This window comes from Oryzias latipes, chromosome 5 (assembly GCF_002234675.1).
Source record: "Oryzias latipes chromosome 5, ASM223467v1".
NCBI classification, from domain to species: Eukaryota; Metazoa; Chordata; class Actinopteri; order Beloniformes; family Adrianichthyidae; genus Oryzias; species Oryzias latipes.
Genome location: NC_019863.2, coordinates 4,731,684 through 4,852,401, shown reverse-complemented (window position 1 = coordinate 4,852,401; position 120,718 = coordinate 4,731,684). Strand labels below are relative to the sequence as shown.

The following is a 120,718-nucleotide window of genomic DNA, read 5'->3' as shown; positions in this document are numbered from 1 at the left end:
CTGATGGACCTTAGCCCCCTGCCTGAAGGGAGTGGCTCCAGTAGACCATGTCCAGGGTGAGACGGGTCGGCTGCTATCCGCCCTGCACGTCCCCGGGTTCTGGAGACATATAGTTCCTGAACAGGTGGAAGGCTGCAGCCAATTACCTTCTCAGCTGAGCGCACAATACGCTGCAGTCTGTTTATGTCCCTGGTTGTGGCTCCAGCGTACCACACTGTAATGGAAGAGGTGATGATTGATTCAATGATGGCCGTGTAGAACTGCACCATCATCTGGGCTGGCAGCTTGGCTCTCTTCAACTGCCGCAGAAAGTACATCCTCTGCTGGGTCTTTTTGAGCAGAGAGCTGATGGACGGCTCCCACTTGAGGTCCTGAGTGATGGTGGTGCCTAGGAAACGGACGGAGTCCACTATGGTGATGGGAGTGTCTGTCAGGATGAGGGGGATGAGGGGATGAGGGGGCCGGGACTTTCCTGAAGTCCACTATCATCTCCACTGTCTTCCACTCAATCTCTCCATCTGGTGTTCCTTGTCTGTGATTATTTTGCCAGAAGATGACTTGAGGGGGGCTGTTTTGTTCTGGGTAGGGCCTTGTGCTTTCTTGATGCTATTGCACATGCCTCTTGTGTTCCCTAATATGGCTGCTTTCTGGATGTTGTTGCTAAGCTCCTACCAATATTTGTTTGCACAGTGTCTGACAGTCTGTTGAGCCTAGCTAGTTGAGCCTAGCTAGCAACACTAGTGAGACTAGAGTGTCCTCTTCAGGGTGTTGAGTTGGGTTAAGCCAGGGCGGTGAAATATAAAGGACAAGCTGTTGCCCACAGCGTCTATGGATCCAAAGGAACAGCAAAGCTGCTACAGTTTGGTATCGGCGCCATCACAGGAATTGCCAGAGAGAGAGGCTGCAACCGTGTTGAGTTGTCTTTGAGAAAAATAATCTACTAAAAAAAAAAAGCACTTGAGCTCTCAAACCCCTCCCCCACGATAGGTTGGCGGATCACGGACCACACAGAAGAATGAATAAAATTCTTCTCAGGGGACAAGGAAGAGTTACTGGCATGTTCTCTGCACTTTATAGTTAAAGCAAAGCAATATTGATGCTAATTAAAAAGTGTAGCTAAGTGTACATTTTTATCTATTTTACTGCTGCACCTTTATAGTTGTTTTAATATTCCATGCGCTGTACCAGTGCTTTTTATTTAAATTTTTAACGCATTCATAGTCTATGTTGCTAATTTGCAACGTACCATTTAATCCAGGACTCCACCTAATTTAGCCATCATGATTGGCTGGAGGTTCCCATCTCTGCAGGACTTGTGCACCTCCAGCATCCAGAGGTGTGCAGCTCCGACTAAAGTGGAGCCTTCTCACCCGGGACACAAACTGTTTGTTCCTCTCCCCTCTATCCAGACCTGAACCTCTGTAAGAACAGCTTATTTCCCTCTGCCAAAGGACACATAAACAAAGAAGTTCACATGTAAATAATTAAGTCAAGTATGTTTGTTTTATTGTATTTAATTTATGTTGTGCAATCCTAGCACCAATCACCACAAAAAAAATCCTAGTTGGTGTAGGTCACACTCACCAACAATAGCAATAAAAATTATTCTGATTCTGATTATCTTGAACAGAAAAGATTTAACTCCTGAAGAATATTTTTACATCACTGAGAAAAAACAGTAAACCGTGAAGGGTTTAAAGCAGGGGTGTCAAACTCATTTTCGCCGAGGGCCACATCAGTAGAGCGGTTGTCCTCAAAGGGCCAGATGTAACTTATACATGTAACTAAAAGTAATGAAAAATAAATGTAACTACTCCTTAATGTTAAATAACTCATTATTTATTTATTTTAACTTTTTAAAGTAACAATTACAGTTACATAGAAAACATATGTTTGCTTGTTACTCTTGCATAAATCCTTTTAAATTTTGTCCGCTTATTAAAACCCAGATTACTCCATTAATGAAGGATCAAACTGTCCAAGTGAATAAAGAAAAATAACATAAAAGTGAGCTAGAAAGAACATGTATTACACGTGTCACATTTTACTAAAAAAGGCTGCACACAGCCTTGCATCCAACTGAGGGTTTGATGACAACAGTTTGTCTGCATACACACATAAGACAAACATTGAATAAACAACTGCAGCTACACGTAAATAATATGTAATCAACTAGAGAAATTTTTATTTTAAGAAATTAAAAACTTTTGTGCTCTTGTGGGCCACATAAAATAACATTGCAGGCCACATAAAATAACATGGCCCCCGGGCCTTGAGTATGACACATGTGGTTTAAAGGATTAAACCATTACTAGTAGTACTGTGTTTACTACTAATACTTAAATTTTTTTATTTTCAAATCCTGCTTGTTCCGGGTGAGGGTCATGGAGATGCTGCAGTCCATTCCAGGCAGACAACCAAATACACTTTAGGGACAATATGGAACCAGTCAACCTAAATAACGTTTAGGATTGTGAGAAGAGTCATGAGGGGAAACCTACATGTGCACTTCTCGCAGTGAGGTGAGAGTGCTAACCACTGCACCACCATGCAGCCCTAGATTACATCTACCACCATTATAACAACTGTTCTTGATTTGACATTGTCACATGGGTTGGGTTTGGACATAGTGCTCCTGACAGCGCAAACGATGAACAGGCATGCCACTTAAAGAAAGCAATTTTTCACAAATGCATGCCCCCAAGTATGTCTTTTGTTTAAAATCATAAAAATATTATAACACCAGACAGAAATAGACTTTTATTTATTTTAAGCATCATTTTTAAAGCGAAAAAAAGGGCTTGGGGAATTATCTTTGAGGAAGAAAGATGTAATTCTCATCCTGCCGCCAGGGGGCGGTAATGAATTAGGGCTTTTCAGGGTTCAACCTTTCCAAAACTAAAAGAAGAAGAAGCTAGCTAAAGCAGTTGTCGTGGGGGGTTAGGAGATCTCTACTTGTTGGTTGAATTGGCAACTCGTCAAAGACTTCCAGTTTTTCCCAAGCGTTGTTCTCATCTGCGATCACATCATCACTCACTTTCGGTACGTTTTCAGTTAAACTAGAGTTACAAACGGCCGCTACCAACCTGGCTAATGTTAGCTTTTGTCACCATCATTGAACGTCATGATCATGTTGCTAAGGAACATGTTGACCTGGTTAAAGCTGCCTTTGCTTTGTAACGTGCTGGCTGATTTCTGGTTCTGTTTGCAGCCTGGTTCTAAAAGGACTTTAAAACAGCCGAAAAGAAAACGAAGGCAGGGACAGTCACTGTCGGTGTTGTCGACCAATGCTAGCTAAAGTTAGCTGCCGTCAGCCGTGTCAACATTATTGTCTTCTGGACTCGAACCAAGACTGTCGTAGGATTTATGAGTGCTTATTTATGTCTTTATTGCTAACAAGATATTGTTAGAATAAATAGGAAGGAGGCCTTTGTTTGTTACCTAAAGTAGTCCTTATTATTTGCTCTGTCATCCTGTCCCCCTTTTTTTTCCTGCTCATTTTGACATTTATTTAAGTGTTTTTAAGTCCCACAAAGCGAAGGTGGTTTAAATGTTTCCTATTTTTTTTTTTTTTAAATGTTGTGAGTTTTCCGTTTCTGTCTGTTTTCAGGAACATTGTCTCCTTCTTCTTCGTGTCTCATTTTTTCCCCTAGGTGTTGCCTGAGAAGTTGCCACGCTCCTCTGTACAGTCAGACTGTAGCATCACCGTTTACTTGCGAGCCAAGTAAATAATGTGCTGCGGTTGAAGATGGGAGGCAGTGGCTCCAAATCCAGAGGATTTTGGTCTTTTTCTGGCTCCGGTAGCGGGGACGATTTAGCCAAAGATGGAAGTGAGCAGACCCTGGCGAGAGCTCGGAGCTTCCCGGGTGCAACACCCTTTGTGTTTACCAGACGAAGGTAAATGTCCAGTCTCCAGCCATAAATGTTGGAATGCTTTATAGCAGGACCATAAATCAAGAACTACATGCATCTGCAGGGCATTTCATAGCTAATACACCAATAAGTATTTATGACTCCAAGGTCTAAGAGTAACAACTTAGTGAGTTCAACATTTAGAATGCAATTGGAATTGAAATTGTTGGTGTGTTTTTTTTATTTTTTTTGCAGAAGTAGAATCTTTTACTTTAAAGAAAGGTGCATTATAAGGCATATTCTCCATTCAGCAGTGCTCAAAAGGAGTTTATGCGTCAAACATACTTGTTGTTTCCTGTCATTGGAGAATGTTGGTGTGTACAACCCAACTGCAAACTGCTTTTCTTCGTCTGCTCCTGATTCCCACGGAGTTGAATAAAGAATTACCGTAATTTCTGGACTATAGAGCGCACCTGATCATAAACTGCACCCATTACATTTTTAAAGGATAAACCATTTGTCCATATATAAGCCGCACCTGTCTAAAAGCCGCATGTGCCCACATTGAAACGTGTTGTAGAATAAGGATGTGTATGTGCTGAAACTGTGCCGCGTGTGTAAGAAAGACGGGGGGGGGGCGCGTGCAGCAGAAGTGTGTTGAGGGTGCGCGTTCATGTTTGATATACAGAGTGAAGGGGAACTGTAATAAAAGGTTTCCCCACAGAAGAACGGTAAATGATTCTATATTAACCCGCTCTGGAGGCTCTGAGGGTCCTAACGGGGAAGTGAACCCCGAAGGAAGATCCGCCCTCAGTGGAGAGGATCTCCCCTGCATTTTCCGACCACCGTCAGGAAAGGTTCAACACATGACATATTTACAAAGAAAAACGGTACACAGAGTTTTCAAAGCATTAATAATATACCTGAGCTTTTCTTTCCAAACAGTGCCTGTGACACGGCAGTAATATGGTAGTAACAGGGTTGGTTAAAAAAAAACATACCAATAAAAGTCACTGAGAGCAGCAGTAACTTACAGGCGTGCACAGAGGCGCATGCTGTGCAGAGGCAAGCGCTGTGCAGCGCGTGCGCTGGAAGTTTTCTTCCACAACAGTGACACACCGTAACACAGCACTAACAGGGTGGGTTTAAAAAACATAAACGTCAAATTCACTGAGGGCTTTCGTCATCTTCCTCCTGTGCACTGAAACCATGGAAGTCTTCCTCCTCAGTGTCGGATTGGAATAGCGCCAGATATTCTTTGCCACACACTCTCTGTGCCTCCGTCGTTGTCGTCAGTGTCACTCTGAGGTAAATTCCCTCCTGAGCTTGGGCTGTCCTCTCCGTCACGCAGCAGACCGGCTTTTCCAAACCCGTTGGTGATGGTGGATTTTTTCACACTGCTTTTAACTTGAAAGCTGCGTCATATGCATTTCTTCTTGCATTTTCTGTGATGAGGGTCTGTTCCGGCTGTTCAATTTACATTAAACTTGCGTCTTCTTCGACACATATACCGTATTCCCCCTAGAGCTGTGACGGTGTGGGATTTTTGATCAGCGCAGTGAACCAGCAGGGGGTGCTGTGTCTCGGTTAACGATTTTATTATTTATGAGCGTGATGTTTCCTTTGATTTTTCTCCATTTTCCACAACCTTGAATGGACTTTTCTGTCTGTCAAACACCCAGAGTGAAGATGAGGGAGATGATGGAAACAAATTCACTTTGATGCAGACTCCTTTCTATTCTTTTTCTTTAAATCCAGTAAACCCGATAAACTAAATGAATTTAATGGATGAAAACAATTTTTTATTAGGAAGCAGCTGTTAGTTTGTCTGGATTCATAAGCGGTGAGTCTAAGCCCTGCCACCGCCTCTCTACCTGTTCTCATCCTCTGCAGCTCCAAGTTGTTTTCCCCCACGTGTTAAAACCCCCCCCCAGCGTGTTCTACACAGACAAAGCAACATACGGTCGTCATAGCAGCAAGTTGACAGGATAGTAGGGGCGTCCTAACGCAAATTTAATTAATTTTACGTGGAAATGGGTGGTTTTAGTCTAGGGGGAAAATTGCTTCTTTTTTTTGGGTGCTCGTGTGCCCCCTACGAGAACGCCACTGACTTTCGTTCTAGAAGAACTTTCCATCCCATAACAGACTTTGGTCGGCGTTCACAGCTGCAGACACGCCCCCTCCGCGCGTTCACGCTGCTCTCTTCCTCCTGCCTGCTCACACTACCCGACGGTGTTAAAGGCACCACAACAATCTTAGCACATGACAAAACACAGAGAGCCGCATGCAGCTCCGGGGCTGCAGGTTGCCGACCCCTGGATTAGCCATACAACCCAGATGTCATCTGAGGTGATTACGTCCCCGTCTGGGCCTTTAAATGTACAGTTCTGGCGTCATGCTCATGTGTGTTAAAACTGTTCAGGTCATTTTCTGATCTGCTGTTAGAATCTGATGCTGGACGGATTCATTGTCGTGCTCTTGTAACCTTTTCGTTGCTGCAGCTCTATGTTCTTCGATGAGGATGGGGACTTGGCTCATGAGTTTTATGAAGAAACAATTGTGACGAAAAATGGCCGTAAAAAAGCAAAGCTGAAAAGGATTCAAAAAAACTTAACACCTCAGGTGAGCACGTTTACGTCGTTTTTGCAAAATTTATTTTATTTTTTTTATTTTTTTTACAGCCGGCTTAAGTAACTTTGTGAATTTGTTTTTCCAGGGAATTATAAAGCTGGACCACCCGTGCATCCATGTAGATTTCCCAGTTATACTCTGTGAAACCTGATGATCTCCCAGGTTCATCAGACGCTGTGCCACTGTGTCAACTCCGTCCTGTGGTTTCCCCTACAGATGCAAGCCCCAACCACCTTCAAAGCAGAATAGGTCTGGTGAAATGTCTGGCTTCGTGGACAGGCACAGGATGGGTCGTCAGTGGAGAGGGCCCGCCAAACTGTCCAAATCCTCTGGTTTCAAGTGTGCATGCCCGTGTGAATGAGTCCAGACACTAAATGAAACATGAACTTTGACCTTTTTATTTTATTTTTTGCTTTAAATTGTTAGGATCTGTTGAACTACGAGTCTGGGATGCATCTATTATGCATGGAACAAGATCAGCCTGTGAACAGTAGCATAGAGTTGACAATCAGTGGCCTGCATGCCATGTTGTCAGGTTGAAAGAACTTGCTTCCGTGGCTTCTGAGCTGCACTTTCTTTGGGGTTGTTTTTTGTTTTTTTGCTGCTCTGGCATCGATTGTTTCATATGTAATTTATTAAAAACTTTTAAATCACAAACAAAATCTGTGTTTTGTCTTTTCTTGCACAGCGTGTGAATCAGAGTTTCTTTATCCATTTACCTCCCTGCTGTTTATGATAGTCACAATATATTTGAAGCGTAACACTTAAAACATTAGAAAATTATATTCATGCCAATTTTGACTGAACTTACAATGATGCATGTTGAGATTTAACATAAAAAGTCTATTAGAATCAATAAATGTAACAATTTAACAGCAGCATGAGGATGCTTTCAATTATGAAAGATGAAAGCAATAGGTCAAATGTTGCACACCTTTAGTTTATGCAATAATTAATCAAACTTACAAGCAAAATTTCTCTAAATATGAATTAATGTTGTGTGTTTCCCTCTCACAATGTCCGATGCGCATCTCCATACGTGGACCATGAATCCATACAGAAAAGATTTAACTATTTTTGTGGCGATGTGATGCAGTCAAATTGATTTAGCCTAAATTTAAACAATATATATTATTCATTTAAGACGATAAATGATAACAAACCTTTTTTTTCCTTATTAGTACTTTTAATCAACAAAAACTAAATGTCTTTGACATAACAGGAACATGTAAACCTGCATTCATACTGTTGTTCTTTGTGGTTAAGTATGTCCAGGGGCGGAGCAACACGGTGGCAAGGGGGGGCAGCTGCCACCCCAGCAGGAAGCTGTGCCACCCCAATTTTTGAGTCGGCATTGACAAAGACCCTTTGATGCCGACAGAGACGTTCTCGCTCAAATTGCCGTCTGTACGTCTCCGCTCCACCGCTCAAACGTTTTCCCGCGTTCATTCCTCGTAGGAAGGGTCAGAGACGGAGTTCCATCATGTTCTTGTTTACACCAAGCGTCTGTTTTTGCCGAAAATCTCGCAAAAATATTCCAATCTGAGGTAAGTTGTGCAAAGATAAAAATAGGTATGTTACTTGTATCACTAACACGAAGCAGTAGAGTACTTATGACAGGTGTTTCTAAAGATATCTGACGGTTTGTCGCAGAAGCTACAGCCCACAAACAAAACGCCTCGCTGTAAATGTGGCGCCGCTCAACACCGGCGCCTACTTTCCTAAGAAACTGCTGTTTCACAGAGTATTTCTAATCATTTTAGTCATATTGTGGTGGGATAAATGGGATTTCTGCCCCTTTATTTTTCTTTGGATCTGTTATAAAAACGAAAGTGGATTCCTCCTTCAGAAAGCAGCACGTGGACCAGGGCCCGGTGCCGTGAGGACACATGCCTCTGTGACTGTCGGGACAGTGATGAAGAATCCCCTCCTGGACCAGCAGCTGATTACAAAATCAAGTTTTGTAGAGTTTCAGCTTGTTTGAGATGTAACTGTAAACACATTGAATGGATAAAAATGCTGCTCTTTTCTAAACAAGGTGATGAAATCTGCTGCAGGAAGGGGAGCAGAAGTGATGAAGATTGAAGAGACGCATCATCGTACCCCACTAGTGCTTTTTTCATAAGACACAACAGGAAGACAAATCATTGCCAATTGTTTACTTCCTGATCAATCATATACCTCTTTACTAACATCATTTAAATTGGTTTATTTTATATCTTAGAACCTTTAATGTAGCTGTGGGTTCCTCAAGCTCTGAAATTGAAAAAAATAGCACGTGGCGTTCCCCAGGGTTATGTATTTGGCCCTATTTTATTCATTTTATTCTTGGGACACTTATTAATCAATTTAGCCACATCTCATTTCTATGCAGACGATATCCAGCTCTACTGATCTTTACCGCAAAAACCATTTACTACAAACTACAAAAATTGTTGAATTGCTTAACGAGCTTTAAAACATGGCCATTTAGTCTTAAATACCCATAAAAACCGAGAAGCTGATTTTTGCCCCAAAACATAAAGTCCCTTCCATCAGACAACACTTAGGGCCTCTGAGCTCTTCTGTCCAGCCCCAGAAATCTTGGGGTGTTGTTTGACAAGTCTATGTCCCTGGAAGGTCACTCAAAACAGATCATAAAAAACTGTTTTTATCATCTGAGGAACGTGGCAAAATGAAAAAATATTTTGTCTCACTTTGATCTGGAAACAGTTATTCAGGCTTTTATTTCTTCTCGTTTAGATTACTGCAGCTCTCTTTCTACCTGTTTTAACAAATGTTTCCTAAACTGTCTCCAGCTCGTCCAAAACTCTGCAGCTTTTAACAGGAACCAGTAAACGGGTCACTCCTCTGTTGTCGGCTTTACAGTGGTTACCAATTTGGAATTGATTTTAAAATTCTACTTTTAGTTTTTCGAGCCTAGCATGGTCAAGCTCTGATGTGCATATCTGACCTTTTAACCCCGTACTCTTCGGCCCGATCCTGGAGGTCTTCCAACCAAAATCTTTGGTTGTTCCAAAAACCTACTTTAAGACGAGAGATGTCTCATTTCACGCCGTTGCTCCTCATCTTTGGAACTCTCTCCCAGTGTCGTTGCTCAGATTGACTTTGTTGAGTGTTTTAAATCTCAGGTCAAGACGTTTTTATTCATGAGCGCTTTTAGCTGAGTTTAGTCCTTGCTTTACTACGTTTTATGGTGTTTTTTTTTAATTATTATTGTATTTTGTTCTTTGTGTTTTGATATGATTTTATGGTCCTTTTGTAAAGCACTTTGTGATTTTTTTCTGGGAAAAATGCTTTGTAAACAAAGATATTCTATTCTATTCTGTTCTATTCTAATCTTGTTTTTATCTGTGGTTTTCAAGCGATATGGCCATTACTCTCAGTGCTCAATCCATCTTTCCATTCGTATGCATCTTTTAAATCCTATCTTTTACGACTGTTGTTGTAATTTTGGGCTGTACAATAAAATTGAATTGAATCCTTAACATTAATCCAAAGAAAAGGTTGTAAAAACTGCAAAAGTGACTTTAGAGTTGCTGACCTCCGACTGGACTAGAAAAGGCTGCTGCTTGGAGGCCAAGTGAACAAAATGTTTGTTTAAAGGGTAAACCTGGGAGATTTGCAGAGATTTTCTTTTAAGCAGTCTGATATTGCTGTCCTTAGAAAATGAAAAGTTCTGTGCCAAGATCCACAGAACTTTATTGCTACCTTGAAATGATCTTACCCTACATAAAGTCTTTTTCTTTTTTTAACCCTCCTGGTAAAAAAAAAATCCTCTTTTGAAAGTCTGAGGAAGAAATTTTATTGTTATATTTTTTTGATTATCACAAAGCATAAAATAACATGCAGAGCTAAGCAGTAAAAGAGGAAATAAATGTTCTGACTCAGCATATCCAAACCTGAGCATCTGTGGAAATTATATTTATAGACATGAAACCACAAGATGTTATTTAAGTACCATTGCCACCTTGCACTTACAAAACCCTGCCTTAGAGTTAATATGTCTGTAAAAAGCTTTGATGAATATATATATATATATATATATGCCTTAGAGTTAATATGTCTGTAAAAAGCTTTGATGAATATATATATATATATATATATATATATATATATATATATATATATATATGTATGCATGCTTTGCCTTTTCTATTTTTATTTTTTGTGCTTATGCAAGTGAAAAAAAAAAAAGAAACTAAGTGGTGCTCACCAGTTAGTTTCTTTTTCTTCATTGGCCCTTTAGGCGCTCTATATGTATCTTCCTGGAGAAAATCCTAATTTGTGTTGCAAACGTTGACCTCACTCAGCTGAATCTACACACCATCTGCTGCAGTGGAGCCTACCTCCGATTCTGAAACAGGTCCGGATGTGTGAACCTTCACATTTATCCTTCTGATGCCATAACTAATACATCTGCTGGAAATGAAGTACATCATAATGTAGAGTTATGCAGTCCAGTCCAAACGTTTGGCTCTTTTTCCACGTAGCGAGCAGAAAATGAGGATGGAGGGAGGATCTGCACCATGGTTAAGGTGGGCAACATTCCCAAACACTGAAACTTCCTGTTTCAGTGTCCCGTGACCTGCAACTGAGACCAAATATTCTGACACAAGGCATCACATTTTACTGCAGAATCTATTGAGATGACATGTATCTTGACCTCATGCAGGTGCAGACACTTCCTGTGCTCAACATGATGCTGGAGAGCAAATATAAAAAAAATACTTAACAACGGTTTGTGGGTCACGTGGAGGAGGAGATTCCCGGACATCTAAGAGCCACCCATGGAGGATTTAATTGCAGGATGAACATCCAAGAGTGTCCTTTCCATTACTATGAAGGTAAATGCAAACAAACAGCCAGACTAAGTTCACCTGAAGATTAAAGGAAGAAGAACAAATTGCCGGTAAGAAAATAAATATGGATGTAATTCAAAAAGACATTGAAATTTGATTTAAAGATCAAATTTGAAATGTATTTTCACTATATTTATATTAATTATGCTGAGCAAAATATGTCAACCCATTTTTCAAATGTATTGAGAAAAGCAAATAATCACCACAACCTTGTTAAAAATGTATTGCCTGCTTCCCTAAAGAAAATATACTCCAATTATTTTAAAACATTATTTGCTAATAAGGATTTCATATTTGCTGGGGGGGGGGGGGGGGGTGCTGCTTTTCAACTAAAACTCAACTTCAGTCACTTCAGGCTGCTGATCGATGTGTTGCTCTTGGGTTTTTAGCTTTTGGCGTTTTGGATCTTCCTCTTTTTGGACGTCCCATATGGAATTATTTGTGTAGCATAATTAAAAATAAAAGTCAATACCAGAAATGCTTTTTCATTTTCAAAAGAAGCTGCATTTGTTGATTCAAAATTAAAATGAAAAAGCATTCCGCCAAAATGCTTTTTCATTTTCTTCTTCAACATCGCTTATTCTGTCACTTAATTAAAATGATAATGAAAATAGTATTTGACATTTCATTTTTAGGGTTAGGGGTAATAAATAAATAAAAAGAGAGACTTTTATTGCTACATTCATTTTTGTGAATATAATACTTGATTAGTAAAATCAGGAGATGTATTAAATAAAACTAAGACAAAGGTTTATTATCATAATTAATGAAACCAAGCAAGACATTTTTCCTTGTTAAAGTAAAATGTGTATACATTTTAGTTTTGATCGGATTTGCTAATTTGTCCCATATTTTTTCAGTGTATTTACAAGTCTAAAAAATATGTATCAACGTTTCCTCAAATTGAAAGCAGAAAGAACAATTTTTAGCAATATCCTTTTTTAGCCTTTGCATATACTGATTTGTTGGATAAAAACCTATGAATGAAACCCCTTTAGCTTTGTTGTTTATAAGTAATTTTTCTTGGTAAAAAAAACTTTCTTTTATTAGTATTTCCTTGCCCATAGATGTCACACTTATGAATGAAATTTGCCTCACTGGAACAAGCTTGGACGAGACTAAACAGGTCCTTCATATTCAGAGGGGGGATGAAACAGAGTTGAACGTAATTCAATTCCTAAAATAATATTTTAATACCCTAAATATTTTTTATAAAATAATTAGACTATTATTTTAAGAAGATGAAGTTCATTTTGCGTTGAAATAAAATCGAATGCAGGATAAAGTTGATGATGAATGACTGAACTTACCCCGCCGCGCCAATTAAATGTAACGATCCGCTGTTGCTCAACGTCTTCCGTCATTAGCCCTCTTGAAGTGATTTCTGGCAGTTTGGTTGGACTTTTAATTATCAGAATGGATTAGACAAAACATGACAGCTAATTTTCACATGGCAGGGCGGCGCAAACGGAATGTATCTGACGGCAACAGGACGGAAAAATACTCGCATTTTGGGCCTCGAAAAGGTTAGACGAAGACTCCCGCTAGCTAATTTGTTCTACTACTAGCTTACTATTGTTGGTTTCATTGAAGCTTTTTAGCTAATCTGGCTAAGTAACTTTTAAAGTGTCTTTAAAGTCCGCAAAAATTTCATGTTCTTTCGTGGGACGTAAACTTTATTTAAAAAAAGTTATTTTTATCCTCCTTTCGTTGATTTTTTTTTTTTAATATATAAATATGAAACTTGTGCCACAAGAAGAAAAAATTGGATTTCCCGGCTTTATGACAAAGATTGATTTATGTCACTGGAAAGGGCTTAAGAGACCTTTCCAATGGTATAAAGATCATTCAGATAGGTCAGAAAATGAGAAAGTTGTGGCATTTTAAGTGATTCCATGTAAAATATAAAGGAAAACAGCAAATTCTTTGTGACCGAGTAATGAAAGATGAGTGTTCTTAGTGTCATAACTTCCTCATTACTTGTCCAATCCAAGAAAGAGAGGCATCATTGCAAAGCTAGTCAAAAGAAATACAAGAAACAACAATAAAACAGTTATTTTGTTAATTAATTGTTAATTAATACCACATTCTAAAGTATTTCTTTGAGCTACATCTGCTCCTTTATGTTTGTGAAGACTGGCTGCAGCCAATCAGCTTGTTCGAAACCGGTCACATGACCTCATGTCCCAGCATTCACTGCTTGCCAAGAGAAAAAAACAGTATCTGCTAACTTTTATTTTCTAATAGAATTTTCAGGAGGTGGAGAATAAAACAACAAAAGTTTTCTAGTATCAAAGTTAGACAACAACTAACTTAAATGTAAAAATCTGACGAGTGGTTTTGTTAAACCGAAATTTTCGTTCGGAAAATGTCCTACGTTATGCGAAGCTTCTCATGCGCGCATGCGTACTGACGCTTTTACGCATGTGTTCAGTTAAAGGCATTTAAATGAACACGTGTTTATTAAAACGGCTCATCATTGTGAAGTGGTCCCTGACTGGGAGCCGGGGCTCAACTGCTGGTCTCAAAGAACCAAAACCTGATGGATAACACTCTTTTTCTTTCTTTTCTAGGGAGAAAAAAGTGAGGAGTGAACATGGAGGGAATGGTTCCTGCTGGTCAGCTGCTTTTGACTCTGTTTACATCATGGATAGTCGCTTGTGCAGCTGATACAAAGCAGACAAACTGGCCTTTGTATTCCCAGAAGCCGGTCCTTTTAGTGTGGAACGCTCCAACCCAGGAGTGCGGAACACGCCATGGTGTTACTCTGACTTTGAACCAGTTTGACATCGTGGCGACTCCCAACGAGGGATTTGTCCGGCAAAATCTTACCATGTTCTACAAAGAACGCCTGGGCTTGTACCCGTATTTCGAGCATGGAGGCGCTGCGGTTCACGGCGGACTTCCGCAGCTCGCCAGCCTGTCCCAGCACTACGAAAAGATGCCCGACAGTCTGCAGAGGTACATACCAGAGCCCGGGGCGAAGGGCTTGGCTGTTATCGATTGGGAGGAGTGGCGCCCGTTGTGGATCAGAAACTGGGATGCCAAAGACATCTATCGAAGGAAGTCGTGCGATTTGGTCGCCGAGAAGAACCTCAAGTGGACCCCAGGAGAAGTGGAGAAAGTGGCGCTGCAGGAGTTCGAGCTGTCGGCTCGTAAATTCATGGTGGAGACGCTGAAACTTGGGAAGAGTTTGAGGCCGAAGCAGCTGTGGGGCTTCTACCTGTTTCCAGACTGCTACAACCATAATTACAAGGAGGGCCTGAGGAACTATACCGGCGTCTGTCCTGCTGTGGAGGTGGAACGCAACAATCAGCTTAACTGGCTTTGGATGGAATGCACAGCTTTTTTCCCATCCATATATATGGACTCTGTTCTGAGCTCCACAAACTATGGCCGTCTGTTTGTCCGAAATCGGGTTAAAGAGGCAATGCGACTAGCCTCTGTCGGGGACGGACTCGCTCGTCCTGTTTTTGTCTATACCCGGCCCACCTACAACGGTCAGATGACCCTGCTCACTGAGGTCAGTTTGGAAAAGCAGCGATTCATCTGTCAGCCATTTGACAATTACACTGCATTATCATAGTAAAAAAGAAGTCCAAAATTATTGATTTCCAAAGTTTTTCAACATTTTCTTCTACCAGAGCAGAAAATGACTTATAATTTGAGCATATAGGATGCTCTACCACTGTCTTCTTTGTGAATCCTGCCATCAATATGAATGTGTTTGACAAAGAGCTTCACACTCATTACGCTTCCTTTTATAGTACAGTACTTACAGGGTATTTAAGTGGTACTTAAATGGTATCTTTGGTGTACATACTGGGTACTTTCATGGTACTTGCTGTGTATTTATGTGGTACTAGTTCCATTAGTTAAAAATAACCCAGGTTGGTTTGTTTTTAACCCAACCTTTGTGGCTAAAAAGGGACAACCGGTACATTTTTTTCAGGGTTACCTCAACTCAGGAAAAAAAAAAACATAAGTTGGGTTCAAATGAAACTCTTATAACTCCCCAAAAAAGTAACCCAATAATATACCCCAAGATGAATAGCTCAGGAATTGGGTTGAAGAAATAACCCAAGAGTTTGTGCTAATGTGTCTCTTGTGGCTCTCTTATTTATACAAAAAACACATGAACACAACACATAAACAGGTACTATGTAAAAACCTAGTGTGTACAGCATAAATACCAAGTAGATACCACACAAGTATAAAGCAAATGCAGTGCCACATAATACCCAGCATGCACCTTGTAAGTACCCAGCGGGTACAACAAAAGTACCATTTAAACACCCTGTAAGTACTGTACTGTAAAAATGTTGTACTTTTTTCTTAATACTAGTGTGTGTCCTTGCACTTGAGGCTCTGGAATTCAGTTTTGTTTCCATGAATCCATGACAAAGGTTTCTCATACTTTCCTAAATTCTTTAGTGTATTATCAACATTATATTTTTCCCAAATTTCCCCTTAACTATTTGTGTTCCCATCTTGCAGACGGACTTGGTTTCCACCATAGGTGAGAGCGTTGCTCTTGGAGCTGCTGGTGTCATCTTCTGGGGAGATACTTCGTATGCGAGCACCGTAAGACCTTCTCTGCTGATTTGCTGCTCGCTAAGCTGTTGTCCGCTGGCTTTGGGCTAACTTGTCATCGTTTATCCTACAGACCAGCTGCAACATCTTGAATAAATATCTTGTGGGATCACTGGGTCGGTATCTCCTCAATGTGTCGACAGCGGCAGAGCAGTGCAGCAAGCACCTGTGTCGGTCCCTCGGTCGATGTTTCCGCCGAGAACCCGACCGGGACGTGTACCTTCACCTCAGCTCGGCTACACACAGCATAACGAGTCCGAGTGGCCAGCTGAGAGTCACAGGAGCTCCTGGAAAAGCAGAGCTGGCTTTTTTCCGAACACATTTCCAGTGCCAGTGTTACGGTGGGTATAAAGGGAAAGGTTGTGAGCTTAAAGAAAAAGTGCAAAATAGAGCCTCCTCTGTAATGGGCATGTGGGCTTTGTGCCTTTTACTCCCGCTTGCACTACTCTTCCTGCTTCACTGATGGAACTGAGAAGCTGTGGAGGTTCCCTGATATTAAAAGCAGGTTCAATTCTTATCTACAAAGATGCTGAAGTCAGAGCTGGAATGGGGTTTATGTGGCTGACTGGACGTACCGCAGCAAAGCAAACACTGTGATGAGATGCTTTATTGTTTTTGAGAAAAGTGCTCTTGGAAATTGTTTAGTTTTATCCATTTTTGACTTGTTCTTTTCATTAGGTTTAAATAAAAGAAAACAAATGTTTTATTGCGGGAGCTGTCTTCCTCCACGAGGAGATCCTGCAGCAGTAGACTTAAAGATTTGCCGATCAGCTAAAACCTGATTAGCTGATTTCTAACTTAAAATCTAACCTTATAGTATTGCCAGACCTGTAAGCTGTGATGACGCCTCACATAAACGCTGTGTAATTTCATTCATTTGTCAGTCCTGCAGGATTCTTTTGTGTCTTTAGCTCTCATCGGTGGCGTGGCCGGACCTGCCTGTTTCCTCAAACCGTTGTGTTAAAAAAAACAAAAAACAAAAAAAAACAGCCCTGAAGTATTCTGTTTTTTAAAGTCATTTGTTTACAAATGTTGAGTTTTTCTCGGTTCAGTGATTTAGAAAAATCCTGTAACTACAGTGCTTAACATTTTCAGCTGCCTTTTAATAAGACTGTTGAGCATTCCTTAGAGAAAAAAAAATAGATTTTAGCATAAAGATATATAATGCAATAAAGGATGACGGATGACAAGTCAGGTTTTTTTTTTTTTTTTAACTTCAATACAAAGATACCAGAACATTTGGTTCAGATGTTAGTTTGTGATTATGCCAGAAATGTATGGCACTTTAAAAAAAGTGTCATTGTTTGGATTTTTTTTTGGATGAAATGTTTGTTTTATTTCATGGCTTTTGTCTGCCAAATATTGTTTTTTTTTTATAATGTGAAAACAGTATTACCAACCTTATATCAGTACTTTACGAGACTTTAAATGACCAAAGGTTCCATGCATTTCCATAGGTTTAGTGTAATCCATGAGCTCGCCTGCTGGTGTCAGTCAGACTGTTGGTAACTGCAGCAGGGCTGTGCCAACTCTAGTCTAAGTCTTTAGAAGCAGCTTTTTTACATTTCTGTACTCATTTAGAGAACCTGTAGAGTATCTACAAAACTATTTTGCTGATATATTACTTTAAAGATTTGAAACCTGTCTTGACATGTTGAAACTGTTCATAACTGATGCCTTGAATAATTTTATTAAAAAACTTTTCTGAAGCAAATTCTCTGCACTTATGTTTTATTTAACAATGTAATCAGAAATGTTCTCTTTCAACTTGCAGACCTTAAAGTTAAACAGTTAGGACCCTCAGTTGTAAACTTACAAATGTATCTAACATTGCTCAGGAATATGTACAGATAAAATTAAGAAAGTAAAGTTTTTATGGCAATATGCAAAAAGATTTACCTTTTGTAAAAATAACTGTTCACCCAAAGTTTTATTTTATTAGGTACACTTGAAACGGATGCAACAATTTATATTAACGATTTGATCGCTAGTTAATATTGTTTGGATTTTCTGACCTGAAATCGATCCAGGATAATCAGCCCACTGTTGTTTTTACAGATCTGAATAACAATAAGTTATTCAGATTCCATTATAGAGTGTGTACATCTAGTACAGGAAGTATACAAACGGAATACTTCTTCAGACTATATTGGAACAGTCTGAGTTTACAATAAAGATAGTAAATAAGTAATCTTCCAGTACACTGCCCCTCTTTTAGTATAGACTAAGTATACTTGTAGTACTGGACACTTAAATAGACGATTTGCTAAGGAGACAAAATTAGAGCATTTTCTACTGCAATGTAAGATTACTTTTGCTGTGAAGTCTCCTTTGTTTTAGAAACATTTTGATTAATGAGACATCTGCATAAATTGCCCGCAGTAACTGGATTTGGGATGAATTGAATGGATTGACATTTTAGGATGGGACAGCACAATATTTTTACAACATTAGTGAATTCAGTTAAAAAGTATAAACTCTCAAACCAAAATAAAATATAGCAGCTTTTAAAATAACCTTTTATAATCAAACCTAATTTAGAAACATAAATTAAGTGATTTCTTTCGCGCTCATCCATAAATTATATTTCCGGAAATGACGTAAATACTTTGGGATTGTTATGTGCAACCGGTAATAGCGTCCGTCAGGGAACAAATCCTTAACACCTTGATAATTGTAAAAAAAAAACAGAAAAAAACAAGATGGACAATCGTCGGCATTCTTCTCATTTCATTGTCTTCCACGGGTATTGAGGTTTTGTCTGCTCTTCGATTAAGCTTTCTTCGACAGCTAAACGCATACAATATATCTGGAAGACAATATCAACCCCTAAGGACATTGTCCTTCTAATTTTAGTTAAATAAAATCGAAATTAGCTCTAAGCAAACCACGTAGCGGTAGCCCGCAACAATCCCTGACGGAAGCGGCCATGGAGAAGACGTGAGGATAACAACGAGTCTTCTGTTTGTGAACGCATTTCCTTCTCTTCTTTATTGGTATGTTTCCCTGGACTTTAGAGCCTTTTAGCTCCGTGTTCATTGTTGCTGCGATTTAAAGGCAAAGGATTTTCCCAACAACGCACTCGCTCTGTTGGAGCATCATAATAGTTTGTTCCTCGTTTATTGTTGGCGTTTAAGTTAGATCATGTTTTTTTTAGGTTTGAAGTATAATGTTAAAAGAACTTTGAAGATGTCTTGGGAAAAAAAAGTTTTTTATTCTCAAAACTAAATTTCAAGGTAAGAAAAAAAAATATTTTTCTTCAAATTAAAGTAAGGAAGACATTAAAGAGGAAAAGTGGAAATGCAGTTGGTACCGACAACACACCTGTGCAGGTATGGAGGAGAGGTGGCTGTAGAAATTCTGACTGGACATTTTCATTCGACTTTGTAGCTTGACAGGCTGTCTGAGGAATGAAGGAGAAATGTTCTGATTTCATTTGTCAAAGCAAATACAGAGGAATATGGCTGATGAATCCCACTAGTTATAGGAAAGAGTATTGGAAGCTACTGAGATCAGAAGTGAACATTTGTGAGCAACAGGATGGTTTATGCCACGAATGAGAACCCCAATATTTGCTCTGAGGATTCTTCTGGAGAAGAAGAGAGATGGTCAGAAGCTGCATTGTGTCTTTGTAGACCTGGAGAAAGTCTATGACAGGATCCAGACAGAGGAGCTGAGGTTTGGATGAAGAAGTCTGGAGCGGCAGAGAAGAACGCTGGAGTAGTTCAGGACATGGATGAGAGCTGGAAGACAGAGATGTTCTGTAGGTCTGACAGAGGAGTTGAAGGTGGAAGTGGGACTGCAGCAAGGATCAGCTTTGAGCTCCTTCTTGTTTCCATGGTGATGGACAGATGGTTAGACAGGAGTCTCTGTGGACCATGATGTTTGCAGATGACATTGTGATCTGTAGTGAGAGCAGGTGGAGGAATGTCTAGAGAGGTGGAGGTTTGTTCTGGAAAGGAAAGAAAATACAGGTCAGCTGCAGCGAGACAGAGGGCCTGTGTATAAATGAGAGGAACTGAAGCGGAACCATGAGGTTAGAGGGAGTAGAGGTGTGTGTACGCAGTTTGGAGCAGGTGGAGGAAGGTTTCAGGTGTGACTAAGGAATGAAAGGAAAGGCGAAGAAGACTGTGGTGAAAGCAGTCATCTTGTTGGTTGAGAGACTGGAGGAAGCGGAGATGAAGACAGGATGGATAGGATCAGGAATGAAACCATCAGAGGAGCAGATTATGGATGTTTGGACACGTTCAGAGGAGGAACAGCCACGATATCGGTGAAAAAGGGTTTTGAGGTTGGAGCCACCAGGAAAGAGGCGTAGAGGAAGACCGAAGAGGACGTTCATGGATGTAGAGGAGGGTGGATGATGTGGGTGAGGAGGATGCAGAGGAAAGGTGAGGTAAAAGTAGAAGATTTACTGTGTGAACCCGTCAAGGCAGCAGCTTCAAGACAAAGAAGACGATGCATGAAATGTAACTTTTCTGTCTCCATAAAAAAGCAGAAATAAAACTAGAATAACATCAAGGTGGATGATTTTTCAGAACAATGTATTTTCTCCTTTTTGTAGGCCAGCTCATCTGGATCCAATGAATTTCCTGCGGAACCGCCTTGTGGTCGTGTGCCTGGGGCTTTTGGCCACACTGTTGCTGTACCTTCTGCTGCCTTCAATTCGCCAGGGCAGCATGGAGCCGTCTCTAAAAGCTCAGCGCTTTGCCGTGCTGGCCACCTCGCCCCCTGGGCATTCAGCCATCAACGTATCCATTCGCACCGGGCAGTTACCCGGGGACCCGCCTCTGTTTTTCCGAGAAGCGTTACCTGTGGATGGAGCTGGACGACAGATCATACCAAGGTGAGCAGATAAAATGATCTATTATAGGAAAGCACCAGGTCCAAAGTGGTTTTCAGGGTAAAAAAGGTGTTTAAAAAAAAGGACTACTTGTTTGCACGATAGTTTTAAAGACTCACTTCAATGAAAATGCTGTGCAAAAGTACAAGAATATAGATTCTTAAAAACCAATTTCTATGAAAATTGTGTTGTTAACAAGTTCTTGTGGATGTTTTCTGATGATGGAGGACAGACATGCAGAAAATTAAGCTTAAAACTGCATTTCTGAGTATTCCTTTATTCAAATTGTTGTGAATCAGGAGCAGACGGAAAGATGTTGTTTGAAAAAGATCGTATTTGTGACGTAGAGAATACGCTCCATTCTGAAGCCTCCACCGTCAGACAAGTAGATCCTTGAACGTCTTGGTTTTCCTGGTCTGAGCTGGAATCTGGATCTAAACTGGACGGATGGATGGATCTGATGTCGCTGCCGTTTTTGTTGCACTGATAGTGTTAGGTTGTGGGTGTGAGGAAAGAGTGTAAACAGAGAACTTTCAGCAATGAGGAGGGGAGCGGATTAGTCCCGCCCACAACTGCAGAGTTGAATTTCTGATGATCTCCTGCCGCTCTGCAGAAACTATGTCCTAGAAAACAACACCGGTTTGCTTGATTTAGGCTAAAAACGCCATAATCATCATCATCATTATTCAAAGAACGCTTTGAAAATGCATCAAAAAATGATTGGAGTGAGACTTTTTAATGCTATTTAGTGTTTTTAGACAGCTTTCATCTGACTGACCTGTGCTAGTTTGAACATGAACCCCCCTCCCACATGTTCTGCAGGCTGCAGGTGGTCCTTCTGCACGGGCAAGCCTTCACTTCAAAGACCTGGGAGGAGCTGGGTACCATGGCGATCCTGGCAAATAACGGTTATCAGGCTTTAGCTGTGGACCTGCCAGGTAAAACCCAAGTCTGTTTCACAACCCATCAGGTGGACAACTGTCACACTGTTAAACGTGTCACTGAGGGCAGACATCTGTATTTACATTTAAGGCTCATCTTCATATGATAAACATTCATTTACGTGAGCTTTGTGCTGCAAATATGAAAAATGAATTAAACGTGCAGAGTGCCCTCATGTGGTTAAAAAGTGCTGCTCCAACCTTGTAGCTGAGTGTCCAAGTGAAAACAGCCTTTTGTTTCTTATTACTATTAGGTTTTTGATGTAACTATAATAGAAAATACCATCAGAGCAGAGTATATGTGGTGCGTTGTCTCACATAGTACCCAGCTTGGTAAAACAGAACTCCATTTCCTTAAATCGTGATTTTCTTTTTTTCTTTCCCCCCAGGTTATGGACAGTCTCCAGACTCTGAGGCTCTAAAGTCTGAGCAGAACCGCGTGGACCTCCTGTCAAAGCTCATGGAGTCTTTAGGCATCAAGGCGGGTGTCCTGGTGAGCCCCTCCATGAGCGGACATTACTCCATCCCGTTCCTCATGAAGAACGGCGCTCAGCTGAAAGGCTTTGTTCCCGTGGCTCCAGTCGGAACGCGGAGTTACTCCCCGCAGGAATACCAAACCGTTCAAGTGAGAAGCTGCAGATTCTGGTCATTTGGTCACTGAATATTTGAGGAAAAAACATATCGGGGGGGGAGATCTAATATCCCTTGTGCTATCTTGTGGGGTCCAGATGACCCAGCTCCCAACGCCGCGTTGGGAGCTGGGTCATCTGGACCCCACAAGATAGCACAAGGGACATTCAGTATATTTTTACAGATTTCTGATCAACATTTATATCTATTTACCTTGCAGATGTACGTATACTTTTTTGTAGAGAGGTTCTCTGTCTCTTTAATGTTGAAAGACCAAGAAAACATGTTTCCTTCAGTAAAATGTGTGTCCATAGAAACTTTATCCCATATTTTTCCTGCAAAATAAAACATCAGCATTTTTTTTTTTTATCAAAAGTCGTATCTATTATTAAAATAATATCAGAATCAGAATTACTTTATTGATCCCACACGTGGGAAATTTGTTTGTTACCATAGCAACTGACAGCAGAGGGGGGAAAAAAAGACTACGAATAATATAAAAAAAAAAAACAAGAACAAAGAAAATGTAGCATAAATGCAAACAACAAGGTAGTATAATTTAAAAAGCTCTTTACAGAACAGTGCAGGTAAAAAGATGTGCAATAATATACATAAAATATAAAACTGTTGCTCCTCTCTTCGTCGTAGACTGTTTTACTCGCTCATGTTCTCTGAACTTTCGCCTTTACGTTTCACAGACTCCCACTCTGATCGTGTTCGGAGCCTTGGACACAAATCTCGGCGCTCAGTCTCACAAGAACCTCATGCAGCTCCCCCATCACAGCGTGCTGAAGCTGGAGGGAGCGCGCCACGCGTGCTACATGGATAAGCCTCGCGAATTCCATCAAGGATTGGTGGAATTCCTCAGCAAGCTGAAGTGAGACAGGTGTTGAGAGAGGGAGAAGAATCTCCAGCGAATGATCTAAAAGTACTACGCCTGCTGGGTTTTTTTGTTTAGGTTTGGGTTTTTTTTGAAGCGGAAAAAAGTAGTTTTGCTGCATTTGATGTAACAGTTCAGAAACGAAGACATCAATATTCTAGATGTGTGGGGTTTGGTGTTTCATACTTTCACCTGAAAGTACAGGGCGAGCTCAGCTCAGTTTATCTTTAGAGGTAAAAAAGAAAAAGAAAATGCAGCAGATGTGCACTGTGGTGACTTTTGGTCCATGTCTCTCATTGCATGAAGAAAAAACCTGATTTCTGTTTCGTTGTTAAATGTTACCTGTATACAACCAAACTTCTGTTACCTTCACACCTGCAGAAATACATTGTAACCTGTCACACTTCCAACTAACTCAGTGTTACTTGAACGAAATGAAACAGGTTATTTTGCAAAAAGGTTGTATATAAAAGGTAAAGACCACAATGCTAACGTTTGCAATTGTGTATAATAATACTGAAACTGTTGGAACAGTTCTGCACAAGTGAAATTAGATCCGTTTAAAATAAAAAAAATATTAATTTTGACTTGACATTGTTTTCTAAGATGGGTTTTTTAGATGTGTTTTCTGTATGTTATACATACTGTTATACATAGTATTCAAATCCCATCCATTTTCAGAACCCGTGTTATCCCTTATAGGGTCAAGGCGGCTGAGGCGGTCAACTCAGGGTGCCAGGCTATCCCAGGAGCTATGTGGTCACGTTAAATGAAATTGTAATTATTGCTACGACCCAGACTGTGCCCCATACACCACACAACCCTGGACAGTTTCAAAGACGAAGTTACAGGCACAGAAGCGTTATTTCCTTTAAAGCATCAAGCCCATATATTAATGCACACCAAGCAGACCAAACAGCATGGACGTCTCTTCTGCTTCCAGCCCTCTCACTCAAGGTTTTCACTCCAAAACTCCCCACTTCCCATGAGTCTTAGGGGCTGAAGGCGGGGCTAACCCCCGGGTCGCTACAATATAATATTCAAGGAAGTGTTCATAGAGAAAACCTGTATAACACGAGTGAAACAAACAAATCCAAAGAAATATAGATGTAATAGAACTCATCTGTCATATAAAACCAAATTGCAGTGTCTTTTTATTTTTATAAATGCTTTAGTTTCCAAAACACATAGAACAAAGTATGAATGACAAGAACAACAGTCATAACAATGGGAATGCCAGGGGACCTAGATATTACAAAAGAACTGTTGCAAAACACATTACAGTACATTGAATATGTTCAAAAACAGACAATTTTTATAGATACGTATGGCTTTTTTGTTTATACTATTAGAAATGGTACGTAAACAAGATTCTCATTCTTTGATACCAAACTGCAATGTCAGCTAGTTCTGAAAGAAACGCAACGTCACTTTGAGAGAATGGTTTCGCCCACTCGGGGGGAGTCCTAAACACCATTGTTGGCATTTTGCCCGTGATAAACTGCATATACTGTAACTTTACACGTTAGAATATTTTAAAATGACACAAGCATTGTTCTCAACGTATTGCTTATCGTCCTTTGCCGTAGTAAATTGTTACTTAGAAGTTGTCTGGCGCGTTCAACCCCTGCAATGTACAGCCCATTTCTAGCGGTCTTCTTGAGGACTCAGAACTTGTAAACAAGAGGGGAATAAACAAGTTGTGTATATTTCTGTCCTATATATTCCACCCCATGACCGTGCCTTAGCCAGTTTTCAGTCGACGCAGCTGCCGCTGTTAGCTTGAAGCGGCCTTACGTAAACTAAGCCGGACTTTAGCATTTGGTGCCGCAGTGAAGGTGCTCCGTCGATCAGCGCTGCTTTACCTGGTTCCAGCTGCAATCGGATCTGCGCCCAGGTGAGGACATTAAAACAGCTCACGCGGGTATTTCATGCTTTACTGGAATTGTGTCACGTTTCTGTGTTGATCCCAGCATGCTCCCTGACAAGGACGGGCCAGATGTTGGAGGAGGTCAGAGGTCACCGGACGGAGAGGACCCCTCCGTGACTCTGTTCCGAGAATACCTGCGCCTGAAAACGGTCCACCCAGAACCCGACTACGGTCAGACACCTCTGTCTGGGGTTCAGACTGCACAGCATTTCCACACACCGATACAACGAAGGGGAAATATTCTCTATTTTTGTCTTTTTCGACGTGCAAAACACAGAAAAGCCTCTTTGTAAAGTTGCATAGTTTCGCAAATATAGCTTGGGTCCGAATTCATTAACTATTCCCTATATAATATATTGCACTATGTAGTGAGTAGGGAAACTCACTACACAGTGCACTATATAGGGTGTTTCCCATTTTCTAGTGCTGTCCGAATCTACAGTTGTGGCATACCCCCCCCCCCCCCACTTAAAACTACTATGTACTATATAGTGCCCTGAATTTTTTTTTACGGTGGATATGACAATTTCACAAAATTAAAATCTAATTGATATGAGCGTTTTGCGACGATTATGAGTCCACTTCTTCTTGTTTGCACAATAATTTTAAAGACTCGTTTCAATGGAAATGCTGTGCAAAAGTACAAGAATATAGATTCAAGATACAAGAATATAGTCTTCTGAAGATAAAAATGTTGATAGTTTACTAAAAAAATACATTTAAATACATTTCTTTGGCAAAAATTGTTCCGACGCAATGCATTGTGGTCTTTATTCGCCGATCTAGTGAGCATCAATGCACACTGGTTTTTCGCAGAGACTTCTGGGAAATTTCCTGGGCACTTGATTTGGGAATTGTAGATTCATTACAACAAGGTGAACGCACTATATAGTGCACTATATAGGGGTTAGGGTGGGACATAGCAAATCGAGTGCCCTAGAAATTTCCCAGAGGTCTCTGCGAAGAACCAATGTGCATCGATGCTCACTAGATCGGGGAATATAGACCACAATGCATTGCGTCAGAACTTTTTGCCACAAAAAAAAAAATTCGATACTGTTTTTTTTTATAAACCATCAACATATTTATCTTCGGAAGACAGTAGATTCATAAATAATCGTCGCAAAATGCTCATATTAATTAAATTTTTACATTGTGAAATCAATGACGTCATATCCGCCGTTTAAAAAAAAGAAAAATAGTGAGCACGGTGTCCAACTTGCTTTTAAAATTCAGGGCACTACATAGTGCCGCACTATGTCGTTTTTTTAGTAGTTAGGGGTTAAGGCAGGAATTCGGACACAGCCAAGAGAGCAGAAATAATATTTAATTGCTGAGATAAAATAAAGTAAAACCCTACAAGGATTAAAGCACGCACGATTTCTACATTTATCATGTTGCTTTAAATATTTTTGTGTTTCCTACTGTTGATGCATCAAGGCTTTACAAAATGTAATTTGTAAAGCAATAAAAAATATTCAAAAAATAAAAATGAAAAAAATAAATAACATTTTTTTTGGTGTAATTTCTAAAAAAGTTAAAAAAAGATAAAAAAAAAAAAGAAGCTCGAAACTATTTTTTTATTTTCCAACTGACTATCATTGGTTCATTTCCTTTTAAATGATGTTATAATTGTGTAGGTCGATTCGATGAACGACTTACCTCAGACAGGTCGATCAGGGCGTAGGAAAATACACCAGTTAATAATTGATTAAGTCGATTAATTGTTACACCCCTATAATATGTTGTTACGCAAATCCTGTTATATATTCATACATATATACTCATATGTATAAAGTAGTCCACTAAAATAGTACTTGTATAAGAGTTTAGTAAAGATTGTGTGACAGTATGTATTACCTGTTGTGAATTATGGGTAACGGTTTAAAAGCTTTGAGGTGGTGTCACAGTAAGACTTGAGTCTCGTGCTTTTTTATCAAAGTCCATTTCTTATCTGAGTCAGTTACACATTAAAGGTTCAGCATGGCTTCACAGACTAAACCCTGGAACACATTCGCTGTAAAAAGTTACACCATCACTTTTCCCGGGTAATTTTTACCCGATATGATATGCCCAACAAAAAGTACTTGTCATAAAAAATAGATCAAAACATAACAACATGTGATAAATTAGAGTGGGTTGCTTTTATTTTCAACTGGTGGTGTGTGTAACAAAATGAAAAGGAAAAACATAGGAAGCTCCCAAAAACATGTTTAAAAATTAGGAATTTGAGAACAAAAGATTCATAAAATGATACTAGAAACTTAGTTTTTGGTCCACCCATTCCTGGGACATGTGAGACTTCCCTGGTGAAGGCTCAGGCTCTTCCACACGCAACATATTGAAAGTCATGTACATGATTTGGGTCAGGTGAAAATCACCTGGCGATAGAAAATCACCTAAGGTTAAAGAAAAAAACATCCCGACATCTAGTCATTGTGTTCAAAGTAAAAACCTATAGAAGTGGGAAAAAAAATACAACTAGTAAAGCTTACATCTCATTGGTAAAAAATGAGTTTATTTGTTCACATCTTAGTGCAAATTATATGGATAAAATGTTTTGCAATAGTAAACTAGGAAAAAAGTAACCTGCCAAAAGTGAATATGTTCTTTAGACTCTTATTATGTTGGGATATGAAGTTGTTGCCTATCCGCTCCTTTCTTGCTTGCTTGAGCAAAGCAAAGTGAAGCACTTAGAAAGACGAGGAACACGTGTAAGAACTGGAGGTTTGGATATGGACGGAAAGGAGAAAATTAGATTACTGCAGAGCTAGAAGAATGATCTGGGTGAGAGCACACATGATACCACCAAAGAGGACTCGGTTCTTGGCCATGACAGACAATTTATTAACAGAATAAAACAGATGAATGGCCTCTGAGCTGCAGGATTAAAAACTACTAAAAGATCTAAAAAGTCCTAGGAAGGGTTAAAACACGATAAAAAGTCCTGGGATATAGTTAAAACAAAGGGTAAAAGCAGCTCCAATTGGGGAGGTCGCAGAACCAAGGGGCGTCCAAAAATTACTCCTAAATCATGCAACTGATCGCATATGTGTCCATTTGAACCCATTTGTCAAAAAACTACTTTTCTTCATCAACAGATGCTGCTGTCAGATTCCTGAGTAGAATCGCAGTGGAACTCGAGCTTCCTCTGAAAAAGATTGAGGTGATTTGATCCATGTGGACATTTGTTGTCTTTGTGTTTGTTTTGGAGATGGAAAACTCCATTTTTCATGTGTCTCCCTGAAGGTTTGTCCAGGAAGGGTTGTGTCCATCATGACATGGGAAGGAACGGAGCCCCAGTTGAAGTCTGTCCTGCTGAATTCCCACACAGATGTTGTACCTGTTTACCAGGTAGGACCTTTCCCTGTTTAGTTGGCATGAATCCCTTCATTACCAGCCATAGACTTCAGTAGATTACAATCTGTTGCAATCTTTTCTGCAGGAACATTGGAAGTACGATGCTTTCAAGGCTTTCAAAGACGCAAAGGGCGACATATATGCTCGGGGATCACAGGACATGAAATGTGTGACGATACAGTGGGTATAAGATGCCTATATATACATATATATTAACGGCATATGTGCTCTAGTGCTGTTGTGGTCTCCATTTCTGTCTATCCTGAAAAAAAGCCCCCATAGATTGAAAACCTTCATTTTGAAGCATTTTTCCATATTCCACTGTGTTTGCTCGTGTTTTCTGCAGGTACATCCAGGCAGTCAGAAAACTGAAGGCACAGGGATGGAAACCAGCACGCACTGTGCATTTGATGTTTGTTCCCGGTGAGATATTTCCCTCTTGGGTATTTGCGACTTTTCTCCATTCCTGCAGTCTTTGTTTTTTTTTTTACATAACTTGCTAAAAAAATAATTAGAAGATCCTTTTTTCCCAGAACATTAAATATAATTGCTGTGCCACGGGAAAAAAAATGAAAACACTAAAGCACAGACCAATTTCAACATTTCTTATTCATAAGCTTATATTTTAGTGTAAGTAAATATATTTCTTGTTATCTGCTTGTAAAGTTAAAACAAATGTTAACATTTATATTTGATGTAGTTATGTTCTGTGTCTTGATACAGGAGTGGAACTAGCAACTTTTCCGCTTTGTTTGATTGAAATTATTGGTTGTAATTTATTACTCGCATCAATTTATACATTTCTAGTTATTTTGAAGAATGAAATACATAAAACCAGAGAAGCAAAATGGCAGAAACTTAAATAATTTGCCAAATAAACCAAAACACAAGAGAAAAACCGTTACAGTAAAGTTAAAACGATGACATCATAAAGACAATGAGCAGAAACAAGAACAGCCTGTGAACAGAGGGAGTAATTACCTGAAACAGGAACAGCTGAGGTCTTTGGAAATCTATACAGGTGTGACCACGACAGAGAAGAAAGAAAGAAACCAACAAAAACAACAAAAAATACATTTATACAGAAGTTCCTCTCAGAAGTCCATTTTTTATCACTTTGAAACATGTTGAATTTCTGATGGCCCAATAAACACAGGAAACTGCAGCTGCTAGTTTCAATCCTGTGGAATAAACAGGACGTAGATTTTAAAACTGATCAAAACAAGACAGTGAAACTTTGGTTTCAGCCACTAAAAGGCATTTTAGAGTGGCCTTTTGAAAAAATAAAATGTACTACTGCCATGCAATTACATGCTTATTTACACTATTTATACATGTTTATACAACGCTCCCCACATCAGTCCTTTGTCATTTTTGTTACACTGATCATGTTAGGTTGTGTGTGTGAGGGGCTGTAAGCTAGCGGGAGAGAGTGTAAACAGATGAATGATGGGAAGTGGGGGCGTGCTTTCTCTGTGCTACAACTCAGAAGGGAATTTGAAATGAACTCCTGCCGCTCAGCAGAAACTTTGTTCCAGAAAACGACACAGGTTTTTGGATTTTGGCTAAAAACGGCAAAATCCTGATTAAAAGACCTCTGGGAGCGCTCGGAAAACAGATGAAAAGATGATGAGAGTGGGACTTGAACAGAATGTGTCATTTTACATTCAAAACTGAGGACTGTCAGGATGTAAGCTTTCTGACCGTTGTTTTTCCTTCTCTCTAAAGTCCAGAAAAGAATTGATGACTTGCCGCTAAAGAAGAAAAAGAAAAATATTATTTGTAATCATCAGCTTTTGCGAAACACAGTTAGAGCTTTATTCACTCATGACATACAGGTAGATGCAGTTGTGGAATCTAAAACCTAATTAACAAAAATAGATCTAAACAGGAAGTTTGTTTGTTTGAAGATGAAGGAATTCCTTGTGTCTAAAAAAGGAAAAAAGGTAAACTTTCACATTTAGCTTAACTGTTTCTCTTTGTGACAGTTGCTTAGCTTGCGCTGATCTACAGAAGATACAAATGTTCGTCTCACGGAGCCCAGAGTGTGTGGATAAAAAAAAGCAACACAGGAATAAAGTAATCAGTTGACTGTATTAAAGCATAAAAAAACAAATAAAACAATTACCGGTAATTGAGACGCTGGAGGATGGAGTGTCCAGAAATCCACAAGGATATTTTGCAGTCTTTTGGTTTTTTTAAGTTCCCTTTTTTTTGGGATGTGGTGTCCTATTCCATAGGTTCATTGATAAAGTTCCCAGTGATGTTCGTGTGAAGCTCGCCGTGCATCACTTAGGGAGCTGAATGGTGCAGATAAGTGGTTCGAATAAGGGATAGAAGCGGGGAGAAAAAACAAACCTGACCTAAACAAGGTCAGAACAAATGATCATAGATTAGACAAAACTATTTACAACACATTGTATTTACATGAAGTACAGTTATCAACTGTATGTCATATGATTTTTCAAATAAGGTCCCAACAGGGTTGCAGCTGAAATTTTCTGGTTGGATGTTTACAAATTGTTTAAAAATAATTCTTCTTTTCAAAAGAAGTCATAATTTTTGCCCTATTACTACACAACAATGTAAGTCACTTATGTATCAATACTGTGTTATGTTTAGCCACATTTTTTACACACGTATAAAAATTACAAAAATGTCAATTTATACTTAAAATCCATGAGATTAATCAATTCACCTAAAGCCGTAACAGTTTAGGATATCCTGAGTGATATTTCCAGTATCTGAGATAGTTTATTCATTTGTTGAACCCCCCCCCCATGCATTTTGTACCACTATCCAACTCTGAAATGGTTGTTTTCTTATGTTACCTTTTTCTCTATGAATATGTGTATGTTCATGTTTATGTATGCATGTTGATAAGTATTCTACTTTTTGATTCCTTTTAAATTGCGGTATTCTTTCTACTTTTATCCGCCATATTTTGTGATTTTTATGTAAAGATCTTAAAAATAAATAAATAAATAAATAACAGGAAGTGACTAAGTGTCCCGGATGTTAATAAAGGGAACTGGCCCCGCCACTATAAGAGCGGCCAGGTGTTCCACATCTGCTGATGTAAGTGGGGCACTGATCCGGGTCACATCTGAAATCATTTTCATGTGACCCAGCAGATGTCGTTTCAGACAAATTACAATCAGAGAGCGACAGATTAAATGAGCATCTTGTGTTTCTCTTCAGATGAAGAAGTTGGAGGTCACAAAGGAATGGAAACCTTTGTGACGCAGCCGGAGTTTCAAAAATTAAACATTGGTTTTGCTCTGGATGAAGGTAAATGACTTTTTATGCAGCAAAGTGTAATAATGGATTACTGACCACATTTTTTTTAAACTAAAGAAACAGGATATGACAGCTTTTTACTATTTATGTTTAGAATATTTGATGTAAAAACCAAAATGAAAGCTCCTTGCAGCTGACCCTTTAAAGCAGCTTTCTGTGCGTTTGTAGGCCTGGCCAATCCTGGGGAGGCATTCACTGTGTTTTATGGAGAGAGAAACCCCTGGTGTGAGTGCCGTACACAGACAATGCTAACAACATGTCATGTGGAGGGCATTTGTTTATACTATGACTTTTAAATCTGATAAATGAGGAATGACTTCTGCTTTTTAGGGATTACTATTCACTGCCCCGGAAGTCCAGGTCATGGGTCACGGTTTGTGGAAAACACCGCTGCTGAGAAGCTGGTATGGATCAGAGGTGTTGTTTCCAAGTGTGTGCTCGCTTTAAACTCCTACCCCTGTCCCACCAGTCAGTAATACGCTTCAAAACACTCCTGTCAGCACACACACACTGGTTGCCCACACCACAGTGGGCTACAGTAATTATTGTGTATTATTTTGTATAACCAGCTCTATTTGTGTCTTTTTACTATGGCTTCACCTTTTTAAATTTCCTGTTTAGATGTATTTTTGTTAATTATGTTTTAGATTCCAAATCAAACTATTTTATTAAAGTGGGACAAAACTGCATCTACTTGTATGTCATGAGTGAATAAAGCTCTAACTGTGCTTCGCAAAAGCTGATGATTACAAATAATATTTTTCTTTTTCTTCTTTAGCGGCAAGTCATCAATTCTTTTCTGGACTTTAGAGAGAAGGAAAAGCAACGGTCAGAAATCTTACATCCTGACAGTCTTCTCAGTTTTGAATGTAAAATGACACATTCTGTTCAAGTCCCACTCCCATCCTCTTTTCATCTGTTTTCCAAGCGTCCCAAGAGGTCTTTTAATTAGGATTTTGCTGTTTTTAGCCAAAATCCCAAAAATCGGTGTCGTTTTCTGGAACATAGTTTCTGCAGAGCGGCAGGAGTTCATTATAAATCCACCTCTGAGTTGTGGACGGGGCTGTTGGCGCAGAGAAAGCAGCCCCCACTTCCTGTCATTCATCTGTTTACACTCTCTCTCGCTAGCTTACAGCCCCTCACAACCCCAACTTAACCCTTGTGCTGTCTTGTGGGGTCATCTGGACCGCACAAGACAGCACAAGGGCTAACATGATCTGTGCGACAAAAATGGTGAGCGATGTTGGAGCTGTCCAGCCATACAGTTTAGATCCAGATTCCAGCTTAGACGAGGAAAACAAAGACGTTCATGGATCTGCTTGTCTGCAGGTGGATGATCAGAAAGGGGCGGAGCCTGGAGCTTGTGACCCGCTCAGCGTATTTTGTAGCTCACAAATACAATCTTTTTCCAACGGCATCTTTTCGTGTGCTCCTGATTCACAATAATTTGAATAAAGGAATACTCACAAATTCAATTTTAAGCTCAATTTCCTTCATATATATGTCCTCCATCATCAGAAAAATGCCACTTTTGTACTAAACTTAAAGTGAAAATATTAGTTTATCAGTAAATCTATACGTTTTTAAAACAGAAAAGGTCATTATTGTCCTATGTGTGTCCATTGCAGGCTAAACACCAGTGAGTGTTTCACGCTGGGAGATGTTACGACGGTGAATATGACAATGGTCAAAGGGGGCGTGGCTTACAATGTCATCCCAGCTGAAATGGACGTCAGCTTTGACCTTAGAATACCCCCAACAGTCAATCTACAGGTTTGTGGCTTCAATCCACAACAAATGTCAAGCTTTTCTAACACAACATCAACATTAAATGAATCCATAACAACACCCACTGTCAGGACTTTGAAAGACAGATCCAGGAGTGGTGTGCAGAAGCAGGACAAGATATCACTTATGAGTTTGCCCAGGTGAGTTTATTTTCTAAATCTTTTCACATGTAAAGTTTGGTGTGTTTTTTGTTTGTTAAATTGATGCTGATCTCTTTCAGAAACACATGAACCAGAATATCACATCAACAGATGACACTGATCCCTGGTGGAGCGCCTTCAGTGCTGCCTGCAAGTCATTGTAAGTCCACTGGTGTAAAAACCCTTTCCCATCTGGTTTTTCTTTCTTGAATAAAAAAAATGATTTTTTTAGAAAAGGGGCAAAACATTTAGTTTCAAACAACACCGTAAGTACATTTGATTTGGAAAAAGTGTAAACCCCTTAGTTTCATATTTTTAGAAGATTTACAGGAAAACCAACAGAGTATATGTTTCATAAGGAGATTGTTTTAAGACCCACTCCAATGAAAATCAGGTTTTTGTAATATATAAAGTTTAGCTTAAATTACAAAAGGGGTTTATACAAACACACTCCTAGTGTGTTAGAAGATCCTGAACCCCCTGTTGTAACAGTAAAATCTGTCCAACACAAAACGCCTTCAGGTCTTCTCTGCTCAGCTGTTGGACAAGTTAAAGGAAAAAAAAACACAGTAAAAACTATTTCTATTTTCAGCGGTAGTCCTCTTTGAATTACTAAGTTTGTGAAGGATTGATGACGAACTAAATTGAGGATCAGAATTTATTGTCAGCCAATATCAGCTAACAGAAGTCAAGGTTACAGATTTATGATATTTCCTAAGTGGATTACTCAAAAACCATAGAGGAAACACATGTCCTATTTTCTAAAAATAGTACATTTCAAAGGTATTACTCCATCAAGTAGCAAATAATGTTATAAAGGAATAGCAATCTAATTGGAGGAGGAGGTATGACTTCAAGTCCAAATCAGGACATTAGGTCATTTGCGTTTTTGTATTTCCTTTTATTAGTGAAGATTTCCAAAGGGGAGCCAGTTTAGCTCGTGCTAGTTTGCGGCGCCTTCCATCCGTGAAACCAGGGTTCAACTCCGGGCTTCTCCCTGTTCCCTTCTCTTCCTCTGCCGGTTCCAAGCCCGGCTTGAGAAGGTTGCGTCAGGAAGGGCATCCGGCGTAAAACATTGCCAAATTTACCATGCGACTTGTTCGCTGTGGCGACCCCTGATGGGAAAAGCTGAAAGTGGAAGAAGTGAAGATTTCCAAAGGTGCACAGCCAATCTTACATTATTGTCATCTGTATTAATATTAACATAATTAAATCCATCAGGAAGTCTAATATCATTTTCCCTGAAGCTCCACCGATTCTCAGCAGTTTTTTAGCGGCTGCAGCTCTGCTACTGTAAGTCTTGTTAGAATCTCACAGTAAAAATCCAGCGACAGCTGATTTGACCACAGAAATGCGAATGGCGGCTCATTTGACCGCAGTTTTTCTACATGAATTGCTTTCCTTGCATTAATCCACACACATCCTCGCGTGTTACACCGTTTTTCTGCATGCTCAGCTAGAAGACTTGTACCTTCTCCTGCTGTAACATTAACTTTTTTGAGCAACCCTTTTCTAAAAATGCTCAATGCAAATTAAATCTGATATTAGCATATTCATAACAGAAATATGACTTTGGAGAAGGAAATCTTTCCAGCTGCCACAGACAGCCGTTTCATCCGAGCTGTGAGTATGACACATACATGTATTTGTTAACGGATATCATGATGCTGCAAAAAAAAAAAAGAAGAAGCTGTTTTTGTTTGAATTCTGCCTCCTTCATGACTGCAGGTGGGAATCCCTGCTATTGGCTTTTCTCCCATGAACCGCACTCCCATTCTGCTCCACGATCACAACGAGTATCTGAACGAAGAAGTGTTCCTGAAAGGCATCGGCGTGTACGAAAGGCTCATCCCAGCTTTGACGAGCGTGCCCGCCTTAGCCGGCGAGGCTTAGACCCTCGCTGCCTTTAATCCCTGTAGTTCACTGATGATGTGGAGGGTTATTTACAGAGATTACCAAAGAAAAAACACGTCTACCATGATGAGAACTTAACACTTTGATGCTGTTCATTGTTGATGATTCTCAGGATATGATTATAGCACTGTTACCTTTGCATTCATCATTTCTGCAGCAGGTTTTTCACAACATGAGAATATTGTGTATCATCTTAGTTCATTATCATTTCCCCCGATTTCTCAAAGTTTTCATTTGTATAGAAAAACATCAGCTACTTTGTAAATTAATTTAATAAATCAAAGTATTGCTTAAACTTGATTTTTTACTGATCAAAAAAATTGTAAATAAATGCTAAGTCATTAAAAATGCTATTTTCTTTGGTCATTTCTTGGTTTTGAATGTAGCAGTTTTGTTGGATGCTTAACTAACATGCATTTGTTTTCAGTTTAATATAAACTAACCAGCAGGAATCTACTTTAACTTTTATTTTTTACTTTTAAAAAATAAGATGCTTGCACAAATCAAAAACACATTTTTCTTAGATATACTTCAGTGTTGTATATCTTCTTTGTCTTGCTGTAATATAAAACTGCAGAGCAAGTTTCTAGCTGTGCCAATGTTGGGTTTACTTTAAGGGATTGTTGGTCCTAAGACAAGAAACGCTCTTTTATTTGAACACAGATGAAGGTCTGTTGTGTTGTCTTCAAACGTTAAAGAATTGTATTTATGGTGTTTGATTTTAAAGGTGCTTTTAAACAAAAAACAGACTTTTGTTCAGCAACTAGTAAAACTAAGTAAGCAGTATTTGGACGTAGAACAAACACAACCCTATTAAGACAATAATGATTACTGAAAAGATTGAAAGAGTGTCTGAAATAAAAAGTCTTGATGTGATAATTGATGAAAAATTGAAAACAAATTGCATTTATAAAATCTGTTCTTTAAAAAACGTTTTTTTTTAATCTGTCATCACTGTACACTTTGTATGACCTTCATGCTTCCATACATGATCTACTGTTTTGAGGTTTGGGGAAACATGCACTCACTAACCACTTTATTAGAAACACCTGTCCAAATGCTCGTTAACACAGCTTTCTAATCAGCCAATCACATGGCAGCAACTCAATGCTTTTAGGCGTGTAGACGTGGTTCAGACGATCTGCTGCAGTTCAAACCAGCATCAGAATGGAGAAGAAAAGTGATTGAAGTGACTTTGAACGTGGCATGGTTGTTGGTGCCAGATGGGCTGGTCTGAGGATTTCAGAAACTGCTGATCTGCTGGGATTTTCACCCACAACCATCTCTAGAGTTCACAGAGAATGGTCTGACGAAGAAAAAATATCCAGTGAAAGGCAGTTCTGTGGGCGGAAATACCTTGTTGATGTCTGAGAACAATGGCCAGACTGGTTCCAGCTGATAGAAAGACAACAGTAACTTAAAGAACCACTGGTTCCAACCGAGGTCTGCAGAAGAGCATCTCTGAACAAAGAACATGTCCAACCTGGAGGCAGATGGATTACAGTAGCAGAAGACCACACCGGGTACCACTCCTGTCAGCCTACCTGAGTATTGTTGCTGACCATGTCCATGCCTTTCTGACCACAGAGAACCATCTTCAGATGCTACTTCCAGCAGGATAAGGCAACATGTCATATAGCTGGAATCACCAGACTGGTTTCTAGAACATGATAGTGAGTTCTCTGGACTCAAACAGCCTCCACACTCACCAGAACCCAATAGAGAACTTTTGGGATGTGGTGGAACAGGACATCGGCATCATGGATGTTCAGCCGAAAAATCAGCAGCAACTGTGTGATGCAGTCATGTCAATATAGACCAAACTCTCTGAGGAATGTTTCCAGAAGCTTGTTGAATCTATGCCACCAAGGATTAAGGTAGTTCTGAAGGCCAACCTGGTACCAGCTAGGTGGATCTAATGAAGTGGCCGGCGAGAGTATAAAACTACAGTAAACTATGTTTTTCTTCAAAAATGCAATAAGAGTAATCCCCAAATGTTCTTTGTAGCACCAACTAACTCACTGTTTAACTAATTTAAATTATTAAAATTTGGAGACTTTGTTGATTTAAAAATTAATTCAAAATAAAAGCAATTACCAAACAGCATCCAAAGACTCTTCCTTATAGGAGATGATAAATGCAGTCTGAGAGGCTCAAACATGTTTATGAAACTTGCAGTGAGAAAAAACGCTGAACTTCCCGGTGTCTCCACTAGAGGGCTTCAGATGTGGAATCGCTGCAAGGAAGAAACAGCAAAAAATTCAAAGCAAAATTAAAACGGCGATATATGAAAAGGATATAAGGGAGTCCCCAAGATCCAATTATATACAGTTTTTCAAAGACTTTTGATCATAACTGATCATTTTCTGTTTTTTCTTTTTTTTTTTTAATTCTGTAAAAATACTGTTTGCATAAATTTGAATTGAAAAAAGAGGTTTGGGTGCGATAAATCTTCAACCAAATCTCTTTTCGAGCTTTGAAAATTGTCTTTCATGGTTGTACTACTGTTTGATGTTTTTTATTTTATCAACTCGTAAATGAATATACCCTTGTGCTATCCTAGGCACTTTACCATTGGGAGTTGGGTCATCTAGACCCACTAGGCAGTGCTCTGAACCTTTTTTCTTCAATGATTTGTGATCTTCACTGGTGTCCATGGATCACATGAAATCTTTCCACCTTTATCCACCTTTGTCATGGTAGGGAGAACACATCAATGTAAGGGTGGGGTCATCTAAGATAGCACAAGGGTTAAATAAATGCACACACTTCTTTGATTTATTATTGTACTATAGTACTTTGTGTTTTCATTAATTTTGTCACATGGTCTGATCTGCCACTATATTCCAAATATTGTACAGTATTTATATATTATTTATTGTACATGTACTGTTGTTACTTTGGGTGGGTAAGTATTTCTGTTACTTTGTCTGATCAGTTGGTTAAGTTAAAGTTAAGTTAGTTATCTGAGTTAATTCTTTCGACCTCTTTTAAGGGTCCAGTTTGTAAATCATTTACCATTTTTTGAGAAAAATGAAACTTTCACTTTTTGATCTATTTTAACGTTGTCCTCTTTGGCCGCTCGATCCCTAACAACGTTGGACGTTGAACGTTGAAAAACAACTTGGTTTTGTCTGACAGTAACAGGATTTTTCCATCTGTAATAAAACGGATCAAAGGTTAAGAAAACATCTCAACTTAAGAAGAATTCTGCAAGACAGTTGTGGTAAAAAATGCTCAATGTTTTTGTAAGAAAATGACAAACACACAATAGATGGTAGACTATGAGACATAATATCACAAAAAGCACATTTTAAAGGGATTGCTGCTAAATTTAGAGGTACTTATTATTGGAACATAAAAATACTAAGTGTTTTCTGTGTAGCTTCTCTGGTTTTTACTTTTTTCCTTCTGTTTTCCAGACTTGGTTAAGTTTACACTTAAAAGAAAATGACAGTTTTTTTCAACAGCTCGAATTAAAAGGGGGATTCTACATTTTGGCTTCGAGTGTGATGATTAACAAGAATGTCAGCTATGAGATAGAAAAAACATTAAAATGATCACAAATGTATTTTATTTTCTAATGCTGTTTACCTCATGTTAAGGTCAGTCCTCTCTGCAGTCAAGCCCTCTTTGGAGTTGCCGCCCAATTAACAGTGTGTGTCTCAGAGGGGTGCTATCAGGAAGGCCTGTGCTTTCAGTAATTACTCTTCTCTCTCCCCAGGACATGACAGTAACATTAGCACATGGGGCCCTCAGGGAGACAAATAAAAGCTGAACCTTTCAGAGGGGGCAGCTGCAGTCATTTTTGGCTCACGAGCACGTGAATGGCTAACTGTCGTAATAACTGTGGTGCAACAGAGACGTTTTCACTGAAGCATAGCAGTCGGATGTTTCTGTCCGCTAATTACAAATGAGAATCTGCCCTTTCCCCTGACAGAAGTCAGGATTAGACGCTGTGACTCAGAATGAAGGTGTTATTCCAGTCAGAGAACCTGAGTCTGGAGCTTACCCCCAGGCTGTGCCTTAGCCTGCTGCACGCCGTGCCTCTACACACCCTGCTGTGCTCTTTTCAGGTTTATCCTTCTCCAACACTGAGAGCAAGAAGGGACAGTTATTCCTGTACATTACAAATCAATGCTAACTATGTAAGTAAGAACGAAAAACAGCTTAATGGGGCTGTTCAGCATCTTTTTTTAGTTGGATGTCACTTCTGTGATTCTCAGCTCTCTCAGAATGCTGCAGTGGAAGAACAAACATGGTTCTCACAGCTGAAGGGCGGTTCTGTGCTCTGTTCTTCCACGCTGCTGCTACGGTTGTTCTCTGGAGGGAATGTCAGCCACAACTGTCTGCGGAGACGAACATTTTTCCTTACAGTGGGATTCATTTCAGTCTGCAGGAGCTGCTATTCTGCAGGAAAAATGCAGTTGTTCTTATGCAGTGTTTTTCATAATTTATTCATTTCAAGACTACAAATCCATCAGTAATCAGATATGTAGAATTTGAAAAAATCTAAACAATTTGCTGATAATTACACACTAACAACTACTTAAACCTTTAAGTCTTTCACTGGACAGTGTTGGGGCAAAAAATAATGCCCAGCGTACTTTTGCATCACTGAAATACAGTCTTTTTCAAATGGCATTTTTGCATTTGCTCCCGGTCCACACCAAATTGAATTAGAAATGCTCAGAAATGTGATTTTAAATGGAATGTCTTTTTCTAAATGTCTCCCATCATGAGAAAAATGCCACAAAAACATGTTAGAAATGCCAAAAGCACAATTTTCTGTGCAGTTCTCACTTCTGCTGTCTAATATTAGTCTGAAAGAGCCACCAGTATGAAGAAAGAAATGAGCTCCTGTCAAAAAAGAAAGGGTTAATGGCCGACGAAGTGTGCATTATCAGAAATGAACGCACTCCGTGGAAGCCTGAATCGTCCGACACAAAGTGCCATTAACCCGCTTATACCATGGTCAGTTACAAAAGAAATAAACATTCAACCAGTTTTTAGTACTTTATTCTTGTTATTTTTTCGGTTTGGATCTCTTTTTTCCCAAAAAGCGGACTATTTGTTACGTGCTGCGGCTGCCCACGGTGTCACGATGGGTTAACCCTTCTGCTATCCTATGACCCCACCCTTACAGTGACGTGTTCTCCCTACCATGACAAAGGTGGATAAAGGTGGAAAGATTTCATGTAATCCATGGACACCAGTGAAGATCACAAATGATTGAAGAAAAAAGGTTTATAGCACTGTCTAGTGGGTCTAGATGACCCAACTCACAATGTTAAAGTGCCTGGGGGGGGGGGGGGGGGCTCTATATTTAAATTATTGTGACTGTTTTTATGACTTCTTTTGGTGTATAGTACTATATGAAGAGTGCTATTGCTATATTTATGAGGACTGATTTGATTTTAATTAACATTAGTAAATACATACATCAAAGATGAAATTGATGAATATAATATTTATTTACTGATAAATGAAAGGTTTTTAATTTGTTCTCTTGCTCTGATTCTATCCAGACATGCATTTCAAAGATAATAAATGAGCTGTAATTAATATCCTGTCTCTACAGATGACTGATATTTTCACAGCTTAGGTATCTTGCTGTGACTTGGATTTGAACCAGGATTACTGCTGCCATAATGCAGAGTGCCTACCTCTGCTACACAGTCTTGAATCTGAAGAGTTAATGAGTCTGTTGTTCTCTATTACTCTTGTGTTGGAACACAGACTCACACCATAGCCGGCAGCCCACTGGAGCCCTTCTGAACAATCTTAAACTTGCCAGGGATTGTATTTTCTGAATCCTGCTGTGGAGCTCTCTTCCTATAGAAGGACGGCCTTCGCTGTAGTGACTCTGATGTGGCTGACGCTTTCTGTAGTTCTGTAAAAATACAGGGAGGCCTCACATTGAGGAATCAGTACCTGTGGAAGGCTTAAATGGCCACTCCAAGGCAATTCAAACAGTTTGAGCTGTGGAAGAAACAGAGTGAGGCTCTGTGACCCAAGATCTGAGCTCACTGAGTGTTGGTACACCATCAGCACAGCCACCACCACTTCAGTCAAAGCTTTCAGGCAGTCAAGCCTCTGTTGAACCATCAGACACCATGTCAGTTGGCCTGGAGTAAAGAACCTCCTTTGAGCTTCCAGAGAAACCCGACGCCGGGGCGGAAAAAAACACAGTCCTCCTATCCATGACGGACCAAAGCCATCAGTTGAGAAACAGGAGAAAAGCATCCTTGTTCACCTGTTTGAATCCAACACAAACTCTCAAAAACAAATTCACACCAACACACAAGCGCATGTATCCCTCATGTTTCTGTAACACATGTAAAACTTTGTTAGCATCAAGCAAGCTGCTTCATCAGTTTAGGCAAAAAGCTCAAATACCCACTCCAATGAAAATTGTGTTTTTAACATGTTCTTGTAGCATTTTTCTCATGGTGGAGGACATAGAGTAAGAAAATCACGCTTGGGGTTGTTAGGTGCTGTAAATTAGTGGGAGGGAGGGCTCATGGGAAAAGAAGAAAAGCTACGGTAACGCCCACAATGCTTAGATGACTTTCTGATGAAGAACTGCCGCTCTGCAGAAACTATAGAAAACAACAGGTTTTTTGATAGCCCGAAAAACGGCATCATCCTAAATAAAAGACCACAGCACGCTTTGAAAATAGATCAAAAGATGATCGGTGTCGGACTTCAAACTTTTTCAGCTATTTTAGTATAAACTAAGTTGCTTCATCACCTGCTTAAAGCAATCACACTTGCATTGTTGAGCAGATATCAACAATGATCCAATCTGGTCCCTTAACATGCACTTGAGATATCTGTTGACCTAAAAACCCTGGTGCATGAGCTTCAGTTCCTCATCAGATTTCTTGTTTGCCCACAGAGACTTAGACTCACTCTCTTTTGTTTTTCCACCATCTAGTCTCATAGCTTTTGTCCTTGAGTTTTCCCACAAAGCTTACAGAACTGGGAATATTCTTCTGCAGCAGTTTATTTAAACTCTTTGAAGAAATAATACCAGTTAACTTTTACACCAAAAGCCGTATCCCTTCCGGGGTCACAAGGTTCCCGGAGCCTTTCCCAGCAGGTGTTGGATGAAGGTAGAGAACACCCTGAACAGGTCGCCAGTCTGTTGCAAGAACACACACACACACACACACACGCGCACACACGCAGACACACACACACATGAACAGATGCACACTTAAGAGACAATTTGGAGTCACCAATCCACCTTTCTTGTTTAATTATTTCTTTTAGAGAGCAAAATAATCAAATTAAATTTGATCAGTGCGTATGCAGGTGTAATCCTTAAATTTACTTTTTCTTTTCATTGCCAAAGCCAACCCCCTCTATAGAGTGCAGTTTTCAGTGTCCCCATTGGGTGTAATCAGATTAATGTGGAGCTACACCCTCTTTAGGGTGCTGGAGGGTTCATGGAGCAACTGGTGCTTGAAATATTCATGTTTTCTTTGTATGATTCTGACAATCGCGTAAATACTTGCTCTCTTCTTCTGAGTGAAAAGCGACTTTAAGAAGCGTAAAGTTGCGCAGCGCCACCTTGTGTACAGGAGTATTCCTGTTTTACATTAAGCGCCATCTGATGCCAGGGAATGAAATTGCATGTTCGCTCGGCTCATCGTCAGCGAAAATCGCCTGGGTGTGAATACAAAAAACGTGGCGAATAACGCCTGGCGAATATTCGTCCCGGTGTGTACGGGCCTTTAGACTGCTGCGCCCACGACCCGATCCTGGATAAGCGGAGGAAGATGGATGGATGTGTTAATTAAAAATTTTTCAAATCAGAAAATTAACATTTTCTGCTGTTTTTACTGTCTCAAAAATATAAACGAAGTCATGGGGTGTCCTGACATGTGAACATTTTTGGAGCCAACAGGTGTGTTTCTAACATTTGAGTGTGTGTGTGGACAGGCCCCGCCCTTATAGAGCTGTATTACATCTGAGCCTGACAGTAATGATAAACATCTAGCAACTTGATGCTTTATGCTTTCTTTTTACACCCCCCCCCCTCTATAATCACCCCCCCCCCCAACATCCCTCCTTTCCTTTTCCATCCGGTCCAACACAAAAGATTTTCAAATATGATTAAAATGAAGAAAGTTTGGCCTCGATTACAAAAGGGGTTTATTCAGACATACCTCTGGTTTGTTAGAAGATTCATAACCCCTATTGTTAAAGTAAAATATGTCCAACACAAGAGGCCCTCAGTTCTCATCTGTTTCCCCAGATGTTGGACAGGACAAGTTAAATAAATAAAAATAAGATAAAAGGAAGTCAGAAAATGATAAGAGTCATGGTGTGCATTGAAGTGGTCCAGTAATGAAATCCAAGCTTTAGCTTGACTAAAAACATGAAATAACAAGAACAAAACATGTCTGGCTCCCATATAGCAGCTTAGAATTGTGTGTATTGTTCTTAAAGGCGGATATGTGGTTGTTACAGGTTTAAGGGTTACATTCTTGCTAAATGAATGCTGATGAAAAATACCACGTGGCTCTGTGAGGATAAATAAAGCCCAACTAGATCCTTCTGCTGCTCCTCTGTTGCCTGGTGAGCGTGAACGCGCCAGAATCCACGCGATGCTGATGGGAGAGCCGGCGTGCGCGCGCCAGGCTGTGTGATTGTGGTGGTGGTGTTGGTGGTTGGGGTGTTTGCATGTGTGGGAGCAGGAGGGGAGACTCTGCAGTGTCTTGGCAGCTGCATTAGTGCATCTCCCACCACGATGGCTCCACGGCCGTTACCCGCCTCCTCCGCGCGCACTTGACAGCAGCGACCGGTATGAAGTCGTCGGGAAACTGAGCCGGACATTCCCTCGCCGCATCCCCCTGGAGACAGCCGACAGCATCCATCCGCGCATCGAGAAGCGGCGACGAGAATTTTGAATGGAAAATGGCGATAGGCGAAAGGTCTCGCAGCATCGTCTGCTTGATTTCCATCCAGATGATCCTGATTTTCAGCGCATCGTGGCCTGGAGCGCAGAGTCTCACGTTCCCGCAGCAGTACACGTAAGTAACCGAGAAAACGCATCCAGGCTCCCGCGGGAGACAACTTTGGGCTAAACCCCGTTGGGTCTGTCGCTACTTCCGTCCCCATATTTCACCGGATCGTTACATAACTTGTGAGTTGAAAATGTGCGCTTCGGAAGATTGCGGCTGCGCTTTCACACCAGATTTACGCACCACTTGCACGGATTTCACATCAATCCTGCCCTGAAATTTCCTGTCAATGAATAAAAGTCTCTGCATCAAGTTATGCTTGACATCATCAGAAACAGTTAGGTGATCCACCACCACACATGATGAGTTATAGTCTTCATTTGGTTTGTTCACCCTGCCACATATTATGTGTGCAGTTTAAAATAAAACTTGTCATCGCGTGAGTCATATTTCCCGTTTCAGTCTGCAGGTCTGGTTAAATTGAATGCAGGGAGATGTTTTCAGTGCGGTTCGAATTAGTTCAGACTTTTGACATGCAGCATACAGAGTCAAAGCCTCTTGAGGAAAGCCAACTCTTAGATCTTGAAGCCTACTTGTGCTCCAGGCTCCCAGAGCTGTTTAATGCAGAGTGCACAGAAAGAGCAAGGTGGAGTTTGCTCTATTTCTAGGCAAGCATAGAATGAACATTTTCCTGATTTTTAATCAACATAGGCTTTTTTTAACCTTTAACCCCTACTGTTGAGTACAGCTGGCACTTGACTTTGAACTACAGTTATTTGGGCCTCTTCCAGCCTCTGCGATCAGGCTGCCAGAGGGAGGAACAGACCAGATGGTCTAACTGATGCAAAGCACACCATGAAGGCTTTATTGGCCAATCACAACTACAGGTCTGAGGCAAATTGGCCAATTAGAAAATGGGTATGAAAGTGAGAGATGTGTGAGTGGCTGGGCACCTGCACCTTTTATGATAAACTGGCCTCTTTGTGGTATGGTATGGTTGTTAAATCTTCATTTTCCCCTCCTCCTTTTCATTCTGCTTCCACTAGTTTTCTGCTGACTGTGTTAAAACAGTTATAGCCCTGTGCCCTGGGTTTGTACATGAAGGCTACAAGAAACAGAGTTGCTACACTATAAAGAGCAGCCACTCTGGTAATATAATTAATTACAATCTAACAAGAATTATTGCCGCAGAGGTGTAAATGTTCATCTTCTCACTTCACCCTTTCCAATCCTACTCTTGTAGATTTATGGAGACAATACCCTTTTTTCCACCACTGATCACCATTGAATATCATTTAGTCTAGAAATAGGGAGGATGCTTTTGGAACAGTACACAGAACTTGGATTACTCTAATGTGTCTTTAAAACAACTAAACACATCTGATGTGGTAAAAGTGCTCCAAGTGTTCTGGTTCCTAGAACCAAACCTACGTTTCGGGGGGACCGTTTGTTTGCTGTGTTGGCTCCTAAACGATGGAATCAGTTGCCACCAGCGATTACAGAGGTCACGCTCTTGGAGAGTATTTTTAAAAAAGAATTGTTCCTCCATTTCAGTGGTTTAGCATCAGCCTAGTCCTGTTATCATGCTGGTTCGAATCTCTGTTTAAATTGTTTTTTATTCTTTTATATTTTATGACTCGACAATGTTCTGTGTTTGTTCTCCATGTGTGAAGCACTTTGTTCCTCCTTGGCTGGTGGTGGAAGGTGCTTTATGAATGAATGAATGAATGAATGAATGAATGAATGAATGAATGAATGAATGAATGAATGTATGGATCAGTGGTAGAAAAAGTAAAGTTTAATTCTGTGTCTGTCACCAAAAAGTCAAACTGAAAGTGTCTTTGTTCCATAAAAAAAGTCAGTTTTAGTTTCTACAGGCTTTTAAAGACCTGCTAATGTTTTCTTCTTTTTTGATATAACCATAATCAGTTGGCATGTGAACATTGTTATAAATAATCTCTAAAATTAGAGTCATGGAGTGTTTAAACAAAGACAGCCTGTTTTTATTACTGTGTTTGCACTGAGGGGAGGGACACTGTTCTCACACTGTTTCATAATACTGGGAATTTATTCAGATGTTTCCTACTAAAAGTAATAAAAAAAAATTAAAACAAACAGTTGATATTATTCTTTGGTTCAGATATCTATTTCTGTAGCTTCCTCCAAAGCCAATTTTATCTGTCTATCTTCGAAAGGTTTTCACAGTTTGCTGTCCTCATGCATTATTTAGAGGCTTGAGTTATATAACACGTTATCCCTAAACACTTGAAAAATATAGATTTTTTTTGACAGTTGATCGTGAGTTTGGGTTTTAAAACTCTTTTTGTAAAAAATACTGAATTTTTGTGCAGTAAAATGTGTCCAATGTGGAAAATGATGTTTTTTCCCCTCAAAACCAGAGTAATAATTATTTAATAATTTATCAATCTGGGGGAAAAAAAAGACATTTGGGTCAATGAATACAAACTTTGGAGTTGTGAATATATTATGGGGATTCACAGGTTGTTTTCTGCCTTCAGGCTTTGGTGAGAAAAATATTGTGAGAAGTGGCTTAAACTTAACCACAGAACGCCTCACAGCTCTGCAAAGGTATGTGCAGAAGTTAAAGACAGAAGGCTTGTAGGCTGTACCAAATACCCCCTTAATTCTATTTCATCAAATTTCTTTCCGGCTCTGAGACATTTTGGAGTTTTGAAAAAGGCCAAGAGGAAAGGAGGTTTTGAGGCTATAGAAACTGTTGCTGCACATCAATCAGGGACTTACACAGGACTCACTTTCCAACCATTTTGGGTTGATTACACCGTAGCTTTCAACTGCCATAACTCTTCAACCGTTGACTCAATCAACATAATTGCAGCAGATTCTCATGCGGAGAAAAGCAGCTTTGCAGTGATATGTAACACTTAACCCAAGCTCTACCTGATTTTTTGTTCAGTGGTATCCAAACAAAAGTTAGCTCCAAAAATCCACGCATAGCCCTTGAACCCAGCCCATGAGCCCATGACCCTTGAACTTGTCTGTACAGTGGCGTTTTCTACTGTAAATATTGTAGCGGACTGAGTTGGCTGTCGGGTCTCCTCTTGTGCTCGATGTTCCGGAGCTCAGTGAATGCACCAGGCAGGGACAAATGTTGGCCCCGGGTTCTGTCTCCACCTGTTGTCGGGGGTTTGGAGTGATGGGGTTCAGGTATTGACCAAATAAGGGACATGGGGCGGGGGCCTGGTGCGTGACCTAGGAATTTAAGATGTTTGGGGAGTGTTCTTTTTTTTCTGATGTTGAGAGTTGAGAGAGAGAGAGGGGCAATCTGTACAGCGTTGGTTGTGGCCTACAGATATCACAAAACGAAGAAACCCAAAGCTGATTATGTCTCGGCATCTCAGTGTGGGAAAGAGACAGAATGATGCCTGCCTCATGCAGCGGAACAATTTAAAAAAGCTTAGAAGCAAATTAAAATGTAAAAATTAAATGTAAAATAATATGATGAAGTTGGATCAAGGTTATACATTTCCTTAGTTTCTCAGGTTCTTTTTGGCCTGAGGTTCCTCACAGCTGAACCAAAAGAGAATCTCCATTCTCCATGAACCTGAGTTAAGGCCTTGGCATTAAATACTGTTGCAGTGGGCTTGGTCTGCTGCTTCCTGTCAGCCATTCCACAATATAACCAAGCCCTCTATGATGCATTTTCCCATCATCCATCCACTTCAAACCAAGCAGTGTCCACCACTTGGTTTGAAGATTGTTGCCACAGTGTGCAACCACAGGTCAGGTCAGCTACCTCAATAATGAGGGGGGACCCATTTGGAATTTGAAATGCAGCTAAAGGTTTTCTTTGGTGTGGTCGTTTAAAATCTATCTGACTAGCTTCTCTGGCAGCTGCTCTCAGTAGACCTTTCCTATGCAATTGTCTACAAGGATTTTACATGAATCTCCTCCTTGATGTTACTTTCAACCAAGTGTACTGTTGGCAGTTCTATGCCCTCTGTTCTAGTGTCCAGAACCAATGGCTTCAAGTCTGACGGGTCTATCCACCTGGACTCAAGTGCATTTTATCTAAACTACCACCAGCTGCACAAGTGCAAATGCAGACGCCTGTTCCCTAACCCGAAGGTGCAGACTCGTACCCTCATGTAGCTCATGATGGTACCAGCAAAACCCCCATCTGTCTCCAGGTTAGGGGGCTGGTTGGCATTGTCTGCGCAAATACAAGTCTTTGATTTTCAGTTTCAGTTTCAATGAATCACCATCAGAAACCCAGGGCTGCATGGTGGAGCAGTGGTAAGCATCTTAACCTCACAGTGAGAAGGTTCTGGTTCAAACCTTTGTGTGATATATACTCAGGAAGAGCATGAAATACTCCAGACCCCCATTGTCTACTGTAAGCATTTTAACATTTTTATTAAAACATGTAGTAACACTAGAAAGAATGTATACCTTCAAGGTTGCTTGAGGAAGTATTCCACAATGATTTCTATTATGTTTTAAGCTAAATAATAAAGTAGAAAAAACACATTTTTCAGATGCACATTAATGTAGGTCACCCTTTGTAGTTCATCTGTCTTTCCTCATATGGGTAAATAGACACAGCAGGTAAGAGAGAAGACAACTACTTAGGTTGCTTTGGCAGCAGCTTTCCTTTACAGAGTTTTCTGATGTCCCACAGGGCTTGAGAGGAGAGGAAATGGAGCAGAGAAAAGCTGGTGTTTCAGCTGCAGTGGAGGTAGTAACCACTCTGCAGCTGTTTTAAAAAAAAGGTGTTTGACATGATATACATTTAAAATCTCAATTCAGAAGTGAAATGTCTGTAGTCTTCTTCAAAATAAAGTGCTTTCATTTCTTTTGCTGCATTATTAGGGACCTTTTGTGGGGTTTTAATTTTCTAATTTTCTGCTATTAAACATATTTTAGAAATTCAACATACTTTCTAAAATAAACTTTCCTAAATGTTAGCATCTTCTTTTTAGGGAATTACTATTCATTTCTGAGTTTTTTAGATTTTGAAGTTATGGAGTCTCAAAATGACGATATTTTGGCAATGAGGAGATAAATCGAGCAAGATTGATTTGCTCCAAAGAACAAATCATACAATGTATATTATCCTCTACAGAAGAAGATACAGGTCTGTTAGAGCCAGAAATCCTGCTTGTTTGTAGGTGACAAAGACCTATTTTCCACCAGAATTTACAAATAAATTCTTTAAAAATCAGAAAATGTGATTTTCTAGTTTTTTTTTTCTCATTTTGTCTCTTATAGTTTAGGTTTTCCTATAATGAAAATTACAGGCCTCTCTCATCTTTTTCAGTGGGAGAACTTGCACAGTTGGCGGCTGACTGAATACTTTTTACCTCACTGTAAATGGATTGCATTTTTAAGAGTTACACTGAGACGTAGCGTGTTAAGATTTTCCCCTCTCTGTTTAGTCAAGCAAAGTTGGTGCTCTTTTTTTTCAAAGCTCTGAAAAAACACAGCAGTGGTTTTCTTTTGCAGCGGCCTCCAGCTGAAAATCATTCCCCTTTTATATTGGTTAGTGTCAAAACACTCCAGGATTCAATTACTCCTTCAGATTGTTTTTGTAGTTTTATCCTTGTACCGAGTTAGAAAGAAAAAAAAGACCTTGTTACATTTTCACACCATCCCTCTGGTTTGGCACCTTTTAGACATAGAGAATGTTTCTTCAAGAGGTCTAATACTGCTCAGAGTGTTAGCTCTACATTTCAGGGTCTGAAGTGTCCATTTCAGCACAACTAGATCAACAGAGAGCAGGAACATCACCAAAATATGTTTTTTTTGTGTGACTTTGGACAGCTAAGTAAAGATTGATGGCTTTGTCCGACAGTTGGAGCAGGCCTGACAAGGCTTTAATCTCAGTCTTCTAATTCTGCTGGGAGCCAACTGACTGATGATAAATCCATTATTTGGGCATTTGTAGGAGTGTGAGTCCAAGTTTGGCAAAGACTGAAAATAATCTTAAAAAGAGAAAATATTTTAAACTAAATTTCTTCAAATACTTCTTCATTGTTTTATTTTTCACATGTATTTTGAACGTCGCCCCTGGTTTAGATAAGGCAAATCTATAACAGTCTGAAATAGTTAGGGACACGTCAGTATTAGACAGTCCTGCTCTAACCATCAAGTTAAAAACGCAACTAGAGTCAAATGTCATCTTTGCTTTATTCATGTCATAACACAGACATTTTATGTACAATAGAAAGAAATATGTTTTTCTTTTTTTTTTTTTTACAAAAGGTCACTCCCATAAATCCCAGCAATAAAATATAAAGGTAAATTTTCAGTATGCTTCCACCAAAAATACGAGAATATTTGTGATGGTACACATACTGTATTTACTTGTTTCATAGAATCCAGTTGGAAACTATGCAAGACGTGGGAAGAACTGTACCTGTGGTGATATGAATGAAGAGCTCAGAATGTGCAGTGCAATGAGCACAAAAACGGAAACTTTGGTTTCTGTGGGTAACTGTATGTAAGCTTCACAACAAAATGTACAGTGCCAAGCATCTAACGACTTAAGATCAGTGTGCCTCCTCCTTATTCATGGACTTTACCTACCAGACAGCTGGTAAAACATTGTAGATTCTGATGGAACAGGGATAATGGTAAGTACTGTTGTTATGGTATGTACTATGGCGCCATATTTGTGGTGCAGGACAATCTATGCTTTAAGCAGGAAACAAACAGCTTTGGAAAGGAGCGATGAGAGTCAAAGTCTAGTGTTTATTAAAAAGTTAACACGTCTAATACCTGTAGATTTATTTCTAAAATATATGTTTACCAATTGTATGGTTTAATAGTCTCTGCAGCTCTCACTGTATCTCTTTGGCAACAGAAGAAGGAAATCGATGAGGGGTGAGGCAGACAGACTGTCATTGCAAATGTTGGATAAGCATCCAATAAACAGCCTTGTATGAAATATTGAATTAGCAGGAGGCAAATTAATGATTTTGTTGTTGCTGCCTTATCAAAATCTTAGATGATTCTATCTTAGTGATGTAGCCCAACAATATTTTGCTTCAAAAAAGACAAAAAAAGGATCCACTTTTTGTGTTTTGATTTTCTGTCAAGCATCTCTGCTTCCTTTTTGTTAAATGATATCCTTTTACACTGTGCAATTGTGTAACTGTTGGTTTTCATGTGCAGGATAATGCACTGGGCCAGACGCATCGAGCAGGAGATTGACAGAGTCTTTCAGCACATCACTGGAGTTCAGCAGCTGAAAGGGGTGAGTCTCTCATCATCTCGCAGCAGAAACTCAATAGGAAATGCATTGAGCAGAGAGGCTGGTTTGCTAAAAAGCTGCAACTCCATTGAGCCTTTTTGCTTCGTAAAAGAAGAAAACAGTTACGATCTGCTGCTCCACCTGTTTGTTTATGTTGTTGTTTTCTTTCTTATGTTGTTGTAAACACATACAGTACAGACCAAAGGTTTGGACACACCTTCTCATTCAAAGAGTTTTTATTGTTTCACGACTATGAAAATTAGAGATTCACCCTGAAGGCATCAAAACTATGAATTAACACATGTGGAATTATATACATAACAAAAAAGTGTGAAACAACTGGAAATATGTCATTTTCTAGGTTCTTCATAGTGGACACCTTTTGCTTTGATTCCTGCTTTGCACACTCTTGGCATTCTCTTGTTAGCTTCAAGGGGTACTTCATTAATCCAAAATAATATCAAACTACAACTCAAAAAAGGACTAAAAAAAAAAGCTTATTTGTTTTAAAAGCCTATTTCCTGCATATATGCATTTGTGCGTTAGCTTTAAAGTCATAAATTACATTAATTTGTACAAACAAACACACAGTCTGATGCTATGGAAACCTCTGGGGGGTATTCCAGAAAGCAGGTTATGCTAGCTCCCACGATAAGTTTGAGGCTAAGCAAGTTGATAACCTCAGTTTTGGTTCCAGAAATGGAGGTATGTTTCAGGGTAGGTCAAGTTACCATGGCAACTCATGCTCTGAACATAACCTGGTCCGGAGCAGGTTTAGTTGAAGGTTAGTTTGTTTACAGAGAGGTGAAACAGCATGGCGTGTCCATTTGAAGGTGATTTAGTGGATGAAGAAGCTCAGATAATACTTTTTCCACCATGAGAGGGTGATAATACCACATATGGATGTTGGAAAGATAAACTTTTTTACTTTGATTTAACTTAATTATTTGATTCAGTTAAGATAAATCATTTTTTGTTAGGTCACCTTAAAAATAACACGTAGTTTGCAGACAATTATTTTCCTTTCGTTCAAATTAATTCAATTAAGTAGGTGTAACTTTGATGCCGCTGTTACAGCGGCACCGCAAGGGATTCTGGGATATCATTCCCTTTGCCTGTCTGGACGGATTTGGGTTTAAGTGTGGGTTTTTTACAAAATGTGTTTAGTTGTATAGCTGTTTTACTATGTTTCATCGTGTTTTGCCGAGCTATTTTGTCCTACAATGCTTACGTCTCTGCACCATGAGTGAGAGTAAAGGAGAGGATGATGAGTTTATATAGCACCCCTACCACTTAGAACTGTTATGACAGTGACCAAAAATTCTTTAATGAGTTTTTGCACTCCGTGCATTTTTTTTCTGTTGTTTTTATTGTTATAAAAATGAGCATATCTGCCGGCTCAAACTTAGACATATGAGAGTTCAAGAAATATAAGTAATTAAGATGGAAAAAAGATTAATGGAGTAATGTGACATTTAGTTAGATAAATACGTAAATTTGAGTTGTATAAACAATTATTGACTTTGAATAAATTTAACTAAATTATTTAAATTATTTTTCAGCCGTCTCACTTTTTTGATGGACTTATAATCTTTATCCGCCGTCATTAAAATCTCAGACTCCGTCTCACTTCCGTCTCAAGTGTCGCGCTTTCTTTTTTTTCTCTCCACGCGTTTCCATGGTGACTCCAGAAATCGGCGATCTATTGAGAATGTCTTGATGTACCTGCTGTGCACGTGCATTAACCCAGGGTTACCAAGTCGAGCGTAATTACGCCAACTCATATCCGGTCTTTTGGAACCGACATACCCAGAGTAAACAAGTTCAGGCGGATTTCAGCCAGAGTTCAGGCTTAAAGTCAGGCTAGTTTAAACATGCTTCCTGGAATACCCCCCTAATTTTGCCTAAGAGTGTGTATTTCACCTGAAACTATTCAAGATATGTGTTTGCTCGTATCAAATTATCAGATTACACATGTTTCCATGTGTCAGTTTGATTCTTCAATCAAAACAAGGAATTAAATCAAATCCAATTTTGTTTATAAAAAAGAATCACACCAATTTAATGGGTTTTGGTTTTTCAAAAATAGTTTTTCTATTGTTGTGAATTTATTATGATTAGACAGCGATATACCTTGTTTTCATTTAGTATAAATGAACTAGAACTGCAGATGCTTGGAGTGCAAGGAGGTGTCCCTGTGAGACCAAATGTCAGCAAACAGGACCAGAGATCATCTGCAAGAGAGAAGTGTGGTGGGCGTCAACCCAGCAGAGAGCAGCAGCACGTGTCCTCGTTGTGTCCCGGCAGAGCAGATGGTCAGGCTACAGTAATGCTTGATGTGACGCTCACTTCTTCATGCATTTCTGAGTCATCAATGCCGGCTTCTGAAACTAGTCAAGAAAGTGTTATTTTTATATATTTCTAAACAGCATATAATTTTAGTTGAATAATAAAGGATTGCAGTTGATTAGTTTTTTTTTCCTAAACCTGTTAAGTCAAAAAAGATGTAGGAAATCTCCCAGGACTCCTAATACAAGCATCTGCAGCCTTTTATGGAAAAGCATTGGGTCCTGCTCTGATCTCAGAGTGAGTTGTTACAGGAAGACATTCATATCTGGCAAAAGACACTGTTTGGAGGAGAGGAGGTATGAGCTGAAATATAAACAGCTCTCAAATATTAAAACAAGGTGGGGGTTTTTGTTCTTTCAAATGTTAGTGACTAAATATAGAACACCATAGTGTGCAGCTGTAAAACTGCACACTTGCTCTTACACTGTGCCTTGTAAACCATTATTTCCTCAGACTCTACGCTCACTTTCTCTCTCTCTCTCTCTCTCTATATATATATATATATATATATACACACACACACACACACACACAAAAAGAGAGAGAGAGAGTTGTGTATATATTTACAGTACAGACCAAAAGTTTGGACACACCTTCTCATTCAAAGAGTTTTCTTTATTTTTATGACTATGAAAATTGCAGAGTCACACTGAAGGCATCAAAACTATGAATTAACACATGTGGAATTATATAAATACCAAAAAAGTGTAAAACAACTGAAAATGTCATATTGTAGGTTCTTCATAGTAGCCACCTTTTGCTTTGATTCCTGCTTTGTACACTCTTGGCATTCTCTTGATGAGCTTCTAGAGGTAGTCACCTGAAATGTTTTTCACTTCACAGCTGTCAGGTTTAATAAGTGTGATTACTGGCCTTATAAATGGTGTTGAGACCATCAGTTGTGTTGTGCAGAAGTCAGGTGGATACACAGCTGATAGTCCTACTGAGTAGACTGTTAGAATTTGGATTATGGCAAATGCCAAGAGTGTGCAAAGCAGGAATCAACGCAAAAGGTGGCTAATATGAAGAACCTAGAATATGACATATTTTCAGTTGTTTCACACTTTTTTGTTACGTATATAATTCCACATGTGTTAGTTCACAGTTTTGATGCCTTCAGTGTGACTCTACAATTTTTAAAGGTCATGACATTAAAGAAAACTCTTTGAATGAGAAGGTGTGTCCAAACTTTTGGTCTGTTGTGTATATATGTATCCACAACATATTCAACAAGGTACTGGGGGGTATTCCAAGAAGCATGTTTAAACTACCCTGACTTTAACTCTGAACTCTGGCTGAAATCAGCCTGAACTTGCTTACTCTGGGTATGTCGGTTCCAAAAGACCGGTTATGAGTTGGCGTAATTACGCTCGACTTGGTAACCTTGGGTTAACGCACGTGCACAGCAGGTACATAAAGATCGCCGGAGTCACCATGGAAATGCGTGGTGAAAAAAAAGAGCGCTCTACTTTCGTGAAACGGAGTCTGAGATTTTAATGACGGCGTATGAAGATTTTACATCCATCAAAAAAGTGAGACGGCTGCATCAGCAAAAGAAAGAGTTTCTGCTTGGAGAAAAATAACGGACAAAGTAACAAGTTTCTAATCTTATTTTCATTGTGATGCATACATACCGTATATAAAACTTATCCGACCTAAATTAATTCAGTTGGTAACAAGTAATTGAGTTAAATTTATTCAACCTAATTTCTTACGTCTACCCAACTCAATATTTTTTTACAACTCAAATTTACATATTTAACGAAATTTAATATTACTCCAATTCAATATCAAAAGTTTTTCCATCTTAATTTATTGTAATTCTTGAACTCTCATATGTCTAAATTTTGAGGCTGCAGATATTTTCATTTTTATAACAATAAAATGAATGAAACAAAAGGTTTAGTATTGTGTAACCATATACCCTATCCCTGAGTTTATCACACATCAGTGAACAGTAGGGGTGCTTTATAAACTCATCATCCTCTCCCTCCCTTTCACTCATGGTGCAGAAAGAATTAAACATAGGACAAAATAACTCGGCAAAACACGGTGAGACACAGAAAAACAGCTAAACAACTAAACACATTTGGTCAAAAACCCACACTTAAACCCAAATCCGTCCAGACAAGCAAAGGGAATGGTATCCCACAATCCTTTGCGGTGCCAATCTAACAGCAGCACCAAAGTTACACCTACTTGATTGAATTAATTTAAATGAAAGTAAAATAAATGTCTGATCATTACGCGTTTATTTTTAAGATGACTCAACTAAAAAGAATTGATTTATCTTAACTAAAGCAAATAATTAGTTATATCAAAGTAAAAAGCTTATCTTTAAACATCCACATGTGGTCTTATCATCCTCTCACAGTGGAAAAAGTATTATCTGAGCTTCTTCATCCACTAAATCATCTTTAAATGGACACGTCATGCTGCTTCACCTCTCTGAAAACAAACTAACCTCCAACTAAACCTGCTCCAGACCAGGTTATGTTCAGAGCATGAGTTGCCAGGAAACTAAGCATACCCTGAAACATACCTCTGTTTTTGGAACCGAAAGCGGTGGTTGTACACTTCTTTAGCCTCAAACTTACCGCAAGAGCTAGCATGACCTGCTTTCTGGAATACCCCCCCCCCCCCCCCCCCCCTGGAAACATTCCTCAGAGAGTTTGGTCCATGTTGACATGACAGCATCACACAGTTGCTGCAGATTTGTCGGCTGAACATCCATGACGCCGATCCCCCGTTCCATCACATCCCAAAGGTTCTCTATTGGGTTCTGGTGAGTGTGGAGGCCGTTTGAGTCCAGAGAACTCACTATCATGTTCTAGAAACCAGTCTGATGATTCCAGCTTTATGACATGCTGCCTTATCCTGCTGGAAGTAGCATCTGAAGATGGTTCTCTGTGGTCAGAAAGGCATGGACATGGTCAGCAACAATACTCAGGTAGGCTGTGGAATCGGAACTATGCTCAGTTGGTACTAAGGTACGCAAAGTGTGCCAAGAAAATATCCCCCACACCATGACACCACCACCACCAGCCTGAGTGGGTCTTCTACTGCTGTAGTCCATCTGCCTCCAGGTTGGACGCGTTGTACGTTCAGAGATGCTCTTCTGCAGAACTCGGTTGTGACCAGTAGTAGGAACCAGTCTGGGCCTTGTCCTCTGACCTCTGACATTAACAAGGCTGCTTAAATCACCTTCTGCTCACTGGATATTTGTTCTCTTTTTCTGTAAACCATAGAGATGGTTGTGGGTGAAAATCCCAGCAGATCAGCAGTTTCTGAAGTCCTTAGACCAGCCCGTCTGGCACCAACAACCATGCCACGTTCTAAGTCTCTTCAATCACCTTTCTTCTTCATTCTGATGCTGGTTTGAACTGCAGCAGATCGTCTGGACCACGTCTACACGCCTAAAAGCATTGAGTTGCTGCCATGTGATTGGCTGATTAGAAAGTTGTGTTAACAAAAAAAAAAAAAGAAAGTTGTGTTAACGAGCATTTGGACAGGTGTTCCTAATAAAGTGGTCAGTGTTTTACTTTTAACAATATGAACAGATGTTGGCTCTGTGAAAGACAGGATGTGACACAGAGACAAAAAACACAAAAATGAAATTCAAGAGCTTTGTGCAAATTTGAAAGCTCAGTAATTTCAGTCAATTTGAAAAAAACACAAAACAAAGTGACCAACCACAAGCAGAAGAAAAAGATTTTGTTCGTCACATTTTTCCACTCTTGAATCATCATCTTATTCTTGGACTCTAGATTTGTTGAGCCACTTAGTAACACAAGTTACTGGACATGTAAAACATTTCTAAATATTCATTTGTATTACCTTACCTTTGTCCAGTTAGGTACAGCAAAAAGTAATAAAAAGTAGTTGCAATAGGTTCCATCAATGTTTGTTGAGAAACGGTTATTCTAGGTTTGATACGTCTTTGTGCGAATGTATCACTGCTGATTGTCTTGTTTTGTGCATTATTCTTGCTTTGATTGCTTGAAATTAACCATTTCAAATAATTAAAAAATAAAAAAGCAGGAAATTAGTCTAACAGCACACTCTTATCATAACCAAAACTGTTATCCTCTCATGAGAATATAGGTAATAGACTGACATCCTAGTCTCACTATAACTGAAGTTAGTTTTCATCATTTTTCTTTGATGTGCCATGTCGCAATGCTGAATATATTTTACACAAGACAGAGTTCTCTTCAGATGGTGCACAGTACACTCTGTTTATTTCTGAGAGTTCCCATCTGGCCAGCATGGGTCACTGAAGCATCTGATCTGTTTTTTCATAAAGAGAAATCTCACACAATGAAATACATTCGTGCAGATTCCTCTCAAAAAGGAGGGAGATGCCATGTGTCATGTGTCAGCAGCCCAGGGCAACACACATCCAGCTAGAAAAACAAAGATTCGAAATATACTCTTCTTGTCTGTCGGTCACAAATCGCTGGTAATCATGCAAAAATGAGCAATTTCCAAAAGAATTCTGACTGATGCATGAATTCCATTTTAGCAACGCTTTAGACATATGTTTTCAGATGAACAATGGGCACTTCATGTTTTATCCTACCAGGATGAAAGTTTTTAGAATGAAAAGACGTCAAGTTATATTTCCATGGAAACAAGCTTGTCTTTATGAAAACAGTGGTGCAGAGATACTTAGTTAAAGATCTGAAGGCATTGCTTCTCTCTGTTCTCTTCGTTCTTCAGTAGGATTTCAAAAGTGGGTTATCTCTATTATCATCTCACATATTATAATCAGAAACAATAATATTAGCATTGTAGTGTTCAGTGGCATGATACATGCATTTTCTCTGTTCCAATTGAATGGGTCAGTCATAGTAAAGGATGACTTTATTAAAACATGCATGCAATCTCATGACAGGTTTTATTTTTGGTTCCAAATTCCTCCAACAATTCTCCAATAATTCTCTTATGGAAAAGTATTTTGAGCACAGCACACGCTGCTGACGAACATGTTTAGATGAAAGAGCCATTTTTAGAGTTGGACAGAGCATCGTAACAACAACAAGTGGCTGTTCCCGAGTGAGCTCTCTGTTTAGACAAAAAAGGATTTGCTTTTGTCAATTCATGAACTTCAAAATAAACAGTAGGCCTTAGTCTGTTTTCAGGATTGTTCCAATTTAGGTGCTTGGAATTTATGTAGGTCAGGTCCTAAATAATCTCCAAAATAAGGTATAAACAAGTGTGTTCAGTATTGTGACTGTTTTTACACGAAAACAATATTTGCAATGTTTTATACAATTTTTTAACCCTTTAACATTGCAAATGTTACCGACGACACCTAAATAACACATGCTCCTTGTCCTACTGTAACTCATCAACCAATTAACATGAGTCAGCTGATTCTGATTCTGAAAAGCAGCTTTGCATGTTGTCTTTAAATAATATGTAACACAATGTTAAAGTAAATGTGCTTTTCTCCCTGACAGAAGAAGCTGACTTATGTAGATTGCATAAACACTTCACTTCTCTAAAGTGTTGCTTTCCTCTGCTTCACAATGCGCTGGAATTGTGCAAACGGTTGAGGAGTTGAAGTAGTCGAAAGAATGTCTACACAGGAGTTAAAAGACCAGTAAAGGGTTAAAAACTGCTAAATGCGCTAATATTACTCTCTAATGTCAAAAAAATTATTTATAGATGTGGAGGATAAGAATATTGTATTTCAGACTTATTCCAGATACACTGAAAAGACATTCATAGCACAAGGAAAAATATCATGATAAAATCATAATATTAATAATACTGATAAAAATATTAGTAATAATAATGAAGGGAAGAAAAAAATAACCACATGACCAAAAGGGTGTTATTTACTGACACATACCTCGTAGAGCTTTCCCCTATTATTCAATTTTCTCACATTTTCTGACAGTTAAGTCTTCTGATTTAAATGCCATAACAGTCCAGGACAGGCAGTTGCTCCAACTTTTTCAACCCCATACTGGCACTACTACATCTGGACACAGGAATCAAAAGTCTCATGTTGTCATAATGGACCACAAGAAGCATCTTGGGCTAGTTTTTCTGTATTTACATCGTGACTAAGCAGTTTTCAGTAGGACTGGCACATGGATTCAGCTTCCAGGGGGTGCAATGTGCTTCATCCAGTGTAGGCCTGTGGCCAAGACCCTTCGCACTATCGCCTAACTACGTACCCACAAGGGAGCCCACGTCTGGGTCCCACTGTGCCGGTCCCCAGCTAGGATAAAATACAGGGTTGTGTCAGGAAGGGCATCTGGCGTGAAAATCTCTGCTAAACCACCTGTGTGATTTAGTGAAAGCTGATTAGTTGTGGCGACCCCTGAAGGGAAAGGTGAACAACAACAAAGCAGTTTTCAGAGAGGTTAAAATGTTCAATTGTGGGATTTTAACAATTGTGCTATCCTAGGCACTTTAACATTGGGACTTGGGTCATCTAGACCCCACTAGACAGTGCGCTGAACCTTTTTTCTTCAATGATTTGTGATCCTCACTGTTGTCCATGGATTACATGACTTCACCTTTATCCACCTTTGTCATGGTAGGGATAATACGACAATGTAAGAGTGGGGTCATAGGATAGCAGAAAGGTTAACAGCTAGAGAGCACTGATATATTGTTCATAGAGTGTGTGGCCATTGTCATTAGATAAATCCATCCATCCTCTAAACCTGTTATACCCCTGATGGGGTCACTGGGCTGCCAGAGCCTGACCCAGCTACGGGGTACACACCAGACAGGTCGCCAGTCTGTCAGAGGGCCATAATCACACAACCACACTCACAGACACACCTAGGGGAGAATTTCAAAGGACATGTGGGTAGATTGCAGACCATCAGAGAAAAACAACCAAAAACATAAAAAAATGTTTTTTAATAAATCAGTCAGGGAATCATCCTCCTCGCAGAGAAGTGCATGACTTGATTGACATGCAGAACGCCCAGTCCAACATCCCCTGATCCATACATCACTGCACATGAATGTTGAAATACACTGAGCGCAAATTCTTACTGCCATCGGAAAGCCACTACCGGCCAACTGCACGCCGAGACCCCATCGGTAGTAGTCCAGCGTGCCTCTTCGATCGGGAGCGAGACAGAGACGCCCTGTAAATGGCTTTGGCTTTTTTAGGAAACATTTTTCCTACCTGTTCATCAAACTTCCGAGAGTGATGATTTGAATGTAATGTAGAGCACTCTACCACTAAGTAATAGCATATTTTTATACTCAAACATTGGTCCTTGCTTTATTTTACCAGACCCACCCCAGTGTTTGAAACCTTTGTAGACCCACCATGGAACTTCTTCAAATATAGATTCCAACTTGGTCAAATGTTTGATGCTGTGCCATCTGTACCCCCTCCACTATTGTTTCCAGTAATAAAGAGACTTTATAATACATGTGTTGCACATCATTCAAATGCTGGGAATTCTGTCAATGTATTGTGGCACAAAATACTCTCAAAGGGCAACATAAAAGGGCAATACAGTCGTATCCTCTTACACTGACCAGACCAATGTGTCTTACTTGACTTCAAGCTCTGATCATCAAGCAACATCAGTGGAAGTTGATCTATATTCAGACAAAAAGGTAAATGATCAAAGGTGGCCATAGAAACAACAAAGTCATGTGAATCTGCAGGGCTTATACAATGAGATGGAGTGACACTGCTCACTTAAATAGATAAAGCTTCAGTCAGGCATAGGACCTAAATTAGACATGAATGATGATCATGAATAAATGCCATAATATGTTCTAATCTATTTAAATACTCATTTACATCACACTCAAATGGTGTACATTAATAATTAAAGCTTTAAAAAAAGTAAAGTTTAAGTACTTATCCAATCTAAATTCTGTCTAACAATGTTTAGAAATGCATCACATTTCTAATGCCAAATGATGGCAACCCCACCAGCGACGCGATTAAGAACACAATCAGAGCTGAGATCTGTGATGGACACATCTGGACCATAAAAGTTTGCATCAAGTCCCAATTGACCAAATGTTTCTTAAAGACTCACAAGAATATAAAAAGCTTGTCTCCAACCAAGTGACGTGCTTCATCAGCTTCACTGTGGCCAACATGAAGGCCCTGCACCTTGAGTGAGACAACACGGAGTTCCATTTAAAGTTCGTGTCTCCGGCTGCATGCGCAGAGCTCTTGGTTTGCTTTGAAGCCATCTCACTAAAAACTGACTGAGTGCCTGCTTTCTTGTGTCCATGAGGTAAAAGATGCACAAATGTTACCATAGACGAGAGATGTGGATCCCACAGGTCAACAACATTAGCATATTCAGCCATGCATGAAATGAACAATAACTTAACAGGATCTCTCAGCACACCACAGATAGATTGTTTAGTTTTAATGTCAGACAGTCACGCAGCAAATCAGCTTCAGAGTTCCCAGAAAATTGACTGGAAAAGACTCTGGGGTAAATTTCTTTGACAATATCAAGTTTAACCCTTGTGCTATCTTAGATGACCCCACCCTTGCATTGACATGTTCTCCCTACCATGACAAAGGTGGATAAAGGTGGAAAGATTTCATGTAATCCATGGACACCAGTGAGGTTCACAAATCATTGAAGAAAAAAGGTTCAGCGCACTGTCTAGTACAGGGGTGGCGAACAAGTTTGACACCAAGAGCCGAATTTTTTCACTGTGAGAGTCAAAGAGCCACACTACACACTGACCTGCCAAGACGTACACACAAACACCCAATTAATTTAAAATAAATTTTCCATGAAACACTCCTCTCCCTACAACACAACAGCAAGTATTGTACTTGTGTTTATTTCAAGGAGTGTCCTCCTCAATACATACATCAAATACAGCTTAGCCAGAGTTAACACAGCAACTACCCTGGAGGTCAGATACCTCCTCCACACACACAGGTACCTCTCTCTCATCTCTCACACACACACACACAAACACACACACCCACACACTCTCTCTCTCTCTCTTTTTTCTCTGCCTCTCTCTGACACACACTACTATTCAGTGACGGGCGGTGAGGTTGATGCTGGCGAGGCACCGACTCCTCTGAAGTCAGATTTAGGATGATAAAACTGAATATTGCATCGTTCATCCAACAGTATTTAACTGGTAATTCTTTGTATCTCAATATTCCTCTTTCAATGACCCTAACACCAACAAATACACAAACATCTGGACAGAGCATCCTTCTGGTGTCTAAGTCATTCATATTCACAATAAACACATTAAATACAATATATTTCAGTTGTGGTCAATTTAAACTAATTTTTACCTTCATTAGAACATCTTGCTTTTTTATGTTTTGTAATTTAAAATTGGGTGACTACCTTTTTGAATCAAAAGCAAATACTTTATTAAATGTCAGTACATTGCAATGACTCAGTTCATTCTTCAACGTAGTAAACAAACAAGTACTAAGTTACCATTAAACTGACTGAGTTTTTCACACACCCCCCCACCCATCTACATTACAAACACATTAACTTGAATACACACGCACAAACAGCCAAACGGCATACAACTGACTTCTGCTGACAGCCCCTGGCTTATGGTTTTACACTTAAGATTCCCCACTTCCCATGAGTCTTAGGGGCTGAAGGCGTGGCTAACCCCCAGCCCAGTTGTAGCCTCTCTGATCGGTTCCTTTACGCGAGTGTCGGTCAGAACGGAGACCGATGCCTTGATTTCACGTGTTTCAAGGTAATAAACAGGGACTGGCAGACATATATTGAAGAGAACATCAGATTGACAGCAGCTCTTTTACACACGGGGATTTTTCCGTTCTCCAAAACGAAACAGGGCCTTCTTTCAGAGAGATTTCAGCTCAATCATCTCAGGTTCTCTCGCTGCCTCATCAGTGACAAGCGGGGATTTCAGGCAGTCAGTCTCTGCATGAAAGGATCCATGAAAAAAGTGATCTGCGGTCGTTTCCGTCCAGTTGTGCAAGCAGCGTCACGTTCTGCTTTATTCATTTGGATTGCAGCTTTCTGCTGTGAGCTCCACAAAGAAGGAAAGTGGGATGATGGCTGTTTAAAATTTGCACTTTGAACAGCTTCAACTTGTTAATAAAGGAGACAATTTGTTGATCAGGAAGTTTTTAATTTACTCCTGGATACGTTTTGTTCTTTTCTGCCATGATCTATTTTTACTGCTTCTAAAAGCTCATAATGATAAACATCATTATGACTTGCCCTTCTGTTCAGTAAAAAAGTAAGAATCTTCCCATTCTTCCAGAAACGTCCTGTGTTTATCTATATACTCTGAATTTCACCACTTTGACCATGAGGGTAACAGTCTGCACGCACATCAAATCTTAATGTGTTCCGGCATTGGGCGTAACCCGCGCAAATGATTGGCGGTCACGTATGTGTCGGGAGCAGCTTCAAACACACACACTGCCAAATTACTTTTATTATTGTTTATTTTTAATACCATCTGATGGTTTGAGTGTGGTTTAAGAGGGAAAAAATTATGAAATGAGGCACTGTATATATAAATATGATGAGATGCAAAGAGCTGCACGTTCATTGGCCAAGAGCCGCATGCGGCTCGAGAGCCGCGTGTTCGCCACCCCTGGTCTAGCTAGACGACCCAACTCCCAATGGTAAAGTGCCTAGGATAGCACAAGGGTTAAACTTGTTTTTTTTTATGTAATGCACCTTCTTGCATGTTCAGTATGCTGCTGTTTCACCCTTAAAACACAGGTCATTTTAACTCTATTCTTGAGTTATTCATGTTGGGATATATTTTTTAATACTTTTTGGAGCAATACAGTTTTTTGGGGTTGTAGTAGTTTCATTTTTTACGATGGAGTTTTAGGGCCAGTTCACAAACATTTTTTTTCTCTAAAATTACGACTTTTAAGTTGTAAATTTACAAGAAAAAAAGTCAAAACTGTTAAACTACGAGATCTTAAGTCGTAAATTTACGAGATAAAAACTTGTAAATTTATGGGGGGGAAAAAGTCATAGATTAACGAGGAAAAAACTCCAATGTTGTTGGTTAATCTGAGCCTAGCTTGAAAATGAAAGATGTGGAGCATTTTGTGAAGCTTTATTTCAGGATGGGTTTGAAAAACAAAGAAATTCTGAACCTTTTGACGAATCAGAATTTCATGGAAGAAGAAAGGATTGAAGTGGACAGCCGCAGGGACACCGACGTCTTCAGCAACGGCTGCAGAGATCCTGCAAACCACCAATCAATGAATAAACATTAATAAATTGTAAATCAAGCAAATGAGCTTCCAAACTTTTCTAACGTTATTAATAAACATTCAGCTCACCTGTTCAATTAAGTTAAGTCGGTCTGCTCTGCTGCATTCACTTGCTGCTGCACTGTATTCTCATAAGATTTTTTCTCGTAAATTTACGACTTTAAATCTCGTCATTGTACTTTTTTTTTCTCGGACTGTCCCCCTGTTGACCTCGTCTCTCCATACGGCATTACATTATTTAAGTAGCAAAAATGCTAAAAGCGTCAGCTGGTCACGATAGAATGAGACGAATCTAGTAGTATTCCCTTCACACTCAATAAGTTCACAACTCAATGGGTTCATGTTTGCTTTGACGTTATTCATTTTTCAATTTTGTGTGGGGCGGCCGACCTCTGGTTGGAAGATTGCAGGTTCAATTTCTGCCCATGTTGGGCAAGACACTGAAGCCCACCTTGCCTCTCTGGTGGTTATAGATTGGCTCCAGTATTCACCGTAATCCAGTGTCTGGATGTGTGAATGGGTCTGTGACTCACTGTAAAGCGCTTTGGGCCTTCGGGGTAGGTAAAAACGTGCTATATAAGTGACGCCATTTACCATTGTTGTGTGCTACATCACACTGCACTGTTTTCAGGCAAACCTCAGGGGATCCAGTTGGACTCCACTCAGTTCAGAAGTTGTTAATCACTTAAAGGAACTAATATTTCCTGGCTTAACAAATTAATTTGAATCAAAAAACATTCAGGGACTCATCTTCCTCCACTATAGTTGAAATATTAGGTTTGTAGTTAGGCTTAGCATAAAGATGATTTGCTTCATGCAGACTCATCTGGTTCACAGATTTTAAACACCATCTTAGATAGTGTGTTAACAAAAAGACGCCAGCAGGAGATTTGTAGCATCACTATAGACTGACTGCCAAAAAAAATTGCCTACAGATATACAACGAAGAAAGGCGGCGGTTCAGTGTGCTGAAGAATCACCCTCGGAGGATTGTGGAGAAGGTGGCCTTGGATATAGAGAGACTCCTGGCTAAGAAGCGCAAAGCTCTCGAGGTAAATTGACGTCTTCTAACTTTGGATTTTTCAATGTCTAAAGGAGGTTTTGGAAAAAGCTAAGAGCTTCATAAATAAAAACAATCTCATTTTAAATGAATGTAAGTTACAATTATCCTTCACACCTTCACAGGAATAAACGTTTGTTTTTTTACACAATTCATTAAAGTTAATTCAATTTTTTTTTACTAAATTAGGAAGACGTTTGATACAAAATGGCACACTTTATTATAATTAAAAAAATATGTAATATCTGAAATATTACAGTTTGTAAAATATTCACATATGATGATTATAATAAGGGGTCCAGCATGATGTTTGCTTCTATTAAACATTAATTTGACCTCAAATGTCAAGTTCAACTTAAAAATTGGGATTTGTTGTTTTTTTTAATTTGCTGTGTGTTCTCTTTTCAGCATTTTAATTCTATACAGAATGGCTTAATATGCATGTATATTTAGTTTGTGCATAACCTTTGGGGTTCTGCATATTTAAAAAGGAAGTAAGTTACCCTTTAAAAGAAGAGCTGTACCAGGTGTGTGGTATTTTCATGACAAAGAAAACTACATTCAAAGGTAGCTCATCTTTAGATTTACTTTGAGTGTTTGGTAGAGAAATCTTTTTTAACAAGGTTCTGTCCATCTTTCTGTACTGTGCAGCGGTTGGCAAGTGAAGCAGAGAGGCTTCAGCAAGAGCATCTGTGGCAAGATGGAATCAAGGTAAACGCCTGAGAAAAACCAACAGACCAACTGTTTGTAATGCAGGCACTGATTCTATCCCATTTTGGTCTGTGACAGTATCGTTCTGTTATTTTAGCAGTAGCGGTTCTTCTTTTTTTGGCAACTTCACACAAAAATGAAGAAAAACTGCATGAATTTTCTAGATTCGTATTACAGGGGGGTCAAACTCAGTTGCACAGATGGCCTAAATCCAAAACACGCTTCAGGTTGCGGGCTGAACATGATAAACATTTACTGAACAAACTGAAGCTAATCTTTTAAACCTTTAAAACTGAACATAAATATGAATAAAATCAAGAAAATGAATCCAGAAAATGTCAAGTTAGACCTTAAATAACGTAAAATATTTTGCTCTCCATAAAAATATATTCTGTCAAAATTATACAAATATGAACATGCTGCAGAACAGAACAAACGAAGCCTGAAAATAAAAAGAAATTGTGCTTTTCAGCAATAACAAATAAAATCATTTCGTTTTCCTTTTTTGCTCTTTTGTCATGTTTTGGAGCTGGACTCCTGGCATCATTTTTAGCAATAAGCTCATTTCTGCTTGATGTGTGTCTTTGTGAAACGAATCAGAGAGATTTTATTTTTTATAAACCTGTCAATGTGACTATCGTTGTTAGGTCTTAATAAACATTAAAAACGAAATCATAGAACTCATCACTGGGATCAATCTAAACATTTTTGGTGTTTTCTTAATTTTGTGCAACACCAACAGAAAAAAATCCTCCAAAAAAACTCAATACTTTCATAAACAAACGATCTATTGTTTATTTATGATCTTAAAAAGCACAGCTGTTTTACTGCCTGCATTATCTGCTGTCTTTATGTCAAATAGGTTAACACAAAATAATCAACAGGTAAACATTTTTCATGAAAAAAATACATGTAATAAAAATGCTAATAAAGAATGACATTATTAGCATGAGTGGAGTAACCTAAAGGCACCTCATGAATAAATGTGCTTTATAAATACCACGGCTGACTAATGAAGAGGAACAGAAGTTTTGGTGAGATGATTTTGAAAGCACTCTACTGAGAACAAGACATGCTGGAAGTAGTGGACACAAGATGTCAAACATCACACCCAAATAGTTGTGTGCTGAAATTATAGTCCAGACCGATGCATTCCCAAGAAATAACGTTTTGGTCATGTGAACAGGCTGAAAACATCTCAGAGTGGAAGTCATGGGTTTTCTGAAGTAGGTTTGGCCTCTTCAGAAACTTCGGTAACAGATGGCTGTGCTCCACACGGGCCTTTCAGCCTGTCTACTGAATCGTAATGTAACCGCTCTGAGCAGAACAGAACACTGAAAAAACTGAAACATTTGGTCTTTACCATCCAAAAAAAGGAGAGATTTGCTGCGTTTTATGAAGATGCAAGCTCAACTCAATTTGTGTATTTTTTGTCTCAAATATTTGCTAGTCAAACAACATAGAAGCCATTTATGTGTTCAGTCAAACAAATAATAAACAATGTAATTAATAAAAAAATATTGTGGTTAATTAGCTAAATCTTTAAAAGAAAGGCAAAAATTAGATTTCATGATCAGTTTGCTCCTTTCAAGATAAAAGGGGGATAAAAAAAAACTTTAAAATACTATTTAGGACAAATTTTAAAAACTGTCTGACCTGATAAGATGTTGCATGTGACTCCCCAAGTGCTGAGAGTATTTCATAGTCATTATTAGTGCAGCCTGTTTGGATCTCCATGTGCTCGCTTGCAGGAGCTGGACATGGCGTACTATGACTCCAAGGCAGACCTGGACTATGTGAGTGAGCACATTCTTCTGCTGACAAGTGTTGTTGTTCATCTTGAGGGCTTTATAAACTGTCAGCTAAAGCAATGAATAGAATGAAAGGCTAACTTTTTTTTTGTATTTTATCTGTACAGTATTCCATGGATGGTGAAGGAGAGGTGGAAAACCCCTCCCACATCAAGCTGGAGTTTGTGTATGACCCAAACTTCAAAAACAATGTCAACTACTCCTATACAGCCGTTCAGATTCCCACAGATATCTATAAAGGAGGCAAGTGCCTTTCCCTGTTTTTTTATTATCTTAAACTAAAGGCTAAAAAACAACAACACTTTTCTACTTTACTGGATCATATGAATCTTTCCTGTTCTTCCCGTCAGCTCCAGTCATTCTAAATGAGCTGAACTGGACACAGGCTCTGGAAAAGGTCTTCATGGAGAACAGCCGTGAGGATCCATCTCTGCTCTGGCAAGCATTCGGGAGTGCGACAGGTGTCACTCGCTACTATCCAGGTAGGTTTTGTCAGCCCTCTTTACTTGCTAACTAATAACGATGGCATTGACCTGAAGAACAAAGCTAACTTAGTTGTTTATCACATCCTTTATCGTGTAATTACTGCAGCAACACCTTGGAAAACCCCAGATAAAATTGACCTGTATGATGTCAGAAGGAGGCCCTGGTACAGTATGACGTTTAACACATCTGTCTTATATTGGCCTGTTACAAACAGAGTTGAATTATTAAAATCTATGTTTTTACAGGTACATCCAAGGAGCCTCATCTCCCAAAGACATGGTCATTCTTGTTGATGTGTAAGTGCTTAGCTGTGGTACGGGGGAGAATTCTCATCAGCTCTCTTGCTAAGCTGCATTTTGTTTCCTGACTCCCTCATTGGTGAAGTTAAATCACTCAAATCCACTGGTGTTTGGGTCACATCTGGTCCTGATAGCATTTGTTCAATGGCTTGACTGAACCCTGTAGGAAAATTAGCACAGATTTGAGCGGCGCTATTGGAGTTAACTGAACTCTGGGGAGGTCGCCGTGTAGCAACCTGGGGCACGCAACGGTTTCAGTGACAGCCAGTGACAGCAGGTAGAAAACAGATCCAATACAGTGAATTGATCCACAGTTCTCCTGAACTTCCATCCATTTTTTTTAACCCGCTGTTTCGGGGCAGCTGGGTTTCCGGAGCCCATCCTGGCTACAGTTGGAAGAAGGCGTGTAAACAAATTGCAAATTTATCGTATTGCAATATCAAGCTGGGCAATAAGCATATCGTAAAAGACTTTGAAAATAGCAATAAATGGTTAAATGGTAAAAAAATGGTTAAATGGTTAATAAATGGCTAAAACATTCTTATGGCAGCTTGAACTATTTAACGAATTAAAAAAATTCATTTATGCATTTGACCAATCAGACGGGCGCCTTCAAGTTGTTGACCAATCGGATGGAGCTCTTTCATTGATTTCATTATTTTGGAGCTCTTTTATGTTAGATGATTGTCTTCTATGAAAACGAGGGTCATATAGAATATAATTTAAGCTATGTTGACTCTTATTTCACTTAAACTGTTGTAAATGTAAATTATGTTCTTGGTTGTTTTGCTATTTGTTCATATGAAGCAAGTAATATCGTCATCGTAATATTGATCACCAATAACGCATATCGCGAGTTTTCCTCATATTGTGCAGCCCTTATTGTCCATTTTCTCCATGCATTGTAATGAAATAAACACAGACAAAGCTCCACGTAGAGATCAGGCTAAAAACATTTGCTGTAAGCTCCTCCCACACACTCAAAAACACATTTTTGGAAACAGAATTCTCCGCACGGCGAAGGAGAGGCGGTCAATGTGAATTTGCTGCACGAATCGCGTTCGGTGTGAACGCAGTTTAACAGCGACCTGCCCCATGTACGCCCTGTGCAGGTTTGCCCATTTTTCACCAGCAGACAGCCCGCATCTACTCTTAAGGACAGTTGTGACTAGCACATAAGTAAGGGTGAAGGAGGGAAGGGCGCAGGCGTGTTGTGCAGATTTTTCTTTTTTTCAAATCCCGCACAGGGAAGATTAATGTTGTTAAATAAGTGTGGAATCCTTGCATGCAGACTGACTGCATCAAACAGGGTTTTTACAGGTGCTTGCGCATCAACAGTTCAGTGGATCACACTTTAGTGTGCCTTATGAAAATAGTTATTGGTGCCCCCACCTTGGGCTTAATGTCCACTGATCTTCTTTACAAGGTTGAGCTTTGGATAGAACTGGAAAAATGGGAGCTATGAGCGACCTTCCATTACCATTAGAAACAACTGTTATTTTACACATTTATGTAAATATTTATGATTTACATAGTTAATGGGGGAACTGAGTTATATTTATCATTATGTCCATATTTATACTGCAGGTTTGATATCCCTGCGTTCATAGTGTTACAACTGCAGAAATACAAATAGTTAAAAGCTGTTGGGTCATGTGGAATCCAATAACCAAAACAAAGGTTTGATCCAGTAATGATTGTAACGAAGGCATTAAATTAAATAAGCTCTAATGTTTTCTGCCAGTCTTGTGTGATTCAGTGAGAGTATACCTAAAGCTGAAGAGCATTACATTGATTCTGCAACAGCAGGGCTTCAACTTTTCCGCTCAGCAAATTCTCTGACAGCCACCAGTTATCTTCTTCTGTGGAAACATCTGAGCTTGTGACTGTGATTGTCTTGAATCTTCAGAAGTGGCAGTGTCAGTGGGCTCACACTCAAGCTGATCAAAGCCTCAGTCATGGAAATGCTGGACACTTTATCTGATGATGACTACGTGAATGTGGCGCGGGTTGGTTTCTGACTCTTAATCGCAGATTTTTATCTGTATGGTTCAATTTTTTCATGTTTGATCTCACATTTGACATGCCTCCGCCACATTTCAGTTCAACGAGAAGGCTGAGGCTGTGGTTCCATGCTTCAAACACCTTGTTCAGGCAAATGTCCGCAACAAAAAGATTTTCAAGGAAGCTGTGCAGCAGATGCAGGCTAAAGGCACCACAGACTACAAGTCTGGATTTCATTTTGCTTTCAACCAGCTGTTGAATGTAAGTAGCAAACTCTTTCATATAAATCCTGGCAACCATTGTTTCACTGTATCACATAAAACCCTTTGGCTTTTTTTAAATGCTTTTTTAGAAAACAAATGTTCCACGAGCAAACTGCAATAAAATTATCATGCTGTTCACTGACGGCGGGGAGGACAGAGCTCAGGATGTCTTCATGCAATACAACTGGCCCAACAAAACTGTAGGTTTTTTCCTTTTCCAGAGGAGGAGTTTTCTTATACCTGCAAACAGAAATCACACATTTTTGTTTGTTTGTGGCCCTCCAAGGTTCGAGTGTTCACGTTCTCTGTGGGTCAACATAACTACGATGTCACGCCGTTGCAGTGGATTGCCTGTGCAAACAAAGGTGAGTTGAACATCCGACAGCTACGATCCATAGCTCTGTAAATGTTGTTCCTTAGTGTAAAACTTGAAATCATCCCCACACTCGTAAAAACACCATAATCTTAATGGATAAATATGAGCTCAGAATGGAACTTAACGGGGTGTATGTGGGAAACCGCAACATTCACTCCTACTGAAGAAGAAGTACACAAACTCCATTTGGATGGATCTATTTAGACTCAATACAGTTGAGTTACAGTTACACATCCAAAGACAAAGCTACAGTATATTTAACTGACAGTATTTCCATAAGGAGAGATCTAAAGAAACCCAGAAAGATGGGCAGAATGAGCTCATAGTCTTTGGCGTGTCTTTCATTGGTGGAGTAAGCCCAGACCATGATAAAACTCCAGAGCCAAGACACTGGTGGTGGTTAACCCGATATAACCATGTGTATCATATTTCATACACGCATCTCTGAGACCCCTATCTCATTAGCATGATCCAAATTTTCCTTAAAAACCCATTTTATATTCCTTAGCCCGTGTTTTCTGTTCATCATCATTTCACTAATGGATTGGTTTATCTGCGCTTTTCCAGATGCTGAAAGCTCTTACAATGTGCATCCATTATTCATTCACTCCTCATTCATACTTGGTGATGGTAAACCACGGATGTAGTCACAGCTGCCCTGGGGCAGACCAACTAGAGCAGGGGTGGGCAAACTACGGACTGCGGGCTGGATCCGGCCCGCCGCCGTGTTTGGTCCGGCCCACTGAACAACATCAGAGACCCATGTTTTTTATTTTTACCTGGCCACACGATCAAGACCTGTATAGAACATGACATTTTATTCCACCCTTTTGCAGTCTGTGCTCCAACCTGAAACCCTCTGTCAAAACCCTCGGTCAAATTGACCAGAAGACAGTCTTCCATTTCTACGTCACAATTCATCTTTCCCGGTTCTGCTCATTCTCTTAGAGCGATTATGCTGCTTTTTTAAACAGTGCACCCTGTTCTGTGTCTTGATTGACTGGAAACCTTGTCAATCCATCTCCTCCGTGTCTCCTGTACAGAAACGCGGAGCTTTTCAGATCAGAAATCTGTGATCAATCAGATCTTTGTTTTCATTCTAAGATCCTGGACCTAATTTCTATGAAGGGTTGAGAATTTAAACAAGAGAGAAAAGGGTGAAAATGTTCATGTTTGTCTGAGAAAAGTGTACTTAGGCAGTGAGGAGTTTTACTGCCATAAACGTCTGTAATCATTCTCCGTGGATTTCACCGATCACGGTTGTTTTTAGAACGTAACTCCTGCAGTAAACGAGGGAAGTCTGTACTGGTGAAAAGGTAACACAGATATATGCGTAGCTGCAGCAGAAGACATAGAAATTTGCTTTTTTCATCATAACTGGATGTGAAACAGACGTGCAGAACACAGCTGCTCAGTTTTAGAGCAAACTGTGAGACGTGTGATGCAGCCCTCAAAGTCTCAGTGGGAAAATGACGGGAGAGGATCCAACATTTTTTCTTTTTTTTCTTTTTAATGTATCAGTTTATTTTTTTCTGAATTTTTGTCTTTGAAAATCACAGTTATTTGGTCATTTTTTTATTTCATAAATAGTTTTATTTATTTTATTAAAAGTATCATGAATTAATAAAACTTTATTATAGGGCTTTACAATAAAAGAAACATAAAAAAGGTATAAAGAAAAAGAGCTATTGTGGCCCCCACAAGAAAAAGTTTGTTCTAGCATCCATGTGGTGTTGGAAGATTTGTTGTTTTTCATTCTTCCAATCATTCAACGCAGCATTTCTCCAAGTTTTACACCAGGTACATCAAGCCGTTGGTGCAATTGGCTCTAAATTGAGAACAAGAGGTTTTAACCTAAAAACTCTAAAATGCTCTGTTTTAAAATATAATTTTCAATCCAAATGTTTTCATCCAGATTCCATGTTATATCTTTCTCACTCCACGCACCTGCTCCTGGTTCGGCCCTTCTATCCAATTTTAGAACCCAATGTGACCCGCTAGTTAAAATAATTGCCCACCCCCTGGACTTGATGTTGTGGGCTTTACAGCGCCAATCTCTGGGGGGAGAATCGGGTGGAGAAACTGTCTGGAATCCACAGAGACAATCATTCATGGGTAGATCTTCCTTTTTGAAGTTGAGCTAAAGCTTCACTGCCAGAACTAACTCAAGCAAGAGCTAGAAACCAGCTCCAAAAATCCAGTGTTCACACCTTCTCCTCCAAGTACCAGATATTTTAGTCAAGCAATTTACTGCTAATCCAATCTTTCAGTTTAGATAAACCTAATTATGTTCATCTCTTTGGCTGTTTTCACATTGCGTGACTGTATTGAGCTGTTCATTTGAAAGTTGTTGGACATTAGCATGATTAGATTTGTGGTATTTTAGAGGACTTAACAACATCCATCCATATAAACATTTTGTTTAATAATTTGGAACAGAATACATTTTTTCTTAAAAGCTGAATAGTCCAACTTCCTTTTCTTAGATCACTAATAAGACCTTTAAAAATAAACAGACTCGTTATGGCTTTTCAAGCTTGAAGTCTAGTAGACTTAAACACCTAATTTGGCCTAGTAGTAACATCTGAGTTTGGGTTATTTATATGGGTTTGTGTCTGCATTTTACTCTGTTGCAACTGCTCACACATGTTCCTTTTCCCCCCCCTGTTTCTCATTCCTCCCAGGTTACTATTTTGAGATCCGTTCCATCTGTGCTATAAGGATTAACACGCAGGTGGGTTTTGCTGATCGTCTCTCACCGCCTCCCCCTTCCTAGTGGCGGTCTCTCGCTCGTTGCCGGAGCATCCCTGCTTATTTGTTCCCTCGGCCGTCCTCCCTGGAACCTGACACTGGCGGTTGCTTTGAAGCCGCTCGCTCTCAGTGTTTCTGTGTTTTTCCTCAGGAGTACCTCGATGTTCTAGGGCGCCCCATGGTTCTGGCGGGCAGCGAGGCCAAGCAAGTTCAGTGGACTAATGTGTATCAGGATGCTTTGGTGAGCCTGTGGTTACATTTTTTCCCATATTTAGTTATTCATTTTAGGACACATGTTCAAAACAACATTGCTTTGGTTGAACTTGCATGAAGGATCTGGGGCTTTGTTTCTGCAGGGTCTAGGAATGGTGGTTACTGGGACTTTGCCAGTATTCAATCTCACTATGAACGGAAACACAAAGGTATCAAATCTTCACCGATCACAGATAAGATATTCATCTCATCTTATGGTCTGGGTGTAAATTATTCTTTTTAAACGAATGAAAACTAGAATCAGCTGATACTGGGTGTGATGGGAGTGGACGTGCATCTGGATGAGATCAAAAGGCTAACGCCCCGATACAGCGTATGTACACTTTTTCCCCCTGTATTTTCACAAGTATTCTTGGCAGAATAGCTGTGACTGCTGTAACTGTTGTGTATCTGAAACAGCTGGGGGCCAATGGATACATCTTTGCCATTGATCCAAACGGATATTTGCTTCTTCATCCCAACCTTCAGCCAAAGGTTTGAGGCTTGGAGAATCTTTTTCTGACTATTCAACATTTGATATTTGGTTTTGTACTGATGCTCGATGGATGTTTTTAGCTTGTGAACCTTCCTGAACCTGTGACGTTAGACTTCCTGGATGCAGAGGTAGAAGACAATAATAAAGAGGAGGTGAGCACTGTGGAGAAGTTCAGGAACTGGTGGTTTTAGGCATTTCCTGTTGTTGTCACATTTGTTACAGTGTGTTCGAGTTACTATCACAAACATTGTTTGGGTAATCTTAAGTGTCTGCACAGGAAACATGTTTTTGCAGCTGACAAAAGCCACTTTGCATTTATGCTGTGCAGATCCGGCGGCAAATGATTGATGGAAGACCAGGTGAAATGCAGGTCAAGACTTTCATCAAGTCTATAGATGAGGTGAGTGGGGACATTGTTTTTCCTTCTCTTTTCCAAGACTGTGGTCTTGTGTGAAGACTGTGCCACCAAACAGTAATATATTACAGATAACACATAGGGCATAACACCAACACACATACATTTATTATGTAAATTCATTGTGCCCTGCAGATTTTTATATTAACCTAATTGTCCCCATTCTAAAATTGGGATAAAAAACAAAAATTGAATACAATTTTATTTTTTTAATTGTCGTTTCAAATGTAAAATTATTGAAATTCATGTTACGCCTTGTACTAACAGGCATCAATATAAAAACAACCCAGCTGATAAATAATTCAGCTTCTATCTAACCCAAAAAATCATGCGGACAAAATTAATGAAGCTCAGGAAAAAGTTTAAAAACACAAGTAATGTGTGTTTGTATCATTTTTTTACTGTAGCAGTACATGGATGAGGTATACAGAGGTTACACCTGGACTCCTATCAATGACACAGATTACAGGTATGCTCCTCCTCTACGTATTCACCATTTTCCTACATGTATGGATTTACTCAGCTTGTTTTTTCCTTTTCATTCCTGCACGCTGGTATACTGCCCCCTGCAGTCTGGGTCTGGTGTTACCACTCTACAATGAGTACTACATGCAGGCGGATCTGAGCGACGTGATGCTACAGCTCCAGTGTGAGTACAGGGAGATGGAGTGGTGAATTATAAATTGGTGTGAAAGTCGTATCAGCCGTTCTGTCTCTGTGCTTTTAGATATGCAGTCTCTGCTACCCAGCTCCTTTGAATCATCAGGACATGTGTTTCTGGCTCCAAGGTGACCACTTCATTGTTTTCACTGAGTGTGCTCCTCAGTGAAAGAACGCAACTCATGTATGCTTTTGTCTCTTCAGGGAATACTGTAAACGGCTGCAGCTTTCTGATAATAACACACAGTTCTTGCAGAACTTCCTGTCTCTCATGCTGGACATTTCCCCCGAGTCTGACGAATGTGAGGGCTGTTAAAGATAGCAGCTGCTGCCACTGCGGACGCACACAGACAGGTTAACCGGCTTTGTTGTGCTGCAGGTGAACAAGGCCTCATCTATAACCTGATCTTGGACTCCAGGATAATCGGGCAGCTTGCGTCTCGTGTTTGGAAGAACAAGGACCTGAATGCGTAAGCTGCAGCTGTTGCTACAAACAGTCCAGTGTACCTGACACAGGTGACGTGATGATTATGAACCGTTACAGGTATGGCTTCTTGGCAGTATTTGCATCCACAGATGGAGGAATAACAAGAGTCTTTCCCAACATGTGCGTGACAATACAATTTGATTTTGCTCAAACAGACAGATGTGGTTCTGCAGGCTGGTTTGGGGCTTATTTGTTCTTTTTGTGAACACAGAGCGGCTGAGTTGTGGGACGAAGATCCAGAACCTTTCAATTCCAACTTCTACAGGCGAAGCCTCGACAATAAAGGCTACATGTTCAGACCCCCCTCCAGATCTGGTGAGTAATGAAGCACACTCAGGTGCAGCACCGTGTCAGTTACCAAAATGACTTGACGGAGAGTGTCGACTGTAGAGTAAGTGGTGAAGCTGCTCCACTTTGCAGCTTTGTCAGCTGTTGAGATGTGAGTCACCGTAAAAGGGCTGAGGGGAGTACACAGAATTGTCCCATCCAATTTCCCTGGAGGTTATTGGCTTAAAGATTCACTCTAATCATCTTTTGATCTATTTTAAAAGCATTCCCAGTGGTCTTATGATTACAAAATCAAAAAACCTGTGTGGTTTTCTAGGAAATAGTTTCTGCAGTAGTTCATTAGAAATTTCAAAGTTTGACTGTTAATGACTCAAATGTGTCTAACCAGCAACAAAAAGGCTTTTTCTTTTTTTTTTTTTTGCTAATCCTTGCCTCTTTTATCAAAGAATTGCAAATCAATACATCTGACTGTCACACTTCTGTTTACTTTGTCTATTCTCCCGTGTTTTATCACAAAATTCAAATTTCGAGTTCAAGTCAGAATCTTGATCTTGTTCTGAACAGCTGCGGACGACTCTATTGGAGTGGAAAATGGAACCATTGGCATTCTGGTCAGCTCAGCTGTTGATGTTAATATTGGCGGCAAACTGCTCAAACCGGCAGGTAAAAGTCTTCAGATGTGACATTTGTCTTTGTTGGAAAATGTTATGCTAAATTTTTTCCTGCATTTTCTCTCCCAATCTTGGTCTTGACTCACAGTGGTGGGAGTAAAGCTGGACCTTGAGGCGTGGGTGGACAAGTTTAAAATCTTGGCCAGCAACACATCTGACAGTCGACAGGGCACACATAAGGTACAGCACCACACCAGAAGACCTAAATTTAGAAAACCATCAAAACCCAAACGGTCGTCTCCCCATCTACTTCGTTTCATAGTGCGGACCATCCAGGAGCTGTGAGATGGACTGTGAAGTGAACACAGATGTAAGAACTTTTTCTTATTTTGTTCCCTGCATATGCTGCTTTCTTTCTAAGAAAACAAAAATTACTTGCGTAGCCTAAATGTTTAGTTTGGAAACTAATTATTTAGGTCAGATCTAAATATTTAATTTTCAAACTAAATGTTTAATTTCATAAAATTAAATAAATGTAGTTTGTGAATAAAATATATCTTAATATTTGATATTTCCGCTTTACAAACGGCACACCACAGTTATTCATGTTGGGATATATTTATGGGTTACTTTTTGGAGCAATACAAATTTCTTTGGGTTATATAGTGGTTTAATTTTAATCAAATTTATGTTTTTTTTCCTGAGCTTTTGTTCTTAAGATAAAATAACCCAGAAAAGGGTTAATGACTTGTGATCCTCGGATTTGGCTTTTTTTTAACTATAGTTTTAAGCGTACAGCGATCTAAAACCTAAAATACAATAAAAAAATTAAGAACTTTATCTTTATTTTATTTCTATTATTATTTTTTACATATAATTTCCAGAATTTCTCATTGCCAGTTTATATCAACTTGAATTTCAGACATTTTACACATTTTTCTTATTCTTACTTAAGTTATTTTACCAAAAACAGCGTCAGTCTTCTTGAGACTGTTTTTCTGACAAAATAATAGTTAATACTAAGAATGTTATCTATTCTTTTAATGCGTTTTAAATGTAGGCATATTTTTGCAATTTTGTTGAGTGTCTTTTCAGTTATAATTATTTTGATCAAAACGGACTCAGATGTACATTATAATCTAGTTACACAGTGTCAGACGTCTGTGGGCTCGTGTCACAGTTTGCTGTGTGGTTAACCATCCCTCACACTCTCTGCAGGACCTCCTGTGCTATCTCATTGACGATGGGGGCTTCCTGGTCATGTCCAATCAGAGGGATCACTGGAAAAAGGTGAAGACAAACAGAGATATGATCCTAAAAACCTAATTGTTATCCTCCTTAAATAAAAGTTACGTGTCACTTTGACATGACAAATCATGCTTTTTGAATGTCCAGTTCAGTTTTTCTTGTGAAAGCTGTTGACATCACTCCACCACTAAGTGGTGCTGTTATCCACTGGGCCTGAGAGGACTGTCTGTTTCATCCCATCCCAGATTGGTCTCTTTTTTGGCGATGTGGACCCCAACCTGATGCACGCGCTCTACAACAACTCCATCTTTGCTCGCCGACAAACCTTCCAGTACCAGTCTGCATGTGAGCCAGTCAGCAGCAGCCACACCGGAGCGGCGACACGCGGCATCTTTGTGGTGCGCAAAAACACACACACAAATAAAATCATGAAGTCAGGCCAGACAACGCCTTTTGACATGCAGTCTCGACCTGCAGCCATCTGTTGCTGATTTGCTGAGCCTGGCGTGGTGGACTTCCTCAGTGGCATGGTGAGACTTTTTTTCTGTGAGCCTCAGCAAACCAGAAGGGCAGGTTTACTGAACTCTGCCAGTCAACTCAGTTGTTCCTACTTATTACTGTTTCTGCATCTAAACAAACTTCTTTCTAACAGGTCTGTCATCCAGCAGCTTCTTTATGGTGTCGTCTACAACAGCTGGCTCTACCAAGGTTACCCGAAAACCATAAACAGCTTATTGTTTCATTTGTACAAATTCTAAACACGTCCAGATAAAACAGGATGAACGTTTATTTCTTACTTGTGTTCTAGATGTCCTCGTTGAAAGCTTCGAAACTAAAGAAAGCAGCTGTGTTACCATTCAAAGCCAGTTCTACTTCACAAACACCACAAACTCTTACAACGTGCTGCAGGATTGTGGGAACTGCTCCAGGTGTGTGCTCCAAGTGTGAATCATCCTCTGAAGTTCTGCAGCGCACCCATGAAGCTGATCACCCTCCAACACTGTCTCCAACAGGCTTTTCCACGCAAAGCGCATCGAAGGCACCAACCTGCTCTTTGTGGTGGCCGAGACGCTGTCCTGCGGCTCCTGTGAGATTGAGAGGCTGACGCAGGTCAGGACAGAGTGTATCCTCTTTTTGCTTAGAGCTCACAAAAAGACTAGAAAGTACCATCCATCATGTGCTGAAGTAATGTCTACCGCAGGCACTTTTTCTTAACCTTGAGCATCAGTTCAGGAGGAAAATCCGTGTGAAGTACTGAGCAATGCACGCTATCGTAAAGGCCCAACGTCCTGCTTTGACTACAGTGCCTTAGTAAGTACTCTGGCTCTGTTTCTGAATCAGACGACAAAATGCTTTCATTCATACACATAAGTCATCAAATATCTGTCTATTTTGCACATAAGCTTATAATTACGATCGAGGACTTCTTATGCCTTAGTCATAACTGCCCTTGTAGGTGGACAAAAGCTGTATGAGAGCGACCTGCGAGACCGCTTTGTGATCCCGTAGAGCAGAAAATGTTGGTGAACATTTTTCTATGGGCACGCTGTGTGCGACAGGTCATAGCAAACAGTTAAACAACACGTAAGGGTGATGTAGGTGTAGATTTGTAAATCAACAGTTCAAGACTTAAAAACCTCCCCAGCAAAATATCTGGCCGTTTATTCACTATTGTATATTTTACCTTCATTTTGAAAAATGCGTTTAAAGTATTTGACAACATCTTAAACCTCCAGTGAATTTAACGCTTTTTCATGTTTTAATATAATAAAATCACAAAATTGTAAATTGTTTTTCAGAACAAGATAAATAAAAATAAATACTGAAAATGCAGAGTAAAAAACCAGAATGGTATTTCATTTTTTGTCTTCACAGAAAGCCCAATTTTGGGAACATGAAATCTTAACTTAGCAAACGTTGGAAACAATGAATTAAAAAACACCCCCCCTGAGCCTCGCCCACTGCCCATGGAGCCTGTTAGTGCTGTTCAAGTGATGAGTGTATGGTCCTATGGGCACTTAGGTTATTTTTCCACACCCAGAGTGTGCAGTATTTGAGCACAGTCAGTCAGGGGCCAGTACTGGCACCTCCCTGAAGACTAGAGAGAGAGATAAGGGGACCATAAAGTAACACCACCCGTATGTCATAGTACGTGTCACTTCCATTAACCTCCTGAATACTTCACACAACACTTACCACACGCACGAGTATGGTCATTTTCATTGTCATGACGTCCCTTAATGTGACTGTACGAGCCTCAAGACAACCCTTAACCCTTGTGCTATCCTAGGCACTTTAACATTGAGAGTTGGGTCATCTAGACCCACTAGACAGTGCACTGAACCTTTTTTCTTCAATGATTTGTGATCTTCACTGGTGTCCATGGATTACATGAAATCTTTCCACCTTTATCCACCTTTGTCATGGTAGGGAGAACACATCAATGTAAGGGTGGGGTCATCTGAGATAGCACAAGGGTTAAGCAGTCTGGCCACACCTGTCTATGACCCTCCAGACAACCCAAAATCCCACATCTGACTAAGGCATTAGGCAGTTTTTCTTGTCTAAAAAATATTTTTGTGCAACTGTAAATGATTTTCTCAGGACAAAAAATGTCATACTAGTTTTTGCATAGATTGCACACAGATACAGATAAATATTCTTTGCTTTTACTCTGACAGAAGTGAATTTTCTGTTCTCTGTGCTTGCAGGAAAACACATCTGAATGTGGACAGGGTCATTCTTTGCAGTGCTCTGTGGGAGTTCTTCTCTTCCTTCAGCTCCTTCTTCCTCTCTTTCAACATTTACATGTGCAAACACTCTGACACTCTCCATCTCTCTGGGTCCCGGCTTGGATCTCCTGAAGGTCAGACCAGATAGTGGCTGGGCCTTCAATTATCCACTAACAGGCTCTACGCATTAAAAGAAAACCCCGGCTCAGCTCTTAGCGGTTTTGCCTTACAGCGTATGCATTTAGTGGTGTTTCAGGGCTTGAGTGCAACATATAGGGAGGCAATATTCAATGTCTGCAGGTTACTCACAGTAAAGATGATGCGGTTGTCCTTGTTTTGTTTTTTTATCAGTGTAGCATTCACACACAAGCGACCGTTTAAAGTTGAGGATGCAATGAACATCAGTCAAATGGTGATTGTAGTGATTTGTTTGGATTATACATCTAAAGTTGCAGATTTTTGCAGGTTACAGTGCTGAATTCCAACTTCATTGTTTGTAAGCGTAGCAGCATTTCTGTGCTTCAATCCAAGAAAAAGTAACATCCTGTCAGCTTTAAAATGGCCCTGAATCTGTTCCGTATTTTCTCCAGACTCTTCTGAGATGCTGCTTGTGGTATTTCTCTGTGCCTGCTTTCAGTTTTTGCACGTGAGTCTTTAGTCTATGTCTATATGAACAGTACTGGATGCTTGTTTTGCAGCTACCGCTGAAATGCATCGCATTCACTCCGATGGCCTTCGGTCCACCTCTGACCTTTGCCGGGACAGTTTTAGCATTGTTGATTGTGTCAAAAGTGATATGTTCCTGGTCGACTGCTCTTCAAAGCATGCCTTTTTCTTGGAGTATTGGAATCCAACTAGAGTTTTAACAGAATTTGTAAAAGTTGATATTTTTCCCCTAAAACTATTTTTCTCACTCCACTTTGAAGACTAAAATAGAACACAGGGAAAGCCACTTTGATGGAAATGACCAACAATTCAAGACACATATCAGAGAAGAAATCTAACCATTTTATTACAAGACTGTCACAAGTCTGTTAAATTCTCAGATTGATCCTTTGAAGTGCTTCCAGTTATAGAGATAAAAAAAAAACTTGGGTAAAACTTTCTACATTGCAATTTTAAAATTGTAGAACATTGTTTGCAATAACACTATTATGAGTTGAACCTTTATTTCAAGTGTTACTATCCACTTAATGATCGCAGGATTCTCATGTGATGTCCTCCTGCCCAGAGCATGTGCAGACACTAATGTGAGACTAAAAGGTTGGAACACATTTGACACATTAGGTGATTTGATGGGACACACTTTTTCTTCTTTTCTTGTCTGTTTTTTTAAATTTTATTGTTAAATCAGAATTTATGCACTTATGTATGCTTTAGTGTTTGGAATGTAGGAGCTCTTGAAGTTGGCATAACTTTTCTGTCTGTTACTATCTGTCTCTGTTCTCCTGAAGCGACGGCTTACTGTGGAAAAGCGTTTCTGTTATTGTGTGGTTTTGTAGGGTCGGAGTCAGCAGGAATGCTTTGATCTGGCCAATCATAAGGCCCAAAAAATTGACTTTATTCTATTTAAAAACGCTGCTTTAACAGCAGGTCAGAAACACTCTAAATAACTATTTTTTAACTTCCCCATTGTTTAAAAAAGGCATTGTTGAGTTAGTTGTGGGAATCCTGTTAAAATCATCATATTATGCTATTCAATCTCAATTAAGCAGCATATTTAATAATTGCATCAACCTATTTTACTACATTACTTGTGTTTCCCATATTAACTTTAACTTAGATATTTTTTTGAAGTTATTTTACATTTTTCTAACTTTATCAAAACATCTGACATGTATACTCACATGTACATAAACAGAAACTCACTTTACTGATCCCTATGGGTTACATGAGGATTAGTACTTTGTTTTGAATGTAACAGAAACAAGAACCCAATTATTGATCACTGTATTTTAAAGTTATGTGATATTGTGTCAATGTAGCTGATGTCCGAACCAACCTTTTGTGATCTAAATATACACACAAATCACATGTATTCATTGTTTCCCCTTAGAATTATCAATGGAAAATATGAAAAGATATTTCTCAATGCATTTTGTAAAATTAGTGTATATTTATGTTTAAACTGATTTTCTATCTATAGTTAATGTCTTACTTTAAGCTTGATAAACATGTAAGAAGTCCAACTGGTATCTAGGATGTTTGTTGACTGTTTTTTAGTTTGGCTTCTATAATGTGATGTCCTTGAGACAAGTTTCTATTTTCTCTAAATTTAAACTTATGTCTGGCTTTACTTGTCATGAGATTTCTGCCAAACACGATCCTGCCAAGCCCAAACAGCCCTCAGTGAAAAACAGAAATACATTTTCCACAGTGACTCATTTGCTCCTATTTTGTCCTACTTTGATATTCCTGACAACGTTTTTCTTCCAAATACTTTACCCATTTTTTTTTTTTTGTCTACCTGGTGTTCCACCTTGCAGTGCCTTGTTGCACTCATCCTTTCGGATAACAGGCACTGCTGGATCCCACTTGGTTTTGGACAGGTATCCCACAGACTGTGTGAGACACAGATGAAGATCTGATGTTTTTACAGAAGCAAGTGAGAAGTCACGCTGCTCATTAATAACCTGTTAGAGAAGCACAGATGTGAAAGAGCACACTACTTTTCATGAAGAAAACGTTCTGCCCTCCTCCCTCAAATGGACCAACGTCTTCATCGTGGTTCAGGCTGGAAGCAAAGCACAGACTCTCCTCTTCCATGGATTTCCATTTTTCTCCATTTGCACACGTGTATTCAGTACAAATTGGAAACATGCTCCTATTTTTAAGACCGTCTGAAATGAATGAATGATTCTGTGCAATTTACCTACAGTTGTGTATCTCTTCTGTACCCGAGCATGATGGGGATTTGGACAATGAAGGCCTCAGCACAAGGAAGCCCTCCAGCGTTTACTTCAGGCTGATATTTTTCAGTATTTAAACAACACTGTTGTACACTGGCAAACCCATTTTTAAGAACTCTTCATAGCCTATATGTATTGCCAGGTCAATGTTGTTTTGTTGACTTGTATTTATTTGCATGATATTTTGAAGACAGATTTCTGTAAATAGGCTGCTGAATATTTGACATTCCCGTCCACATTCAGCTCTCCAGCACTACAACTGTGGATCCTGCAGATGATGAGGCTGCATATCCAGCTTGAAGTTTGACTTCAGTGAAGCCTTCAGTGTTTGCAGATGAAGTCTCTTTGCAGCAGGTTAAAGCACAGACACGTTCAGAGTTATGAGCAACATACTGCCCTGTGACATTTGCTCTTTAATTCAAGGAAATGACCTCCAATTTATGTGTTAAATGAGAAAAATTGTTAACGTCTCAGTGCTGATATGACAGCAGCATCTCTTTCTTAGTTACCTTTTGAAATAGTAAGTTTTGGTGTTTGTTTTTTTTTACATTTAATTGTGTTTTGATTTCAAAATATTTTGCATTATTTCGGGTTTTGAAAGGGAAGTTGCTTTGTTGGAACAGGTCGTGTTAGATTCTAGCAAAGACACAGGAAAGTAGTTTACATGAACATCAGCGACAGATATATTTCACTAATCTTTTAGGCCCAAGCCATTTTATTTGCTAAATATCCAACGGTAAAAATGTTTTTTTTCCCAGTAAATATATTTTTTTGTAAGGTTTTCTTCCGTATCCGTGTTGGTCTCTAACCACCTCATTTTGTACTCACAGCTGAAGATGAAGGCTAGCTTTGTAAAAGATTTTCTGGGTCTCATACTAAAAGTGATATTTAAATGTTTATATCTGGTGATTAAATGCTATTGATATTTTTCACTTTATCTCTGAATGATCATTGTTTATAGTGATTTTTTTTAGTGAAACTGTTCTGCTTTATTTTGAATCTTTATGTCTTGAATATTTTAAAATCAGTCAGAGTAATGTTCTGCAGCACCAAAAAATACTGCTATTTAATTTATTTTTTGTGTTTGAATGTTGAATTTTTGTTAAATATTTGTTTTATCTATTTAATCCATGAATATTTAATCTTTTAAGTGATTGATGCGATGCATCTCTTGCTTTTATGAAATTCAGGATTTCATGCTTTTTGCACTAAACTTCCTTTGGTTTCATCCTTTTTTCTGGCAGGTTTCTTTATTTTTACCTTTAATCATGATTTCCACATTCATGTTTAAAGTTATTTAAATATTAGTATGAAAAGCAACAAATCTCGAGCAAAGTTTTTCACTGAAGACGGTGTGCTGTACATTCTTTACATGCAGCTCATGCTCCAACACACACATCAGAATCTGTTGAGCTCCAGTAAGCGTGTCACTTCACACGTGTGCAACATCGAGAGCCGCTCTGCCTTTGTTTCATGCAGAGGCCCTCAGCTGTTGGGGATTAATCCGAGAATTTTTAGAAGACTGTGTGTGGACAAGAAAAGAAATCCAAGAGCGGAAGACGCTGCATGTCCATCGTGGACATGTGCTGCCACTGTCAGTCAGCGAGATTATCAAACAGTAAGTAGACCGGGATCCTCGGAGGAAACATGATAGGTCACAGACCCTCCAAGCTTTGGGGTGCTTGGTATGTTTTGGCTTCAGTGACTCCATAAACCAACAGCACTGGCAGCCAGCTGCTCTCATTGGTCTTGTTTGGATGAGATATAACTCCTTCCAAGCAGGCTTTGAGCCTTGAGATGCAGCTTAAAGAGAACCATGACATCAGACCATTGCTGTTTGTTTGACAGAAGTCTAAATATTTTTTCTGATCTAATATTCTGGGTTTGTTAAAAATGCTCAGGAGCCTAGTCCTCAAAAACTGAACAAACCACAGATGAATTGAGTTTCTCTTAAGGTAAATGGTACAAAAACAAAGGAGCTTGGTTCTGCTTTGGCATCAGCTGTAACAAGTCATTTTAAAAATGAATTTACATTTGCATGTGTCTGTCAATACATAATATTTTATGAAGGTTAAAGTTGCTGCTTTTCAGCAATATTTTTTTGGAGTGAATGTCTGAAATCAGAACATATTTTTATTTTCATATGTTCATATGAAAGTAAATCGGAGTAAATGAGGAGTAGCTGTCAGACAAATGAGCATGACTCCACTGACCAAAGTTACTTTTTAACTCAATATACAACATAGGTACAATTGTAATGATGTACATAAAAGTAACATGAGAAATATACACCAATTGTTTATAAAATGGCATTATTTTGTTACAGTTCTCAGCTTTGTTCAACCCAGTAACAGCTGATCAATACTCCCCTTTTTATTAATAACATTTAGTCCAACTTCTTAAAAGGCCAATATCATGCAAAATAAACGTTTTGAGCTGTGTGTGTATTTTAATGTTCATTACTCACAAAGAACAACCCCTAAGTGGTATTTTGATCCGTTCACGCATTTGTCAGTATTCCTCTAAAAACCTGCTCTCTGAGCACCAGCCCCTCCCAAACCCCGAAAACGATTAGGAGGGGCATTAAAGTATGACAATGAGGAACAGCCCCTTCCAGGAAGAGTCTCCGCCCCCAACACCGCTCCCAGACTAACACACAAACACCCACTTTTTCTATACAGAGCTAGTGGTGATCGGAACATTATGCACATCCATCTTAGCAAAAGTTTGAATGTTGTTTGTTTTCGTGAATGAAACGCAGACGAGGCCGGTGTTCTATAAAACCTTCCTACCCCTGAAATTTTCCTACCAGCACTAGCTGCATATGCACTGTCCAAAATTACATCATTATCTTCTGTTTTGGCGGACCACCCAAACCTGTGCTACCTCTTTGATCTTGTGGCTACTATACTGTTTTTTGCAGTTTTTATGTTTGAAAGCAAAAAATTAAAAAAAAAATGTTTGAAACCGATTCAATTATTCAAAATATCACAAGCATTAAGCACTGATAATTCAGAATATTTTATCCTTCATTTAAAGAAAGTATGGACTTCTTTGAACAGTCACAACCCTGTCTATTTTTAAAATTATAACCCTTGTGCTATCCTAGGCACTTTAACATTGGGAGTTGGGTCATCTAGACCCACTAGACAGTGCTCTGAACCTTTTTCTTCAGTGATTTGTGATCTTCACTGGTGTCCATGGATTACATGAAATCTTTCCATCTTTATCCACCTTTGTCATGGTAGGGAGAACACGTCAATGTAAGGGTGGGGTCATAGGATAGCACAAGGGTTAAGTACCTAATAAATGATCCGAAAGTAGATTGTTTTACCAAAGAAATGTAAAAAAACTATTGAAAAAATTCAGTGCTGGGGTGAGCACCGTGCAGCCGCTGGACGTCCTCTTTCATCCTGGTGACGGGTTCCAGACTCCTGATATCGCCTGTTCACATCCTCCACACTGAGAAATTCAGAAGCTGCCCTTCCTTGTAGGCTTGAAACTAAAAATGGCAAAAGGCCGCAGTCCACGGACCACCGCGGTCCACTGCGGCCCACCACGTCCACCATGGTCCACTACAGTCTACAACGGTCCACCACGGTCCACCATGGTCCATCCAGCCGAAGCAACAGATATGGATCCCTGCTGAACCCAAGTGGCTACGATGGTTCTGTTGAGCTTCGCATTCTGATGCCCAATAGACATGAAGCCCGTTGAGACAACTGTGTTGTAATATTGGGCTTTATAATGAGAATAGAATAGAATTACTGGATTTAACCCTTGTGCTATCTTAGATGACCCCACCCTTACTTTGACGTGTTCTCCCTACCATGACAAAGGTGGATAAAGGTGGAAAGATTTCATGTAATCCATGGACACCAGTGAAGATCACAAATCATTGAAGAAAAAAGGTTCAGCACTGTCTAGCGGGTCTAAAGGACCCAACTCCCAGCATTAAAGTGCCTAGGATATTACATTGATGTGTGGACATTCCTGCTATCACATCTGTGGCATTGTGCTGTGTGATACAACTGAAGATTTCAGAGTGGCCTTTTCTTGTGGCCAGTCTAAGGCACACCTGTCCATTAATCATGCTGTCTAATCAGCATCTTGATATGGCACACCTGCAAGGTGGGATGGATTGTCTTGGCAAAGGAGAAGTGCTCACTATCACAGATTTAGACAGATTTGTGAACAATATTTCAGAGAACTGGTTATTTTGTGTATGGGAAAAATGTTTCACATCTTTGAGTTCATACCATAAAAAATGGGAGGAATAACAAAAGTGTTGCGTTTATATTTTTGGTCAGTGTAATTCCACGTGTTAATTCAGAGTTTTGATGCCTTCAGTGTGACTCCAAAATTTTCATAGTCATGAAAATAAAGTAAAGTGTTTGAATAAGAAGGTGTGTCCAAACATTTGTTCTGTACTGTATATGGATATAGTTTAATCTGAAAGGTTTAAGAAAAGCATGAGAGATAGGCCCTATAAAGACCCACTCCAATGAGAATTGTTTCTTTGGTGTTTTTAACATGTTCCTTTGGCATTTTCTCACGACGGAGGGAATATATGAAACATTTTAAGCTCAAATTCTGAGGATTTCTTTATTCAAATTGTGCTGAATCAGAAGCAGTTTATAAATCCCATTTTAAAAAGCTTTCAGTTGCGACGCAGCAAATAAAATGGTCGAGCCACAAACTCTGTGTTCTGTTCACAGTCAATGGTTCGGCCCCATTCCATTTGTAGGCAACTACATCAAAGTACGTCTATGTTTTCCTTGTCTGAGCTGGAATCTGTCTAAAGACTGTGCAGCCGGATAGCTATGATATTGCACGGTATTTTTGATGCACCAGTGATGTTAGGCTGGGGTTGTGAGGGGCTGTAAGCTAGCAGAAGAGAGCCTGAACTAAGGGAAGATGGGATATCAGCACGGGCTTACTTCTGCGCCACAAATCTGTAGAAATGACGTCCTAGAAAATGACGCAGGTTTTCTTATTTGACTTTGAAAATCCATCAGAAGATGATTTTCAGGACCTGACTTACACTGTAAAGACAGGTGGGTGTTTGCATAATTTCGTAACTAAATGTCATTTTGTCTAAATATCATAAAGATGTAGTTCAATCCCCGCCCCAGCATTGCGTCTGAGACATTTTGCTCCAACCCAATTGCTGGTAATAACTTTTCACAACAGACGTTGCTTAAAAATGGAAACAAACTCTGGATTTTTAAGAAAATCCAGCAAAGAAAAATCTTGATTTAACATTAAAGTGGATTTGTGGAGCAGTTCATCCCGTTTTCCGACCATATGCTTGTGACATTTAGTGTCAATTTTTTTCTTTCCAAGCACAAGCGTTCACGCAATATTACCTTCCGTAATGCTAAGGATATCAACCTTGAGATTTTATCTGCCCTGATCAGTGAACTTCCAAATACAGACAGTTTTACAGGTCCAGATCAACTTGTTTCACACTACAACACACACCCACAACACATCGTCACCACACTTGCTTCACTCAAATCCAGATCTGTCTCTGCACCCTGGTACACCCCCACTCTCAGACAGTTAAAAGGAAAGGGTCGCCAACTTGAAAGACTCTACACCAAAACCGGACTAACTATCCACAAAGAAATGTACACGCAGCACATTCTCCAATGTAAAGATTGTATCTCCGAAACCAAATCTGCCTACAACTCCAATCTAATCAATTCAAATAAAGAAAGTTCAAAGATTATTTTCTCTAACATCACCAAACCTCCTAACTCCCTTCCATCACATCTCTATTCAGCTGATTTCTGCAACACCTTGGCTTCATTTTTCACCACAAAAATCCCCCTTATCCATCAACAGCTTACCTCCTACTCTGCTCCATTTCTATCTTCCATTCCGTCTTTTACGTCTGACACTTCGTTTTCTTCATTTACTCTACCCACAGTTACTCAAGTCTCTACATTAATTAAAAAATCAAAACCTTCCACACGCCAGCTTGACCCACTGCCCACCATCCTTGTTAAAGCTACTGCTCCCTCTCTTTGTCCTCTCATCACCAACATAATCCATGCTTCCCTCTCCTCTGGAATTGTTCCTCCTGCACTGAAAACTGCTGCTGTGACTCCCATACTTAAAAAATTGGGTTCAGATCCCACAGACCTCAACAATTATCGTCCCATTTCCAACCTTCCATTCATTTCAAAAATTCTTTTTTTCTTTTTTCTTTTTTTTGTCCTATCCAACAGCTGGGCAGGCAGATGAGAACTGAGGGCCTCTTGTGTTGGATATATTTTACCTTAACAACAGGGGTTATTAATCTTCAGACAAACCAAAGGTATGCCTGAATAAATCAAATCAAATCAAATCAAACTTTATTTATAAAATAGCGCTTATCATGCATTTCATGCAGCTCGAAGCGCTTTAACATTAGAAACAAAAAACACACAACATTACAGTAAAAACCCAACCCACCCTACACCCTTCCCACTCCCCTCCATTAAAGCACATGACCCACGACAATGAATGTTGACTACCAATGCAAGTTAAAATAAATAAATAAATAAATGAATAAATAAATAAAAAAGCAAGCAAGCAAACAAGCAAGCAAGCAAGCAAACAAACAAACAAACAAACAAGGCTCGGCTCTGCTGCGAGGAAACGGCATTTGGGAATCTCTTCATACCAGGAGCCAGCCCGGCCACGGGAGCATCGCCAGAGCGCCAACCCAGACCGGGACAACACCAGGGTCCACTTCACAGCCGTGAGGCTGCAAAATTAAACCCCAGCCGCCCCAGCAAAGGCAAGAACTGCAACAACAGCCACCGGGCAAGCCGGCAACCCTGGCAGAAAAGACTCCCACAAGAAACACTGGGGCTAAAATCACAATAAGATACTAAAATTATAAGATTTATTAAAAATATATATATATAAATAATAATAAATAAATAAAATAAAAAAAATAAAAAAATAAAAAAATAAAAAATAAATAAATAAATATAAAAAAAACTGAGAATAAGATGCATAAAATGAAATGAAATATAGTATAGAATATAGCCTATAATAAAACTAATAGAATAAATTAGCAGTTAAAATCAACTAAAAGCTAAATTAAAAAGGTGGGTCTTGAGCCTCTTCTTAAAAACCTCTACAGTCTCTGCGGCCCTGAGGCCCTCCGGCAAGCCGTTCCACAGGCGAGGACCGTAATGGCAGAACGAAGCCTCACCATAAGTTTTGGTCCTCACTTTAGGAACAACTAAGAGGCCAGCACCGGAGGACCTCAGGGTCCGCGAGGGCTCATATTTTAAAAGAATATCATTTAAATAAGAAGGCCCAAGACCATAAAAACACTTATAAACCATTAAAAGAACTTTAAAATCAATCCTGAAACGCACAGGGAGCCAATGCAGCGACTTTAAAATCGGTGTAATGTGTTTCCGCCCCCTGGTCCTCGTCAGAACTCGTGCCGCTGAGTTCTGCAATAGCTGTAGATTTGAAATAGACTTTTTGGGTAAACCAGAGAGCAGGGCATTACAGTAATCTAAACGACTGAAAATAAAAGCATGCATTAGCACTTCTGTGCTGGCAAGAGAGAGGAACGGGCGGACTCTGGCAATGTTTTTAAGATGATAAAATCCTGTCTTGACGACATTTTTAATGTGTGGGATAAAATTTAGCTCAGAGTCAAAAAGTACGCCCAGGTTTCTCACACATTGAGAAGGTTTAAAATTATGAAGATGTGGTAAAATCATCTCTCTCTTGTCTTCAGAACCGATGATTAGAACTTCAGTTTTGTCCTGGTTGAGCTGTAAGAAGTTTTCTGCCATCCACAACTTTATATCTAAAATGCAGTTTAAAAGAGTGTTAACCGGTTCAAGGTCATCAGGAGACACGGCGATGTAAAGCTGTGTATCATCAGCATAGCTGTGAAAGTCAATGCCGTGTCTCCTGATGACATCCCCAAGAGGCAACATATACAAATTAAAAAGTATTGGCCCTAAAATCGACCCTTGGGGAACCCCACAACTTATTTCGTGGATTCTTGAAGAGCACGTATCCATACTTACATAAAAGTGTCGATCTGTAAGGTAAGAGTAAAACCACTTAAGAACATTCCCAGAGAGGCCCACTAGACTACTAAGTCTGTCTAATAAAATCTGGTGATCTACGGTATCAAAAGCGGCACTAAGATCCAGTAGCACCAGAACAGAAAGTTTCTGTGAGTCGTAGTTTAATCTAAGATCATTAACGATCTTTAAAAGAGCCGTCTCTGTACTGTGGTTTTTCCTAAAACCAGACTGATATTTTTCTAAAATTTTTTGGGCATTTAAAAACTCATGCAGTTGAGTAGCGACACTTTTTTCTATTATTTTACTTAAAAATGGTAGGTTTGATACGGGTCTATAGTTATCCAGATTTTTTGGATCTAATTGACTCTTCTTCAGAAGGGGCCTCACCACCGCCGTCTTACAGGCAGAGGGGAAGACCCCCGTCTGAAGAGAGCAGTTTACTACATTTAAAAGCTCTGACTCAAAGAATCCATAAAATGTTTTAAAAAGTGAAGTGGGAATGGGATCTAAAAGGCAGGTTGTGGTGTCTACTTGGGATAAAACTCGACCAAGCATCTCCGCATCAACCAGGACAAAACTCCCCAGTGTTTCTTCTGGTAAAAACAATGCTGGAGGTCTGTTAAGATCCGTGTTTTGCATAGATGACATGTTTGATCTTATAGCTTTGATTTTACCCATGAATCATGCAGCATTAGATGATGGCATGGAGGACTTGTTGAAGTCTTTGTTTATTAAAATATCAATTGTTTTAAAAAGAAATTTGGGGTTGTTTTTATTTTCTGAAATGATTTTTGAAAAATAAGAGGTTCTGGCCCGTTTAACTGAGTTATTGTAGATTTTGAGTTGTTGTTTTAAAATGTCTTTATGAATGATTAAATTCGTCTTACGGTATTTCCTCTCTGCTCTCCTGCAGTTCTGCTTCAGACCCTTAATGTCGTCAGTCTTCCATGGCATTTTAGGAGTGGCTCTTATTGTTTTCGTTTTGAATGGAGCCACTGCATCTATGGAAGACTGAAGTCTGTTATTAAAATGATCAACAATAAAATCACAGGGTGCAGGTAAAATCTGAGCAGGAGTTTGCTTAAAAACATCAATAAAACTTGCAGCCACTTCAGGAGTTAAATACCGCTTCCTCACAGTTTTCACTGAGGCTTCCTGCTGGATTTCACTGGTGACACCAAAAAACACACAATAATGGTCTGATATGGCCAAATCAACAACAGAGGACACCCCAGTGGACAGACCATAGGTAATGACAAGGTCCAGGGTGTGTCCCCTGTTGTGAGTTGGCTGTGTGACATGCTGCTGAAAATCCATGCTGTTTAGAAGATTTAAAAACTCACAGGCATAGATATCATCATAATTATCAACATGCAAATTAAAATCACCAGTAATTAAAATCCTATTGTACCTAATATGAAGAGATGATAAAAATTCAGAAAATTCCTCGATAAAACAGGAAGGAGGGGTTGGTGGTCTGTATACTGTGACAGTTAGAACAGGTGGGTCTCCAAAAAGAAAAGCATGATGCTCAAATGAACAATATTTACTAATTAAAACATTTTCAGATGATATTGTTTTAAGAGCAATCGATGCTGTACCTCCACCTTTCTTTCCTCCCCTGATTGAAAATAAAAAGTTAAAATTAGGTGGAGAAGCCTCAGTGAGAATAGCTGGTGCATCAGAGCCAAGCCAGGTTTCAGTTAAAAACAAACAGGTTAAATCATGGTCTAAAATCAGATCATTAATGATAAAAGACTTATTTAAAAGTGATCTGACATTTAAAAGAGCCATCTTCATGGTTGTGGGTAAAATCTGATGTGTGCATGTCATGGGTTTTGTGACTGATGTGTGAATTGGTCGGAGACATGTAACATGCGAGGCACGTGGATATGAATGCAAATGATTTGAATGTCTATTGGTGATGCGGACTGGTATGTGATGCTGTATGGCAGAGAATGATGAGTCAGGGGTGTGGATGTCCTTGTTCAACCGTCAGCTGGATATGGTTTTGAAAGAACGGAGGGTGAGATCAATGTTCATGCTGAGAAGACGGGAACCACTATTGTTGGGGTGTAAACCATCTGATTTAAAGAAGTATGGTCTATTGTAAAAGGTTGTGAAGTTATCAACGTATGAAATGTTTATGGAATGACAGTATGTTTTTAACCAAATGTGAAGCTGACGGACGCGTGAGAACATGATGTCTCCATAACGGGGTGCAGGTAGTGGTCCAGATATAATGCAGTTTATGTTTAACTGTTGGATGGTGTGAATCAGGTGGATGAAGTCCATTTTCAGAGTCTCTGATTGCTGCAGTTTCATGTTGTTGGTGCCTGCATGTATGATGAAAGTCTTCGCAGAGGGGTGTTTGACAGAAAGTTGGTGAGCAGAGTTTTTAATGTCATTGACGACCGCTCCAGAGAGTGAGTGTGTGTGGCACCTTCTGACCCGGACATGCCGGACAACGGAGTCTCCCACGATGAGCACGGGCTGCTGCACAGGTCCGGGTCTCCCAGCGGGGTGATGAGCAGCGGCCTCCGCTAAAGGGGGTTCAGGTGGAGAGTTGGGAGCTCCAGAGCGGTGTTTCCGGGCAGACAGTAATCCAGCGTGAAGAACTGTTTTTCTTGTGGAGAGTGGATCCCCTGAAGCCGGTGAAACGCAGGATGCGGCGCGCGAGCCCCGGGGAAGCTCGCCTGAGCGTCGGGCCACCGCCTCTTTCAGCAGACGGCGGCGTTTCCCTCTCGTGCCGGGCACCAGCGGAACAGCGGAGGATCCGGGCGGCTGGGCCAGTGTCACGGCTCCAGGAAGAAGCGCGAGTTGGTCAGACTCCAGCAAAGCGGGCCCCGAAGCAGCAGACGCCGTTGGACCCGTAGAGGTGGTAGCGGGAGTCGTCGCCTGGCTGGGACCAGCAGCAGAGCCGGATGCCACGGTAGGAGTTCCGCCCGATGTCGGTCCCGGTGAGCCCGCTCGGGTCGCTGACGCCGCGGTGAGGTCTTCAGCCAGCGGGGCAAAGCGGTTGGTCAGCTTTAGGTTTTCCGAGCTGGCATTGTTGGGTTTGGACCCACAGATCCTCCGGCCGCGACGTGTCACCTCAGCCCACGACTGTTTGGGCGTAGAGCAGAGGGCTGGAGCCCTGGGCCCGGCATCGGCCTGGTCTTCATGGAGGTCCTGTGGACTCCTGGCCTCCCCTGCAGAGCTGGTGTTGGTGGTGCTCGGAGCCCCGTCCATCCGCTCCCACCCGTTGTTTTTACGGCCACAAATTTGAATGATGTTACTCTCCGTGGCGGTGGAATGGGCTTCGGCGGGAATTTCTCCAAACCATGGAAGGGTTTGAGACAGGGAGCGGTTGGTGTTAATGGAAAGCTGTAGTTGTTGGATGTACTTAGACTGGGAAGCAGATACTGATAGAATTTTTTCTATCAGAGCAGATTTTTCTCTGAGCTCCAGTCTAAGTTTCTGAACAGTTTCCTTAAGTTGGCAATGTCCTGGGTCACAGTGGTCGGGAGTGCATGAAACTCCGTTTGGACGAGCGGCAGCCATCATCATCAAGATGCATCATGGGAGATGTAAACAGCCGCCAAAACGCAGAAAAGCGTTTTGGCGGCTTTTTAATAAAGTTTGGCGGCTTTTTAATAAAGTTTTGTAATTGAGGCCAAACTTTATTAATTTCAATCATGTTTGAAAATCTTTGGTCTTGGACCGGACGGAAAAGGACAGAAGGGAAGAAGAGAGAGGGATGTTAGAGAGAGGGGGGGGGGGGGTAGGAGGGTGATAATAGGAGGGGGGGTAAGACCATGAAGCAGCATAGAGCAGCAAGTTTACTGGTTGTTTATCATTACGGTAAGGTTCAAATGTAGTACAAAAAGGGCAGGGCCTGTCCACACACACACTCAAATGTTATCAACACACCTGCTAGCTGCAAAAATGTCCACATGTCAACATGTACACATAACAAAAAGTGTTCACACACGCATACTTATGCCTTTAAACCAACTAGTGTGAAATATTTCATTCATTCAATCATGCAAACTATTAGTGCAAAGGTGAGCTAACACCTGTGATCAGGTGAGTGTTTATGTTCTTCTAAAATGGATGGTGGAATGTGAGAGAAGGAGGGAGAGTGCCCAGCCATCCCCACACCAAGACCCCCGCCGCTGCAGCAGCGGCAGCCGGAACCCCCCAATGCCACACGGCAGCAGGCAGGGAACAACCGCCCCCTGGGCGACCACATCCGCCACCCAGGCCAGGGCCAGCAGGACCGCCGCCAGGCCCTCAGAGCCAGAGAGCAGGGAGGCATGGGGGGAAAGAGAGCGCTGCCCCAGCCCAACCAGGAGAGAAGCCCCCCCGCCGCGCCGGGAGACGACAAGGGTGCCCACAGCCCCAGACGAGCACCCCATCACCACCCAGGAGTTCTGGGCATCCCCCCGCCCAACGCCAGGTACAAGTCAGGACCCCCGCGGGAGACCCGCCCCACACTCCAGGCAGCCACCCACCCGGCCCATGGTTGGTCCAGGGAGGAGCAAGGCAGGGGCCAGCAGCCCCCGCCCAGGAGGGGAGCACCCCGGGGGGCCCACAAGGGATGTTGTAAACATGGCCCGACCAGGCTCGGCCACAGTTGGAAATTTGGCGGGGCCCAGCGCTCAGGGGCAAGGACCAGAACCCACTCCCCAGGGACACGGACACCCCCGGCTCAGGTGTAATGTGACCCCCCCCCCCCGCGCGGAGAGAGCACCGCCGGGCCCAGGAAACCGGCACCCAGGGGATACGGCCGCCGTTGCCAAGGGCCCCGTACCCCCCACCAAGGAGGGGGTAGGGGACAGATGGTCCTAGGTCCCATCTTCCTTGCAAAATGTGTGTGCGTGTATGTGTGTTTGAGAGGGTGTGTGTGTGCATGTGTGTGTGTTTATGTTGGAATGTATATTTTGAGGGGGGAGGGGTGTGTGTCCTAGGGGGGGTGCAGTTAAAATTGGCGGGTAGGGCAGAGAGAAGAGGAACCAGCCTGCATGCCCATTCTGTCTCTGGCCATTTCCAAGTCTTGGCCATCCGCTCAAAACGTAATAAATAGTTTTCAATATCCTCTCCCTCCTGGTAGGGAGGAATCTTTGGCTGCATGTAGTACCTGGGCCTGGGCTCAGGTCTCTGCCGGTCAGTCCCAGTTTCAGGTTCAGATGAGGATGTGGAGGGGGTACCAGCACTACGACGAGCAGAGGGTGTTGGAAGCACCAATCTTGGGCTGCTGGCTGAATGCATGCTTGGTGTTGTTAATGCTGGGGCTGAAGGTTGGAGGGCCACCCTAAGTTTTTGTAACTCCTGTATGAGACCTTGTTCTCTCTTCTGCTGGGACTCCAGGAAGGTTTTCATCATGGTAAGCAGGTCAGTTGTTCCACCTGATGGTCCCAGGCCAGGGTGGGGCTTCTCTTCTTCCTCTTCCGAGGTCATTTCTGTGTCCCACTCGGCTTCCGCACCTGTGGCCAGGTCTGGTTTTCTTTGGGGCTGTGAGCGTAATCCAGTATGCCCGGGATGGAGAGCTGCCTTCTTGCCACGACTTGCCATCCCACTTCTGACACCACTTGTGATGAGGATGGGTGTTTCACAGATCCAGGCAGTCATGTTCCAATTGCAACTGGTTTATTTTTCTCCACAATTCCCCAAGTGCAATAATCCTCAGTGAAATTTTACATACGTTCAACAGCATTACACAGGAGAGGAGCACATTCATGTCTTCCCTCATCGCCCGCCCGCGGCAACCAACCCTTCCCTCTTATATAGTCTAAGCCCCTCCATTAGGCTGAATTCTCAATAGACCTTTGATTAGGCATTTTCCTGTCCTTATGGCAATTTCTGCCAACCATTTCAAAGAAAATAAATAAAGAAAAAAACATATAATAATTCCACACCATTTAGGGATAAATCCCTTCATCCCAAAATGCTACAAACAATAATACAGAATTTTACATGACAAAGTTGTTTTTTCCACACATCTATCTGATGACGTCATCCTCCTGGTCGCGTCTTAACAGCTGACTAGGCGTCGCCTCTGTTTGACACTCGCGGTTCTAAATGGCTCCCGGTAAAGCGTATTGAGTGTGCACCCTCAACACAACCCACCCAAGGAGCGCCCGCCTCGCGACACAGCGTCTGAAAATGAGGTAAGAGGTTAATATGACTGGAAAAACTACATGGGTATGCTTGTGTGTGTGTGTGTGTGCGTGTGCGCAGGTGGCTGCATCTAGAGGCGCTCCGTCACAGCCCCCATCGCCCCCCACCGGGCACCGGAGGCCCCGACCGCCACCCCAAACCACGGCAGAAGGGCAAGGAGCAGCGACGACCAGGCCCCCCCCACCCCTTAAGTCATGGAGTTAGCTACGGGAGACCAGGGAGACTTTGCAGCTTTAAATCAATGTTTTTGTATTTAAACTTTTTAGTAAAAATTGATTTAAGTTGCTGATATTCCAAGAAGTTATTTATTTCAAAAATTCTTGAGAAAACAGTATCTGCTCAGCTTCATGCTCATTTGTCCTCCAATAATCTGTATGAACTTTTCCAAACTGGCTTCCGTCCCCTTCATAGTACTGAAACTGCTTTTCTAAAAATCACTAATGACCTTCTCCTCTCTGCTGACTCTGGTTTATTATTCATCCTCCTTTTGCTTGATCTCAGTTCAGCTTTTGACCCCATTTCTCATTCCATCCTCCTGAACAGACTCTCTTCTATTGGCATCTCTGGCACCGTCCTCTCCTGGTTTCATTCCTACCTGTCTGACCGTACTCAGTTTATCCAACTGAAATCTTTCACTTCTCATTCTGTCCCTATTACAACTTGTGTCCCTCAGGGTTCTGTCCTCGGTCCACTCCTCTTTATTATCTACCTTCTCCCACTTGGTCATATTTTCCAAAAACACCATATCCATTTTCATTGCTATGCGGATGACACTCAGCTCTATCTTTCCAGCCCACCCAACTCCACACTGCCTCCATTAGCGCTGGTTGACTGCATCAATGAAGTCAAATCATGGTTCACCTCAAACTTTTTAAAACTCAATAGCAATAAAACGGAACTTCTTCTGATAGGCACCAAATCCACCCTGAGCAAAACCAACCATTTCTCTCTTTCCATTGACGGCTCCACCATCTCTCCCTCCCCTCAGGTAAAGAGTTTGGGTGTCATCCTCGACAGTAGTCTCTCTTTCACTTCTCACATAAACAGCGTCACCCGATCAGTCTACTTCCATCTCTGCAACATCCAACGTCTCCGGCCCTCTCTCACTCCTCTGTCCACTGCTGTACTCGTACACAGCCTTGTTACTTCATGCCTGGAGTACTGTAACTCTCTTCTGTTTGGTCTCCCACAAAAAAACCTCCATAAACTTCAACTGGTTCAAAATTCAGCTGCTCGTATCATCACACGCACTCCCTCCATCAACCATATCACACCTATCCTTCAACAGCTTCACTGGCTCCCCATCCCATACTGCATTCAGTACTAAATCTTGCTCTATGCATTCAAAGCCTTTCACAACCTTGCACCTCCATATCTCTCTGACCTCCTTCATATCGCCATACCTGCTTGCTCCCTCCGCTCCTCTTCCTCTATCCAGTTTTCTGTCCCTTCCGCCCGTCTTGTCACCATGGGGAGCCGGGCATTCAGTTGTTCTGCTCCCCAGCTTTGGAACTCACTCCCCCCTGACCCCCACAACACTGACACACTGCCACATTTAAAAATCAAAGCTAAAAACTCATCTTTTCCAAATGGCCTATTCACTTTAACAGTGACCTTTTCATGTTTTTATATACATTTAATTTAATTGTGTATGTATTTAAATTGTTGTTGTTGTTTTACCCGGTTTATTGTATTTTTTTATACTGTATACATGCTGTGCGGCGACCTTGAGTGCCCAGAAAGGCGCCTTATAAATAAAATGTATTATTATTATTATTATTATTATTATTAGTTCTTCAATTAAGGACGAGTAGTTTGTGGATTGTGTGAAGAAATACTTCAACTATTTGATACATTTTTACGGAACATTTTTTAAGGACAAGACTTCAAATAAAAATAATTGATTGACTACTGACTGCAGGTTGAAATCTTTTATTAGGAGTTTATAATGAAAAGTCATATTTTATGATTCTCATTTGATCTCCAATAAACATTTATTCTCATTCTTCTGCCTCCTTTGCCTGAAACAGAAAAGAAATACATGAAGGAGCTTCGGTTCTGACCATAAGCAGTGAAGTCCAGTCATTCTTCAGAGTTTTGATTGATTTCAGTACATTTGAAGTTGGAAGCCAAACATTAGTGCTACATGAGATAAACTTGGTGGTTAAACACATCAAAGTTACTTACTTTTCCAATTTCCCGGCTCCTGGCCCTCAGTTTGTTGACCTGTGATTCAGCGATGTCAGCGCGCTCCTGGGCTTCTTCCAGCTCGTGCTGCACCTTCCTGTACCTGGTCAGGTGAGTGTTGGCCTGCTCCTCCTGAGAGGAAATACGGCAAAAGTGGGATACAGAACTCTAGCTCCATCAAGCAGATTTCAACAGAAAGGAAATATGTGTGTTAATACTGCAGCAGGAACATGAGCTGAAACAACGTACAGCCTCCTCAGCCTGTCGCTTGTAGGCCTTCACTTTCAACTGCAGTTTGTCCACCAGATCCTGAAGTCTGGCAACGTTCTTCTTGTCCTCCTCCGTCTGAATTTTGAATTTCATTAAGCCTTTTTATTTTGTACATCTTTAAAAATGGCTTAAAAGAGGAGACGTCTGCTTCTTACCTGGTAGGTGAGCTCCTTTACTCTTCTCTCATATTTCCGGACGCCTTTAATTGCATCTGCTCCTCTGCGCTGCTCAGATTCAACTTCACTCTCGAGCTCACGCACCTAGAAGAACACAGGACAGCCATGACCGCCCACTCCTGAGTAGAGGCTGTGACTAGCAAAACTGACAGCACTAAACAAAGATGTGTTTTTACCCGAGCCTCCAGTTTCTGGAGCTGTTTCTTGCCCCCTTTCATGGCCAGATTTTCAGCTTCATCAAGGCGGTGCTGCAGGTCCTTCACAGTCACCTCCAGGTTCTTCTTCATCCTCTCCAAATGAGCACTGGTGTCCTGCTCCTTCTTCAGCTCTTCTGCCATCATGGCAGCCTGAAACATCAGTGATTGCTCTCATTGATCAGACCTGCTGCTGTTTTGGTGAAACAAGTCTTTGTCACACAGATGAGGGAACGGTGACTCACGTCAGTGATTGCCTTCTTTGCTTTGTCTTCAGCATTTCTTGCTTCCTGGACAGCATCTTCCACCTCGCCTTGAATCTGAACCAGGTCAGCCTCCAGCTTCTTCTTGGTGTTGATGAGGCTGGTGTTCTGTCAGAAGATGGGAGTTAGTTCAGCTTTTCGGTCTGAACCTTCATCGTCTGTGCTTTTGTGATGGTCACCTGAGAGTGCAGCAGTCCCACACGCTCACTGGCATCAACAAGCTCCTGTTCAGCCACTTTGCGGCTCCTCTCAGTCTGCTCCAGAGCAGCTCTCAGCTCCTCGATCTCAGCCATCATCAGGTTGTTCCTGCGCTCCACCATTGCAACCTGCTCTCTCATGTCTTCTTGGCCTCTGATGGCATCATCAAGATGGAGCTGGGTGTCCTACGGTGAAGATACAACCAGATGTTTCATGTTAGGTTCCTTTGCATGTCGGAAGGCTGCATGAGAAATCCTCTCAGTGCAGTACCTTGAGGTGTCCCTGCACATTTCTCAGCTGTTTCTGGGCTTCGGCGGCCTGCCGGTTGGCGTGGCTGAGTTGAATTTCCATCTCGTTGAGGTCTCCTTCCATCTTCTTCTTGATTCTCAATGCATCATTCCTGCTCCTGACTTCAGCATCCAGAGAGCTCTGCATGGACTCAATCACCCTCTGGCTGTTCCTCTTGATCTGCTCCATCTCCTCGTCCTTTTCTGCAAGTTTCCTGTCGATTTCACTCTTAACTTGGGTGAGCTCAAGCTGAACACGGAGAATCTTGGACTCCTCGTGCTCCAGCGTAGCCTGTCAAAGCGTGAGACTATCAACAATAGCCAATTGTACCACCAAAAACATGATTTTACTTGTGAAGATTTGGTTGCATTTATTCTCATTTAAATGTTTTCTGTTTTTAGATTTCTTTTAGATCTCACCAATGCAGAGCTGCTGTCACTGAGGGTAAACTGGATAAGTGGAATTCAGCTTTACCTCTGCCTCCTCCAGAGCAGTCTGAATTTCTGACTTCTCACTTTCCACAGTCTTCTTCCCCTTTTCCAGCTCATGGATTGTCTTACCAGTTTCACCAAGTTGTTCAGTCAGATCTGAGATCTCCTCTGTTGAAGCAAACATCAATGCCAGAATGACAAACATGTTAAATATTGGGATGTTTTAGAAGATAGAAGATAGTCTTTGAGCATTGTTAAGTGGCTTACGCTGCAGGTTTTTGTTTTCCCTTTTCAGTGTTTCCAGTTGGTCCAGGGCTTCTTCATACGAGTTCTTCATCTTGAACAGCTCTGTGCTCAGGGAGCGAGCCTCCTTCTGAGCTCCTTCCAGCTCTGCCTGGCTCTCCTCGTACTTCTGTTTCCATTCTGCAAGAACCTGAGAGCGCAGCAGTCTATTAAGCATTTTAACAGCAAATATTGTGGTGAAGCATGACGGCCAAGCTGTACCTTATCAAAGTTTCTCTGCTTCTTGTCCAGGCTGGCAGCCACAGCATTAGCTCTCTCTACATCGGTCATCAGGTCCTCCACTTCAGCCTGAAGCCTCTGTTTAGTCTTTTCTAGAGAGGCGCATTTTGCATTGACAGCCTCGATGCATTCCTCAGCATCCTGAAGACGCTGGGCCAGCTTTTTCCTGTGAAAAATAGAGATAATTTATTATGTTTTTAGTAGCAATCAGAAGCAGACAAAAGTCAAACTTAGACTGACTTTGAGTCCTCCAGCTCCTCAGTGCGCTGAATGGCGTCAGTCTCATATTTGGTTCTCCATTGAGCCACCTCACTGTTCGCCTTGGACATGCCGCGCTGCAGCTCAGATTTAGCCTCCTGCTCCTCCTCATACTGCTCTCTGAGCAGATCACAGTCATGACGAGCTGACTGGACAGCATGAGCCAGAGCGTTCTTAGCCTACAAGCCAAACAAGAATCCCAGTTTAACACTGATGGTCCTCTGAGCCTTTGCTTTCCTTTTTGTGTTTCTGTTTCTCAGGACTTTTACCTTCACTTCCTCCTCGATGTGCCTCTTCAACTCTTCAATCTGCTGCGTAAAAGCCTGCTTTCCTCTGGTCAGTTGAGACACGAGCGCTTCCTTCTCCTCCAGCTGACGGCCAATTTCTCCTGTTTGAAAATGTGAATCAAAGCGAAAGCATTTGAGAGGTTTCCACATTGCTTTGCTCACAAAGAGGATTTATTTGTGTGATGCAATGGTGACTTTAGTTAAGAAAAAAAAATTGAAAGATCCTTATAGGAAAGTGAAGTCTGTACCATTTTCAGTCTGAAGTCGAGCCTTTTGTCCACTGATGTCATTTAATTGACGAACGTTCTCATCGTTCTTGGATTTCAGCTCACTCAGCTGATCCTCCAAGGTCCTGCACATTTTTTCCAGGTTACCCTGAAATACAAAAGGAAGTTTAGAATACCACAGAACTACAGTTCAGTTTACCTGAAGAAAAACTCTAATGTTGTCACCTTTGCCTTGGCAATAGCCTCCATGTTGCTGCTGAGGTCATCAATCTCCATCTTGTATTCACTTTTTTCTTTCTCCAGCTTTTGTTTGACTCTCTGGAGGTTGTCGATCTGCTCTCCCAGCTCGGCCACACTGTCAGCCTGCTTCTTGCGTAGAGCTGCAGCTGTGGCTTCGTGCTGCAGGGTGGCCTCTTCAAGATCCCGCCGCAGCTTCTGAAACTCAGCCTCGCGCTTCTTGTTCATCTCGATCTGAACTGCAGTTGCTCCTCCAGCTTCTTCTAGGCGCTCGCTGATCTCCTCCAGTTCTCTGGAGAGATCCGACCTCTGCTTCTCCACTTTGGCCCGAGCAGCTCGCTCTGCTTCAATCTCTTCCTCCAGCTCCTCAATGCGAGCCTAAAAACAAAACAACTCAGTCATCATGACTCTATGTTAAACCTGCTCTCAGAAAGCCAAAGCATCTAATGTACCTGAAGCTCCTTTATCTTCTTCTGTAGTTGAATTCCCAGAGACTGCTCGTCCTCGATCTTGCTCAGGAGCTGGCTTGTCTCAAAGTCCTTTCTAGAGGAGAAGAGGGGTTCCAGTCTTATTTAAGAGCTTCTGTTTCTGCTATCAACTATCAATCAAACTTCTTTTCTTACTTCTTAATTTTCTCCTCAGACTGCTGCTTGTCATTTTCCAGGTCCATTATGGATTCCTGGGCCAGTTTCAGATCTCCTTCAAGCTTCCTTTTAGCTCGCTCAAGGTCCATGCGGAGCTTCTTTTCTTGCTCCAAGGAACCTTCAAGCTGTTGGGAGAAATCCAAATCCACAAATGGGTTTACAGGTTTACTAACATAAAGATGACACTCAGAAGTCCTAAGACTCACATCATCCACTTGTTGCTCCAGCTTGGTCTTGGCCTTTGTCAGAGTGTTGACTTTGTCTTCCTCTGCCTGCAGATCATCCAGAGTCTGCTGATGGGCCTCTTGGAGGGCCTTCTTCTCTTTTGTCAGTTTGGCAATGGTCTCATCCTGAGAAGCCATTTCCTCTGTGAGGTTCTTGACCTGTAGAAGTTAACACAAACAGATGTATATGGTGGTTTTCTTTAGACAGAAATACCATAAGAAAAAGTTTCATCAGAGATGAGATTCGAACCTTGTTCTCAGTGGCATGTTTCTCCTTTTCCACTTTGGCCAGAGTGAGCTCCAAGTCATCAATGTCCTTCTTTAACTCGGAGCACTCATCCTCCAGCTTTCTCTTCTTTGCAGTCAGCTCAGCATTGATCTCCTCCTCATCCTCCAGTCTCTCTGTAGTCTCTTTGAGCTTTGCCTCCAGCTGTATTTTGGCTTTAATCAGCCCCTCACACCTTTCCTCTGCATCAGCCAGATTTTCACCCTCCTACAGTTAAATGCAAGGATGATTCTTTATTAATTCAGTTAGAGTATGGATAATAAAAACCCCAATATTGGAGCATTGTTCAGACAAACTCACAGACTGCACTTGTAACAGCAGGTCATTCTTCTCCTGGAGCAGAGAAACCATCTTCTCCTCCAGCTCTTTCTTCTTAGCCAGAGCCTTTGCTAGATCTTCTTTAGTCTTCTCAAATGTTTCTTTCATCTGAGCCATTTCTTTCTCAGTCTCTGCGCTCTTCAGCAGAGGCTTGATCTTGAAATACAGTTTCATCCACGGCCAGGTTTTGACATTCATGAAAGCGCGGATGTTGTACTGGATGGTGTAAATCGCATCTCTGGTGGCACATAGGGAAAAGAAAACAGAATTAGGCTGAAGGTCAAATGTAGACCACATCATCAGAGACATGGATGCATCACCGTCTCTCCATCATCTTGACAAACTCGCGTCTCATAAGGAATCCTCTGCAGAGAGCCTGAGTCATTGTGACCAGCTCTGCCAGTTTCTCATCTCTCATCTCTTCTAGAGTTCCAAGCAAACCAGCTTTGAAGAACACCTGAGGATCAATATAAACATGTTTACACAATGATTCTTTACTGGGGTTTTGCTTTACTTACATAGAGATAACAGTTTCTTAATCAGCATTATGAAATTACCTTTGTGTGTCCAAACTTGTACTGCGTGTGGTCAACATCAATAGAGCCCAAGAGTTTCTCTGAGGCCTTTTTGTTGTCAATAAATTGTCCCTCAGGAATGACGCTGGCATTCAATACTTTGTATCTGAAGGGGAAGATTTTATTCATTCAACTGAACTCATTCGGCAGTTTAAGTCAGTCCCTAAATGAAAAGTTTTGCTACCTCTGCTTGAAGTCACCATAAAGGATTCTGCTTGGGAAGCCTTTCCTACAGATCCTGATGCCCTCCAGCACGCCGTTGCACCTCAGCTGGTGGATGACCAGAAAGTTCTCCATGAGACCTTAAAGACAAACTCACATCAGCCTTAGTGAATTTTTGCAGCAGTTTCCTTTGCCTAAAATCAGAAAGAAATTATTATTATGATTCAAACCTGGAGTCTTTGATTCATTTGGAATCAAACATCGCACAAAATGTGGATGAGTGCTCCTCAAGTTAGTCATCAACTTGCCCAGATTCTCCTGTAGAAGTGAATAAAATGAGCTAATGAAGCTTTTAGTTCTTCCCAAACATGTTGAAAACCATCCTTAGAGCTTACCCTGAACAATGCAGACACTGTCTGGAATGAGCCACCCTTCTTCTTTGCACCTTTCTTTCCACCTCCACTCTCAGCTGTGGGCGACAAAAGCAAAAAACACATTTAACTCACAAACTGATCAAACAGAAAACAAGAAAGAAACTTCAAAGCACAAACCATCAACAGAGGCATGTGTTGCATAAAGGTGAGCCAGGAGTTTGGTTGAAGCCTTCTGGTAGAGCTGGACCACAGAGTCGTTCAGAGGGTCCTTGTTCTTGTCCAGCCAGCCAAGGACATTATAGTCGACAGTGCCAGCATAGTGGACCAGAGAGAAATGGGCCTCAGCTTTGCCTTTGGTTGGTTTGGGTTTCTGGAATGGAGCACTTTTCCCCAGATGCTGGTCATACAGTTTGCTCTTGAAGGTAATGTCTGTTGCCTTTGGGAACATACACTCTTCTTCCAGGATGGAGAAGATGCCCATTGGCTGCAAAGATCAAATGACTTTTAACAGCAGAAGTTTGACTTTCTGTACGTTTTATTGTCTGTTGGATCTTTACCTTCTCAATAAGCTCAATGCAAGCAGCCAAGTCCATGCCAAAGTCAATGAACTCCCATTCAATTCCCTCTTTTTTATACTCTTCTTGCTCCAGGACGAACATGTGATGGTTGAAAAACTGTTGCAGTTTTTCGTTGGTGAAGTTGATGCACAGCTGCTCCAAACTGTTGAACTGGAAGGAAAAAACATTTGACTGTTTATGGCTTTGAAAAGACTTGAATTCAACTAAACAGAAAGAAAACATTCTAGACATGTTGTTTTTGACCTTTGTACATTTTACATACACATGAAAGTAATGGATGGTCACACTCACATCAAAGATTTCAAAGCCAGCAATGTCCAAGACACCAATGAAGAAGCTTCTGGGCTGCTTGGTATCCAGCATCTCATTGATTCTGACGACCATCCACAAGAACATTTTCTCATAGACAGACTTGCAGAGAGCCGACACAGAGTTGTTGACCTTCAATGAAATGGTCAAAAGGGAAAGATTATTGGGTTATCAGGGTTTTCGAGTGGGGCAAAAACGTATTAACTCAGCCACCAATTGTGCAAGTTCTCCTACGTAAAAAGATGAAAAAGATCTGTGATTTTCATCAAAGGATTACCTCAACTAAAATGAGAAAAAAAATCCAGAAAATGACATTTTCTGATTGTTCTTAAGAATTTAGTCGTAACTTGGAAATTAAGTATTTGGTCAATAACAAAAGTTCAGGTCAATATTTTGTTTTATACCCTTTGTTGTCTGTAAGTCTTCACAAGGTTTTACAAACTGCTGCTGGTATTTTGGCCATTCCTCCATGCAGATCTCCTCTAGAGCAGTGATGTTTTTGGGACTGTCTCTGGGCAACACAGACTTTCAACTCTGTCCAAAAACTTTCTATGGGGTTGAAATCTGGAGACTGGCTAAGCCACTCCAGGACCTTGAAATGGTTCTCCTTCATTACCCAGGCAACGTGTGTTTGGGATTGCTCTCATGCTGAAAACCTCCTTCAATGCTGATTGAAGGATGTTTTCACTCGAAATCTGAACCACACATGTTCCCATTCATTCCTTCCTTTACACGGATCAACCAGCCTGGTCCCTTTGCTAAAAAACAGCCCCAAAGCATGATGCTTCCACCCCCATGCTTTAGGTGTGGTGTTCTTTGGATGGAACTCAGCATTCTTTCTCCTCCAAACACAACATGTTTTTACCAAAAGTTTTATTCTGGTTTCATCCGACCATCTGACATTCTTTGGTCTTGGCCATAGTGGAGTTTGGAGTGTGACTGTTTGAAGTTGCAGACAGGTGTCCTTTCTATAGATAACCAGTTCAAACAGGTTTTCATTAATACAGGTAACGAGTGCAGGACAGAGGATCCTCTTCAGAAGTTACAGGTCTGTGACAGCCAGAAATCTTCCTTGTTTGTAGGTGACCAAATACTTATTTTACACCATAATTTACTAATAAATTATTTAACAATCAGACAATGGGATTTTCTGGATTTCTTTTCTCATTTTGTCACTCATAGCTGAGGTATCCCTATGATAAAAATTACAGACCTCTCTCCTCTTTTTAAGTGGGAGAACTTGCACAGTTGATGGCTGACTAAAGTTTTTTTTACCCCACTGTACTCTGAGAGGTGAGGCTATCAAATGTCTCATGATTCAGAACATTAGGTTGCAGGAGAACATTTCACCTGTGGGACAGTCTGACCCTTCGTCACAAACTCATTCCCCACTTTGACTCTTGGGTAGCAAAGAGCCTTCAGCAAATCAGCTGAGTTCAAGCCCATCAGGTATGCAATTTTGTCTGCAACTGAAAAAAGAAAAAAATGGTTCAGTTTGAAGCTCTTGCTTAAGACAGTATCCTTCAAGTTGATCCTTGTCAAAAAAGTATAAAATACCTTCAGTGCCATCAGGCTCAGCCTGCTCCTCACGCTGTTTCTGCTTGAACTTCATGTTCCCATGATGCATCACAGCTCCAGTCAGCTTGTAAATGCTAAACTTCTCCTCTGCAGTGAATCCCAGGATGTCGATGGCAGTCTTTGTGTCACCAGAAAGAACAAATCTACAGTTTTCATTAAGTTTTACAAGCTGTGCATGCTCTCTGGCCTTTCAACAAGTCCTTACATCAGTTGCAATGAATTCTTCAATATCATTGATACTTTTGACTGTGATTTCCCCATGGCTGATCATGGGATAGTCATACGGGTTGGTGGTGATGAGGAGTGCCTCTGAAGTAAGAAAATCAAATCATTTTCCAATATTAATAAATCTTTTTTACACAAAGAATGTGTTCATGCATTTTTGTAAACTGTAGTTGGAAGCTGACAAATGAAGTCACAAACTCCCACCTATTAGTTCAGGTTTGTGTCCTGTTGTGAGCTGGTAGAAGATGTGGTAGCTCCTCTCAGCAGACAGCTGGAATGTCACCCGAGACTTCTCCAGGAGATCTATTTGGATTCAATTTGAGGCATTTAAGTGAAAAAACACAATTTATTTTATAAACAACTTTAGAAATCTCTGAAAAATCTCTTACATGTTTCAATATCTGCAGAAGCAAGCTTTCCAGTTGACCCAAAATGAATTCTGATAAATTTACCCTGAGAAGGAGAAACAGGAGAAACACGGAAATAAACCTTTGATATGTCTGTGGTTTTGAAAAAAGGAACCATTTCAAATTAAAAGGTAAAAAAGGGACTCACAAATCTTGAGGAATTGTCATTTCTCACAGTCTTGGCGTTGCCATAAGCTTCCAGCAGTGGGTTTGCTGCAATGATCTGATCTTCCAGTGTCCCCTGCAGGCGAAACTACTTCATCAGCAATAGTTTTAGGAGGTTTTTTATTTGATGTCGCTTTTTGAATTAACTTGACTTACCTGCATTTTGCCAGGAACAGGCTCAGATTTCTTTCCTCCACCTGCTGCGATTGTCGCAAAGTACTGGATGACACGTTTGGTGTTGACAGTTTTTCCTGCTCCAGATTCTCCGCTGGGTTAGAGAGTGTTAAGGTTAAAAATTAATAATAATTGTAACATAATGTTTAATGCTTTTCAGACACAATCTATTTAATAAACTTGGTTTGTCTCTTACGTAATCAGGATGGACTGGTTTTCTCTGTCTGTGAGAAAAAGAAATGTTGTTTCAATAGTTATGTTTTGATCCTAAAGTTTGGCTGCTGTTCTTCCAATGACCTAGAAATAGTTGGTACCTTGGAGCATGAACTGATAGGCATTATCAGAGATGGAGAAGATGTGGGGTGGAGCTTCAATCCTCTTCTTTCCTCTGTACGCTGCGACGACAGATGAATCATACACTGGCAGCCACTTGTAGGGGTTTACAGTGACGCAGAATAACCCTGAGTAGGTCTGTAGAGTCACAGATGATCAGTTGTAGTGCACATTTTTTAACAGTTCTCTGGACTTAAAGGCTCTGATGTGAAGATCAGAAACAAACCCACATAGATCATCCATGCTGCATAACGCTCTTTGAGGTTATACAGCACAGCAGGCTCATTGAGGTGGGTCATCATGGCCATGTCCTCAATCTTGTCAAACTTTGGGGGGTTCATGGGGAAGATTTCATCTTCCTTCACTGTGAGGGTCTGACACAGAAAGATGGAAGCATCATTATTAACACGTTATTCATACAAACAGAAAATGCTTCATCTAGACTATAAAAAAAGGATTGGCTTCAAATCTTTAGTGGTACTTAAAAATAAACTTTAAATAAAATAATAACAATGATTTAAAAAGTTTTTAAGTCAATCGTAGCACACCAGATGCACACTTCAACTGTATTGTGCACTTTGGAAATGAATGTTCATCAGGATCAGCAGCAAAAAAAGAGCAGTAAACATTGAGCTCCTACCTTTCCACACTGTGTCTCTACAGTGGCTTTGCCACCTTCCCTCTTGATCAGTTTTCCCTTGAGGTACATCTCGTTGGGTTCAGACACATAAAATGCAGTTTTTGCATCAAACGGGGTGTTTTGAGCCTCAATTCTCTCTCTTTCTGGCTTGCGGAGGTAAATGGCTGCCGCGCCAAAACACTCCATTTCCGCGTCCCCACTCATGATGATTCTTTACTGGAAAAGCAAGTTAAAAAGCGTGTGTAAACAAAAAAAAATTTGCTAATCCAGCAGTGAAAAAGATTGTTTAAGAGAAGGATGCGTTTATCAAGTTAAATCCTTCTTGATGGTGATGGATGGAAACTAAAGGTAAGATTTCACCACGATAACAGGAGTGAAGGATAAATGAATTAATATTGCCAGTATGTTAATTATTTTGGAATGACTGTTAACGTATGACTTCAGGGGTATTTATCCTACCTGAAGTCAGGTTTTGACTTAAATAAATAAGATTATTTAAAAAAAGCAAACTTAAGTTTGGATGAAAATTACCTTCTTCTCTCTGTCCAGAGAAAATGCCTTTGATGGTTGAAGTAGGTTTCTGAAAAAAAAAAAAATCTGTTTAGATCACAAGTTAAATGATGGTTCTGTAATTCACAGGTCAATTAAACCCTTGAACATAAAAGGCCTGGCGGGGATGGCCATACCCCTGTAAGTCACTCACCTTGTTTGGTTGCCTGACAGTCCTTGTGGGTGTTCTGCCCTCCTTCTTATATAGTGAGATCAGTCTTCCCCCCCACACAAATGACCTCCTTTATTTGGTCACATAGTTTTCCCCTCTTTGCTTGAGTATTTTTGACACCCATCTGATCTCTGGCATCTTTTGTCACGTAGACATCAAGCCCTGCTTACTTTTACTTTTCAAATATCAAGTTTCTTGAAAAAATAAATGTTAAATAATGTAAAATTTGATTATAACTACTTGAAAGGAGAACATTATTTTTCACTGCTATTATTAGCAGTTTAACAGATGCAAATAAAAACAGGCAAACAAACCCAAGATAGTGTGTTTTTGTATTCTTGAACAGCATAAACTCCCTGTGTAAACAAAATTCCAACACTTGTGTTTGCCCTCTGCATTACAGACATTGTTTTGCTTTCTACAAGTGGCTGCTCGGGGTGTCAAGGCGCTGCAGAGGACCTTTGTCAGGCATGGAGGAGCGCTCATGTTTCACTGGCATTCTGTCACAGCAGCTAGCAATTCTTTCCTGTGACAAAGGAGCTGAATTAGGCTGACAGTTGCTAGCCTAAGAAGGTGAAAATGAGGATAGCATGCCATGGAAAACACATGAGGGTGCAGGTTTGGGAAATACCACTGTTAATTAGATTACTTCTGTAGGGACAAAGAACAATAAGGAAAGGGAACAATACTACTACTTATAGCACTTTAACTTCCTTTGTCTTGTAATTTGCGATAAAGGTGTCCTGGTATTATCACAAATCAATTAGGTTTGTTGCCACTACAGGCAAAGTTTTCCTAAAACATTCATTGATTTATGTCACTTCATTTTTTAGGAAAAATACAATGAATATGCCGACATATCTACTCGTGTTACGGCCAAAAACTATGTGCAAAGTGTTATTATACTGCACTACACTGCACTACTACAATACACTACTACACACAATCCAAAAAAAAAAAATCACTCGCACCTTTTAAATAACATTCAAGCCTGCTTAAGTGGTTAATTATCTCATTATACAGTGAGGTAAATGACTTGTCTGCAGGCCTTTGATGATATTACAATTTAACCTTCACTAATAAGAGTGTATGCAAAATATTGCTGTGCACGATTTTATTTCCAGCAGCAAACATAGCAGAATGGTTTTCCTCTAATGGAAGATCTGCAGTTTGGTGCACCAAACCTTCCATGTGCTGAAGTGCCCTTGATTATGACCCTTAAATCCATATTGACCCTAGTTTCCTCACTGGTGTGGTACAGGTGACAGTTGAAAAACCCAGCATTCTACTATGAAATACACATCTGTGACATATTTTTTTTTCTAAAAACATTCAAATATGATTATTATGATGTAAGTTTCTAACCAAAATCCCACAACCTAGATGTCTATAAAAGTCCTTTCATGTTTATCTGAAGCATCTGTTTCAAAAAATCTCCTCTAAGTGGTGTTTAACAATAACAATAGAAGAAATGGTGAAAAGTGACATTTTTCTGGTTCCAAATCGTCACTTTTGGAACAATCTGTGGTGCGACCAAACATATGTGAGAACCAGACCTTGCTGTTTAATAAAATTACACAGCAAAAAGAACTTTGATAAGACCATGAAAAATTGCTTTGAATGACATTGTAATTTAAGCGACATTGCAGCAGCACTGCTGTGGCTCAAAATTGATTTGATGCTAACGCATGCAGATTGATGAATTAACTTACATAGCAAATAAAATGAAATGCCAGAAAGAAATTGTCAATTCACGCGTCATTTTCCAAATATCTGCGGCCAGTGCTGAACTTTTATCTTAGCCGCACTGACCCAGAGAAATGGTTCAATTTAGGATTATGGGTTAGGGTTAAGATGCGTTCTCACATAACGTGATTGTCGCGGCAGAGGCAGCCAGTTTTATTGTTAAGTCAATGGTACAGATGCGAAATGAGGTCCAGGGGCGCGATCAGATCAACCGGTGTGGCGCAAAGGTCTGGCAGCAGCACAATTTCAGCGGTACACTGCAATTTGGTACCCGTCTAAACCATCTGAAACAGATTGCATAACAGAACCTGACCCGGCACTGGACAGTCTGATGGAGCAATCCCAATCACTATGCTGGCTCCCGGGAGGCGAGCTGGCAGCCAGACAGAAATTCGCCGTGGGATGGGGAGCCAGCCTGCTCAGTCCTCCTGAACTTAATAATATTTTGCTTATTTTCATTGAGGCAATAACAAAAAGGTCCCCTGATTTTATTCTTGTTTTTTCATTTTTACCCTCTCTGGTAAATGCAGGACAGCCTTGAATGCACCTAAAACGGGTGTGGGAAATTGCTGGTTATTACCTGGACCAAGTGTGTTCATTCAATTGGTATGTGGATACATCTGATTGAGCTAATCAGCAGCTAGCAGGGATTGGAGAACAGGCAGGGTGATAGATCTCAAGGACCAGGAATACGCAGCCCTTGACCTATAACATTTAAAAAGCATTTTTTGAGCCTTTAAGTGTATTGTAATGTTCATTTTCACAAAAAGAAACCTCTTAGCAGTATTTTGATCCATTCACGCGTTTCTGAGTGTTCCTCTGAATAACTGCTCTCTGAGCACCAGTCCCCCCCAACTAACGAAAATGAGCGGGTTCTCCAAAGCTGACATAGACCAGTGAGAATAGCCCCTTCCAGGAAGATTCTGCACTGCCAGCTCCGCCTCCAGGCTAACACAAACACCCACTTTCATTAGAGGTGATCGGCTAAAAAACGCTTTCCTTGTATATGCACACTATGCACATCCATTTTTGCAAAAGTTTAAATGTTTGTTTTCGCACACACGCTGCATAGGCTGGCCCTTAGTTGACGTCATGAAATGAAGAGAAACAAGAACAAGAACAAAAAGAGAAAAGCGGTGCCTCAGTGATCAAGTTGCATTACTTCCATAAAAGAACTCAGGTGAATAATCTTTCATTAAAAAAACGTTATTTTGTGTGCCAAAGGTAATAGGTTATCATATACATGGATATGGGTTACTATAAAAGGCTTAAGAATAGCATGGTATAGGCCCTTTAAGTGGAAGTCTGTTATGTACTATATTTGCTTAATTTCTTAAAGGCATATACTACTGTATAACACGAGCTACTGTGTATTTCTCCTAAAATTGTTGCCAGCTTATTACTTTCCAACTCAGTGTTCCCAACCCTGGTCCTCGGGGAACACTGTCCTACATTATTTTAATCCAACCCTGCTCAAACACACCTGGCTCTGATGACTGCTATTGTCAGGCTCCTGCAGAGCCTGATGATGAGCTGAATCCGGTGTACATAAGCAGGGCAACATGGAAAACACGCAGGACAGTGTGCACTATGGACCAGGGTTGCACTGTAAAATAGTTGCAGTATTGCTGTAATCAATTAACTAATTATTGTAAAAGCATTTTACAACTTTATTACAGTAAAATAAAATGAAGGTCAGTCGTAGTAAGACAGAATACATGTGTCTGAACGAGAGGGATCAAGGTAGAAGCGTTAGGTTACAGGGGGCTGAGGTGGAGAAGGTGCAGGAGTTTAAGTACTTGGGGTCAACAGTTCAGTGTGATGGGGAGTAGGGAAAAGAGGTGAAGAGGCGAGTGCAGGCAGGTTGGAGCGGTTGGAAGAAAGTGTCAGGAGTGTTGTGTGACAGAAGAGTGTCAGCAAGACTCAAAGGAAAGGTGTACAAGACAGTGGTGAGACCAGCTCTGCTCTATGGGTTAGAGACGGTAGCAGTGAGACAGAGACAAGAGGCTGATATGGAGGTAGCGGAGATGAAGATGTTGAGGTTCTCCTTAGGAGTGACCAGGTTAGACAGGATAAGGAACGAGTACATCAGAGGGACGGCTCATGTTGCCTGTGTCAGCGACAAAGTCAGAGAAGCCAGACTGAGATGGTTTGGACATGTTCAGAGGAGGGATAGTGGATATATTGGTAGAAGGATGTTGGAGATGGAGCTGCCTGGCAGGAGGGCAAGAGGACGGCCAAAGAGGAGATATATAGATGTCTTAACAGAGGACATGAAGTTGGCTAATGTTAGGGTAGAAGATGTTCATGATAGAGTGAGGTGGAAAAGGATGATTCGCTGTGGTGACCCCTGATGGGAAAAGCTGAAAGAGAAAGATGATTACAGTAAAATAAAATACACTAGACAGATATTTTACTATATTTTATTTTACAGTTTTTCTATCCTAAAGTGAAAAACAGTCGTTTTCAGTAGTTATCGTAAATGTTCCTACAGTAATTAGTGTCAGAAGTCAGAACTCTGTCTCTCCCTCTGGTCGCCAGTGAGAACCATCTCCAGAATTCTAACCACACTTTACTTGATGCAGCACACCTGACTCTTATTTACTCAACCAACCACAGCATACTTAACCCTTGTGCTATCTTAGATGACCCAACCCTTACATTGACGTGTTCTCCCTACCATGACAAAGGTGGATAAAGGTGGAAAGATTTCATGTAATCCATGGACACCAGTGAGGTTCACAAATCATTGAAGAAAAAAGGTTCAGCGCACTGTCTAGTGGGTCTAGATGACCCAACTCCCAATGTTAAAGTGCCTAGGATAGCACAAGGGTTACACACTGCACTGAGCTGAGCTCAGTGCAAAGTAATGTTTGTGCCACTCTGCTTTCATTACCGAGCGTTGTATCTGGACCTGATCTTCCCTCTTTCTGACTCTGTTTGCCTGCCGCCTGCCCCGACCCTCACCTGGATTTTGACCATCCTGTCTCTCCTCTGATGATATTATGCCTGTTATTGACCCCTGCCTGCCTGACCCTGATTTAGTTTTGTGGACCTTTAGCTGAGCTAATAAACCTGCTGCATTAAGGTCCAGTCGTCTGCCTGTTCTTGTGACAGAATACTTTGCTAAACATGGCTCCAGCAGCAGGAGTTCCTAGCTTGACAAATCCGGCGGGGTTTGCTTCTTTGTTTCTGCAAATCAACAGCGACACATCTGACACGACTCCTCCGGTCACTTAGTCCTTATCAGCTGCTGGAGGCGGCGCGCTTGGATCAACGCTCGCACACGCACCGGGTTCCGAGAATGGCACAAATTGGACAAATTCAACGGAGACCCCGAGCAATTCCTACAGTACCACTAGAGATTGGTACTGTAGGAATGATCGTGGGCGGTAACGTTGAGGTGAGTTGTCTTTTCATCCAGGTCCCATGACCAGCGGGCTAGGTTGGTGCTACCTTCTCCTGGTTTTTCCGTTGCTAGGAAAGTGTCAGATAAATGTTTCTAGACAATAAAGAAAAACACAATAAGAAATCACAAACCACAACAACAAGTAAGTTTCTTGTATACAAGGGAGAAGAGACAAGTGTGATAGCGGACTCCCAGCGCCCTCCTTTCTCTCTAAGGACTGCCCTTCTCTCTGTACCTTTTATTGAAAATAGAGGTAGGATATTACATTTTCAAGCAGACAGACGAAGTTAAAGAGTTCCTTAGGGGTGTCATATAATGAACCAGTCTAAAACCAATCTGTTCTGTAGAACCATAAGTCTCATGGTTGAAATTTCTTCATGATAGCCTTTAAATGCTAAGATTTTTAGTGTTTTTAGCAGTTCCCAGACAGGGAAACAATGCCATGGTTACCTTTTCTCCCGTATTCCGGTCTTTGTGGTCTTCAGGAACATCTGATCCCCAAATAGAATCATGTGGATTGACATCAATAAGGTTACGTGGTGGTGCAAGTGAGGCTCATGGACTGCAAAACTATGAAAGTGTGGTCTGTGACATTTCCAGGAGCACCAATCCCGCCCAATTCTCCAGGCAGACTGAGGTAGAGGGCCTCCCCGTATAACCAAAACATTTGGTCAACCACACAAGTACCATTGTTTCCTGGAATTAAATCTGAAGCAGATCCAACACAACCTACTCTGGGATAGGGAACCGAAAAACCATGGGAGACTCTGTCATTGATTATCTGGACTGTGAAGGGCATAAGGAGGTCTATGACACATCTTCGTCAGCAGTGTTCCTAAAACTCTGTGCCATTGTTTGTTACGCAATGTGGAAACACAGTTCTTGGTTCCACGCTAGCATAGGGAGCTAATGATTTTGTAGTACTAATCGTTGTGGCAGCAGTGGCTCAGGCGGTTGAGCAGGTCGTCCAATGATTGAAGGGTCAGAGGCTCAATCCCCAAGGACACAACCTTCGTTGTCTTGCCCAAGGACACAACCTTCGTTGTGTCCTTAGGCAAGACACTTCACCCTCCTTGTGAATGTGTATGAATGTATGAATGTCCTGGTGATGGTCAGGGGAATGCAGTTTATCGTAGGCGCCAACTGGCAGCCACGCCTCTGTCAGTCTGCCCCAGGGCAGCTGGCTACAACAGTAGCTTAACATCACCAATGAGGAGTGAAATAATAATGGACACATTGTAAGCACTTTGAGCATCTGCAAAAGGGCAGATAAATCCAATCCATTATTATACCCTTTAGTACTATATTCAATAACACAGTCGCTTTTGCACTCAGAAAATTTGCTGAGCTTTTAAATTTGGGTTTAGGGATGATGCTGGAATTACAGAACAAACATAGCAATCAGATCTATTTATTTCCTTAGTCAGTTACACAACATACTTGTATCAAGAATTTGTCATACACAGGTGAGTTATATTCGGTTCTGGACCATGCAAATCATCATGTTCATCAATACTCAGCCATTGTCGAGAGATGTTTAGTCTTTCCTCGTTGGTTGTTCTTCTTGTAGGTGGATAAGGATTCCAAAAGAACCAAATCCATGTGATGACTCCTGTCAGGAATAGCAGGAACAGTAGACAAAAGAAGCTGTTTCTTAGCCCAGTTGGAGATGCCATAGTGGAAATGTACCTATCTTCGGGAGGGAGCGGTTACTAGCACATCACCTCCTCAAGTCCTTTAACGGTGTCTAGGATCAGTGTATTGCAAAAGAGACCCGGTGTGCTTTCTTCCCTAAAACTAGGTGGATCGCCCTGCTTCACTGACATTGAGACAAACAGCTTCTATACAGCTGCTTCTCTTTGTAGTCAGTCTTCCCTGCCTAGTAATTGGAATTAGCATCCCCCAGAGACTGCTACTTGCATTGTGACAGTTGGATCCAAGACATCCTTTCAGCAATTTTTACAGCTGTTGGAGTAGTTAGCAGGACTTTGTATGGGCCTTCCCACCATGGGCAGGAGCAACACTTCCTTTTCATGGCCTTCACAAACACCCAGTCACCGATATATGTGTATATATACATATATATATATACACATATATATATATATACATATATATATATATATATATATATATATATATATATATATATATATATATATATATATATATATATATATAACAATCCAGCACATAACTGCAGGATGTAAGATGCTGGCAGGTAAAGCATACATGGAGCGCCACAATCAAGTGGCTGGAATAATATACAGGAACATGTGTGCAGAATATGAACTGGAAACCCCAAGGTCAAAATGGGAAACACCTCCGAAGGTGGTAGAGAATGAGAGGGCAAAGATCCTGTGGGACTTCCAGATCCAGACTGATAGAATGGTAATGGCAAGCCAACCAGACATTGTAGTGGTGGATAAAGAACAGAGGAAAGCCGTTGTGGTGGATGTGGCAGTGCCAAGCGATGGAAACATCAAGAAGAAGGAACATGAGAAACTGGAGAAATACCAGGGACTCAGAGAAGAACTGGAGAAACCCTGGAAAGTGAAGGTGACAGTGGTTCCTGTGGTAATTGGAGCACTCGGGGCAGTAACCCCCAAGCTGGAGGAGTGGCTACAACAGATACCTGGAAAGACCTCAGACCTCTCAGTCCAGAAAAGCGCAGTGCTAGGCACAGCTAAGATACTGCGCAGGACCCTCAAGCTCCCAGGCCTCTGGTACCTGTTGGAGGACCCGAGCTTGGAGGAGAAACCACCCGCGGAGGATGAGAGGGGCG

General features: G+C 40.6%; 5 protein-coding genes and 1 long non-coding RNA gene across 7 annotated transcripts; 5 read left to right on the top strand and 1 right to left on the bottom strand.

The window, feature by feature from the left end:
- Positions 1-2,880: 2,880 nt before the first annotated feature.
- LOC101161305 lies at positions 2,881-7,145 on the top strand. Its single transcript, XR_908748.3, has 4 exons — positions 2,881-3,042; positions 3,654-3,897; positions 6,354-6,474; positions 6,569-7,145. It is a non-coding gene; the product is annotated as an uncharacterized LOC101161305 (long non-coding RNA).
- A 5,546-nt stretch (positions 7,146-12,691) lies between these two features.
- Positions 12,692-17,652, top strand: LOC101161047 (hyaluronidase-2). The gene is made up of 4 exons (XM_023954756.1): positions 12,692-12,871; positions 13,919-14,868; positions 15,843-15,929; positions 16,012-17,652. Exons 2-4 carry the CDS (start codon positions 13,942-13,944, stop codon positions 16,399-16,401), a joined length of 1,404 nt encoding a protein of 467 aa, XP_023810524.1. The 5' UTR covers positions 12,692-12,871; positions 13,919-13,941; the 3' UTR covers positions 16,402-17,652.
- A 923-nt stretch (positions 17,653-18,575) lies between these two features.
- On the top strand, positions 18,576-23,824 carry abhd14a (abhydrolase domain containing 14A). Its single transcript, XM_004068514.4, has 5 exons — positions 18,576-18,934; positions 20,503-20,784; positions 21,604-21,719; positions 22,112-22,347; positions 23,051-23,824. Exons 2-5 carry the CDS (start codon positions 20,522-20,524, stop codon positions 23,231-23,233), a joined length of 798 nt encoding a protein of 265 aa, XP_004068562.1. The 5' UTR covers positions 18,576-18,934; positions 20,503-20,521; the 3' UTR covers positions 23,234-23,824.
- Positions 23,825-24,851: 1,027 nt separating this feature from the next.
- acy1 (aminoacylase 1) lies at positions 24,852-36,594 on the top strand. 2 transcript variants are annotated; one of them, XM_004068513.4, is made up of 15 exons: positions 24,852-25,129; positions 25,206-25,333; positions 28,264-28,328; positions 28,412-28,516; positions 28,608-28,702; positions 28,869-28,945; positions 31,724-31,813; positions 31,991-32,047; positions 32,153-32,226; positions 32,601-32,650; positions 33,451-33,595; positions 33,682-33,750; positions 33,831-33,910; positions 35,313-35,373; positions 35,479-35,985. In XM_004068513.4, the coding sequence occupies exons 2-15, from the start codon at positions 25,207-25,209 to the stop codon at positions 35,641-35,643; spliced, it is 1,260 nt and encodes a 419-aa protein (XP_004068561.1). In that variant the 5' UTR covers positions 24,852-25,129; position 25,206; the 3' UTR covers positions 35,644-35,985. The 2 variants fall into 2 exon arrangements, with proteins under 2 accessions (XP_004068561.1, XP_020558724.1); XM_020703065.1 differs by lacking the exon at positions 24,852-25,129 and having other exon boundaries at positions 25,207-25,333; positions 35,479-36,594.
- Positions 36,595-43,931: 7,337 nt separating this feature from the next.
- On the top strand, positions 43,932-86,245 carry LOC101156079 (voltage-dependent calcium channel subunit alpha-2/delta-2). The gene is made up of 38 exons (XM_011474700.3): positions 43,932-44,708; positions 51,795-51,876; positions 66,385-66,501; positions 67,161-67,220; positions 68,972-69,016; positions 69,139-69,274; positions 69,382-69,513; positions 69,623-69,680; positions 69,763-69,813; positions 71,726-71,825; positions 71,920-72,081; positions 72,173-72,283; positions 72,370-72,448; positions 75,144-75,193; positions 75,362-75,451; positions 75,567-75,632; positions 75,722-75,796; positions 75,883-75,957; positions 76,039-76,110; positions 76,287-76,358; positions 76,781-76,842; positions 76,946-77,022; positions 77,101-77,161; positions 77,238-77,335; positions 77,413-77,503; positions 77,578-77,640; positions 77,732-77,835; positions 78,373-78,471; positions 78,568-78,659; positions 78,742-78,789; positions 79,638-79,709; positions 79,913-80,065; positions 80,145-80,197; positions 80,320-80,375; positions 80,476-80,596; positions 80,681-80,790; positions 80,896-80,978; positions 82,379-86,245. The coding sequence occupies exons 1-38, from the start codon at positions 44,593-44,595 to the stop codon at positions 82,490-82,492; spliced, it is 3,306 nt and encodes a 1,101-aa protein (XP_011473002.1). The 5' UTR covers positions 43,932-44,592; the 3' UTR covers positions 82,493-86,245.
- Positions 86,246-101,444: 15,199 nt separating this feature from the next.
- mmyhemb1 (myosin heavy chain) lies at positions 101,445-112,784 on the bottom strand (the record flags this gene model as incomplete). The annotated part of the gene is given in 41 exon segments (NM_001161756.1): positions 101,445-101,548; positions 101,715-101,846; positions 101,964-102,059; positions 102,140-102,244; positions 102,337-102,507; positions 102,600-102,725; positions 102,797-103,000; positions 103,086-103,394; positions 103,578-103,702; positions 103,802-103,967; positions 104,039-104,222; positions 104,297-104,493; positions 104,584-104,702; positions 104,850-104,976; positions 105,054-105,443; positions 105,518-105,608; positions 105,689-105,834; positions 105,916-106,092; positions 106,184-106,426; positions 106,520-106,775; positions 106,858-106,994; positions 107,095-107,218; positions 107,297-107,414; positions 107,505-107,592; positions 107,670-107,743; positions 107,826-108,132; positions 108,206-108,376; positions 108,518-108,667; positions 109,886-110,004; positions 110,093-110,231; positions 110,319-110,422; positions 110,543-110,641; positions 110,728-110,791; positions 110,894-110,986; positions 111,067-111,178; positions 111,281-111,308; positions 111,399-111,555; positions 111,648-111,791; positions 112,058-112,273; positions 112,589-112,637; positions 112,761-112,784. Coding segments are annotated over 39 exon segments (5,817 nt in total). The 3' UTR covers positions 101,445-101,527.
- Between the last annotated feature and the right edge of the window lie 7,934 nt (positions 112,785-120,718).

Bases quoted from the DNA above. Each gene is read 5' to 3' on its own strand.
- LOC101161047 (XM_023954756.1), top strand. From the start codon at position 13,942: ATGGAGGGAATGGTTCCTGCTGGTCAGCTGCTTTTGACTCTGTTTACA. The intron at 14,869-15,842 runs GTCAGTTTGGAA...CCCATCTTGCAG, and splicing joins AGATGACCCTGCTCACTGAG to ACGGACTTGGTTTCCACCAT. The intron at 15,930-16,011 runs GTAAGACCTTCT...TTTATCCTACAG, and splicing joins ATACTTCGTATGCGAGCACC to ACCAGCTGCAACATCTTGAA.
- abhd14a (XM_004068514.4), top strand. From the start codon at position 20,522: ATGAATTTCCTGCGGAACCGCCTTGTGGTCGTGTGCCTGGGGCTTTTG. The intron at 21,720-22,111 runs GTAAAACCCAAG...CTTTCCCCCCAG, and splicing joins TTTAGCTGTGGACCTGCCAG to GTTATGGACAGTCTCCAGAC. The intron at 22,348-23,050 runs GTGAGAAGCTGC...TACGTTTCACAG, and splicing joins AGGAATACCAAACCGTTCAA to ACTCCCACTCTGATCGTGTT.
- LOC101156079 (XM_011474700.3), top strand. From the start codon at position 44,593: ATGGCGATAGGCGAAAGGTCTCGCAGCATCGTCTGCTTGATTTCCATC. The intron at 76,111-76,286 runs GTGAGCACTGTG...TATGCTGTGCAG, and splicing joins AAGACAATAATAAAGAGGAG to ATCCGGCGGCAAATGATTGA. The intron at 80,791-80,895 runs GTATCCTCTTTT...CTTGAGCATCAG, and splicing joins GACGCAGGTCAGGACAGAGT to TTCAGGAGGAAAATCCGTGT.
- acy1 (XM_020703065.1), top strand. From the start codon at position 25,207: ATGCTCCCTGACAAGGACGGGCCAGATGTTGGAGGAGGTCAGAGGTCA. The intron at 28,946-31,723 runs GTGAGATATTTC...GTTTCTCTTCAG, and splicing joins GCATTTGATGTTTGTTCCCG to ATGAAGAAGTTGGAGGTCAC. The intron at 33,751-33,830 runs GTGAGTTTATTT...GATCTCTTTCAG, and splicing joins TCACTTATGAGTTTGCCCAG to AAACACATGAACCAGAATAT.